Here is a 144,179-nt window from a genome sequence, read left to right on the forward strand (position 1 = left end):
CTTCAAATATGTTAAATATGTAGATTTAATGCTGCAAAACAATTAGAGGAACATTTTGTTGAGTGGTGGAATACTTCTGCTTTCACTTCCAGTGAGAGAGGAGAAATGTCTTCCACCAGTGACTGAGTGGAGTCGACTTATCGCTGAGCTAACCATCTGCTAAAACAAACCGCTCGCCACTGAGCATGTCTAAACTCATACAGACACACCCGTCCAAACCAGCTGCCACTCGGTCGGCCACAAACCGGGAAGCTTCGACAGGGGGAGATGGAGCCGATAGGGGCTCCGAAAGGCCAAGATCACCGGGGTCAAAAGTTTCCATGGCAACGTCAAACACACTCCAATTCATTTGCGCAGGCAGATGTACGTTGTGAACCGCGGGGTTACCGGAGTAACTTAATACAAACGCACGCACCTCGACAAGAGAGAAAAAAAGTCTGGTTGACACAGGTGGCTTTGTCACGTTTGCTTTCAGACACCTCTCCGTATGCTGCCTGACGTGTGTGTAAAGTGCTCTTTATCACTGTATCTGTGAATGGGAAGAACATTTGTAATAATTGTAAGAGTGTAATAAGTTACTCTTAAGATCATTTAGTTCCCTGAGTTTGCTTTTTTTTAACTTCTATCTTAAAAACAGCTACAAATTTAGTCAGGTACAGCTCCATGACTTTAAAGGTATATTTCTGTCATTTTGAAAGGGGGATGGGTGAATTGTTTATGACTAATAAGCTTATAACCTGCAGTAGATGAGTTGAGAGAAGTGGGTTTAATTCATGACAACCGAGGAACGCTAACCTTTTTCTCAGCACAAGAATGATTGTGTTTCAGTGCATAGTTTGTTTAAGTAACTCAGTATAAATACTCCAAATATAACATTTGTTTCAGTTGTTTAGGATGGAGACAGTTTTCTCTCCTGGCAGCCCAAGTCAAAGCTACCTGATCATATCTGACCTGATTCTTCTGACCGAGAGGGCTGGCTGTCACCTACCGCAGGTAAGACACTGTCAGAGACGTTTTACTGCTCCGCTGTCAAAAGGTCAAACTCCGCTAATGAGCAGACAGTCATTTATTTCTCCCCCTCTATTAGAAGAGTTCTCCCATCCTGGACCAGGTAAGAAGTTCTTCCTCATGCAGGTGTCTGGTGTTGTGATGAGGTACGTGTAAGCAAAACCCATGCTTGTGTGTAACAAACACTCAGACTGATGATCATAACATTTTCCTCCACTATACCAGCTACTCTTAAATACTTCGCCAATAAAAACAATGCATTTTGAAGGCCAAAAGCTCACTGGAGAAAATGCCCTTGCCTTGTCCCCGGCACCAGTTAGGTTTTGGCACGTTGCAGCATAAAAGCCGTCATCAAACACGGATCTATAATAAAATTAGTGAACCTGCTCTCAACAATCTCAACAGGGAAGATCTTCAAAATGTGTTGTGGAGCACAAGAACATCTCCATTTCCTTTATAGGATTAAATGATCTCTTGAGGGAATATATAATGTTTAGAAACCTTTGCAAAAGAGTGACTATTGGTAGAATGGATGGCTCCAGGGGGGGCTGAGCTTAAACATAACGTTGTGGCATTTGATGCTGAAAAATGCTGCACCAAGTGGCACTTCAGCCCCTAGAAAGGTTTCCCTGAAATCACTGAAATTATAAAATTCCTCTCAAAAGAGAAAAAGGTTGCTTCAGTAATAAACCAGCTACATAAATTTATAATTTATTTAACATTTGTAATACAGACATGAGTTTTTAGAATTTGTCTAAACAGATTTATCAGTCTAATTGCTCCTCCTCTGTTTGTTTTTGTAGGGGTTGGGGAATGAACTAACATCGCTGGCAGGACTTCACCTGGACCCCCACTTAATGACTCGTCTCTGGAAACGTGTTTGCGTATGTCAGAGTGATGGAAGGGCGAGCATTTGCATTTACAAGCATCTACTTGTCTGAGTAGAGATGAAGCAGATCAACAAGCAGAAAACACAAACATCAATTTTCCTCGCACACATATCTCCACCTTGTTAGTCAAGAGAGAATCATGTGACGTGACGTGCTGATCGGTTTAAGTTGTCTCTTGGTGGTTACACTACAGCGGTTGGCACATTGCTTTTGTATTTTTTGACTGTATCCAATTTTACTTTTACTTCTTTGATGCACATAGTTACTAGGTCAGCTGACGTTTCATCCACAGCAAGTGTAAGATCTGCATTAGACAGTGAAAAATGTTTAAGTTAGACTCACCTATGATGGTGAACGTTCAGACATCAAGAGCACAAAGAAGGAGGGTGCAGTTTTCTCATCTCACAGTCAGAGTCATACTTCTAAGAAGTGCAAAAATGGAACTAAGCAGGAAAGCCTTTAATTTTGTTTTTCTCTTTACTGTAAATGAAAGAAAAACTGAGCGAAGGTTGACTAAAGAGGACTTTAGGGGAGTTTGGTATTTCCAGTCTCTTACTTGGACTAATCCAAGCAAGCCCGTTAGAGGCTGCGCTGCCTTGTCAGAAACTTGAGTTAGATTTCAAACCTACAACTTTCACTTTTCATAACATCATCCAAAAAAAGGCTGCTTGTAAAGTGCAAAATCTTTTTCTGATATTGTAAATCAAACTAAACGTATAGGCAACGCAGCTTTGGCACAATTTTACTTGTTTCCTCAGTTGAGACTACCGTTGACAGGTGACAAAACCTTGAAGCACATGCATTGTTTTTCCTCCTTCCTATTGTTTTTTCTTTGATTGATGCCTCGAGCATGTTGAATGATTTGTTTTGGAGCTCTGACTTCCCACTTCTGAGATGCATCAAATGCATCATTATTTGACTCCAGATGTCTGATCCTCACTGCCATGTCCTGCACTTAAAAACCACTTTTTCTTACCCCTGAAATGTTTTATTCAGAGACTTTCACTTCCTATTGAAGGGGAAACATGCTGCATTACACATGGGTAATTTATGAAGACTCAGGTTCATTCAGCAGTGATTCATTTAACACACACACACAGATGCAAGTGGCCATCCATGACCAGCTCCAGTTAAGTGGATGGGGAACTGCCTTCCTCCCGTCTCTCCGGGTCAGAGACTAAGGAGGTCAGTGTTAGCTCTAAGTAACCCTAATACCACCCACCTGGCCACACATGCACAAGCTCCTACACAAATTCCTAGACAGCGACAACTTACAAGGAAGTAGAATTGCAGGAATTCAACCTGTTGGGACAAACCGTCAGAAATCTTACCAAAGAGAAGGAGATATTGCAAATATAGGTACTAATATTGTTGTTTTATCTCTCATGCAGTTAAAATAAAAAAGGACAACAGCCAAGATTTTCAAATGCAAGATTTGCATTTTATTCCATTCTTATAAACTTGAGTCTTACATTTTGCAACCACTCGCTTCATCCTCAAGAGGGAGCCTCACCCCACACATTTGAGCTCAACACAGCTTTTACATTGGCAAATTTTTCCAAACCCCAAAGAATCTAAATCAATGACATGCCAAGAATAAACTTTATCATCCACTGCTGCCTCCCTGGAGGTCAATTGTGCAGCCTTTACACAAGAACACTCCCCGCTGTATATATTTAATGCCTGTCCTAACTGGAAAGCAGAGTACTATTCATGCATTTCACAAAGGACCAGTTACTATTGATTCAACCATCCACTTTAAAAACCACTTAATCAATTTTGTGTTTTCCTCAGAGGCAAACGATATCCTACAAGACTGACACTAATGTACATACATATACTGTGGTAACTGAAGTCTGCGGAAGCAAGCGGTGCATGGAGAGAAGGATGGGCTGGGCTGAGAGAGAATTTGTTATAAGCCTATTAGTAATATTAGGGATACTCAGTGGTAATGATTGAAAGCCACTTAAAGCTAGTGTATTTAGCAAGAAGATCAGCCATGACGTGGTGAAAGTGGCCAAAAGAATTAACACAGTTCAGTAATATCAAATACGGAAAGGAAGGGAAGGGAAAGGAAAGGAAAGGAACAAATTTCCCTTCCAAAAACGTATTTGCCTTTGATATAAACATGGAGGAAACTATTTGCATTTCAAGATGCAGCAGGTTTTAATTTCCCTTCCCAAATGAGCAAGACCTTTGAGTTACAAATTGCTGTTAAATAATATGAGGGAAGTCAGCATACTCGTTCGGTTGTGGTAAAATTATGATAAGTGTATTTCTATCTTTTTGTTTTGCAAACCTATATTTAAGCTAGAAATCAGAAGCAACACAATACGCATCATACACCCTGCACAAAACAATATATACATGTAAACACTGTAAAGAACAAAACTATTGAAAGAAAAAAAACTCAGTGGTCACAATGGTCAAATACATTATGGTCTATAACACGTTTAACCCCTCAAGATTCAAGTTATTTTGCAGCTTATTCCAGAAAAGGGAAGAACATGTTTCAATACTCCTTCCCCCCCAGGTGTCCGTGTGGGCGCTGGGGACAGATAAAAAGAAAATAAATCTTAACTGCTGTAGGTTTTGAAGGCTATGGGAGGTCTAGGGGCTAGGACCAAACCAAGAACAGCTTTATTGATAAGAATGTTTGAGTTTACAAGAAGACAAAGCAGACCATCCAAACTGAGACAGCAACGTGCAGTAATGGTTAAAAGTTTTAAAGTTTGTGCTGAACCTCAGTGTTAAGGGACAAGGTCGGAACAAGTCATACATTGGCCGCAACATCATCCATCTGAACACCATACCATGACCAAAAATGTAAAATATAAGTTGCCAGGATCAACCCCTCAGGAAGCTCTTTGGTTAAATTCAGGGGTTAATGCTGAACTATGCCTAATAAATCATCTTCTAACCATTGCAGACAATCTTTAAATAGATGTAAACTGAGAAGTATTTGCTTTGATTTGCTGTTGAAACTACTGACAAACTTGCTTTAATTTTAAGGTTTTAAAGTTTGTATATTTATAATTAATGTTCATATACTGTTACTATATGGTTCCAGCAGTAAATGTGTTTTTTGTCATTTGTGAGACAGTTACATTTAGATCCTTCACATTTATATCACTACTGTGGAGTTTTTCTTTACTTAATGATGTTTAACCAATTTGTATTTCATGTATAGCAGTCCGGAAATGTTGCTGACTCATGCTGCTCTCTAACGTAAACATTAGTTTAAGTGTAGTTGATCGTTTTGATGTAGAATGGGGGTTAGAGGCCTGATCAAGCCTCTGGAGCAAATCAGTGCGAGCAGATGAGCTTTCTTTTCATACGTCAGTCTCTCAGACATATGCCATTGCACAATTAAACTGAAGTTTTCACCATAAACGTAGTGTAACAAGTCCACTACAGCTACTTCCACCAAAGCCTGGGAGAGAGGGAGCTAAGCTTTCTGTGCCCTCTTTATTGATTGCCACCTCTCAGGCCTGACTTGGTTCATCTGCTGAGAGAAAAGAGAACAGAAGGCAGGTCATCAACATCACATCACATGACAACAGTCCCCAACTGCCAGATAACTGATTTCTACTCTCAACTGTGCAGTATGGGAAAGAATTTTAACGTCTTAGCTGAATGCTCTTACAAGCACTTGGAAGATTGTGGTATAAATTCAATTGAGACCAAAGCTGGGAAGGCAGCCAGACATTATCTTTTGCCTTGTCATCCATCTCCGTTACAGACATTTGAGATATTGTAGAGCACCGGCCAGTACTTTCCTGTCTAAGCTACAAAGATGTGCATTAAACACACATTTCAGCTGGCAGCAGTCATGCCTGACCACAGAGTGACATCTGACTCTTGCTTTTACACAGCCTGAAGTGCATGAAACTACATCATTAATGAAGCATTGGCAGGATGGTTTCATATATATATAAATGTACTGTATATGCATTTATGTATCAAAGGTACTCAAGTACATCTTTTTTTGTTGCTTTGTAATGTGTGAAAATGTCAGATTTATCAGATAAAGAATACTTCAGCCCCTGAAAAGTACTTATTTAGGGATGTAGTGTTCTCATTATAACACCAGCAAGATGCAGTCTCTGCCAGCGTCTCACATTGAAAACTAGCTTGCAGTTTCCAGCTGTGAGGAACGAACGAGCTCCCAGATTTTGCTGCTGGAGTGGCATTATGTAAGACGGTATAAAGTAGAGATTTCACTGACAGTCACATGGGGAGAATTACTGGGCTCAGGACTCACACACAAACACAGACGGACAGCAGATTATCCACTGGATTTACCGAGTAAATCTGCCTTTTAGGATGAGTTTGTGACATTTTTGCTTTTACTGGAGTCATTCCAGATAAAGGAAAAGGATTTTTTTTAAACAGACACATCCATGTGATAGCAGTATTGAGTGAATTGAGACAGAAATTGTAACAGGAAATGTAATGTTTTCAATTTTACAACACTGATGTTTGGCCAAAAGCTGGGTTGATACTGGAGATAAATGCACATTAGTAGTTTACAGCTTAGCTTCATCTTTTTGTTTAGTTTTGTGTTTTTCTTTTATCGGACAGGCAGCTGAATCACACCAGGACCAAGAGGTGCAAAGATGGGGGTATAGGAACAAAGTAGAAAAATGCAAATACTTGTGCATCATTCATTTACACAGGAGGCCAGAGAGAGAGAGAGAGAGAGAGAGAGAGAGAGAGAGAGAGAGAGAGAGAGAGAGAGAGAGAGAGAGAGAGAGAGAGAGCGAGAGAGAGATGCTTGAGCAGCTGCAGCTGCTCTGCTCTAAATAACGCTGCTGGCACACATTGATTATACGGGATCATTAGCATTTTCTCTTCTTGCTGTTGATGGAGATGTCACGTTTATGTGTTCAGTCTCATGCTACATAATGATTCGAAGAGCACATGGCACTGCCAAACATTTCCACTTAACTGCTTTAACTTTCTATCCCTTTGGGCCATCATTTTGTTCTCTATACATTATTGACTGATTGGACAGTTCTGAAGCCAAGTCTCTGAGTGGGAGGGGGTCAAGAATGGATTCGCCAGAGAGAGATGCTCACCAAGAGGACTTCACTTTATTAGAGATGTCTCACAAGAGAAACTTGGACAGCCTCAATACTAGATTTAATAGAAAGATATAAAAATGAAGTTGAAATGAATAAAACTGATTCCATCTCATATTTAATTAGCAAATGTTTGAGGACATAAAACGCAAATCTAAAATCTTAAAACATATTTGAAGTAAACACATTTATTTTAACCCTCCTGTTTTTGGCTGTAATACATTCATTATTCATGAGCTTGTGTAACCCTCATTAACATAAAGAAGTGCTAAATATTTATTCATCTACATGCTGTACACATTGTACACACTTCGGTGATATTGATATGCACATTAAAAGTTAAAAGCCCTTGGAGAACTGAACCAGATAAAGAAAACGCTATTTTTAATGCCATTATTTACAATTTTGCTTTTCATCAGCATCAGTCAAACAAAAAAGATACTGCACAGACAATCACTGTATGGCATCTCCCCTCCCTGACCTTTACAGCTCTTGCTGTCTTAGCAGATCTCACACCCCAGTTTTCAACCGTTTGACCTGTTGCTCTCTGGGAAGTGTTACGGGTATATTGAAGCTCAGACAAAAAGACTATGAGACAGTTTCTTTTACTTAGATGGACAAAACGTTATAGTCATGTGGTATTGTTCACTATACAGTGTTCAACAGAATAAACATTTTAATTTCAGTGGGTCAACAACTGTGCAATAACAGTAACATATAAAGATTAAAGCTGCAAGCAGCGATGAATGGGCCCTCGCACCCTTGTGCACGTTCAGGCGTGCTGCAGTGGAAGCGCTTCAGATTCAGATGGGGGTGGGGCTAATTTGCACCAATTATGTTCAAGGACTCAAAACCGAGTCCGATGACACCACCCACGAGTCTTTATGTCAAACCATTCAAAAGTTATTGCAGAAAATCGGAACTATCACATATCGACCAATCAGAAGAAGGGGCGGGGTTTATTAGCACCAATTAAGGTGAAAGAGTCAAAACCGAGTCTGATGACACCACCCACGACTCTGTATGTCATACAATTTAAAAGTTATGGCAGAAAATAGGATCTATCAAATATGGACCAATCAGAAGAAGGGGCGGGGCTAATTCATGCCAATGAAGGTCAAGTACTCAATACTGAGTCCGATGACACTACCCACATGTCTTTATCACAACCCGTTCAAAAGTTATGGCAGAAAGTAGGAACTATCAGATATCGACCAATCAGATGAAGAGGCGGGGCTAATTTGCACCAATTATGTTCAAGGACTCAAAACCGAGTCAGATGACACCACCCACGACTCTCTATGTGAAACCATTCAAAAGTTATGGCAGAAAGTAGGAACTATCACATATGGACCAATCAGATGAAGGGGGGGCCGCGCTTTTTTGGCACAGTGACAAATAAGGAAATCCTTTCTACTCTAGAAAATGTCAAGATATCCTGAGTGAAAGTGTCTACTGGAAGCATTATATCTCATTTGTATCTCTCTTGATTTGGTGATGTGAACGGATCCATCCGGGGTTAAGCTGCTAGAAAGCAACAATATCAGATATTCAGGACAGCTACAAATACCTGGGGAGTCCACATGCAAATGAAACCTAAGAGGAGGCCGTATGGGAGTCGGCCACAGCCAAGTACCTGAAGAGAGGAAGGCAGATCCTGAAGAGACAGCTGAATAAGAAGAACAAAGTCTGGGTCATTAACACATATAACTTGGCAGTAATCAGGTACTGTATATCGCCGGTATAGTAAACTGGCTATAGGAAAAAATGGAAGCCACAGATATCAAGACAAGGAAGCTGCACACAACACATGGAGGATTTCATCCCAAATCTAACACCATGAGAATATATGAAGTGGAAAAAAAGAGGTTGCGGATTAGTGAGAGTCAAAGGCAGCATATTTGATGAAACAACAAAAATCCAGCAATGCATCAAGAATATGGCCCCTAAGGATAAGCTGCTGAGAGAATGTCTCAGACGCCAGAAATCCAGTGCAGAGAAGATGTGGAGGAGGAACCATCGTAGAAAGAGAAGCCAATGCACAGCATGTACCATTACAGTGGCTCATGATGAGAAATCCTACCAGTGGCTGGACTGGAGGATACCACGGCAGCATCAATCATAGCAGCACAAGAACAGGTGTTGAGCCAAAGAGCAACAGAGGCCAGGATCTATCACACCTGACAAGACCCCAGCTGCAGACTGTTTAAAGACCATAGTGCAGAGGAACTGTGTTTGGGTTGGTAGTCCCAAAGTCAAGGTGGGAAATACCTCCATGAGTGGTGGAGATGAAAGAGATCCAGACCAGTAAACTGGTGATAGTGGTGGTTTACAAACTCCAGAAGAGAGCAGTGTTGATATCAATCCCAAGCAACAGCAGCATCAAGAAGAAGGAACCTGAGAAACTGAACAAGTACCGAGGATTGAAGGAAGAAGATGTGGAGGGTGAAAACAGCAATGGTTCCAGCAGTTATCGGAGCACTTGGTTTCAGATTCAGATTCATATGACTTTATTAATCCCTTTGGGAGGTTCACTCGGGGAAATTGATAGGCAATAGGCAAGGCAAGGCAAGTTTATTTGTATAGCACAATTCAACATAAGGTAATTCAAAGGGCTTTACATCAACATTAAAAGTGGAAAGACACAATTAAACAGTAAATACTATAACAAATAAAATGAAATGAAATGATAAGAAAAGAGGTAAAATAATAAAATGCACAAGTTGTTAAAAAGTAAGGGCAGTAGAATACAGCAGGTAAGTATTTAATTTAAGAGTACGCTTCAGTAAACAGTAATGTTTTTAGGCCCGATTTAAAGGAGCTGACAGTTGGAGCAGACCTCAGGTCTACAGGAAGTTTGTTCCACCGGTGAGGAGCAGAATAACTGAACGCTGCCTCACCTTGCTGGTTCTTGTTCTTGGGACACACAACAAACCAGATCCAGATGAACCTCAGGGGTCTGGGAGCTTCATAGGGAACTAACAGATCAAGCATGTATTTTGGTCCAAGACCATTCAGTGCTTTGTAGACCAGCAGTAAGATTTTAAACTTGATCCTTTGACTCACTGGACATCTCCATCTCAGCACTGTCATTTACAAATCAAACACCCCAAAAGCCAAACACTCATATAAAGATAAAAATAGAACAATATAAAAATAAAGATAAAAATAGAAATAAAAGGTAGAAACAAAACAAATAAATACAAATACAAATAAAAAGTGCAGTGCCATAAAAATAATTTTATAAATAGAAAAAGTGTTGCGTAATATTTTACAAGTTATTGCACTGTCTTGGTTATTGCACATGGAGCCGTGTCCTTCAAACTGGTGAGAGTGGCTCCAGCAGAACAACATCAGCTTTCTAAATCTTCATGCATGCTGTATGATTTATAAGTTGCACATCCATAAATATCTAATGTGTATGTGTGTACCAGCAGTAGGGTTGCCAACCGTCCATTGAAAAATGGAATCGTCCTGCATTTATAAACTAAAGTACGCGTCCCGTATTGAGCTGAAAAGAGACGCACTTTGTCCCGTGTGAGAATCAAAAAATAGTCATAAAATGCCAATGGAAAATGAAATTGAGCTGTTGAGTTTATGAGTTATTTGTTTCTGTTTTACTACAATTTCAGCCTACAGTCATTTTCTACAGACTTTCTGTTTGCACTTTTGTTATTGCACTAAAAATGTGCACTATTACAGAATGGAATGTTCTGCTTGCTTTCTATTGTTTTATATTGATTTATATAATTTTAAGTTAAGCAGGACGGGTTTCTGTTTAAGAGAGATACTTATTTTATTCGGTTCATTTTGTTATTTTGTATTCAAGTGAATTGCTGGATAATAATTTGTTTTCCATGTGTTCATGGCATGGCATTCAAAAATATGCATCTAATTCAATTCAGGTTTGAGTCAAATAGTTAAAAAATGGTTTTACTCATAAAAAAAAGGGGCTCAGGCATGGGTTACAAGGTCTACTACAACAAATTCACTGTACTGGAGAGATTACAGCTGGAAAACCCTGATCCGGTTCTTCATTACTCCCACCCAAAAATCTAAATCTAGCGGCACACAGCACTTCTGCTGGAGGGAGGGTAGTCAGGTCTCTGCAGACCACACACACATTTTCTGGTCATGCCCACATGTTCAGCCTTTTTGGAAGGAAGTAGGCAACTTAATATTAGAGATCCTGGATTAGAGGACTGATTTCTCTTTCATGCTGTTGTACCTCGGACACATTCCACAAAGACTCAGTAAAAATGACACATATATTTTGAAGATATTTGTGGTCGCAAGTAAAAAAGCAATAACGGAGTCCTGGCTTCAAAACAACCCCCCCCACCGCCGCCTTCATCAACATAACCAACTCTATCCGCCTAATGGAAAATATTACTTTCACTCTTCGACTCCAAAAGGAGAAAGGGGACATGTACTGGCGTAAATGGGATTGTTAAAACCACATAGACACTCGATAATTATAACTCTTGGCTATCTGTGACGACCTGACCACTGAACTGTACTTGTAATCCTGTTTTTTTCTTATATACAGGGTATGCATTGACGTCACTTTCCCACTGGACCACGCCCCCTTACTCTCACTGAGTGGCAGAAATGGCTGCAACTAGTAGGGGATCAACTGTGGAAAAGACGAGATAACAGCCGATTATCGACTTAAATTAAAGGCAGTTGGACTGGACAGTGACCCGTACAGTTACCCGAAGAACCAGTGGTCCATGGACATTAATATTTGGCCACGAATCGAGTTTCCTGATATTTATATGTACTTAATTTCTACGCTGGGGAAATACACGAAGCAAAGCTTGAAGGCATACAAAAGTCTTGACGCTTGGTCCTACTTCAAGGCAGGATTTGTTGTAGAAATTAAAGTGATGAAGACACCGATCTTTATGGTTTGACCGTTTAACGTTAGCTATCCAAAAATCTAACATTACCTGATACAAAATGGGAACCGCAAATCCACGTTTCGGTGACTGTAATCCAGTTGTTTCTGCGAATTGTAGCGATCCATTTGTCTCTCATAAGCTTATTTTTTGGCAGTCTGTAAAACGATAACTCCGATTTCTTGCTAAATCTTTGAGTATAGTCGATCGCACAACAGCTCTTTCCCATTTTAGATGTTTTCAAGTGTGCTCAAACTGAGTTTACGTTTTAAGTTTACGCTGTCACTCAGTGGGTGTAAACCGCTGGGAAGTCGCATCTGTGACGTCATGCGCATTCCCTCTATAGACTGGATTGTATATTGTCTCGCCCCAGACCTATTTGCTGTTGTTTTTAGGGCCCGAGCACTTACAGTGCGAAGGCCCTATTATATCTGTAGGAATTTTTTTTTTTTAGCGCCCCCTAGAAAACTTTGTGCCTCAAGCCCCACAATACGGTTTGATGTACATGCACGAAAATCGGTACACACCTGTATCATGTCGTAACTTAAAGGAGCTTGAGGCTGGATTGAGGCAGGATTTATGAAAAAAATTCATATACGTTTTAAGTTTTCTAGTAATAATGTCAGATGAAGCTTTCCAAACCAAAACGAATGAGCCCTCTAGTGTATCTCTCCTTTGCCTTGAACAGGCTGTGTGCTGCAAAATGTGCTGCAATTCGGGCCCAAATTTCCCGCGCTGGGGTGCGGATGTGACGTCACATGACGCTGCATGCGCGTTCTCCCCGTTCTCCCGTGCCGGCTTCGCTGTTGGCTGCAGTACCCCTGACGGCCGTCGTGGTGAAGGGTGGCGCTAGAGAGTCTCATTTCTTAAAAGGAGCCTCATGCTCCTTTAAAGAAAATTCTCTTGGCGCCATGGCCGAAACCGAACAGGAAGTCGGCCATTTTGAATTAATCGTGTAATTTTGGCGCAATTTATGCCATTCCTTCAGCAGTTAATGTGGCACGAACCGTAACGTGCACCCAGGTATGTTATACATCAAAATTCAATTCAATTCAATTCAATTTTATTTGTATTGCGTCTAATACAACAGATGTTGTCTCTAGACGCTTTCCAGAGACCCAGAACATGACCCCCGAGCAATTATTACAAAATGTGCGTCTAGATCCTGCGACGATGCGCATTACTTTTCTCAGTCAAAAGCGTTACCATGGCGAAGATAGGCGCCAAAAAGCGCACCCCCTCTTGATCTGGTTTGTCCAATAAGATAAAACTTCGTGCCTCAAGCCCCACAATACGGTTTGATGTACATGCACGAAAATCGGTACACACCTGTTTCATGTCGGAACTTCAAGAAAAGTCTCTTGGCGCCATGGCCGAAACCGAACCGGAAGTCGACCATTTTGCATGAATCGTGTAATTTTTGAATATTTAAGCCATTTCTTCTGCCGTTAATGCGGCCCGAACCGTAACGTGCACCCAGGTGTGTTATACATCAAAATGTGCGTCTCCATCCTGCAACGGCATTACTTTTCTCAGTCAAAAGCGTTACCGTGGTGACGATAGACGGCAAAAAGCGCGCCCACCTTTCATCTGATTGGTCCATATTTGATAGTTCCTACTTTCTGCCATAACTTTTGAATGGTTTGACATACAGACTCGTGGGTGGTGTCATCTGACTCGGTATTGAGTACTTGATCTTAATTGGCATGAATTAGCCCCGCCCCGCCCTGCCCCTTCTTCTGATTGGTCGATATTTGATAGTTCCTATTTTCTGCCATAACTTTTGAATGGTTTGACATAAAGAGTCGTGGGTGGTGTCATTGGATTTGGTTTAGGCCATAAGTGCGAGGGCCCGTTCATTGCTGCTTGCAGCTTAATTTTTTTTTTTGTTTTTGTTTGTTTGTTATTGATCTGGAAAAGAAAAAGGGGCTAAAAATGTAGGGAAGAGTATTAGGGCCATGCAGGAGAAAAAATATTTGAGAGGGGAAGATTTTTTTTATTGTGCACTTCGAGAAAAAAGTGGAAATGTCGAGAAAAAAGTCAAAATGTCGACATTAATGTTGGAGTACAATTTAGAGAAAAAAGTCGAAATGTCGAGAAAAAAGTCGAAATGCCGAGAATAATGTTGAGGTACAATTTCGAGAAAAAAGTCAAAATGTTGCGTTTAATGTTTAAAGACAATTTCAAGAATAAAGTCGAAATTTTGTGAATAAAGTCAAAATTTCGCCTTTTTTCTCAACATTTCAACTTTATTTCGACTTTTTTCTCTAAATTGTACTTCAACATTATTCTCAACATTTCTACTTTTTCTCAATATTTCGACTTTTTTCACGAAATTTTGACTTTTTTCTCAACATTTCAACTTCAACCTTATTCATGAGATTTCAACTTTTTTTCTCGACATTTCGGCTTTTTTCTCTAAATTGTACTTCAACATTATTCTTAACATTTCGATTTTTTTTCTTGATATTTCGACTTTTTTCTCTAAATTGTACTTCAACATTATTCTTGACATTTCGACTTTTTTCTCAACATTTCAATTTTTTTCTCGACATTTCGACTTTTTTCTCTCGACATTTCAACTTTTTTCTCTAAGTGCATAATGAAAAAAAAATCTTCCTCCTCTAAAATATAATTTTTATTTTTCTCCTGCCTGGCCCTAATACTCTTCCGTAAAGATGAGGTGTCCCTTATTCAGGGAGTTGGCGGCTCTGACCAGCAGGGGGCGCTGACGGACCTGCATTGAGCCACCGCGGTGTGTGTGTGTGTGTGTGGGAGTGTATGTAGGTGAGTGCTCGTCTCCGCTGGCAGAGCGGGGAAAGTGATCGTGGCAGCAGAGCGGAGATGTAGCCGGGGACTCCTGTCACCTCACTCCTCCAAACCGGGAACAACCTCCCTCTCTCCGGCGCCAAATGGGGAAGACTGGATGTACTTTTTCCGCCAAGTCACCCTGCGTGGACGTGCATCGCAATGCGCCCCGGCACAGCTGACTCCGGCGGGCTGTTGTAGTTAGTTGGAGCGGCTAGTGCTAGCGCGGAGCTAACGGCGGCGCTACCGCTCTCCTCCGCCGCAGAGATGCTTCGCTGGATCCGGCAGCAGCTGGTAAATCTACCCTTAAATCTACCCCCCTCCCCGTCTGCTGGAGCTTAACACCTCGTTCAGTAACTGGGGAAATCAGGGTGAACTTTATTGAGGGTGAATATAGCAGGGTAGCCTGGCCACTTCACCTGAAAAACATAGTTGCCAGGTAAATGTTAAGCCTGAATAATTGGTTCCGTGTTAAATCGACGCAGAGGCTACGGCGTAGGGTACGCGGCGACGCGCACCGTACGTCGCGCGTCGCCGCGTACCTCACGCCGTAGCCTCTGCGTCGTTTTAACGCGGGACCATAAATCAGCCTTTACCTTAGCCAGTTAGCAGGCACCTGGACTCATGTTTACTTCTTTAACCCTAAACTACAGGAAATGTTTACCTTTTGAGCTATGAGCCTATGTTTTTTTTTATTTGTTTTATTTAAAAATTAAATTTGAATTAGTTGTTACTGAAAAAACTACCCAAAAGTTTAGTTTACATTAGATTAGATAGTCCTTTATTCCTCCCTCAGTGGGGAAATTCGCTTTGTGCAGCAGCAGTACAATCAACACACACATGCAGGGAAAGGGTAAAAAAGTACAAAATATAAACAGTATATACATTGGAATGAAAATAAAAGTAGTGCAGTACAAGAAAGAAAGAAAAACTCTGCAAACAATAATAACCTAAGCACTAGCACAGAAAATACCGTAAAAGTAAGTGAAGTTACTCACTAAACATTAAGTTTTGACGTATCAATGAAAAACTGAGGTGTTAATTCATACTTGCATGGCAACAGGTGAAATGAATTAACTTAACAGTTGGTGCTATAATAGCCTCAGCTTTCAGCTGCTTGTCTCTGATCATTAACATCAAACGTCTCCGGCTGTTTTAACACTATAAGGCTCCATAAATCCAGTTAATTTATCGTATTACGTTAACTTTTGTTTCTGGTGCAGAACATTAGTCATAGTAGCATAAAATATACGTTGATTTTTGACTTATGCTTAAAGGATGCGGTATTGCACAGTGGCTATGTTTCACAAACCGACAGTAAATTGCCCAGTAATTGCCCTCAAGAGTATGCAATCACTGTGCAATAATAATAAAAACCACAATCATGTGCTGTAACAATGCACCTTTCAATAACCCTGACTACCTCATACTGCTGCACCTTTCACTTTTTTTTAATTGTATATACGTTAATAAGAGTTGTCATTTGTCTATTTACTGTAAAGTGAGCGAAACAACCAGAGTTAAATTCCCTGTCTTGTTTGACCGGACTTGGCCAATAAACCTGATTCTGATTCTAAATTAAAGTTCTGACTTGTAAAACTCGGTGTGGGCATGTGAGGGACAGAGTTCTGGACAAATAAATGGGTGTATTTAGATAAGTCACACTGATAAACAGCTGATGTCACTGGAGCACTGAGGTTAATCAGTATTAAATGAGACGTATCCTTCTTTTTTTGCATTGATGCAATTTCCTCGAGGTAATGAGGAAATGGCAGTGACTTGGTTTGATAAAAATATCCCAAACATGCAATGCAGGACTTTCTCCTTCAGCCTCGAATGAAATCCACATTGTTTTCATAACAGCTTGTCTCTGAGCATAATGTCAGCCACTCCACCCCTCTCAGCCGCAACAGGCGTCATTATTTAAGATCTGTCCTACACTTTTTAGCTACCATGCAAATGTGTTTTGAACACAAATTACGCTCAATAACCCTTGAGGTATGTCATCACCACTTGAGATGGACGATGCTTGGCCTGAGAGCTCACGCTACAGTACACATAATTGACAGAAAAATACTTTGCAGTTTTATTTCCCGAGACTTAAGTTTCCCATGACTGCCGTTCAGACATGGGAAGTTTAACCTCCTTATTGTCGGTATGTTGTTGTGAGTTATTCTTTGAAAAGAACCGGGTTGGGACACTGGAGTGATGTTAACAGTGTGTACAGATTTCAGTGCTGCTTGCTGAAGTTAACACTGAATCTTTACAATTTCTGACTTGGAAAGAAATTACCTGATGTCAGATTTCTTTGTCAGGATGTAAAACATTGAACAAAGTACTGGTACAGGTGAACTTTATTTGCTGTTAAACAGGACTATGTAACTGCTACTGACAACTTGCTGTTAAACGATAAAGCAAAATAGTTTAAACTCCAGAGGGGATTGAATGCATTATGATTGGATGTTTAAGTTGGGTGGAGATGATGACACGCAGTGAGGATAAATCTACTCTGAGCTAGCCTTGTGATAAATCAACCTCAGACAAATCTGATCTGAACAATTTAGTAAATGATGCAAATTCAAACCTTGACAGCCCCGAATGATTGTGCTTTTCACTTGACAGAAGGATGCCTTAATATATGCTCTCAAGCATGTAATCATATGCAGTCTTATAGCAACTTCTGACTCTTAAGTCTTAAAGCCTGTGCTTTCAGAGATTAAGCCTGACTCTAACTTTATTAAGACCACAGAGACTTTGGGTTCATATACAAATGGAAGTTTCCTCTTAATTTATGTCAGCTCAACTCATTTGACCCATCCTGCCTAGCTAATTAAAAGTTGTATTATGAAAGTGCATCTCAGTACACCTCCCCTATGTATTTTTGTAGAGCGTTTGTCTGGCCTTGATATCAACTAGAAAATAACAGTGATTTAAGGAAGTGAAGAGAGATATCTGGGGGGGTTTTTGTTTTCAGTCTTTTTCAATAGGCAGTTCTAACATCATGTCATTACTTATATTTCCCCACTGTAAAAGAATATCTGTAATCAGTTTACATAACAGTAGCATCTGGGGATATCTCTTTTATATTAACTTATATCTCAAGAATGGCTTTCTCAAGGATGTTGGATACAGCTTTCAGAGTATCTCCCTTGTTTACACCTTCAGACTCTGCTGTCAGCCTTCATGGTATAAATCTATAGGCGTATATAAGGAGTGGGAAAGTAGGAATGGGCGATATTTTACCGTTCACGATATACCGTCAAAAAAATTCCCCACGGTAAGAATTTGTCATCTCACGGTAAAAACGATAAATTCCCGTTGATGACGTTTTTTTGTAAAGCTGATTTATGGTTCTGCGTTAAATCCACGCATAACATACGTGAAGGAAGGAAGGAAGGAAGGAAGGAAGGAAGGAAGGAAGGAAGGAAGGAAGGAAGGAAGGAAGGAAGGAAGAAATGAGTCTGAAAGAAAGAAAGAAAGAAAGAAAGAAATGAGTCTGAAAGAAAGAAATGAGTCTGAAAGAAAGAAAGAAAGAAAGAAAGAAATGAGTCTGAAAGAAAGAAAGAAAGAAAGAAAGAAATGAGTCTGAAAGAAAGAAAGAAAGAAAGAAATGAGTCTGAAAGAAAGAAAGAAAGAAATGAGTCTGAAAGAAAGAAAGAAAGAAATGAGTCTGAAAGAAAGAAAGAAAGAAATGAGTCTGAAAGAAAGAAAGAAAGAAAGAAATGAGTCTGAAACAAAGAAAGAAAGAAATGAGTCTGAAACAAAGAAAGAAAGAAATGAGTCTGAAACAAAGAAAGAAAGAAAGAAAGAAAGAAAGAAATGAGTCTGAATGAAAGAAAGAAGTCTGAAAGAAAGAAAGGAGTCTGAAAGAAAGAAAGAAAGAAAGAAAGAAAGAAAGAAATGAGTCTGAAAGAAAGAAAGAAAGAAAGAAAGAAAGAAAGAAAGAAAGAAAGAAAGAAAGAAAGAAAGAAAGAAAGAAAGAAAGAAAGAAAGTTAAAAAGGTGGAGTTGAATTGGTATTTTTTTTATCGTCATTTTTATCGTTATCGGGATAATGCTAGAAATTATCGTGATACATTTTTTAGTCCATACCGCCCATCCCTATGGGAAAGACATATTCACTTATAGATGTTGCTGCACCCTGAAAAAGCTGTACCAGAAAAGCATTACAACATCTAATTACAGGAGTTATCCCACCTAAACAAATATATCATTTATCCTACTACAGATCACCACATGACTATAGACTGTGTTATTGGATATGTGTTTAGCGTGCCTGTTATCTTGTTGCTATACAGTAGGTGTTCTTATCTTTGAGTTGAAAGCAGCAATTACAGCTCCTGTTTTCTTATGAACACCCTGTTTTCGTGCACTCTGTCTTCCTGTTATGTCACTACATTGATGCTGCTACTACTGTGTTTTACTGGAGAGATGTTCGCTGCCTCTTTCATCATCTTTCAACTGTGCTTGTTGTTCTTCAAGGTTCTTTCAGCTTCAACAGGGATCGTTTTCATAGTGACCACTGGTTTTATTCGTTACTACTCTATTTTTCATTAGACATTCAGTGCTTCAAATTTCTGTCATTTGAGAATAATCTAGGGTCGTTTCCAATTTGGCATTATCAATCGTGTAGAAATGGTTCTCATATCCTTGCTTCATTCTGGTCCTAGACAAATTATTTGATTTGAAAAGCAGTCTCTTTCTCCAGTGTCCTTACAGAATCCTTCTGACATAATTATAGAGTAAAAACAATTGTTGAAATATTATACATTTCAAACACGTAAAAACAGGTTTTGCTTAGTGTGGGGTATTGTGAGTAGATTTATAACTTGAAGGTTTAAAACTTTCCACCAGGACTTAATTCAGTGTAATGCATTGTGTTGTCCTTCACATTGGTTTTATTCTCTTTTTTTAACAGGATACAGAATCTCTCTAAATGATCAGACCAATTCTCTTGGTAGTGACAGTTATACAGGGTGGCTTATTTTGTTACTCAGGCAGCAGTTATATTGCCTTAAATTAATGTGTGCAACGAGGTGATTGGGAAACTTAAACTTGGTTTGCAACAATCTAGCTGATTGGTGTGCTGGTTGAGCCTTACAGACTCATTAAACTGTTTAGTGAATATGGAATCCTCTCCAACAATACTTTTTATAAATTATTTACTGTAATCATGTAGCATACTAAATAAATTGTGCACAGACTTTAGAGTAAAAATTACTGACGTATATCTGATATATGATTGCTCTGTGATCAGTGCCAATTAAGCAATTTCTTTTGTATATGTGGAGATTTTTTTTGGCATACAAAGCTCGCATCATGATGCCATCAGTATTTTTAATTTCTGTCTTTTAAAAAAAAATCCAGTTTTACTTCACTTGAATTTTTCTGCAACTGCTTTAGTGGGCTTTTTTAGCAGTAGTACTGTGCATCTCCCTCTTTACCCACACTAGCTTGAGATGAAAAGGGCAACTTGTGCATTACTCTGTTCACCTCAGTCAGATCGAAGATATTACTGTAGAAAGTTAGTCATTACTTTCCTGTTCACTTAACTTTGCTTTGTAAAACATTTAAAACTTAAGATTTTATGTTACAGTTTAACACTTAGTGGTAAACTGATGTTTTAACCAGAACTAATTCATTTGCTCAAAATCCCATTAGATTGTATGTCTCTAGTCAGAGATCCAAAGTGGGGTGAGATGTTGTTTGTGGTTAATGATTGGGCCAGTATGCTGATGAGACCTGTGTAGTCACGATGTTAGACAACTACATGATCATTTATTTTCTTTGACCATGCCAGAGTTAAGTTGCTCTGGGCGAGCAGGTAGCTGCCAATGTCAAGCCCCTTAATGGCTTCAGCTGATAGAAGTACAAGCGTGCTCCACATGTAGAAGTAGCCACGGACTGAGTGGCAGAGTGCTACAGGCTGCATGTGAATTGGAGAGAGACAGGAGGTGTGAAAGCATCCCCACGCTTTTCTATGGATTGATGCGTAATAAAAATACTGTGACCTATATCAATATGCATATAAGTGACATCAGAACCTTTAACAGGTAGCTTGACAATAAGCAGCAGAACTCAGATTACAGTAGAGATGGAAAATCCTCATCATGGTTTTAATTTCTATGAATGCAGTCGTGAAAAAAAAAGTTACATCTTTGCACATTCATCTTTAGTAATGGTAAAATTAAGACCAAAGCCTAAGTATTAGGACTGGGCGATTTTGGACAAAAATAAAATCCCGATTTTTTTTTTTTTTTTTTGTTCTCTGAAAACCAGAATTTAGATTTCGATTTTTTTTTGGTAAAACTACAAAAGACAATGGAATAAATTGTTTCAAATATTTTATCTTTATTTTTAAAGAAAAATAGCAAACAAATTTCCCTATTGGGAATGAAGTGCAATTGAAAGATACTGTAAATCCTCCTTGAGTTTAGTAAAGTGACAACATTTACAATTTTCTTGACCAAACAAAGATGACTAGACGAGCTCTGTCTGTAATGCAGCCAGCTGCAAAAAAGGAAAATCGATTTTCCGATTTTCCTTTTTTTAACATCGTCTTGATTAATAAATCAGATTTAGATTTAAAATCGATTAATCGCACAGGCCTACTAAGTATATTTCTAGTCGTTGTCTTTTTTGTTTTTTAAACGGGCCATTTCTCAATATACTGACATCCCACAGTGCTCTTGTTGCTGAGCGGTGCCAATATGCTGTCTAAGTGCTGTTCATATAGATCATGGGGAAGGTGGCGTAATTGTGAGTCAGCATGTGAAGTCAGACACTAAGCGGGCATTAGAAACAAGACACGCAGCGTGACATTGCTCTACATCAGTTGCAACACAAATTGTCCACTCTTAGTCTGCAAGTCAAAACAACAAACATAGTACGTGTGTTTTGGATTCCCTGCATACCCATTCACATACAACATGAAGTGGATTATTAGTGCCACGGACTTTAAAAAGGCTGTTTGTCAGGGACTTATGTGAAAACTACCATTAGTGTATTCAATTGTAGCTTTAGTACGGACCATTTGTTTAGAAACCCTAAAGCACAATGGGAGGATCATTAACTTGAGAGAGATCCACAGAAGGCAGTAATAGTTCACATGTGCTCATGAACAGATGTGAATGTGTGTGGGAGTGCATGACCTGGGCCAGATGCATTTCTGTGTGTGCGCGTGAACGCGTAAAGCCTGTGTTGTGTAACTGCTGCAACGTAATTGTAATAACTAAAATCCACAGTTGTCATTGTTTCTCTTCTTTGATATTCAAACGATTGTTTACTGATCAAAAGTTAAAATTCATTATCATTTTGTCTCAACAATTATGCTACCTAACTTTCGAAAGCACTTTGGATATAAAGTAGGGCTGCACGATTAATCGTTAAAAAATCGCGATCTCGATTCATGCTTGAACGCAATCTAATTTCCAAATGACGACGATTTAAAAAAAAAAAAAAAAAAAATTTTTTTTTTTTTTTTTTTTTTTTAAAGATGGCTGCATAAAAAAAGGACTAGGCCTATGTTCTAGGTTGTTGTAGTCCTGCCATGGTCAACTATCATGTTGTCATGATTGTTATATTTTGTTAATGATTGTGGATTACATTTGGAGAAACATCTACCTTTCTCATCACCTGACACATATTGCACATAAATATTGTTAAAATTGTTATTGTTAAAATTATTTAAAGACAAGAGAGATGTTTATTGTTTTTATGTTCAATGTCAGCTGTTACAGCAAAAAGCAGCCAGAGGTAGGGCTGGGCGATATGGCAAAAAAAGTGATCACGATTTTTTTTCCCAAATTGAACGATCTCGATTTTTAATCACGATTTTTTTTAAATCAGAAGATCCCGCCTCCCTTCTGGAATAAAATAGAAAGAAACCAGAGATTAGTTGTTTTTTTATTAACAAATAAAGCAAATAGCATGTTTTAACAAGAATCCAGAATGCTACCAGTGGTACCCACCGAAAAAACTAGGGATGCACCAAAATGAAAATTTGAGGCCGAAACTGAAGCGGAATAAAATTTAAAGACTTGGCTGAATACTGAGTACTGAATAGCCTACGGAATGTGGTTGTTCACAGTTTTTCATTTATTTTGCCATTTTTTTTAAAAATTGCATAGATAAAATTGCAATGACATTATTAAAAACAAAAACAGTAAACTAATATGAGTTGAGCCACTGTCAAGCAGCTGGCGATGCGGTTGCTTAAATTGACCAACAGGTGGCTCTCTAACATCACTGTTTGTTTACTGTGCGTGACTCTGACGCTGGTTGGTAATTAAAGAGTTAAAACTCACTCGCCACTTACGGGACTCAGTAGTCAGCAGAAACGGCAGTTTTATTACATTTATTAACTGTAGTACCGCTATTATGAGAGGTTATTTCTCACAGTATTAGCCTAAAGGGACTTAAGGCTGATTTATGGTCCCGCGTTACACCAACGCAGAGCCTACGGCGTCATCATGCTGAGCTCTGCTTGTTGCCTCCTCGCTCCGACACATTCACTCCGCTGAGCGCGCATACACACACGCACGCACACACACACCCATGTCGGGGCCGCGGAGTTTCTGAAGTCGGCGGTGATCAGAGTAATTTGTGGTACAAGCAGAGCGAATCACAACTTTAATGAGTGCGGTTCGAATACACAATACATCCATCACGAAGGACATTTTGTGAATCCATCACACCCTCCTCCTGTACGCTCAGAAGAAGTTGTCCGGCGAAATAAATAAATAAATAAATAACCGCTAACCGTGAGTCCCGGTCGGCTCGAAGCTAAGCTAACGCTAGCCTGCGGTTGTTGTCTTGTAGTTATTCTCTCTGGTCACGCTTGCTCCCACCAGTGCAGGGGAGGCAGATGTGACTAGTTTACTGCCTATGGTCATGCAACTTGCCGCGGCATGTAATGCATGATCAATTAATGCAGACAGCGCGGTGCCAGGAAAGCGGGTTGTGATTGGTTGTCGTGCACTTTGCTGCAGCATGTTTTGCACGTGATCGAGAAAGTAGACCCACAGCTGATCACCGTGATCGAACTTAATTTGATCGCGATCACAAATCGAGATCGTATAATCGCCCAGCCCTAGCCAGAGGAATAATTTGTTGCCTCAGAACTACAGGATCTGTTACAAGTCCCCTTTCTGAAAGGGTGTTCAACTCAGGGAGGAACAAATATTGTTCAAAATTGTTATTATTGTTTAAATTATTCAAAGGTTTGTGTAAAGAAGACAAGATATGTTTATTGTTATTATATTTCTGTTCAGCTGTAGCAGGGCTCCAGACTGCGACCAAATGCTCGCATTTTGCGACCAAAATTTGAGTATGTGCGACTAAATTTCATGTCCACTCGCACACGTGCGACCAGTAAATTTTCCAGGAAAAAAAAAAAAAAATTTTTTTTTTTTTTTTTTTTACACGTTAAACGTGGAAGGGGTGCGTCAATGAACCAGCATATTTGCAGGCCAATGAGTTTGAAAGGGAATGAGTCGGGGGATCTATTTATTTTTATTTCGTTTAATTTCACCAGCTCAAAGCAGCTATTACGCCCGGACCACATTTAATGCGACACAACACGCTGCCGCCGCGGCGCGCACATAAAGTTAGAAGAAGAGATGGCGGGTATGTTTGGTTTTAGTAACATCATGCTCAGGCAATGAGTCTGCAATGGCCCAGACGGGAGACACATGTAGCTCAGTGCTTAAGTTTTATTTTTAATCCACTCTATATTCTTCTGGTTGTTCTCCGATATTTTCCCCTGAAGCCTGAATTATGGTTCCGCCTTAAATCGACGCAGAACTACGCTGTACCCTACGCCGTACCCTACGCCGTAGGGTCTGCGTTGTTGTAACGCGGAACCATAAATCAGCCTTCACCCGGTACATCAGAATCAGAAATCAGAATCAGAAAGGGGGTTTATTGCCAAGTTTGTTGACACACACAAGGAATTTGTTGTGGTGATTGGTGCAATACAGTAAAAGTAAAAAATAAAAATAAAAATATAAAAGCAAACAAGTATATGGAGATAAAAAAAGAGATAGAATAAAGTAAAATGTATAAACAGAAATAAACAGAAATGTACAATATGAGGATTAAAAAGTGCCGGATATGAAACATACATAGGTTTCTCTAAACATCTGTTCCCGCTACAGTTTTAACTAAAAGAAAATGTGCTCCAATACAGCAGGAATCATCATTTTATTTTGAACACTGCCAAAACTCTAACTTAAAACGTAACTAGAACTTAAAATGTGCTTGACACAAATGAAAGTTACATTTTAACACGTGGGAAAAACACCTAACCTTTTAAGTGATGTGTGTTATCAGGTGTAATGGCATTTTTAGGTTAGAAATAAGAATATTTCTTGGTAAGATCCTTAGTTATTTGAGTGAAGGCAGTGAATTTGGTCGACTGGTGTAAATTCAGGGTTTTAGTAAAGACACAAGTAGGGAAATGTTATTGGCCAGTACCCCCAATATTTGTACATTTGTAAGTACTGTGTTTAACAGTTAAATTCATGGCTGAAAGGTTACTAAGCACTTTGTTACCAAGCACTTTTTTATCATGTGAATGTATGTTTTTTTTATATATAATGACAGTTTACTTTATGTTGCGGCATCTTTAAAAGTGCACAATAAAATGTAACACTGCATTTGAAACAGCACATTGTGGTAATTCATTAATCTATTATGAAATACGTATTACTAATACACTGAAATGTAGTAGAAATGTAAAAATTTGGTTAGCGTGTCGATAAACGATGTGCGCTCCTAAAATTTCTGATTGTGCCCCTAAAAATTTTCAGTTAGGGGCTACTGTGCTCCTAGTGAAAAAAGTTAGTCTGGAGCCCTGTGTAGCAAAGTTAAAGTAATAAGTGCAATAAATTTTATATTGGAAAAAAATCGTGAGAGAATCGTGATCTCAATTCTAAGCAAAAAAATCATGATTCTCATTTGTCCAGAATCGTGCAGCCCTAATATAAAGTAGACTTTTATGTGACTTCTACTTGGAGCTTTGTAAGTAATGTCTTGTCTCTTCCATATTTCCCATCTCCCTTTCTGCCTCTTCTCCTCTCAGGGATTTGACCCCCCACATCAGAGTGACACCAGGACAGTTTATGTAGCAAACCGCTTCCCCCAGCATGGCCACTACATACCGCAACGCTTCGCTGACAACAGAATCATCTCATCGAAGGTAACAAAATGTATTTAAGCCAGTACTGGTGTAATGTTTCATGAAGCTCTACGCAACACACTTTTTGTAAAATGAGAATTAAAAGGTGAAAAATTAAGATTGGAAAAATTCATAGGATTGACCGAACAATGTGTGATTGTTTGTCTGTGAAGCCTGTGATGGACATAGTTTACTCTGTCTTTTGGTCAGTGCTGTCAGGGATTGATTCCTGCAACTGCTGTGACCCTGAACAAAATGAAAGAGTATGGAGGGTTAGAGGAAGTTATTGGACTATTTGATCAATGGCTGTGTTGCCTTTGCAAGGCAACACGGCCATTGATGGCAGCAGCCTCACACAGATAAGCCAACAATTTGCAGGAATGTTGCTTTTTTTTCTTTTAAACTGTAGGTTACATTGCCGAATGTGACATTCTTTTGAAAATCCCTGAACTTTTGCAAATGAAATCAGACGTATTTTGTAAAAAAAACAAAAGAAAAAAAAAGAGCAGTCAGGCTTAAGCACAGATATCAGGCTGACATCTGGTTTGTGTTGTAACATTGCATTGGGATTGCCTTTAAATACGGTGTGTCCATACCTGTGTGTGTGGGATTAAACCAGATTAAAAATGTCTGAAAATGTTAAATGGTTCCTTAAAAAAAGATTGAGGTCTTGACTTTTACTGGGCCGTTGGGCTCACCAACACTCTTATGATAAGATTTCAGTCAAGCTGTAGATAACAGACATTTGGGTTTATATCTAATCTTAAATACTTTGCTGTAGTTTGTGGTCACCTCTGATTCCAATGTGCCCAAATCCATTGGCTGGAAAACACACCCAGAGCATTAGCACCACACCGCACATGTGTCAGGGAGGTGTGCTGGCGTGGGGCTGGATGGTATACTGACATTTTCATTCATATTTTTAGTTTTTTCAGCTAAGAAAGAAAATCGGGCAAAACTCATATAATGTGACATTGTCTACGTCCTCTGTCTTTTTTGTTTCCCACTCTCCTTTGGGTATTTTTCTGAAATATTGTTGTCGGAAGGCATCGTTCCGGAAGCCTTGTGGTGTGAGCAGATGCAACTCTAACCTGCTTGTGAAGCCTTATTCTAATTGTAGCATTCTGTACTTTAACATTTAGTGCACCAACCAAAGTGTGTTGAGTCTGAGACGTTGCAGTCGCTCTGAGTGATGGGCCTCCCACTCCTGGGAAAATTGGCAACCGTCTTGAATGTGTTCCACTTGTGACTAATCTCACAAATGGAAGTGGCTTTAAAGTTTAAACACAAGATTCATGGGAACCAACAGTCGGTTCTCCAAGACCATTGCTGATCAGTTCCCTCTTGGCATTTTGTCAACACACATCTGAATGTTTCAAACCTGTAGGGTAACATAAAAAAACAACAACAAAGGATTGATTTTGGCTGTTGGTAAAATAATTCAGAGTAAGTTTAAAGTACTTAAACCAGTGAAAGTTGCATGAACATTCATCCTTTTTTTTTAAGGGACAAACATTTCAAATGAAGTTTAATGTTAGTATGTCTGCGTACTAAATTTAAATTCCACCTTAATTCAAGTCAAAAGTAATTTAAAATTTATAATGTATTAAGCAAACCAAAACGAGTCACCAGTTAAGTACTTGCCTTTACTCTGCAAAAGTGGTCGTACCCCTTTTAACTCTTACTCTACTGCTACTGTCATTTAGCAGATGCTTTTATCCAAAGCAACTTATATCTGAGAGAACAACACAAGCAATAAATCCCATAGGAGGGCCCAGCTTGGATAAGTGCTGGTCAGACTGCTGCTATGCTAGTGCTTTTTGCTCCCTTCCCAACCAACACAACAGTCCCTTTATGCAGCAAAACTAGGTCTTAAAATTCACCGTCAAAATATCCTCTTGGCATAAGTGCATGCAGCTTTCTTAGTGCTGATTCATGCAAAGAGCTGGAAGAATCTTCTAACTCATTCTGATGAGCAGTGAAGTTAACTAGATGTTGAAATGCTCCTTGAAGAGCTGAGTCTTTAGCTTGCTGTTAAAAGTAGGTACGGACCGTGCGGGCCGGGCAGATCCGCAGGTCTGCCTTTGGGTGTTTGTAAGAAGCTCATTCCCTTTTTAAGGGAGTGGAAGGAAAACAGGTCTGCCTTTGTACTTCATAAGACGTTTGTAATTGTCAATGAGGAGTGGTGGGGAAAAAATAAAACAAATAAAAGGTTTGTAAGGATCTGGAAAAAATCTTTTTTCTTTTCCAAGAACCTTCCACTCAAAGTGTAAATATGTCAGTAATGTTTCATATGGATCTGTTTTAACAGTTTATACAGGAGTTTGAATACTCCCAGAATAAAAGGGACAATTTTACTGTCTCATGTTCATTTATCTGTACATTTTACTTTTCAAATGCTTTTTTTATCAGCTTCAATTGTTGAAAGGTACAGGTAATGTGCTTAAATATTTTGAAAGTGTTGTTATTGTAAACCTTGAGTGTTGTTCTTTTTCTGTCTTTCAGTACACAATTTGGAATTTTGTCCCCAAGAATCTATTTGAGCAATTCAGGAGGATAGCAAACTTCTATTTTCTCATTATCTTCCTTGTACAGGTAATTTCCCACGCAAATACACACATTAATTAAAAAGATTACACACACATATATATCCTCTTTGTTGATGCAGGTTCTACTGGGGTGGTGATGAGTCATGTGTGGCTTTAGCCGATAGAAGTATGTGGGTGGGTGTTTGTAAGAAGCTCATTACCTTCTACGAAGAAAAACAGGTCTGCCTCGGTATTGAAATATTACACCCATATATTTAGTAAGACGACTGTCTATACAACCCTCACCATGCATCTTGTGCTGCTGAATCTGTTTTTTGTTTTCAGATTTTTAACTGTGCCCTCCTGTATTTGGGATTTTGTGGCAATGCCAATGAAATTTACTTGACGTTGTCTGAAAATAGTTTTTTTTTGTGCCCACTCAAGTTGTCAGTTCAGTTAAAATCAACTGTCTGAAATCACTGAAGAAAGGGCCACTTTTAATCTTGCCACTGCTGGAAGCTTCAGATGGATTTCTAGATGCCAGCTATGAACTGTGCTTTCTCATAAGAAATATAAAACAACATGTAGCAACTTTATGAATATGTATGTGTATATTTGATGTTTGGGTACTTTTTTATTGTGTTACAGTATCTTCAAACAAACAACTAGTTTGTTTTAACTTTTTTGTATAAATTGATGAGTGCTACACTAAAAACACTGCTTGAAATAACTTTTGTTGAAGATGGATCTTTTAATGGTTTGATTAAATGCCTTTTAGCAGTGTAACGGCTCATACCGAGGGAGAATGCAACAAAGTGAGCAGCACTTCCTGAGGCTTGTCTTTATTTTATTTTATTTTATTTTTTGGGAAAATCAAGTTCTGTGAACCAGAAAAACAAAATTAAGGAGAGGGTGTGTACATTTGTAAAGGTGCTCAGCTTGTCCAGTCTTGAGGGTTGAACCTGCAGCAATAGTGTGAGCGTTACACAAGTTCCATGTTTTAAAATGAAACCGTTCTAGGGTTCTAGAGTGGATGTACAATAAGAAGTCTGTGCATCTATGACTCCTTTTAAGGCTTCTGCATGATTTTGGGCTGCCGTAAATTAAAGATTGCCGTTGTGAAAGAATTGCAGAAATATCTTTCGTTGTATGTCCACATCTGCTTTCGCATGTACAGCGTGGGGTGTTGATGACCACCGTCACTGGTATTTCAGCCAAAGACTGCCGGATATGATTTTCTGATGGTGTCAGATATCCTATAACTCTGTATAGTCACTGAGCAATTAAAATGCAATTTGAAAAGATGTTTAAGTGTAGCCCAGTGGGATTTTCCAAAAAATACAAATAAATAAAACATTGATGCAAAGAGTAAAGTAAATTGAGCTTTGTGGGACCTCAAATTTGATGTTGTAGTGGCAGCGGAGTTTAACAGTATGGAGGCTTAGCAATTGACTCCAAATATTGTTTGTATATACAAAAAGGGACATATTATAGTATTACAACTACTTACCTTATGGTCCCTTTGCAGAACTGGCATTCAAAGTTTCCCCAATCCTGTCCTTGACCACATTCTTTTTCTCCACTTATTTTGAAACCATTTTCGACCCACATGAAAGCTACTATGGCTGATTTTCATGCTTTGTTTGCCGCAGCATATGCTGACGTCTCAATCCTACATCCCGCCCTATCAGGTCATAGCCCGGGCATTATCTTGGCGTCTGCATTCTTGATGTCTTACCCAAGATTAAGCAGATCCAGGTTAAACAGGGTGACATGTAATGATCTTATGGCCCTTTTCCACTAGTATCTACTCAGCTCGCTTCTACCCGCCACGCCCCCGTCTTGCGCTTTTCCACTACGGGCCGAGGCGGGCGGAGCCGTGCCAAGCAGATACTTTTTCTGTAACCATTCTGCCGAGATTCTAACCAGGCTGAGCCGGCACTATATCTGACGTCATCACATTACAGGCCACTGATTGGTCGAGGGGCGGGGCCGTCAGACGTTTGAATCAGGAAGCGGGAGTCAGCGCGAGAGCGACTCGCAGCAATTTTATTATACAGCGCAAACGTCTGTTTGGTGATCCAAATCTGAGGTGCAGATGTTCATAAACCTGGTGGCTGACGAGAGAATTAAAAAAGGGATGTAGACGGGCTGTTTTTTTCTTCAGCCGCTCGTGTCTCCAGCTGATTTCTCATCTGCACCGACATAAACATTGCGCAAGCGAGTACGTCACAGCAGCTTCACCCCAACCTGCCCACTTCTCACCTGGCTGTGGAAAAACAAACAGGGACAAAACGGGTGGAGCCGGGATGAGGCGGGACCAGCCGTGTCGGGCTGAATAGGTACTAGTGGAAAAGCGCCATTATACCACTGTAGAAATGGTGCAGTGTATAAATGCCTCTATTGGGTGGGAATAAAACATATGCTGTTTTTCACTGAAGGATTCACATATAGGGACACACACACAAAAATAAAATTAGACTTCAAATTTGATAACTACAATCTCAGTTGAGTAGTTTTATACCTCATTAAGTTTGCACCGTTTCAATATTTAGGGACACGTAAGTCAAACAAGCCAGTAAGACTCCAAAACATGCAGAAGGACAGACCATGCTTCATGACTTGACTGTTCCTCAAGGCTGCAAACTCCTGCTGCTTTTGCATACTTTTTCAGTAATGCATTGAAAAGTTTGATTGACATGAGCTTGAAGGTGAATTCAACTTGAACACCAATGACTGTCATCGCTTTGAAAGAGGAAGAGAGCACCACGCCGGTCTTTACTGGCGTCATACGTTTTCTCAGCTGTGTTGTGGGTGCAGCTGATTTTTTTTTTCTTTTTCTCTGGTGTTATAGTGCAATGTGGGTAATTCAAGCAGCTGATCTTAAGATAATGTATTTTTGTCTAGTGGTGTACAAGGACTGTTTCCAGAGACAAGACGTCATTCTTAACATAATGTAGATGCAGGAGAAGACATCGGTAATACGGCTCCGTTCAAGGCACGCTGCTGATACGTTCATGTACATGGTGTGTCTTGCCCTAGAGATGACAGAAAAGGCAGCCTCCAGTAGAAAGAGTATTAATACACGGATGCAGCTTCAAGAGATGGCCACTTAGAGGACGGTGTGCAAAACAAAATTACATAACTTTATTTAGTTAAGACTCAGAGCAGTCTTCTAGTTGCAAGTCAGTAACGAAATAAAATTTAAGACGGGAGTAGAAAGAATGTGACTTGTAGCGGGGTTGATAAGAACAGTCTCCCTTTTTAGTATAAATTCCCATTTTGTGAGGTATGTGTTTTCACAATAAATGTTGCCTCTGAAGCATTTAATGTTCTTCAGTGTTTGCATTTATGGATATTTGTATATCTTGTCTCGAGGAAATGTGTTACACATTTGAAACTAAATTTGTTTAAAGTGAGCACATTTTATTGTCAATTAATGACATACATGTTTAACTATTTAGGTTAGTGTGAAGGTTTGCTAGAAATACTTTTTGTGGAATGGAGGCCAGGTGAAAGTATAAGGTATGAAATTGATCAAAGTCAAATGTGTGTGTGCAACAAGTTCTTTTCTGACAGTTGACCTTTGACGGAAGTTGAGGATTTCCTGTTTGACACATAACCTACTACTTCTCTCTGATGTTTCTGCTTTACGTGTTCTCTCTTTTACAGGTCAAATCCACTTTTGCTCTGGTGTTGCAGTTTAATTTTCATTTTATTGACATTGTTAACTCTTGTTGTTCCAGTTGATGATAGACACCCCAACTTCCCCAGTCACCAGTGGGCTGCCTCTGTTTTTTGTCATCACAGTTACTGCTATAAAACAGGTGACACCACAAACACAACAGGTTCCTCTAACTCAGTCTGAAAATGTGGAACAAAGCTACTTGCAGTATCATGAAATGTACATGAAAATGTCATCAACCCTGGCCTGCTACTGACTTGAATTCATTCATTATTTGTGCATTTTAAAAATTGTTAATTAACATAAAGGTTAACAAGACTGTTTAGGCCCTTTGTTTGATCAATGACTTGTAGGGCTGCAACTAACTACTATTCTGATAGTCCATTAGTCATCGACTATTGAAACAATTAGTCAACTAATCAGATTATGAATCTCATAATTATTAAATGGTTCTTATTTAGCTCCCAGCTTTTAAAAAATGGCATTAGGTTTTTTTAAATTATGTGCTAATTAACAATAAAAAACAAAGAGATGGACACTTCATTTAAAAATACATCTTTTAATTAACTTTGCTGCCAGTAGCCCTGGTGTTTCATCGCCCGCCACCATATTGTCTGTGTGCAACTCTCAGCAGAGATGGGAAGGGAGACAGATGCCTCACTCTGTTGAAAAAAAACATGTGGTGACAATAATGGCCGAATGTTATTGCGCATGTCCAATTATCAGCAGAGATAGGAAGGAAAGAAATGCCGCACTGTTTTTTTTTTTTGGGGGGGGGGTTGCCAATAATAGTTGACAATTAAATGTGTTGATGACAATTTTTATTATCAATTTTAGTAGACAATGTCGACTAATCGTATCGTTTCACCCCTAATGACTTGCTTGTAGACGTATACTGTAATAACCAGATGACATTTTCAGCATTTCACAGGCTAACAGATTGCTTTCTCTGCAGGGCTATGAAGACTGGCTGAGACACAAGGCGGATAATGAAGTCAATGGGGCTCCAGTGTTTGTGGTTCGCAGTGGCAGTCTCGTCCAGACAAGATCCAAAAACATCAGAGTAAGTAGGAAAACTGTACCTTCTCGAGGTACCCTGTTGTGTTATTTATTTCTTATTTTTCTTCTATTAAAGAATAATGACTTTGGGACAAATTTTGTCATGATTTAAAGGAAATTTGACTCACAAAAATGTCTTGATGAAAACTGAGGCAATCAGGCTCTTCTAAACAAATATGACTGCACTCATGACTCTCAAGTGATTTATTTATTTTTTTTTAAGTACAATGAACACTGGTTTGGTTCATGCTGCGTTGTAATCTCTGTTATCTCACTAGACAAATGTTTGAATTAAATGTGTACCACATGCTTAACATGGTGGAGCTCTTGTTCACTACAGATGGTTCTAAAACCACTTGAATCATTATACAAAGGTGCCCTAAAAATCCATGATAAAAAACCACGTTGCTACCATCACTGTCATATACTCAATAATTATGAAATTTTAAACTTTGAGAATCTGATAAAGCACTCAAATGTCTGCTTACTTTTTAAAATGATCCATAATGCTGCAGCTCCCCCCTTGAAAAAATGTGTCACTCTGCTCTGAGAAGTCAACACGAACAACCAGATCTGTTACCAGGGGTGAGTGTCGTGTACCCCAAAGCAAAACTGCATTTGGGAAGTCATCATTTTCCTGTATTGCAATGACTCAATGGAATACTCTGCCAACAGACATTATTTCATGTAGAAGTCCCGACACCTTCTCACATCTTGCCAAGCATTGGTTACTGTCAAGACAAGTGTGTGTACATTTATGAAGTGTGTTGTGTGTGTGTTGTGGGGGCAGCCTAGCTTTAAATCTTAGGTGCCAACATCTGACAGATCTCATGCTCTGTTGAATCTGCTTCCATGTTTCTATTTATCTATTTTATCTATTGCCTCTTTGCTTTGTTCTGCTCTTTTACTTATTTTTTCTTTTTCTATACTAATTTTTATGTAGTATTCCATCAACCTTCCCTGGGACTACAGGTGGAAAATAGCAAGTTGCTACAACCTGGCACAATGCATATTCTTTTGTACAAGATTAATGTCTTATTGTGCACTGTCCCTGTTTTGAAATAAATAAATTACAAATGGGTATTGCTGTACAAATGTAGTACAGTGATTGGTTCATGAGTCAGAGAATAGAACCACAAAACAGCTATGTAAATATTCTTGATGTGTTGGTTTAGGTAGCTGCTGCAATGTCTTGCGTAATTGTAAGGGTTGGCAGTGAAAATAATTGTTCAGTTATAGGTGTTCTAAGATGATTATAGACATGTTCTCGCTTTATCTACTGGCATTAAAACCCATCATTATTTCTAGCTGAACCCTGTCTGCTAAGACTAAAACTAGGTAAAATAGGAAATTGCTTCATTAATTCAGTTTAAGATTAAATTTTCATACGGTTTGTTCTTTTTCAGATGCTATTTACAATTGTTTCAGTGCTTTGCATTCATATGAATTAACAAACTTGTAGATAACATATAAACACAAACAAGTTTAGATGTTACACGTCTTCACTGATGCAATGGTCTTGATATGCTATGATATTCCTGCAACCCAGAACATCTTTGTAGGTCAGTCTTCCCAGAGACACTGTGACTATTGTAATGTATCTGGAGCTGTCTGTTTGCCTCACTGCCTAAATGAGCGTGTCCTTTAGAGAAACAGCTAATGAACCATTATGCTTAAAAGGAAATAATTTGTTCCAAAGGTGCAGAGCTGGCCAGAGTTACTGTTTTGTTTGTAAATTTAAATTTGAGAATTGAATGCCAGCAGAGTCTAGCCAATAACAATGTAACTTCTGATTTCTTACTGATGTAATGCTTCTGAGGAAAGGTCAGCAGCAAATTAAACGGCATTAACGGGAAGGAATTGATTTCATACGTGGAGAATCTAAAAGACAAATGCCAAAATTAAAAGGTTCCAGGCAGGCATGTTATCTAGTGGGATCTAAACACCGCTGTTAGTTCTACCAAAAACATTTCAGTATAGGAAATATAAAACTTCTGAGGTATAACGTTCCCATAAAATTCACTTGTGGGAATATTTGACATTTAGCATTGTTATCCTTTATATTTGAACTTAATTAAATGGCATAATGTAAGGCCAAATTGCATTTATTTCCTGAAGGAACAGTTGAACGTTAACCTGAGCAGTATTGAACTGCATCCATTAATGTCTGTCCATTCATTCAGGTGGGGGACATCGTTCGTGTGGCCAAAGATGAGACATTCCCAGCTGACCTGGCGTTGCTATCGTCAGATCGTGCAGATGGTACTTGCCACATCACCACAGCCAGTCTTGACGGAGAGACAAACCTTAAGGTCTGTGCATCACGTCGGGAAATAATGATAATGAGGAGTGGTGGAAAAATTCCTTAAGGTTCATTTATACTTGATTTTTGATGATTTTTTTTTTCTTTTTTTTTTGTGACGTGTAGATGTAGTTAATGTTTATGAATGATTTCACCGGTGACAGTAGTGTTGTTGACTGAGGAGAAACGGCTTCATATTCTGTGTCCACATGCCAGCATTTGGCTGGTTTTGATGACTGTTAAAAGGGTTTTTGAATGACTTGCACAATGTGATTTTTAATTGATCACATTTGCACTTCTAATCTTTGAGTTCCTTTCCACTACACTAACGTTATCTTCCCAGGGCTCATGTGATTTGGTGGTTCTTATACAGCATCCAGATACTTCCGTTACATGGTGGTTGTTCTCAGTGGTGGCCTAGAAATCTGTTGCTCCAGTGTTTACAACTAGAAATCATTGTCAGACACGTCTGTCTGGCTGTTAGTGAATTATTTGGAAATACTGCAGTGTATTGTATTTGTTAGGGTTCTAAGTGTTTTTCTAGATGACTCTTGTTTCTGAGAATACCAGACTGCGGGAAATAGGAGCGCTACAGACGGTCCTTCCTCCCTGCAGCTGTGAGACTACACAACCAGCACTGCTCACAGTAGACCACAAACAATACAAACAATCCTGACAATAAAAACCATTCTGCAACGGGCATAAATAACATCTGTAAATATCCATCTGTTTTTTCTTTTTGTATACTAGAATTTTTTTTTTATTTATTACTATTTTTATTCTCCTTCTTATTCTTATTCTTATTATTATTGTATATACTGTTTATAGTGTTATAGTGTTTATTATTATTATTATTGTTGTGTGATATTGTGTGATATTGATGCCTCTTGTTTTGCACTATCCCCTTTGCTGCTGTAACCTGGAAATTTCCCCTCTGGGGGACTATTAAAGGATTTCTTATCTTATCTTATCTTATACTGTATGCTTAGAAACACTTCCAGTGTTATCCGAACTGGTAATGATGTTGTGTATATTAATTTGTTTTTGATATCAGTCAAATAAAGTTGTCCGACTGAGCAATGGCATCTTGGAACCATCTCATTTATAAATACACTGTTTACGTTTTTTTTTTTTTTTTTTTTTTTTTTCTTACTGTCTGTCAAAGGGCTCTCGGTCTTTTGAGTTGAAAGCTTCTTTTTATGATCTTATAAGCATCTTTGTCCCATTTAAATGCTTTCTAACATCAGCATTTAATTTTCCTTTTTTCTTTTCCTCTTTTCCCGGTAGACTCACTTCTCTGTGCCAGAGACGTCGGTTTGTCAGTCGGTGTCCCAGCTGGAGGCTTTGCAAGCTGTAGTAGAGTGTCAACAGCCAGAGGCTGACCTGTACAGGTAATCTGCGTCTATATCACACACACTTCCAGGAGAGGAACACAAAAGTCTCAGTATAAAGAATAGAATACTTTATTGTCAATGTACCTGGGTACAGTGAGATTGAAAGCAGCATCACCTCTCCAGTGCAAGACAAATAAGAAACAATAGTGCAAACAATAAGAAATATAAGAAATATAAATAATATAAAAATATACAGGGAGGGGAGTATTGAAACCTAAACGTATTCCAACCATAAAATAAAGATTCTCCATTGAAAGCCTTCACTAAAAGTATCTGTTTCTTTACTGTACAGTGTATCCTTCTTGTCAGAGAGCCAAAAAAAACCTGGTAGACATTTTCTTCTTGAAGAGAAGCCTAATTTGATCTACGTTAAGAATGGACTCTGGGTTTTTGCATGACTCACCTGGTTGAGAAGTCGCTCCAAACGCAGAGGCCTCAATCCTTGACCTCCTCTCTGTCTCCCTGCTCTCTTGTTTCCAATACTAATGAAGCCCACTACCACCCCACTGCCACCCCATCCCAAAAAAATCCCCTCAACAACCCCCCCCTCTCCTCCTCTTGTAATCAGATTTCTGTTCTCGGATCAATCAGGCTGCTTGTCGCTGTGGCAGTTTCCTCTCATATGCCACACAAAGTTGCTGTTTCATTCTGTAAGCTGCTGTTTTTGTCACCCTGACATTTTCTTGACATTGCCCAGAGAAGCTGATCAGCCATCAGACCAGACTTTGTGGTGATTTAACCCTGTCCACTTACCGTATTGAGGCTTCCTGTAATGTTTAGTTGAGATCATGTGCAAAAAGGGCAGTAGATTCCATATTTGCATTTTACTTCTCTTTTCTGCTTCCATGTATGCACCTTTTTTACAGCTGTTGTGTTTGTCAATTCAAAACTGTTTAATTTCCAGCGGTAGTATTTCCATATAGCTGTAAGAGCTCTGCTACAGGATGGAAGGAAAGATCTTCACTTATTATAGTGTACTCATGTTTTCAGAACTTTTATCCAACTTAAACTGAAATGTCTAAATATGTTCGCCTACTATTTTGAACATTTGTTATTGTTGTTACTTTTGACATCATTTTGTGAGTATTAAAAACAAAAAGCACCACACAAACTCAGGCAGCAGAGACTTTCATAATTAAAATTATTCAAATAAAATTACATTTACTAGCAGAGAAAAAACAAATATTGCGGTTTAGTTACTGTGCATGTAAAAAAAAATGTATTTCCTCTTACATAATTTGTGCAGTTAACTTTGAGGTTGTGAACATATTTATGATCCTCATCAGTCCACTGAACAAAACACTTGTGTTTTCTTGCAGATTTGTAGGGCGTGTCACTATAACGCAGCACGGGGAGGAGATAGTCAGGTAAGATCAGCTGACCAGATTTGTCCAGCTGTAGTGGCTTATAACTGAAAATGGTGGTGTCTTTATGGGTTTTTCCAGTATCACTGAGCAGTGAACTGCCATGCCATCAAAAGGGATGAAAATGCTCAACAAAATGAAGCTACATGTTCATACATTCTCTAAATGCATTTTTAACTGTTTACTTTATCTGTATTTCTATTGCTTACGTTTATGTCAGACCACTGGGTCCAGAGAACTTGCTGCTGAGAGGAGCCAGGTTGAAAAATACCAAAGAGATTTTCGGTAAGTCGAAGTAGAAAGGAGAAGAAAAATGTAGCAAACCCTGACAAGAAGGAAGTCATCTGGAGAAGTGGCTTTTGTTGTTGGAAAAATTGAATACCCTCTGCCCTTATTCATTGAAAGATAAGGTAAAGAATAGTTGCTCTGGCTTTGACATAAACAAACCAGTCTCAGCGAGTTGTCCATCATTATCATGCAGGCGAGGCCAAGTTTTTTTCTTTAAATTCAAGGCTGCTTCTGTTGTCTAAATTTGACATGCTGTCTGTCAGCAGGTTTGATAGAAGTGTCCCAGTGTCTTAAGGGTGAACCATGTTCAATGCAGCAGCTATTCCAATGAAGGCCCACGGCCAGTTTTCTAATTTCTCCACGTGCATAGTGTCAGCGTCTTTGTTCGTAGGCCTTCAAACATGGATCGATCAGAAATGTGAAGGACAGGCCATAAACCTGACGTAATGGCTAAAACTACTGTGCTGTTGCAGGTGTTGCAGTTTACACAGGGATGGAATCCAAAATGGCCCTGAACTATAAATGCAAGTCCCAGAAACGCTCTGCAGTAGAGAAGTAAGCCATTTCTTCTAAGTAAACAAAATATTTTTGTTCAAGGATGCGCTTGATAAAACCTCAAACTTGAAAATGGCTTCTGTTGTCAGGTCAATGAATACCTTCTTAATCATCTACCTGGTCATCCTGCTGTTTGAGGCGGTACTCAGCACTATTCTGAAGTATGCCTGGCAGGCGGAGGACAAATGGGACGAGCCTTTCTACAACCAAAAGACTGAACAAGAGCGCAACAGCAGTCCGGTTAGTCTTCTTCACATATCAGAGGGATTCATTTCTTGTTGTTTTTATTCAGAGAGGCAGATTTAAGAGTTGGTGACTGCTGTCAGCATTCTACTTCATGCTAAAGGAAGAAAGAGCAAGATCAACATACACATTTTTCCACTTTTCTTTCCTCTCCAAATGCTCTCCCAGCTACTAGGGATGTTAATAATTCATCGATTTTCGATTAATTGCCGTTATGAAATTACCCGATTAAAATTATCGATTACAATTAATCTATTTATGTATTTATTTTTTTCGTTTAATTTCACCAGCTGGTATTACGCCCGGACCACATTTAATGCGACACAACGCGCCACGCCGCGCTCATAAAGTTAGAAGAAAGAGACGGCGGATATGTTTGGTTTTAGTAACATCATGCTCAGGCAATGAGTCTGCAATGGCCCAGACGGGAGACACATGTAGCTCAGTGCTTAACTTTTATTTTTAATCCACTCTATATTCTTCTGGTTGTTCTCCGATATGCTCCCCTAAAGCCTGAATTATGGTTCCGCCTTAAATCGACGCAGAGCCGCCGCCGTAGCCTACGGCGCAGGCTCTGCGTTGTTGTAACGCGGAACCATAAATCAGCCTTCACCCGGTACATACATAGGTTTCTCTAAACATCTGTCCCCGCTACAGTTTTAACTAAAAGAAAATGTGCTCCAATACAGCAGGTCTCATCATTTTATTTTGAACACTGCCAAAACTCTAACTTAAAACGTAACTAGAACTTAAAATTTGCTTGACACAAATGACACTATTATGGCTGCTGCTACTACTAATAGCCTTGAAGTGCACTTTATATTATATTCCTTGTGGTACAAAAATGTCTTTTTGTTACTTTTGTATCAAATAAATATTTGATTAAGAATACATTAAAATGTCCTTTGTATTTTATATAAGCAAAAAAAATTATGTTTGTATCTCAGATGGGGGAAAAACGCCGCTTATCAACTAATCGATGATCGATCGATAAGGTTATCAACTGTCAATTAATGAAATAATCGATAATTTGCATCCCTACCAGCTACAAATAATTGGTTAAAAATATAAAGATGAGACCATGCTTGACTCCTCATGTACACGCATACACAGATAAGTCTATAATCATTATATTTATTTGTCCGTATATATCTCATGAAACACACCAAAATTAGTCTTCTGTTTTTAACCCATCACTAGTTACACCAGGAACAGTGGGCTGCCATTTTTCCGGCGCCCGGGGAGCAGTTGGGCTGTTAAGTGCTTGCTCACCCCCCCTGGGGAACTCTGGCTCACCTCTATTGGCAACCTGGGCACTTGAAACTGTGTCCTCCAGATCCAAGCTGATGGTGGGGTGGGGTCAAGTGTCTGTTCTCTGACAAGGTATAAGAGGAATCTCTATCACTGAGCCAATCACTTGGCAGATCAGCCAAACTGCCAACACTAATCAGATCAGTAGTCTTTGTATGTTGAGTCACAAAGACAGAACACAGTAGCTGCACAACAGCCTCTCTGCTCCCCAGAGACACAAAGGAATACCTGCGACACATAAAAAGACCTCTTTCTAGATGTTCTATAACGGAGACTAAAGAAAGCCACCAGTCCCAGCAGTGTTTAACCTTTAACAGCATCATGTCGCTTCATCATCGCTCCTGCAAAACTAAGAATTCTTTCTTTGTTAAAACCTGAATATCCAGTTGTATCTATCTATCGCAGGCTTCACCTTCACACATATTTCTGTTTTGATTATTTCATCCCTAGTCAGACATGTTTTTGAGATTACTTTTGGTGCTGCTGAAAACAGTCTGAACGTGTGCTCTTCCTTCCTTCTTGTCACATAAAGTGATTAAGGCCTTAATGGGAACATATTACCCTGCCTGCTTTGATTTAGAATGATCTTTCCTGAGGCTCCATAATCCTCCGTGTGGTTAAGATGATTGACAAAGTTAGTGGCAGACAGCCTTAAACTTTGCCTTTATTTCCTTCTTTCTTCTTTCAACACTTATCCACTGCCTTGCACCTTTTTGCTCCCTATTTAATTAGAATTTCTATCCTTTTTTTTTTTTTTTTCTTTCTCATTCTACTTCAGATCTTAAAGTTTATATCGGACTTCTTGGCATTTTTGGTCCTCTACAACTTCATCATCCCCATATCGCTCTACGTTACCGTGGAGATGCAGAAGTTCCTGGGCTCCTTTTTCATCGGCTGGGATTTAGATCTGTACCACGAGGAAAGTGACCAGAAAGCTCAGGTCAACACATCTGACTTAAACGAAGAGTTGGGTCAGGTATGTGTGTATGAATATAATGAATACTAATACATTTATTTACTTATAAGTTTGAGCCATTTGAAAAACCAAAACAGAGCTGAAAGCACATGTATCGTCTTTGCATTGTTCATGTAAAAATGTTAGAATTGTCATGGTTTCTATTTTCAAGAACAAGCATCTAATCAGATATTGTTCATCCTGTGAAACACAATGTCAGTTACAATAACTATAAGCTTACTTCAACATGGCATCAAGCAAAATTACTTTATTTGTAGGCTTCATATTCTTCAATTTATTTTGTTGCACATACACTAATCAGAACAATCATTTTTACTCTATGAAAAGTTGTACAACTACTCTGATTTGTGAACTTTGCATGTCTGGTGTATATAGGTAGAGTATGTTTTCACTGACAAGACGGGCACCCTAACGGAAAATGAAATGCAGTTCCGCGAGTGTTCAATAAACGGAACCAAATACCGGGAAGTTAACGGCAAACTTGTACCAGAGGGAATGATGGATGATTCACCAGATGTTTCTACGGCTCACCTGGTAACTGAAACACTTGCACATATGGACAATATCCTGTTGGCAGAGATGTACAGCATCTCTGTTTACAGTGTGGCTCACTTCAGATGATGTCCACATTGTGTTTGATGTTTCTTTGTCTCTCCTTTCCAGATGGGTGAGGAATTGTTATTTCTCAAGGCAGTGTCACTGTGTCACACTGTTCAGATCAGCTACGACGCGCCCGACTGCCTGGTTGTGGGAGGAGATCCGTTCTCCCATGCCAATGGTTTCTCATCCAGTCACATGGAATACTACGCTTCCTCACCAGACGAGAAGGCTTTAGTCGAGGCAGCAAAGAGGTAGCATTTTTTTTCTCTTTATTTAAAGCTTCTCAAAGAAAATTTTCTATCCTTTAAGGAGCCGTCTGTAAGAAATGTCCAAAACTGGTACTGCAGTCACTTTCAAAATATTGTTGAGCGGCGTGTACCCTCCCCCTCCTCACCCCGACCAGAGGTTGCCAGGTCGGCTGCAGAATGCAGCAGGAACGTAGGCTGCCATGGCTGCGATAATTAGAGCCGAGCTGGCAACCCGGATGCCGAAACAATACTGACTTGGTGATTGGGAGATAGGTGGAGGGTGGAGCTTCAGAAACAATACTGACTTGGTGATTGGGAGATAGGTGGAGGGTGGAGCTTCAGGCCAAAACAAAAAATGACAACATAAACATCAGTTGAGGGCTGCAACTCCTCTTTTTAAACTGGAATATCCTGGCTTGAGTGCTGTTGTCAGTGACATAAGTATTTGAAAGGAACATGATTTTTAAATGTCTGTTGACATATCGGGGTCATTTTATGATTCGTTTTATTATTGTTCTTACATACAGCTCCTTTAAGTTTCAAAATGTTTTAACAAGGCTACATATGAGTGTCGCAGTATCCTAGAAGCATTACAGTTTACACTACTAATTTTTATTTATTTATAATTCATGTACTTTTATATTTCAGTTCATTTCAGCTGACAGATGAAAGTTTGTAAACTTAACAAGTGAAAAGTGAGGCAGGTTGTTGACAGTAATTCTCAGTTTGTTTGTTTTATCGGGAATCAATCCATCAACTGTCTTCTTACTTGAGTGATTAAATGCACATACAGTCACAACCACAGTACGGGACCGTTAACTCGCCCCTTCAGTCCATCACGTATCAGTTCCATCCTCTGAGCTGGTGTGCAGCTCCTCCAAAATCAGCGGGGATAATTTGCAGCTTTGCTCTTGACAAAATGAATGAGAATCAGAAATATTTTATGAATCCCTGGGGAGATATTGACTTTTATGTCTTCTTATTCCTCTGCAGTTTAAGTTAGCAGCTCAAGTTAAACAAATTCTCTTTCCCAGGGAAGATGCATTTATGTAACGAAGGCAGAACACTTAGCTAACTAAGTATCAGTTATCCAACTGATGACGCAGTTGGCCAAATTGTAGTAGGCTTTAATAAAATGACATGGGGAGAGGTGGGGGGGGTTGTCCCTACCTGGAGTTAAATATCTGCTTGTTGTCAGGGAGCCTGGAATCCAGTGTTTCCTTAAACACCTGGAACAGAACTTTGGTGGAAAACCTTTTCTAGGCCCTCAAGAACTCAGCTCAAGTTCTGAGTGTTTAAAGCCTGACAAGTAAACAGTCGTTACAACAATTAAAAGCTGTTTTCACAATTTCTTTAGCATAACTTTGATATAAAGGTAATATGATATGAACTGAATAAAAATAAAGTTAAGACACATTTATGCCATTTTATCAAACTGATCAACCTTTTGGCCCTCGGGCCTTTATTTTATTGTTGGTTTGGGTTTGTTTTTATTCTTTCAAATTGTATTTATTAAGATGTAATTATATACATGAAGATACATTGAAACACACCTAATTAAGCTACAAATTAGCTTGAATCTAAAATTTGAACTAATACATTTACTTTATATGAGCATTGCTTGTTTTTCCATGTTATTCCAATCTTAATGTGAAGATCAGTGTTCCTGTCTGCACTGCAGTTTTTTTTTGTTTTTTTTTTTCATAGGTTTGGATTGTACCTAGTAGTAGGGATGGGTACTGAGTAGCGGTAATATTTATTACCGATACCTAATTTGTTCAGTCCTGGAGTCCTGGCAAGATGTCACTTAATTTTTACGATGCAGAGCATCATAAAAAGGAAGCTTGTGCATCTTGTATCCAGTCATGTGGGAGAAGACACACTATCAACCTAAAGCAGTGTGGTGTGTTTATCTCCTTCCAGCTCCGACTTAGTCTTGTCAAATGAAGGTACAGCACTTGTTAAAAAAAAAAAAAAGTTTTTAGTTAAAAAGTGACGACACTGCGTCAGTTTGAATTTCTGACAGTAACATTGATTAATAGCCCCACAGGAACCGCCAGTCAGGCTGCAGCTGCAGCTTCAGCTGTAGTGATGGAAACCCACCAACAGCAAGGGAAAGATAATGCAGGAAAGACTGGTAGAATGTCCCAGAGCTGTCATGGATTTATTGTGAAAGATATACTGACCTTTCCTTCTGTGAAGTATTTGGTTTAGGTACAGTAAGCAATATCTGCCAGTGTTTATTTTGCTATCCTTTGTTTTGACCAGAGAAAGAATTGGATGATACTGTTACTTTTCCTGTTACCGTATACAAGACGGTATGACTTGTACATCACCTAATTTTACTCGCTGTGGGTAAAATTACTGAACATGTTTATTTTCTTAAATAAAGACTACATTAATTGAAGTAATTGTAGTATTTTGGGTGAGCCAAAGAAGGGAAATACCAGAATTCTCGATTACATTCTGATCACGTATATCATATCTGGTTTAGATGTTTATTTATGGTCATGACCAGAGACGGTATATTTTTCTTGTTTTTTTTGTTGTTTGTTTTTTTTGTATCCATTTTGCGTTGGAGAAGCTTAAAGTAATGATTTTTTTCTAAACTTAAGCACTTCATACCATACTTCTAACTTCTCTTCCAAATTACAGAAGCAGATATTGGTAAGACCGGTGTAAAGTATCAGTATCGATAAGCAGTACCCATACCTCGCATTTTTGATTTGATTGTCACTCCGGTATTTAAAGGTCAACATTTTCTGTCTGTTAATAATGTAGAAAATTTCTAGCTGTGACTGTTGTTTCTTTTTTCTTTCAGGATTGGGGTGGCCTTTACTGGTAGCTGCGGAGATGTCATGGAAATCAAAACATTTGGAAAATTTGAAAAGTATGTGCTTTTGTACATCTCCTGAATCGGAACGGTTTTAAACATGTTTTGAGGATTCTCTTAAATGTACAAAGAAATGTGATTGGATCAACATCAAAAGAAGCGGATTTTTGTCAGGATTAATGTAACTTCAGATGTCATCATTTGTACCATGTAGTTCATTATCAGTGCAGAATGTTGGAGTAAGTTCCTCGTGCTGTTGTTGTTTGTGTACTTTCATAACCTTAATGCAGCAGGAACAGTAATGAAATCTAGAAGGCAGGCAGCCAGAAAGTTAAAGTGAAATGACAAAATTTGACAAAAAAATTAGACCAAAATGTGGAAACGGTGACTCTGAAAAATGACATCCTATGATTGAGAAGTTTGTAAAATCCCCCTTGGCAGCAATATCTTGAAGTAATTGATATGAATGGATCTGTGTGACGTTGATGGCCTCTCACTTCATTACGTGGGAATATTTTCCCATCCTTCTTCACAATATTGCTAGTGTTCGTTGAGGTTTGTGGGGACTCATTTACGGATAGCCCTCTTGAGGTCTCGCCGCAGCATCTCAGTAGGGTTGACGTCAGGACTTCGATTGTGCGGGGGGGGATGCAACGTGCCCAAATCGAGCCCAAAACGATTATTTATTTAAGATTTCTTTTTGTATTTCACTGTAGGATTGCAACTAAAAACTATTCTTGAGACGATTGGTCGGCTAATTGGATTATCAGAATTATTAAATGGCTCTTATTTAGTTTCAGCTTTTACATTTTGCATGAGGTTGTTTAAAGGATGTGCTGATTAACAATAAAAGACAAGAAAGATGGACAATTTATTAAAAAAATACATATTTTAATGAGCTTTGCTGCCAGCCACCGTTGTTTTGCATCAGCCGCTGCCATATTGTGCACATGCAACTCAGCAGAGATGGAAAGGGACGGAGGTGCCTCACTCTGAAGAAAATGCGTGGTGACAATAGCGTCTTAAGCTGTTGCGCGTATGCAGCAGAGATGGGAAAGAGGATGATGTCTCACTCTGTTGAAATTTTCTTTTTATTTACAATAGTCAAAAATTACATTTGTTGGCGACTATTTTTATCATTATTTTTTTTGTTAACATCGACTAATCCTTGCCACCCTATTTCACAGCCCAAACTTTGTTTTGTATAACTGGTCACATGTGCTGATGATCAATTGATCAAAGTGCATTTGATATGAAGTGTCTTAACCTCATAATCTATTTGGTAGTATTAAGTGGTGTATTTTATTTTTTCCTTGCAGTCCTTTTTATCTTTTTTTTTTTTAATAATGTCTTCAGTTGTGTGACTTTATAATAGAAAGACAATGTTTTTACTTTCTTTTTTTCATGAACGTACAAGTTTAAAACGATAAACTACTATATGTCTGCCCAGTAATTTTAGCCCCACAACGTTACCAGGCTTTGTTTTTGTTTTCTTTTCTTTTTTCCTTAATGTTTGTTGTTTTCAGGTATAAACTGCTCCATGTATTAGAGTTTGATGCTGACCGCAGGAGGATGAGCGTCATACTAGACACCCCCTCAGGTAACATTACATGCTTCTCTTGGGGAAAAAAAATGAACCAAGTCTAATTAGTCTTAAAGCAAGGGTTTCTTAATGATGCTTTCACCGTCTGCTTTTATCTATGTCAGTACTTCCTGGTTCTTACAGACATTTCATAGGAGTTTCCTGCTTCTCTGTTTACTGTTATGATGCTGTTACATCTTGCATTCCATACCAAGAGATCAACATTTATAAATATCGCAGAATAATGGATAAATATGATGGAAATTCTGACAGCTGTATTAATGTCAAATGAACTTCAATAATCTGTCATTCAGTTCTTACAAAATATTTTAAAATTGGGTTGAGAGAATTTTAATGTGATGGATACAGGTTTTAAAATGTATATATGTAATTTATTTATTTTTTTGTATGTGTACCTTTTTATACATTGCACATCTTTTTGCTGTTTTCATTTCCAAGGAGGAAAAGTGCTGTTCACCAAGGGTGCTGAGTCGTCCATCTTGCCCTTCACCAGCAGTGGTGAGATTGAAAAGACAAGATTGCACGTTGATGAGTTTGCCCTGGTGAGAAATATTCAATTATTTACATCTGGTTAAATCTAACTCAAAATCCTAGTATTGCATCATTTTGTTGCAGAAATTACAATTAATTAATTTACACATCATCAAAGTCAAAGTCATTTTGCTGAAATGTTCCCTGAACTTTAATCTGCTTTAAATCCATAATTATTGATTCTTCATCCAATGTGAATCATTAGCAGTTTTCATTTTTCTCAATGTAAAGAAGAGCAGTTATCGACTTTTATTTGAGACGCAACTAATTTTGCGAATCACATTTGTTACTTCAGAGACTAAAAACATTTTCCTGAGCATAAAATACCACAAAATGTTTTCTTTATTTTGATTTACACATTTCTATTATCCGACTGTGAGCCTGGTATCTCCTCAGTTACCCCTTTTACACCAAGCTGGTTCCAGGGCTGGTGCTAGTGCTGGTGCTAGAGCCGGTTCGCGGTTGGTTCTAAGTAAGAACCGTTTGCTTTTACACAGCTGGTGCTAGCCTGCAGCTGGCCAGAGAGCGACGTCATCACGTCACCACGCCCCCTCGTTTTCATCCCCACCCTGATCAGGAAGCTGAGAGCCAAAAGCTGTTTTAATTTCAGCTGTAGCACTGTTAATATGGCACTTTATTAAGTTTTAATATTTTTTCAGGTAAAGTAACCCTTTAAGATCCCCAACCTGGGCCCAGTTTATCCAAATAACGCCTGTTAAGAAATTTGCTCTGAAAATTTCGGAATTTCTGGCTGACTGCGGGCTCCGGAGCTGATTTATGGTTCCGCGTTAAATCGACGCAGAGCCTACGGCGTAGGGTACGGCGTACGGCGCCCGTCGTCGCGTAAACTACGCCGTAGGCTCTGCGTCGATCGTCACACCATATGAGGAAGCCGACAGTTAAAAGCTGTTTTAATTCCTGCTGTAGCGCTGTTAATATGGCACTTTATTAAGTTTTAATATTTTTTTCAGGTAAAGTAACCCTTTAAGATCCCCAACCTGGGCTCAGTTTATCCAAATAAGGCCTGTTAACAAATTTGACTCGAAAGCCAGCAGCCCCGGGGGACAGCAACTCCTCTCCTCTCCTCTCCTCAGGAGCTCCGCCGTAGGCTCTGCGTTGGTGTAACGCGGCGGAACCAGAACGGCGGGCTGGGACGCGTCCCCGCGGGCCGGGAATTTTTATGAAATAAATGGATGGAGCTGCGCTGCATCGGCGGGCTCCGCAGCCTCGCGTCCAAGCGTCCCGGGGCTGGAACGCTCCCCCGCGGGCTCGGACGCGAGGCTGCGCCGCTGCATCGGCGGCACGGAGCCCGCAGACGTTACTGTTGGTGGATTGTACCGTAGACCACTGCTGCTTCTGTTTTACATCCATTATTAAATAAATGGATGTAATAATAAAAGAGTCTACTAACTTAACCACCATCTTCAACGCTACGTTGTTTAAAAACGGCGCTCTTCCGGGTTTACTCTGCTCTGGTTGTTCAGTAACACCGTCCCCAGCCCCGCCCCCAGCCCCCAGCGTAACTGGTTCTTTGAGCTGGCCCAGCAGCTCAAAGGGGCTGGCGTAGCACCCGTTTTGAGAGCCAGGAGCCGGCGCTTAGGCTGTGTAAAACCAAAGAACTGGTGCTAACTCTGGCTCTAGCCCAGAACCAGCCCTGGAACCAGCTTGGTGTAAAAGGGGTAAGTGATTACCTTTTTCTCTGTCCATTAGACTTCGCCACAGCACACACACACACTCACACACACTCACACACTCATATACCCATATCATGTCATCACACATCAGTACCCTGAAGTGGCTCCTTGGATGAGGTTGATTTGTGCTCACCATCTCTTGGCTAGTTCTCTGAATTAAAACTGAGCTGTTTATAATTAGTTTTTGATCGCTCTCATGTTTTCATCTCCTTTTCCATCTTGTCATTCTTCATCCACATCTTCTTGACTTCACGTTTATCTTTCCTTATGGTCCAAATTTACTGACTCATTCATTTATTATTGTTCAGTCATTAAACACAATGTTTATTTGGTTATTTATTCCTCACTTTTTTTTGTCATACAATTTTTTTTTTTTTTTTTTTGTCTTCAATTTTACCAATGTGGTGGTTCCATTGTAGAAAGGGTTACGGACACTGGTGGTAGCATGTCGCCACTTCAGTCCAGAGGAGTATGCTGATGTGGACAAGCGGCTGACCGCTGCTCGCACGGCGCTGCAGCAGAGGGAGGAGAAGCTACAGGAAACCTTCACCTACATCGAGAGAGACCTGCATCTCCTGGGAGCAACTGGAGTCGAGGACAAGTATGGACACTTTCACTCAAAATCAGAAAAATATTCTGTTTTCATCACATTCTTTTTTCTATTTTCTTTTTCTTTTTTTTTTTTACATATCTGATCTAAAAATATAGAATAACCACAGTAAATGTTGGGTGTGGATCGGATACATCTTTGCTTCTCTAACTGTTCATGTACAGATTCAAATAAATAGTATATTTTAATCAAACTCTATAGCTAACAGGGTTGCAAAATTCCGGGAATTTTCAAAGTTGGAAACTTTCCATGGGAATTAACGGGTATATATGGGAATTAACGGGAATTAACGGGAATAAATAAGAAATTTACAGAAATGAAGGTTGGCCCTTAACAGGGAACTTAAATATAGTTGGGGGAAATATATTGTAGCATAGTCTTGGCTAAAACAACCAGATTTAATGCAAGTACACTCCTCAATCACATGCACACAGCACATTGCTTACTGCAGGGCTATTGAGGCCACGCCCCCTACAGGCACTGTGCATTCCTCCATCACATGCACAGGTGATTTCTTGAAGCCTGGAGGCCACACATTTGAGCTCAAAGCACAAGACTATTGAAGCCACACATTTGAGCCCACAGACTATATAAAGTCAAGTAAGTTTTGATAATATTATGGGGTAAATATATTTGGTATTAATGTTTAACTTGCAAATATTAAATAAAAATGTATTAACACAGTAGCTAGCTAGCTGGTAAGTTAGGTGCTAAATGAAAGCTATTTTTCATTTCATTGACCATTTAAGAGGCTAGCTTATTATGGTGGTAGCTACCTCAAATTTGATGCTGTTTTTTCTGACTCCAGCAAGACTGTTTTCTGTAACCATTCAAGAATTTATACATCAATTGTCATCAATTGGATATCTGCTTATGACAAAATAAATATTTACATTTATGTTTGGATATGATACAGTTTGTTTAAATTACCCCCAATTTCCAGTTAATTCCCAATAATTCCCATAAATTCCCATAATTCCCATGGAAAGTTTCCAATTTGGAATATTTCCAAAATTCCCCAGCTTAACTTCCCATGGAAAGTTTCCGGAAATTTACCGGAAATTTTCCACCCCTTTGCAACCCTAATAGCTAATAACTTTATATATAAAAAAAATGCTACTTAAAAAAAAGATAAATACATATGTTTTTGTCTGACCATTGATTTAGTGCGTTATATTTCAGTACTATTATAACATTTGGAAAGAAACAAGTTTATGTTTTTAATATATTAACCTTGCATCCTCTTTAATGTCTATTTAACAAAAAAAATAGAACTTGATAATGAATGTGGCCAAATTGAGGAGAAAGATGCTGCCTGAAGTCAGAACTTTTATTGTGAACGGTAATTTCTGCCCATTGTTACTAACTTTGCATTCCTGCAGTCAACGTTGAACACTTGAAACAGCCTCAAACTAAAACAGGAACCTTTTTTGTGCTCTTAGATGATCAATTCAATTTTATTTATATAGCGTCTATTACAACAGAAGTTGTCTCTAGGTGCTTTCCAGAGACCAGAACATGACCCCCGAGCAATTATTACATAAACATAACATAAACAATGGCAGGTAAAAACTCCCCTAGTGGGAGAAAAACCTTAAAGGAGCTTGAGGCTCCTTTAAGAAATGAGACTCATTAGCGCCACCTTCGCCATGACGGCCGTCGGGGGTACTGCAGCCAACAGCGAAGCCGGCACGGGAGAACGGGGAGAACGCAGCGTCATTTGACGTCACATCCGCAGGACAGCGCGGGACATTCCGGTCACAATTGCAGCACATTTTGCAGCACACAACCTGTTCAAGGCAACGGAGAGATACTCTAGAGGGCTCATTCTTTTTGGTTTGGAACGCTTCATCTGACATTATTACTAGAAAACTTAAAACGTATACGAATTTTTTTCATAAATCCTGCCTCAATCCTGCCTCATGCTCCTTTAAGACAAACAGTGGCAAGGAAAAAACTACTAGGTCAAAGCTCTGTTTTAGACCAGAATGACATTAGAAAATATAACACGCTTTCCAGATAAAACAGCTGCTTATTAAAATAACTGTTAAATTAGTGACCACAATGAACATATAACCGTCCCATATATATAATAAACAGAAGTCCAGGGATTTTGTTTGGCTGGAAACATCCTCCATCATAACAACCTAACAAACAGGGAAAAGTATAGGATTCAGTTTATTTCCAAGAGGGGCTTGTTAAGAAAAGTCAGCTGCTATTATCAGGTTTTCATTGTGAATGGACCAGACTTGCCCTCACACAGATTAGGTTTGTCTTCATCTTGGCTGACAGCATGCTGAAGGCAGTTTATAAACTCCTCCCCTGTTGCATTTATTCCAATGAGAGATCACCTTTTTAACCTTTGTTATGTCGTCAGTCAGTCTCGCACACAATCGTGAAACTCACTCGTTCAGTTTGACTTATTTGATCATGCATGCTGTCGTTAAGCAGGTCATTCTCCCACACCTTTTTTTTTAATAAAAAAAAATGCTTTACTCTGTGTGCATATATCAGCTGCAGTTTTTCATTTCTTTTCCCATTTATAAAAAAGACATAAACAAACTGTCATAACTATTGAAACCACAACTCAAACTTCTGAACAAGTGAAGGCTCAACTCCTTCCAGCAGATTGGCATTAAGCATATTCAGTGTTTTATATCTTAATTGATAGTGGTTTACTTAGAATTTTAATTACTTAGCAAATCTGAAACATCTTGACAGTGCTACTTGGGAAGATTTAACATCCGTCTATGTCAGGTAAAGAAGACATATTGTAACGCAGGTCTTTGTTTCACCGCTCCCTGTGAGGGTTAGTGGTTTTGGTGGCAATGTTGGCTTCACATTTAGTCATTTTATGTTGCTCCACATCCAAATTTCTCACCCAGTATTGTAGCCATTCTCTTCCTGCAGAGCGTTAGTCTTCTGACTGTGATGGACTCTTCATGTGTTCTCCAGTAAAACCAGGAGGACTTGATGAAACTTAATTTGTTCTTGTGTCATTATCAGTCACATACTTTTTCACCTTTCGTCCGACCTTACGACCAAACGTGTGAAACTAATTTCATTTCCAGCAGCCTTCATTGCACTTTGGGTTCATTTGTAATTAGCACAACGTGCTGAACTACAGTCGTTTTAATTGTGGCTGCCACTCCCAGGGGCGCCTCGGTGCCGGGAGCCTCCAACGTACAGGATTGACAACCAACCTGACAGAAAGTAATAATGGGATATTAAATGGTAGAAAATACATTTTCAGAACAGTCACATACAGCCTTGGGGAGAATTTCCAACAATATATATAGTCAGCAGAGAGATGCACATGCCACCTCACTGAGCCTGTCTGAAAATGAATGTTGCTGTTTGTTGGGATCCACTTACCATCTGTTCCTCACATAAGCCTCAGCTTTCCTTATTGTGTTTATCTCTCTGCTCTCTCATCACTGCTCTATTTCTGTGTGTGACATGATTTGCTCCCAGGGTCTTTTGTGGTCACGATCGGAGGATCTCCTCTCTTATTGAGGGCCAGACTTGTATTTCCAACTGCTTTCAGTGTAATATAAAGAATGCCCTCCTGAAAGAAAAACATCATTTTAGATGATATGAACTGTCTGAAATATTTGCTGTAGCCAGAATCAGAACATATATGAATGTTAAGAGGAATTAATTTAAAAAAAACAACCTGATGCCATGTTTAACCTTCTGCTTCCCGGAGATTGATCAGATGCAAATATTTATAAATCACTCCACCTCTTTCTTATACACAATGTTTTTCATGTGTGCTCTTGGTGCTCTTTCTCCATTTTTATCCCCTAGACTTCAAGACAAAGTCCAGGAGACGATTGAAGCTCTGCGTCTGGCAGGAATCAAAGTGTGGGTGTTGACGGGTGACAAGCATGAGACGGCGGTCAGTGTCAGCTTGTCCTGTGGGCACTTCCACAGAACCATGAACATCCTGGAGCTTCTGCAGCAGCGCTCGGATAACGAGTGTGCCGAGCAGCTACGCAGGCTTGCCAGAAGGTGTGTGTGTGTCTGTGTGTGTGTGTGTCTGTGTCTGGGGTTATGTTCTGTAGTACTGCCAGTTATGAATGTTTGAGAGAATAGTTTGAAAAAGTAGAATGTGTTTTCTGTAAAAAAAATTAAATGGTGGAGTAACAAAAATGATGTTCTGGTTAATGAAATAAGTTTCATTATTATGATTATTTAAGCTCTTAATTTGATCCCAGGATAAAGGAGGATCACGTCATTCAGCATGGCTTGGTTGTGGATGGGGCCAGTCTGTCTTTGGCATTGAGGGAACATGAGAAGCTCTTCATGGAAGTGTGTAAAAACTGCTCAGCTGTGCTGTGCTGCCGCATGGCCCCACTGCAGAAAGCTAAGGTAATGACGGCACCCATGCACCCTTCAATAATCACAACCATTACCGCTGCAGGAGAAAATCTACATGTCGAGATGAGCGATGGCTTAGCTTTTAGAAACGATGATGGCTTTAACTCACCACTTTTTGTCGGAGTATCATTATGATATAATTGATATTGCAATACAAAATGATGATTTCATCTAATGAAGTAAAGCCTGTTTCACCACCTTAGATATAGATATAAAAAATAAACATGAATTAGTAGTAAATAAATATAAAAAAATCTGCCGGCAAACCACTCAGAGAACATTAGCATAACACTTTGTTCACCGCTGCTGTCCAGTCACAACTATTCAGCAGCAAAATTAAGCCACAGTCACAGTTTATGGGTGAGATTAAATGTTTAGTGCTGAACTCAACAGCAAAGCCTCTTCAAACCTGTGTTGTGATAAAGATAGAAATAATGATGACTTCATTTATGCATGTGATCAGCTCTGATTTAAATGAAACAAATTTAGTTTGAATGACAAATATTCAGTTCTCTGCCTTAATTTTTTTTTCTCTAATTACCCTCACTTGAACTTTTAAATCGCATGCATTTGTTCATGTCAACTTTGTCAATGTCATTAAATGTGTTGTTGCTACTTTTTTTTTTTTTAATTTTTAGGTGGTGCGTCTTTTTAAGACCTCCCCAGAAAAACCCATCACTTTAGCTATTGGGGATGGAGCCAATGATGTCAGTATGATACAGGAAGCCCATGTGGGCATAGGTAAATAAATGTTGTATATACACACATAAAGTATGTCCTCAAACTCAACTGTTCTTCTGGAGGGTCATTTCTGCTGCTTGTGTTTGTGAATCTCCAGGTATCATGGGGAAGGAGGGTCGTCAGGCCGTGAGAAACAGTGACTATGCAATTGCCAGGTTTAGGTTCCTGTCTAAACTTCTGCTGGTCCACGGTCACTTCTACTACATTCGAATAGCTACCCTTGTACAGTACTTTTTCTATAAGGTAAGATCTGCCTGCAGTTAGAGACCCCCTCACCCTCAAAGCCTGCCTTCAAAGTTGTTTCGCTTTCTGTGACGTTGGCTGTTTGCATCAAAATTTAATTCATGAGCATCTTTTTTTTTTTTCACCTTGTCTGCACTTGAATTCTGCAACAAAAACCACAAACGAAACACAAAACCGACACGGAGCCGACCAAAACATTAGCAGCAATCGACCCAAATCTCGAGATCCATACACAGTCTGAACTAAGCTACCGCTAACTAACCCCAAAAACTACCGAGCAAGCATGCAGGTGAACAAATTCATGAGCATCTTAGCAATAACACATCTTTGTCGGACCACAGCACGCACGTGTGAGTCTTCCTTTTTCATACATTACTTTAACCAGATTTCAACAGACTCCAGTATTAGTTTTTAAGTCTCCAAGGATATAATATGCTTTCTAACCTGACGTTAGGTGGCTGAGTAAGAAGTTGCTGAACAGTTTAGCAACCTGGTACTCGGGCATGTTGCGTTCCATCAAAGACGTGTTATTGTGACGATGCTCTGCGATGCACCATTCACGTGGATGACATTTTGATTCAAACAGCGTATGTCGCCCAAACGTTACACAACTTTGCAGACATGTTAAAGGCTCTTCTTACAAGCAGCTGTGATAACTATAATTATTGGAAGAGGTTTATACATCACCTGTTATCACTACTGTATTCAGCTGTTGCCTTTCTTTGCATTTTAATGTGTTTCATTCTGTCTTCTCCAGAATGTGTGTTTTATCACACCCCAGTTTTTATACCAGTTCTTCTGTCTGTTTTCACAACAAGTAAGTCTCTTTGCTTCATTTCTCTTCATGTGTCCTTTTTTTCTTTGTTGATGTTGTCTCCCTCCCCCACCATTTCTAATATCATCTTTTAGGCCATTTCACTGTATTGGATCATCCAAGTATATCTTAAAGACTATCTTTTTCCTTTTCAAAGGCCGCCTTCACATAAGTCATTTTGATAACAAATAAGACTTTTGAAAATTTAATATAAAATTGAACAATCAGCAAGTACTTTATTGAGATTGTTTTTTGTGTTGATTTCACATTAGCTTTTCTCATTTTGCAGTAAATTATTTGTCACTACTTATTAGGGCTGTGCGATATATCGAGATTTTAATATATATCGATATATTTTCAAACACGATATGGTACGAGACGATATCGTTTATATCGATTTAAAAAATTTTTTTTTTTTTTCTATGATTTTGATATAGCTTATTTTGTGACAAATTGACTTGAATGTTTTATTTGAGATTTGCACAAATGTTTTGTTATTTGCACAACTGTCAACCTCAGTGGAAAGGTCTGCCTGTTACTGTCTACATTGTATTAATTGCACAGTGTATTTTAATTTAATTGTTATGCAGGAAAGGGATATTTGTTTTATTTCATTCAAGAAGCATTTTTATTCTATATATGCAGGCAGTTTATTTTTATTTAATTTGTTTTATACATTTTGATATTGTGCAGACCTCTGTTAATAAATGTACCTGTGTGACATTTGGCACGAGGCTTTGTATTAAAACTGACTGTTTTTTTAAGGGTTTGCCTCAGAAAAAAATGAAGCTAACAGAGATGCTATGCTATAATGCTTTGGGGGAAACCCCAATCATGGCACAGAAAAAATATCGAGATATATATCGAGTATCGCCATTTAGCTAGAAAATATCGAGATATGACTTTTGGTCCATATCGCCCAGCCCTACTACTTATTATATTTATATTATATAGAATTATATTTAATTCACTTTATAAACAACTTTTGGATCTGCGCTAAGAAATGACTTTGTAAGACATTTGCCTGCATATGTTGAAGACCAGTGGAAGACTATATCATGTTGTAAACTTAATTGTGTACAGTGTATGTACATAAACATGCACAAGTGTTCTCGTGCTTTCTTCCTGTTGTTGTTGCATGCTGGGTGAATTGGCGTATCGCTTTTCAATAATAGTTTGGTGGTGAGGGAAATGTTTTCTCTTTCCTACCTAGACTCTGTATGACAGTGTTTACCTGACCCTGTACAACATCTGCTTCACCTCGCTGCCCATCCTGGTGTACAGTCTGTTTGAACAGCTGGTCCATCCGCATGTACTGCAGAGTAAACCGGGCCTGTACAGGTGAGGCCATGTGTGATCTCCACGTACACTCCATGTTTGTCATCATGGAGAGCTGACAGAAAGCAGCTATTTTCCTATACTGTGAGAAGAGAACAACCTTTCTTTCATGCAAAGTCAAAATATTTGATGAAATCCATTCAGAAATGAAACCAATCTGTTTATCATCAACAGAGACATCAGCAAGAACTCTCTGCTGTCTTTCCGGACGTTCTTGTACTGGACTCTGTTGGGCTTCTGTCATGCCTTTATCTTCTTCTTTGGATGCTATATATTGATGGGAGAAGACACAACACTTATGGGCAATGGACAGGTGTGTGTGAGTGTGTTCGACATGATGTGTATTATGCATGTATTAACTCTAAAGTAAAATATAATGTCCTAGAGTGTCAGCCCAAATTTGAAAAATGACAGTTCAGTGAATTGAGAGTCACTAAAAAAAACATGGATAATACAGGTGTTTGTGGTGTTTTTTGTGATGAGTTACTTTTGTTAATGATACTAATCTCTGGCTGTTATTTCTTGGACTCATTCCCTTGATCTTGCTCTTTCTGGTCTATCTCTTATTGGGTTTTTTTTTGTTAACCAGCTGAATGAACAATTCTCTTTCCTGCTGCACATCTTGCCATCTTTCTTTCTGTCTGAAGTTTGCCATATCTGAATGCTCTCACTCTAATTACTCTCTTAATGGTGATCTAATTCCATCTTTTGTTAATCACGCCTTTTTCCTTCTGCCTTCACACCTTGCATGTCTTCAGATCTTGCGAGCTAACAGGCAGCTGGTAAGAGTTTGCTCTACAGTTGAATGCATGTCTCCTTGGGAGGTTAATGAAGGGACTCTGGGAGATTCAGCAACGCTAAACAGAGCCGTTTTATGGGATAAACTTAAATATCTCTGCTCAATAATGTTAATGTATTAGCTCACTTTGTGACACTTGGCAAGTCTTTTTTTGTCTTCCAGTTATAATTCGTTATATAAGACCAACAGACTGTAATGATTATTCTGTAAACAAGTTTTCTTTTAAGTCTTTTATTGGCGTCGACTCAAACTTATTTCCTTTATCGTTTCCAAACATTTGGGACTAGCTATTATTATTATTATTATTATTATTATTATTATTATTATTATTATTTATATATATATATATATATATATATTTTTTGTATTTTTATTTTTTATTATAAGCTTAGGTTTATGAACCTCATGCAGGTTTCATGAAAATTGGTTTTGGATCATTTTTTAATTATGAAAATACAGTAGAGATAATCTTATCAATAAAGAGGAACCATAGAGTTTTAAACTGAATTTTCGATGAGTTTATCTATCTCTGTCTATGAATGGATGGATGGATATATATATCAAAGCTCATCTAAAACTGTCTTTAAAACTCTATAATCTACCTTTTTATTGATAAGATTATTCCTCTTATTGTTCCAAAAATAATCCCAAAACAATTTTCAGCGCAATTGTCCTTCTCGTTTTTTTTCTTTGGATACGTCTAACAGTGACACTTGCTATCAAGCTCCAGCGTTCAGACTCCGGCAGGGCTCTGAATTGGCTGTCAACAAAGCTGCGCTCCTGCAGCTCTCAACCTGCAGTAATAAGTAGCAGTGGAACTCCTGAGGGAAGTCGCACAGGCCTCGCTGCAGACACAGTAACACCAGACAAGTTGTCCTCTTACCTCCCCAAGTGTAAACAGAAGCACTACTATAGATGTTAGTTCAGGGAGTTGGTTGCGTACACAGGAGTTTATCAGCTTATCAGCTGTTCTGCCACTAACCATGTTCGTGCATGTAAACTAAGCTTCCTTTTCTCTCTTCATAAAGTCTCGTCAGCTAGAAACATTGCTGTGTAATGCGGCTGACTGCTGATAACTGCAGTGTATCTGCTATTTCTTTTCTTTTTTTTTTTTTTCAAGATGTTCGGGAACTGGACGTTTGGAACGCTCGTCTTTACAGTTATGGTCATCACTGTCACATTAAAGGTAAACTACCTTAAATATAATGCTTCAACAAATGGACTTCTTCTAATAATAATTGATTTAACCTTCGATTTTAAGATTTAAGGTTAATAAACAGAAGTCCAGGGATTTTGTTTGGCTGGAAACCTCCATCATAACAACCTAACAAACAGGGAAAAGTATAGGATTCAGTTTATTTTCTAGAGGGGCTTGTTAAGAAAAGTCAGCTGCTATTATCAGGTTTTCATTGTGAATGGACCAGACTTGCCCTCACACAGATTAGGTTTTGCTCAGCACATCCAACAGTCTGTGGATGTCTGCAGTACTCGCTTTAATAGGGCCAGAGTGAAATATAGTAGGTTGTGTAGAGAATTATGTCAGTGACCATTAACTCAGAAGGATTATTTGTGAGGGGTTAAGGAGGTCACGGGCTCTTCAGGCCCGGTAGCAGATTGATTTAATTTGATGCAACACCAATCCCTTTATCAGTGTTTGACACCTAGCCTTTATTCTCCCCCTGTTGTGCGTGTGTGTGTGTGTGTGTCCTTGTCCATGGGTCCATGACAGCTTGCATTAGAGACTCATTTTTGGACGTGGATGAACCATTTTGTGACGTGGGGCTCAATCGCCTTCTATTTCATCTTCTCTCTCTTCTATGGTGGGATTATCTGGTAAGAACATATTCATTAAAAGGTTTTTCTTTTTTTCTTAAAGCTTTTTATTAACATAACACCATTATAATACCCCTAAAAAGACCTCTTTTTATTTGAGCAAACACACTCTGTGATGGCAGTGCAAAGGAGTTTGATAAAGATTAAACTCTATGAACCCTGATTCAGAAGTCTGAGTTAAAAGCTTATTTTTGGAGATGGAAAGTTCAGATCAGAGTTTACTGTACATGAGTGGCCTCGTTGTTTAAAATTCATGTTGTAATACATTTTGAAGGAGTATTGAAGGAGCCTGCATTAAACATGAGAGGCAAATTAACATATTTCAAAATAATGTAATTTCAGCACACTTCTACAAATTCCCTCAGTCATGATCTTTTCCCAGGAAAGTCATTCAAATGGTGCTCATTTCGCACTTTTGCTGCCAGCACGTTGCATCGGCTTTGGATCCTACAGCCACTCTTGTCACTGCAGTAAAATCCTTGTTGTCAGAATTCTCTATGAACATTTTCTGAAATACCCAGCCGGTATGATCGATCGTGGCCACTTTACTCGGTCTGTTCGGCTCACAGACTTGTGGGAGCCTCCCTGATAATATTGAGCCATAATTGATATTTGCAGTCTGACATCTGCACTGCTTGTTTAACTGTGCTGTAGGGGACTAATAAGATCACTGAGAGCTCGACTCCAGCTGCCACTGAGACCTGGATTTATAGTGAAAAGGGCGAAGCGAGCAGAGTCTGGCTGTCCACCTTCTATGTTTTAGAAGTCATAAATCTGAAGCTAAAATCTCTTAGAAAAAGCAGCTAATGGTTTCCACCACTGACAGTGTGTCTAAAAATTGGGTTTTTCCCTTTTTATTTTACAGCACATAACAATTTGTTTCCACTCTCGACAGGCCATTTCTGCACACCCAGGACATGTACTTCGTCTTCGTGCAGCTTTTGTCCAGCGGTTCAGCGTGGTTCGCCATCATCATTATCGTCATCACATGCCTCTTTCCTGATGTGATAAAGAAAGTCTTATACAGACATCTGCAGCCCACCAGCACGCAGAAGAGTCAGGTAACGAGCGTGTGAAGCGCAGCTCTACTCAATTCAATTAACTTTTCTGTGACATAACGTTCTTTGACTTTACCTCAGAGTTGTCTTTGCTTAGTAAAAAAGTTTTAGTAAACTTGGCTGTTTTTAAGCAGAGTTGACTTCCTGATGGGCTTTCAAGTAGTTTCCCCCCCCCAAAAAAAGATAAATCATGCTTTTGTAAAGCCTGAAGAACAGGATGAGAAAAAGATTTGAGAATAATTTTGAATATGAGGAAGAAGTCAGTCACTAGGACTCGGGCGTTGAATAGTTCATGGAATGAATGAAAAAGGGTCTTCTAGTTCAAAATTAAATCAAATAAAACATGTTGAAATATACAGCAAATACCACTTTCCAGTAGCTAAAATGTCTTCTCTGAGAAGTGTTAGGTTTAATGCATATTTCTATATGTAGCACAAAATGGAAATTACAGTGTCTGTAACAGAAGAGCCTGGAGGTAGAAATGAACTATATCATGAAGGAAACTCAAAGTCTAAACAGAAAGAAAAAAAGTTGTTTCGTGTCTAATAGTTGATTATTTTCAGCCCCAGTGGTCATGAGTAACCCACTTCTTAACAGGAACGTCATGGTGTTCACGTTATCACCGCATGACTTCCCTCTGAGCACAGAGACAAACACACAGGGCCTCACACTCTTACTATATTGATTTATCCAGATGGAAATAGTTTATTTTAGGTCATACTCGCATCCAAAATGCCACTTTTTTTCCACAGAAAAGTGCCTTTTCCAATCCTATATGGTGTTTGTACTTTCTGCACTAACCTTTGTCCAGTTTTGTCTTTCTTTCCGTGTGTGTGTTTCTAAGTGGGTTTAGTATGGAGTGTGTGTGAGAGAGAGCTTGATCTCTAACCTGCGTGTATCTGTGTTCTTCACCCAACCCTTTGTCTGTATTCTCCTGGTGTAGATGTATTCCAACCGAGTGGTGATAGGTGATGACTTCATCGCTCTGCAGCCTTTGTCCAGAGCCAAGAGCCAGCTGGGCAAAATTAGGTAGAGGATTTGAGATCGATTCAGCCGCAGGTTTTATATACGTCTCGGCAAAGAAAAAAAAATAGGAGAAAAACTACAACAGGAGTGCTTCATTCATGAGCAAATTCTAGTCAAAGATGTTTAACCACTGAGTTCAGTCTTTTTTTTTTTTTTTCTTCTCATGTTTTGGACATGTTTTTCTGTCCAGTCTGGCTTGTTTCGGTGAAGGGACACTAATTGCAATATTATGCAAAAGTCATAACCTGAATGAAAGCTTTGAAAGGTATAAAAATAACTGCATTGTTTGAATTATCAGTGGTTACCTTCCCTTTCATAAATTGACAGAATTGCTTTAAGCAATGAGTGCTCCTGTTCCTGTTCACTCAAATAATAATTACGTTTTCTACCTGCCAGGTCTGTTCTGTATTTGTTCCACCTCAGGCCTTTTTCCCAGGCTGGCAGTACTTCAGAGCTGCTGTTAGTTTTGGAGCAAGGCCTTTGGTTTCACGCCTTTTTTTTTTTTTTTTTTTCTGCATGCTTGTTGAGAAAGCCAATCAGCATTCTCTGTGGTTGAGGTGGCAGAAATGTAAATGCGTGTTGAGGCCTTGTGGGGCCGGAAATCCTGCAAAAGAATGTGACATCAAGCATTTTAGGTCCCGCATGTGTCGCATTTTAGTTGGAGGAAGATTTAAATGCGTTCTGAGACCTCGTCCTTCTCACAGCATGCTACTGCCATCACACCACCCACCTATTGCACGAACAAATGAATGCATTAATTAATGAACGAATCACTGCCCATTCACATGGTAACCCTAATTAAGTTAATATTGACACTTCCCCCTCCACTCATCTGCTCAAAGTGGAGCTATGCTGCCATGAAGGAGCCTTGTTTGTGGTTACTATTTTAAACCAGAACCTCGGGCTGTGGATTCCTGTATTAGAGTTGCTGTTCAGACCCAATCCACTCTGTCCCTAAACCTGTAGTGGTATTGTCATACTGACAGTACGGCATGCCACTTCTTAAAGTAAAGCAGCATGGTGCAGCCCATCAAACCACTTTATCTACACATCAAGATGCATCCTCTTGTTGCCCAGCTGATGGCCTGCAAACTGGTTTCGTTGTTAGAAAGCCTCTTCATGTCAAAGTTACCCACCTGCATGGTTTCAGCAAGAAAAGGAACAATGACCCACCAAAGCTGCATGAGTGACTGTTGCACTGGTCTGGGCCGTCTGAAACGGCAGCATGATGTTATCCTTTTGGAAGCATGTCAGATTTACTTTTGGGATATTTTAGCACTATATATATATATATATATATATATATATATATATATATATATATATATATATATATATATATATATATACACACACACACACACACACAGGACTGTCTCAGAAAATTAGAATATTGTTATAAAGTTCTTTATTTTCTGTAATGCAATTTAAAAAAAAAAAAAAAAAATGTCATACATTCTGGATTCATTACAAATCAACTGAAATATTGCAAGCATTTTATTATTTTGATATTGCTGATTATGGCTTACAGTTTAAGATTAAGATTCCCAGAATATTCTAATTTTTTGAGATAGGATATTTTAATTTTCTTAAGTTGTAAATCATGATCAGCAATATTAAAATAGTAAAAGGCTTGCAATATTTCAGTTGATTTGTAATGAATCCAGAATGTATGACGTTTTTGTAATTGCATTACAGAAAATCACAATATTCTAATTTTCTGAGGCAGTCCTGTATATGTATGTGTGACACCTCATATTACTTTGAGCAGCCTTTAAGGAAAAATGCAAATAACAGTCCGAAAATTAAGATTTCCATAAGTTGAAGATTTTGTTAAAACATCCATTAAATATGCAAGGTGAGGATTTTTGTATTGTTGAGATTGCTATGCTGCATGCATACATTTTCCTGCCAAGAAATAGACATTTATATGAATTCAAAACAATATGCTATATATTTTGATAAGGCACTTACCTGTAGTCATTAGTCATTTGTATTACTGTTTATTTGCTGTATAATTCAGTTTTCTTGAAATAATCCAGTTCCTTTCAGGGCATTTTTTTTTCCTGTTAGAGGAGATGGAAGTAATGACGGCAGAGCCCAGAGAGCTCTCCTGGGCCCACCCATTGTTTGCCGACTCTGTAGCTTGATAGAGCTGCAGCAGCAGGTTAATTGGCTCTCGTACCAAAAGATTTGTTCTTATCTCTGTTTCCCCTGAGAAATCCTCAACATGCCTGAGGCTTTTTTTTCCTTCTTTCTCTGCTCATTTGCAGTTTAGTTTTACTTCTACTTGTGAGCACACCTGTCCTCGTGCCGGTGTGCTCATTTGTCTCCTTCAGCTTTTGGGGGGAAATAAAAACCATCCTTCAGTGACCTTATCAGCTCAATCAAATACTGTGAAATATCTCTTCTAATTGACATCACTAATTTAGTGAAGTTCAGAAATGCAACAGAAAAGTCTTAACACATAAAACAGAAAGTAGATGATATATTTCTTGGTAAATAAAAAAAACAAACTAAAAATTCTTACCACTCTATCGCTATGTTGACAAGGTCATTCTTGAAGGAGTTTAAAATTGGAGTCGAGAATTGCTTTGGTCTATGCATATTGTTTGTATACATATATTCAAAGCACTCGGTGAACTGACCCCTACACAGCTTGCCCACTTAATAATTTGCTGTTTTGATAATTAAGCATCAGTGAAAAAAAATATCCACTCCACCTGTACTTAAGTGTTTTTTAATTGGGTGTCAAAATCACAGATTTCATCTGCAAAATTGACATGTTGAGATTTGTGCAGTAGATTGATCCAAAAGGTTAAACAGGGCCCTGTCTGATCCGGTCGTCCGTCATTTCAGAACATATCTAAAGATTAATTACACAGCTAAATGACAAAGATGGGTATTTTTTTGTCAGCGTGATTTGGTTATGCTGCCGTGTTTACATCGGGCTTATCGACAGTTGACCTTCTTTGACTGATGGGGAAGCTGTTGGAAGAGCCAGGAGGGTTCACTGTAAGCATCTTGTGTCCTTCAGATGGAAGAGGGTGAGGGTTCAGTCGGCCCAGAATATGACCCTGTTAAAGCCCAGCGGAGCCCAGGGGAGGACAATTGGCACCTGCTAGCTGCTTATCCTCCCCCTGCTGCCCCCGGCCCAGACCCCTGCTCCCCTAGGTAGTACCGTACATGTACCTCACTCCCATTCAACCCATTGTACTGTCCTGGCCTGATTTCACTTGAGGACCAACCAACCCTGTGCACCCCCCCACTGCTGCAGTAACTAGGCATGGGACGATATGAAAATTTCATATCACGATATTAGTGGACAAAAATATCACGATTACGATATTATCACGATATTAGCGTGTCGCTTATAAAATTCTTAAAATGCAAGGAAAAACACTAACCGTGGATCCACTGGTTCCTTCAGAACATTTATTCTCAAATCATTCTCAACACAGTGACACTTGAGGTAGAGAACAAATAGTGTACTGTAAATGTTATGCATTACAAAGTGTAAACTATAGTACCGGTACTTATTTGAACTTTCTTTTTTTGTAAGAAAATACTTCCCTGAGAGTCGAAAGAAATAAGTGACAAATAGAAATAAAGTGACAAAGTAGAGCCAAATGCACACTGATTGTATTACTCTCTGAAACTTTAACAGTGGCTGGCTGCCTGCTACTTAGTACGGCTCTCTGGAAAAATAATAAAATAAAGGCACTGCTCTGTAGTATACAAAACAAAAGCTGCATGGCCAACACAAAGATTGAGTGAAAATAAAGTGCCACAGTAGTCAAATGCACACGGATTGTACTACTCTCTGAAAAAATATTAAATAAATAATAATAATAAATAATATTAATAAAATACGTGAAAAAAATAACACTGGCTTCTACCTGGCTGGTAGCCTTGTGTGACAAAAAAAAAAAAAAAAAAATTGGCGATAATTACAGTACCCCACGATAACGTTATCGCGGCCGTTCTTTATCGCGATATACGATATCATCGTATATCGCCCCATGCCTAGCAGTAACCTTTACACGTATGGTTACAGCTTGCACCTTTGATCATTATCCCATGGCTGTCTGTCACAGCTGCTCCCACATTACCTTGTTTTTTTTGTCTTTTTTTATGTCGAATAGAAAATCTGCTATTCCCGTAAAAGCTTTCTGATGATGAAATCTCTTTGTATGTGAATGACTCCATAGCGCCCCACCCAATCATGATTAACCTAATCCTTCCCAGCCCAAATGTAACCGACTCCCTTACCCAACCATGATTGTGCCTGAATTTCTCTAACCTGCCTCAGTTGCCCTCGTATTGGTATTGATCAGGTGGGGGTTCAGTGTTATTACAAAGAGAATGCTGTTGGCATGCTGGCTTTGCCTTTTTGTCTTGGTGTTTACCTGTATTTTATGGTTCGGACTATTTATTTTAAACCTTTAATTTAAGTGTGTTTGTTTTTCGCTGCATAGTGTTCGTAAAAACCGTATGTAGAGCAGATGTCATACTAAAAATCAGCTTTATTCAAAAGAAAATTCATTACTTGCTAAAGATACTCTGCCTCCCTTCTGCTGCTGCTGCCGTTATCCAGCAGAGTGCTGCGCTGAACTCTTGGGACTAAAGTAATAAGTCAGCCGGAGGATGATGTCATCCGTCTCTGAGGCCGTTTCATAACATCTCCTTCGGTTCTGGCATAAGTTCCTCAGGAAACCTAATTTTTCTTAAGAGTTGATAATCATCCGGAGTGGTTTCGTTTCAGCGTGGGCAGGATGTGGGTCGTGAATCTTGGAGTTAGTCAGAAACTGTGCTTTTCAGTTTAATAGATCCTCCTTCTTGAAATTATGTCTGATTAATTATTGCTGTGGAGGCTGATTAATACTTTACCGGGTTGATATATTGATTTGAGCTTAAGTTCACATAAGTTCAGTCATGTGACCATACTGATGTAGAAGGACATTTGCCAAGAAATACAAGTCTCTGACACGTCTGTCCATCGTCACAGCCGTTGCTTGGCTTCCACCCGTGTGGTTTAAAGTGATTTAAAGCTTTCCTCCTCACTGTGGTACTTGTATTATATCAACACAAATAAAAATGTCCTCTTTTAATTGATCATTAAATGCAATATGTTCCAAACAAACATGGATGCTAAACGATACATTTAGCAGTTTTGACAGTTCTGAGCAGTTTTGACACTCCAAAAGCATTACTATTCACTTTGATCTGTTTTCTCTCTGAGGCTGCTCAGGAAGCAGATGTTTGGTTTCATGCCAGCAGAGACCCATGGCAACATCAAAAACCACAACACAGTGGGTTTCATAGCTCAGACAGCCACGCATAAACAGCGGACCACCTTGTGCTGGATGAGAGGAAAAAGATCTATTGTGAAAATGTAGAAACTGTTTCTTGCAAAAGCAAATCTTGGGAATGCTGTGCCTTTATCATTTCAACGCAGCAAGTGTTCATGTGTTACAAAAAGCTTGACATTTTAAAACTGGAAAGGGTTGAAACCTTTGAGAAGTAGGTAGAATATTATGTTCCTGTAGCCCAGTGTACTTTTTACTATTCTATTCTCTAATATTCCTTAATTCTCAAAAATGTGAGTCGTCTTAGCCAAGGCTGCAGTTAATCTGTGGCTTGGTGTCCGTTTTGTTTCCCTGGAGGAAGTTGCACAGAGCGTAACCTCCCTGCTCTCCGCTTCTGTGTCTCTGATCTTAACTGCGTGTCCTGTCCATCACGCACCGCCTCGTGTGCGCTGACTCACAGCAGAAGGAACATCCATTCCTGCTTGTTTAAAGCCAGAAGCTTTGTACAGATTTATCTACCAATGCATTGCTGGCTTACTGAGAAATATGACTCATCATATCTGTTTGACTTAAAAAGAGAGCCAGTGGTTTTTTTTATGCTGAAAGTCAGATATAAAAAATATGTAACCAATAAGTACATACTTTTTCAATATTTTTTTCTTTCTCAATCTCTCAAGTCCTTTTCTACTTGTGTATTACGTTAATATAATCCCAAGGCACAGAGGCGTGTAAAGACTGGATTATTTAAGGATATTAAGGAAAATGAGCTCAGAGCGTCTCAGTTCTTGGCTAGTTGATGTTGATTGGACATTGAGTGATCCATCAGGGACCTGTTTAGCAAGATCAATGAAATAAGGACGTTTCACTGGGTTTGGTTTTCAGTGGGAAAAAACTCCAGACTGTACGACGGAGTATTAGGGCCAAACAAAAAAACAAAAAAAGGAAATTACGAGAATAAAGTCATAATGTAATGAGAATAAAGTCGTAATATTACGAGAATAAAGTCGTAAAATTACGAGAATAAAGTCATAATATTACGAGAATAAAGTCGTAATATATTATAAATATATAAATATAACTTCACAAGATGCTCAATATTCCTCATTTTAACACAGGGAGAAGAAGCTCTTCCTGTTAGAGTTCTCATAAATTATATTCTCATAATATTACGACTTTATTCTCGTAATTTTACGACTTTATTCTCGTAATTTTACGACTTTATTCTCGTAATATTACGACTTTATTCTCGTAATATTACGACTTTATTCTCGTAATATTACGACTTTATTCTATTACGACTTTATTCTCGCAACATTACGACTTTATTCTCGTAATTTTACGACTTTATTCTCGTAATATTATGACTTTATTCTCGTAATTTCCAAATTTTTTTGTCTTAGTTTGGCCCTAATACTCCGTCGTAAGACTGAGATACCTGAAAGGGAAAAATAAGGATTATAGTGTCCTTGCTCAGCTTTAAATGTATTTTTTTGTTCGAAGCTCACGTACTAAAACAGTAAAACCATTGTAAAAACTTGAGCGATTTAACATTTGATGATGCTTAAATTGCTGCTTTCTTTATAGTCTTGTGATTTGCGAACAAGGCCCACAGCATGCTAAATAAAAGCTACAACGATCTCCACATCATTTCTGATTGAACACTATGAGCTTCTTGGTGTGTTTTTCTTTTTGGTTTTCAGGTGGACCAGTTTTATGTATTTATTTGCACCATTTCAGTATCGGTGTAGCATGTTTTCAACCCGTTTCCCTGTACGTCTCTGTGACGGCATGCAACACGTCATCCTTCAGTCATCTTCATCATCCTGTCAGTGGATAATGACACACTGATGGACACTTTAAGATCCTGTATTGTATTAGTTTTAATTTATTCTCTTCTCTTCTTTCTCCACTCACTTCTACTGTTATCTTTTTCTTTTTTCCTTTTGTCTTCTGTTCCTATTGGTCTGTGATTTTATCACTACATCATGCTTCCACATTTTATTTATTTTTCTTTCTTCACCCACCCTCTGTGGCTCTTTTCCTCCATTTGCACCATGTCAGTCTCTTTCAGCCCCCCCGGCGCAGGCCCTCAGCTGTGTGGAGTCCCTGTGCTGCTACCAACATGGGCAAAGCGGCTGTTCCCGCCTGGCCGTCTTCCTGGAGCAAATGACCGGGCAGTGCAAGGCCAACACCAACAACTGTCACGCATCCAGCTGCAGCAACAGGTGGGGAGGACGGCGACAACAAGACACAATAGATCCCGATAAACCCTCACCACATACCCGGCCTGCGGTCTTGACTGTCGTAGCTCTCGATGAGACTTTTCTGGTTCAGATTCGTGGCGTCATAGAGGCCGGTTTTAGGCAGCCGCTTGACAGTCGGAAGATGAGTTAGTCTGAAGATGCATGGATCAAGCGTCATGGATCTCTATTATGATCTTATTTCAGTCCAAGTCCGTGATGGGGGGGTAGAGTGCTTAACTTCACATCTACGCCCGCGTGTTGTCAGAAGAGCGTTCAATCCAAAATCATGGGGACTGTTGTCTGACTAGATTGTGATGACTGTGCTGTCAGCATGGTTTATGGGTGTGGAGGTTTGCCAGCGTGGCCTGAGAGAATTAAGGTTGCCGTATTTCCTCTAAAGTCCTTTCCCTGCTGTGTCTCTGTGATGTACGCATAACCAACAGAACTTAATCATACACTACGTCCTGCCTGTGCAGCCCATGCATACTGTAAGTGTATTAATCCATGCGTCTGTGTCTTAATCATATGCTATGATCTGTTGTCTGTCTGTCTGTCCTGTTGGTCTATTTGTCTTTTTCTTGTGTTTCATGTTCCCTGTAAATCCAGGAGTGAGATCCATGAAGGGAATTAGTCAGATTTTCCATTTAAGAAATATAGTCTATCCTGTTGCACTTTTTTGAAGATGACATTCAATTTGTTGGATTGACTTGATTCATTTAAGGCAGGGATATTCAATTGGCAGCCCGCGGGCCACATGCGGCCCGCCAGGAGCTTTTATGTGGCCCCTGGTCATATTTCAAAAAAGGGGGTGTTTGTTGGAAAAAAAAAAAATATATATATATTTTTTTTTTTTTCTAATAATATTTTTATAACTGGCTACTATGGACAAAAATGGTTGTGCTCAATGCTTAATATAATATTCAAATAAGGAAATCTTGGTGGAAAGTGGTGCTTTGTCATTATGGCGTGTTTTATTAAAAGTAGGTCAATATCAATTTCATTAAGTTTGCACAATGCATGGTTTCAAAATGAACTTGCATTGCAAAATATTTCTTTATCTGAATATTATATTTAACATTAACAATTACTAAATCTGGAGACAATTAATACATAATTCATATGTAAACTAGATATAATACATTTGTATTATACATTTGAATATATTTACATAAGTCTTCATCTTTGAGTGCAAAATACATTTTGAAAACCCCCACATTTTCAAATTGTGCGGCCCTCTCCATACAGTCCTTTTGCAGATGTGGCCCCCGGCCGAATCTAGTTGAATACCCCTGATTTAAGGTTTGCTCTGTATTACTCTTTTTTTTATTTTCATTTGTAAGGGCGATCGCTGGTGAAAACATGTGCACTGGCATGTTTAATGTACCACTCAAGTGAGAAGTTGTGGTGACTTCCAAAGCTGCACCTGGCAACTTTTCGAGCCCTAAATGACAGTGGCTGATGTAAACTAGTGTAGGAACATGGCGTCACTTCGCTACCCGAAGCGAGCTGCCGGTAAACACCGTTCTGTGTTGCAGATCCACAATAAAACATCAATACTTGGATTTTCCTCAAGGCTTTTTGCCTGGTGCAGCTTTAAGGACCAGCGAGCTGAGCCGACAGTTTGCTGCTCTGCACAGTCTGCACTTTCCTGCGATATTATTCATCTGAAGGCCAGTCACTCTGCAGGGTTATTGATTAATTGACCTGATCGGCCCCTTTTCTGCTGAGCAGCGATTGGTAGTCTTCAAAACATCTGGGGAAATTCCGTTTTCATCAGATCCGTAATGAAGATGTAGTATTCTCTGTGTGCAAGCGTTTTACAGTTGACCTTGCCCGGGTCACGGTGGCGCCGCACGCATGTGTGTCCGTTCATGACCGTAAAGGTAACGATGGCACGCAGGGACAATAAGGGATCAAACGCTCCTCACTCTCCTCCTCCCAACTCCTCTGGTCAGCTAAACTGCAGATTGTCTGTGATGATAAGAATCCTGTGCTTAGCAGGCAAATGTGTAAAACAGTCTTATTACTTTTTTTGTTTTCTTTTTTAATAGCTTTGAAATTGTTACTGCTGTTATTGCAAAACACGCAGCAGATGTTATAATGTTTTAGCCCCCTTTAAACCTCTTTGGCCATATATGATTGTAGAGTTTGAGTCAGCCAGTGGAGAGCATCTATTGGCTTCCATGTTTCAGTGTTTTTAAATGGCTTTTATTTCTCATTTTAGAAGTGGGATGTCCACTCTCAAATTATCTATTTCAGTTGGTGTCAGGAAAGTCGTCCCTTCAGGGTGAGATTGCCACTAAATGCGTGATGAATCTCTCAATTAAGATGCATTTCTTCCTCTGGGAGTGATTGATCTGTTTTTCTGACCTTGGCACGGAGCAGCCAATTGGATTCTGCCAAATGAGAAAATGGCAGTCGGTTTGTACCCCTTTTACGAATAGAAATGGACAGTGAGGAAGATTCAAAATGCAGAGGTTTGCTTTTTACTGCAAATAAGACAGATCTGCAGTGGTAGTTTTTAAGTCCTTTATATTTCCATTTTCTTCCTCACTTCTCTTCAAGCACACGTGCCATCCACCTCAGCCTCATCACTACGAGGACACGAAGCAGTTCCAGGGACTGAACGAGTAGTGAACCTCCATCCACATTTAGCCTTAATGCTAGGATACTGCCATAGGGGAAAGGGTGTCCACCCGCTCCTGTATTCTATGCATAATATCTGAAAGAAAAACATATAGCAAGCATATTCCTGAAACTTGTATAACAAAGTATTTATTCAGTATTTATTGGGTGCCCAGTTTCCGTTGGCTGCTTGCTTTTGGCTGTAGATGCAGTGTTGAATGTCGGCCAGCTCGCAGCCGATGGTGAATATGCAGAAACGTATACGGGTGTCTGGAGCTAAAGATATATGTTTTTTTTATAGTCAATGTGTCATAGATGGCCGCATGTGGTTGCCGCATCCACGTAGCTGAGTCTCTGTCCACGTATCAAAGATTACTAGCACTTTAAACTCTTCGTTGGCATTTAGAAATAACAAAAAAGTATCCTTCCACTTTAAAATCAATACTTTATTGTAATTTCATACACAGTTGAATGGCTTGTGGACAGATATTTAATCTACAAATATTAGAAAACCGCTGTGAGCTATACTTTTAACACTCACAGTTTAAATTTTTCTAACTAAACTTTTTTTTATGTTAGAAAATGAACAGAGATGAATCCTCCTACCTTTCTACGTACGGTAGGAGGAGCTCTGTTGTGGCTTCTTTGTTCTGTTTTCAAGAATAAATGGACCACATCTTAAACCAAAGAGGCTGCTGGGAAGTGTAGTCACCAAGAGTCTCTTTCCCTGCTACTTCCTTTATCTACTAATCCTTTTTCTATTGGATCCTGAAGCCTTATATGTGCTTCTGAGGAGAGGCCGTCTCCGAGGGCGTGCTCGTTTTATTACTGCTGCTGTCCGGTTGGGTGGAGTTTGTCTTGTTGAAAGATTTAAAGTTACAGGTTGTCCACTCGACTAGAAGCTACACAACAAGAATGTCCAGACTGTCGTGTTGCATGAGGGCTGTGCTGCTGGTATTTTGTATACAATGTAAACCTGGATGTATTTGTGTCAACACCTCCCTTCATTCGTCTCTTTGTCCTTCTGTATCTGAAATGTACACGTCATCAGACTTCCCATGTTTATTACTCACGTACTCTTAATGTCCTGCTGTGAACTTGTCAATAATCCGCCTCTTTCTGTTTCTCTTCTTGCTTCACGTTACCAAAAAGTGCTTTGTGTACCAGCATTCTTTATAGTCCCTCGAAATCTGAAGATCAAATATGGTTGTAAAAGTGCAGATGTTTTAGTTTCACCCCCACCCGAGTTGACGGGCGAGCAAGTGATGCAGCATGTGAGACCGCCTCCAGTCAAACCACCCTTTGAGTCATGAGCCTATTTAAAGTCTGTGAGCGGCCTTGTTTTTTTGTTTATTTACAATGTCTTAAAACGGCTGTCTTCACCTCATGGTCGGCTTTAAATTAAAGGTCATAATAATCAATAAGAGTGGAGAAGTGCACACTTGGAAATGGAGGAAAATGAAACGATACGTGCTTTCTCTCTGGAGTGATTTCAGCTCTAAATCAGAGCAGCATTAACCACTGCTCGCGTTTGGGGCAGCGTGCCCGCGGTCATGTGAGGATCAGGTGTAACATCCAGAACGGCGCTTGAGCCGAGGCCACGTTAGGCCACAGTCTCGAGGCTTTGAGATCGACGTTCGTGCGACTTCAAACGATGGATTTAAACAGTAACGAGCGGTGATTATTCAGGATGTAGCTCCGTTTTTGGTGTTAGAATTCAAGAACCGTCTTTATTGGACATTGTCTAGAGTTCAGCTTACTGAGCTAAAAGAGATGAGCGACGTTTCCTCTGTCATACTTTATACATGTATGTGTGTAACATGTTTAAATACAGTTCAGAGGCAGAAAATCTGTTATTGATTTTTAAATGGATAAATGATGAAAGGATGAGGAGGATGATGATGATGCTTGTTGATCACGATTTTTATTTATTTTGATTATCTTCATCATTTTTCACGTGTTGAGTAACTTAAGTCTCATCTCAACTCCTGAAAGAACAAACAGGAAGACAGCTGGTGTCAAATATCTAAACCAGTTTTAGAGTCTCAAAACATGCAACATTGATCTTTTCATTATTTGAGTTCAAGACGATACATTTAGAGGATTTCAGGCCAGAGTTGCCGCCAACGTGTTTGTTGCAACCTGGCAGACAGTTGGGAGTCTGCACTTTATCATCATGTGTAGAAAGACGAAGCTGCAGCGTCACAAAGCTGTTGGTCAAAGAGACCGACTAGATTCACTACAAAGGTGTGACTACCGTGTTTAATAATCCAGAGCCCAGGTAGCGTAGAGTCACCTGGAGAGGGAGTGGCTGAATCCGCCAGTCTGCAGTGAAAGGAACATTCACAAACACGGACTTTGTCTACAGCAGTGTATCCAGTAGCAACAGTAACAAGGGCTCAAAAATGTATATTAAAGAAAAAATTATTTTTAATCGTGTTCTTCTTTGATCTTGTAATTACAACATCAATATGACAATTCCCTGCATTGGGTCCAGACTTTATAACAGCTAAAGAACTAAAATCAACTCAATTTCTACGTGAGGAAATGCACATTTTTCTACAAATTTACACTTAAGACTAATATTATTACTTTAACAATGCCGATAATTGACTTAACGCTTAAAAACTCATAATGTACGTCATATAAAGTGTGTCCATGTATAAAGGCATTTCTGAGAGTTGATGGAGATATTTTTGGTACTCATCATTCACCAGCTCTTCACTCATCCATCCTTCCACCCTCTGCTTCTTCCAGCTTGGTCAAATGATTTGTAATCACATTTTTCTGATCGGTAACGACAGCTCAGGCCCACTGATCTACACACACACACACACACACACACACACACACACACACACACACACACACACACACACACACACACACACACACAGCACCAGTCTCCTAACTCCGTCACTGCTGCCTGTTTTCAGGTCTTGGGGCGACACAGAGAATTTCTACTCCAACGACCGCAGCATCCTGACTCTGTCGCCCGTGGAGGCGTCCCACTGCTGACTCCCAGGGCGACGGCCGCAGCACACGCAGCTGGGAGGCAGCGCGGCTGCTGAACCTACTTTAGTCTAAACTGGGTGCACTTTCCCCTGGATGCAGTGACAAATTGCAGAATTGGAGCTGAAGGACTCAACTTTATCTTTATCATCCATCACCTTTTTTTTGGTCAATAAATGAATCAATCCATTTTTAGGAAGACGGAGAAGAAGCTGCAACATCATCGGCCGGGCTCAACTCCTCCGCAGCTGAAACTTAAAGAAGAGCAAGAAGAGAACATGTTTGAAACATCTCGGAAGGGCAAATATTATCTATGACCTCTCAAGGAGCTAATTATTCATTTTCATTCTTCAAAACAAAGACAAGTTTGAAGAAAAGAGAAGGAATTTCATACTTTCTTTTTCTTTCAACAAATGTTTATAATCATCAGTCCTGCTTAAAAGCATGGGACTATAAATCCCTCAAGCTGACCAATCTCACTGTAGGACTGAGATGGTTTGAGAGAAGCATCAAACCAGGATCGTTCATGTAGCACCAGAAGCTCGGAGAAGTCACATCTCAGAAGGTTAAAACTCTGCACCGTGGTAACTTCCATGAACTTCCAGTGCAGGAGTTTCCAAAGCCGATGCTCCACTGCTGCACCTTTGTTTCTCATTCAGACTGAAAGGGAATAAAACTGGACCCCCCCTCGCTGTCCTGTAGCATCTAGAAGTTCTGCTGCGATACTCTGTCTGAGCTACACCTGGAGCTTCATCTCTACTTGCGGTACCAAAGACCAAAGGATTCTGACTGGAGTTTGAAAGAAAAAGTGTTTATTTTTGTGCCTGATTTGTACAGAAGCTTATATTATTATATTATTAGAAGACGTTTATTTGTTCATGCTGCTTTCTTGTGTAACGGTTCGAGCCTCAGTCTCTCCCGTGTGTCACCCCGAAAGGGGGCGGATGTTTAAAAAGCCATACATTTTGGAGGAGTTACATTATTGATAGATTAGTGGGATTACTGTGGATAGAAGCCGTTTGAGCCTGATGTTAGTTTGTATTTGTTCCCCTTGAATGCCTTTTCATCAGCCAGACGGCCAAAAGCGTCTCAGCATTGCAGACCATGATGACCAGAGATTATTCTGAGGCTGAACGGTTTCGTGGCATCTTTAGAAAAAGAATTAGAAGTATAAACATCCATCTAATTTTTTTTAGAAAAGGTTTTCAGAACATCTGAACACTTGTGTTTAGTTTCAGTGGGATAAGAATTGGTTTTAATGGTGAGAAGCTTTTTGAAATAATGGCTGATGTAAATTAACCCAGACGGCAGAATGTTTTGAATCCAGGTTCAGAAGATTAATAAATCTATATCTATCTATATATATATTCTATATATTTAACTTACAGCAGAAGGAAAGCAGAGCGTTTACAAAAGATGCATATCAAAATCAATTTTCCTGGTTTCTTTGCTTAAAACAAAAAAAGAATCATCGCCACCTTTCATCATCTCACTCATTTAAATCATGTTTTCCTGTTACATTTCTTTTTTTTTTTCTCCATGTGTGTTTCTGCTGGTTGTGTGTGTGTGTTGGGGTTTTTGTTTCTCGGTGTTGAAGGAGGTGTGCAGAAGTGCAGTCTTGAATCCCATCAATCAACCGTTTTATACTTGACGGCGACAGCAATGTTTCTGTTGAACGGTTCGAGATGTTCCTCGGCAGCTCAAAACTGAGTCACTCACACTTTTATCAGTCAGCTTATTGATTATTATGAACATTTATCTTCTCAATGGGGTCACGGTGGGGTTTTCTGCTGATGGTAGAACGTGTATTTATTTGGCTGTTCTTTGTTTTATCGGTGTATCTGTAAACACAATGTTACTTTGTTTCCACATATTTAAAAGAGCAAAAGAATGTTTCCAGTTAGAAAACCATTCCAACAGGAAATAAAACTCTGCACAGAAGTGAATCTGGACCGGTTGACCTCATATCTGCTGCTTCACGTCTGCTTTGCACCTGCGGAGAAAAATACGAGTTTATGTTGTTCATCGGACATTTATCTGTGAAAACGGTTGTGTGAACTTTGCTAAGATAACACAGATGTGGACTCGAGATGTGAAAGAAAACTTTCGGCCTGGACCGGAGAGGAAAGTGCCTGAAAGTGCTGGTTGAGCTGCATTATGGGTAATGTAGGAGCCAGCCTTTCTGAACCAGGAGCTGCATAAAAGTGGATGCAGCCGCTTGAAACTTGATCAAAATGGAAATGTTCCTTTTCAATTCGGGAAAAACTGGCAGTTGATCCTGAAAAGACGAAGAAATCTGAACTTTAAAACGCATAACAAGTTTAAAGTACTGGAATTAACACAACAGCCTCTTTGGTCAGACCCTCCGGTGGGTTCACAACTTTCTTACTTTACAATAACAAAACAATATGCGCATGTGTGTAAAGTATGCACGATGAAAGGTCACTGTGATAAGAACCTCTGTCTATACTTACATGAGCAAATACTTGGAACTATATATTATTAATATATAATACATTTCAGCATCAGTTTTGACTATTGAATCATTGTTCAGAAAGATGAGAAGCAGTGTATTTAATCTGAACGGTAAAACATATATATATTCCCAGACTTGCAGCCTGTGTTTGGGAGGATTGTGTGTTGTCAGTGCCGTGCCGCTGCTGAGTAATCGGAATATTTATTAACGCGGATGCACCCATGGGTGCTCCCTGGCCCGGGGCACAGCAACACCTGCATGTCGGTGCAGATCTGACGCCCCCTGGCGCCCAACGACGGTACTGCCGCTGATATTCTTGGAGCAAAACAAATTATTCCTTCACTTTGGACCTAGTTAAACACAAAGCTGGAAATGCCTTATCTGGTTATTGATTCTAAGCTTCTGTTTTTGATTTAAAATGGTATGGAAGCCCATTTCCGCCTGTAAAAGATGAGAACTCAGCCTTAAAAATACAAGTATTCCCACGATAAGTCATAATTATGAGATGGAAAGTCATAATGTCGACTTTCTATCACATAATGTCGACTTTCTATCACATAATGTCGACTTTCTATCACATAATGTCGACTTTCTATCGCGTCATGTCGACTTTCTATCGCGTCATGTCGACTTTCTATGTCATAATTATGACTTACCGTGGGGATATTTTTATTTTTAAGGCTAAGATTTCATCTTATTTTTTTCTTTTACTGTCGGAAATGGGCTTCCATAAAATGGATATAAAAACTGGTTGAAAAAAGAAATGGTCTGGTCTGAAGCGCTGCAGCGCTGACGTCATGGCTGGTTACAGCTGCGTGAGGCCTCCAGGTGATTTCAAAAACAGAAACAGAAGATTGCTCTTCTACGAAACTCAGATTGAATATTTTATCACTGCAACCGTTTATCACCTATTAAGATTAAACTGGAAACTTTATATAAAATGCACGTATAAAATCTGAGTCCCTGCTGTCAGAGCTGAGAGGTCATCAGGCGACCTCACCTGCACAAACACGATGATTCAATTAAAGCGTTCTGTCATGAAATTACATAGAGAGAAAGTTTGAACTTTACATTTTCCACTGCAGATGGATGATGTCACTGCAGAAATGCTTTTGAAAAGCTATTTAATCAAGTGGAGGTCTTCTTGATCAAATCAGTGGGAATGTGGGGGTCTAAATGAAAATGTCAACCAGTTTCATGCAGCAGGATCCCCCGGTACGAAGACGAGATGTTTCCTCCCTGACGTCAGTAAATCACGCTGCACTAAACGATACACGCCATCATCAGTCCCGTCAGCTGCTCTCCTGCCGTGTCTGTCCTCTTGTCTGTTGATCTGTCTCATTGCTAAAGATTTTATGTACGAAATAAATACATTTTTACAGAACTGCTCTGTGGTGTTGGTTCATTTAAATGCTGATGTGGATCAACTTTGCAGGTGATAGACAACAAACAGAAACAAAAACTATAGCCTCAAAAAAACTTGGAATTAAAAGCAAATGAACACAAGTCAATTTAGACAGTTTCTAGGTTTATATCAATTTCAATTCCCCTATCAATTGTATTGTGTATAAAAATTAATTTCACATTCACCAAAAGAAAAAAATATATACTTTACTGTAAAAAAAAAAAAGAGGGCATTATAAGTGTTTGCAAGGGAGTGAATGAGTTAATCTCAACCATCTAGTGAAGTCTGGCATGCTTTAATTATCACTTTTCTTTTTTTTTACTTTAAGTTGTATAAACTGACAGGCACAAAAGAGCATCCCAACAACCTCCTTGAGCTACTAAAAACTGTCACATAAATTAATGAGGTCAAAACCTCTAAGCAGAAACAACATGAATATCATCAAACTCAAATTAACACCAAAGGCTGAAAAACTACTTGTGTTCCTTCCTGTTATGATCCTTGAAAATATGTTGGGTTTTTGTGTCGATGTTTGAGTTTAAGGACATTATTCTACGTGTAGTATGAAATGCATGTTTCCTTTAGGGGAAAACAAATTGTTAAAACAGCTCAAAGGATTTTTTTTTTTTTAAATCCAAATAAAAAAAAATCAATTTCATCTGAAGAAACAGATTTTTTTAGGGAAGAATTATCTAGCTGTCGCAACTACACCTGAGAAGTTTATTGCTGCCGTCATGTTTTTGAAGCACATTCCCCCCCCTTTTTTTTTTTAAGTGTAAAAAGCCCCCACTGTTTCCTCATTTCCTACTGCCGGCTCATCGCTGGTCAGATCTGTAGCCGACATCCCACATACTACAAAACTGAGTACGAGCAGAGGAACTGAGAGGAGAATGTTTCATTTTAAACACTTGAATCTCTAAATGTTTCATTTCTGGCTGCACATCAACCATCATTCCCCCTCCCTCCTTTATTTCACGAACAGTTAAAAGACAAAAATTAACCGTCACCAATCTGACAGATCCAACAATTTAAAGGGAAACTTCCTCCAGAAAACACTTCTCCTTCCTCCAGCTGCTCGTCATCACTTCTCACCAGGATGTGGGATGGAAAAGAAACAACTCCTGGGTTTAATACCACCTGGCATCGTCAAGGCAACACATCAGGGATGACATGAGTCTACGTATACTTTAACAAAAAGAATTTATTACAGTATTTGACATCTCACTATTTTTTCCATCACCTATAAACAATCTAGGAAATGAACACAGAAGAAAGAGTTTAATCTACAAGGCCTCATAGCACACGGTTAGTAAAGAGTGATGTGCAGAAAGCGCTCCAGCTCTCATGTCGTCTGTCTGGTAATCACTTGTTGGCTTTAAATAGGAGCAGACATCTGTCCGCTAAAAGCTCTCGGTGGCCGACTTATCATCCTGCAGGAGTTATTCTGAAGTCAGAGCGAAAACATGACTTTTACTTTATCTGGAGCGTTTTAATGAGGCTGTCCCTTGTGTCGCGAGAGATTCCTCCCTGCTCATATGATCGGTATTCCAGGTGCAGCAGAGTTTCAAGTCAGTCTGGAAAGATGGAATTAAAAAGAATCTGAGTTTAAATGATTCTGTGATTTAGGAAAAATACTTGAACAACTTAAAGCTCAGTGACTAAGCAGTGGTTTTAGAGTTAATACAGGCAGAAGGAGAAAGTTCTCACCAAATACTTTTGACATACATAGTTTTTAATGACATCGTTTCAGTCTAAACAGGTTCCTTCAAAAAAAATTATCATTTAATTGTTAAGGATGAATATTTTAGCTGATTCTTTTTGTCGGCCATTCCTTTCGCCATCATCAAAGTCACTAGATGGTGTGTGTGACCTGCCATTTATCTGCTGATGTCAGGTATTTAAAAAAAACCTATATAGTCTTGTCCGACAAAAAGAATCAGCAAATTAAATTGTAATGCCATGGACAAAATGAACTCTATTAAATCATGAATATTTAGTTTTCTGATTACCAGTAGGATTCCTTGTCCACAAAGGCATTGAAGAAAGAACTTCAAAGCATTTAGGTTTGTAATGATGCTCATATAAATACATACAGTACAATCAGTGCACTTAAAGGCCTTGTTGCCATTCACATAATCAACACGGTTACACTTTACTGAACATGAAACACTAATTCACGTCTCCTCTCTTCTCCCAGACAGTGAGATTTTCCATCCACTTACGTACACAAAAGAGGCGATGAGTTTTGTGGAGGAGGTTGCAGCGAGGAAACACTGACATGTTCTGCATGAAAATATCCAAGTGTTTTGAAAATATACAAACTCTTATGTTGCTTTATAGTGTTTGATTTGCAGCATCAGTTTCCCTCCCCTGCATCTCTCCCTCTTTCTCCCTGGAAGGAGATAAGGCACAATGAAACAACGAGAGCGAGTGAAGCGAGGAGACGTGTTGGCAGAATGAAAAGCACCTGTCACCACCGACAAACACGGGAGCGTGACTCACTGCAAACCGCACAAACATTCATGCACAAGAAATAAACCGGAAATGGGTTTTGGTACTGGATAGAACAGGTGTAGAACTCGTGTAAAAAGATAAATCAGAGTAAAGGTTAGAGGAGAAGACTTCACTAAGTTCGGTTCAGGCTTTAAATCCCACTGACTCATCTGTTCCAGACTGACACAAACTCCCTTCCAGAGACGATTTGGGTCCCAGTTGGAGGAAATATTTAGGAAAAGCTTAGCTCGACTCCCTCCTACCTGCGAGGGTTTTAGTGGGTTTGATCATGTGTTTTACTGGCTGCTCCCCTCGCCGCCCTCCTCCTCCTCTTCCTCCATCTCAATCAGAGCAGCGTGGCGATTGGCCTGCGAGCCCTCGCTGAAGAAAACCTTCTTAATCACACCGGACTTTGGCGCCCGGATCGTGTGCTGCGGAGACAGAAGCGAGCGTCAAGAGTCGGCTCCTTCACACGCTCAGCAGAGGGTGAAGGATGCAAGTATGCTCCCTAGTGATGCACCGATTGTTCGGTAACCGAAATTGTTCGGCCGAAAATGGCAAAAAAACACTTTCGGTGTTCGGTGGAATAAGTGGGGAAAAAAAACGAACAATTAATAACGGCGTTGTAATATAATGAAATAGACTGGCCGCTCCGTAATGGTTGCGCAGCACATAAATCGTTGGCCAACCAAAAACTAACCACATAAGAATTTACCTAACATTCACCAGCAGGTGGAACCAAAACAACATAAATCAATCTATTACAGGTGCGTTTAGATGACGAAATCAAACGAAATCGAAGAGCAGCGTGGAGTGAAGTGGTGCGGTGCAAACATGTCCGCAGTGTGGAGTGGAAGTATTTTAGAGTGGCAAAGAATAATACAAGAATGGCTGTTTGCAATGAATGTTCTGCTCAAATATCTAGAGGGTGCACATCTGCAAAGTCTTTCAGCACTACAAGTTTGATCTATCATTTGAAATGATAAAAAACCCTGAGCGCTTTAATGCATTTTTATTGTTTTAAGGCCTATGTTACAATGTTCAGTAAGTTAAGCCTAACGTAAGCTCAAAGATGGCCAAAAATTGATTTAGCTAATTTATTCATTTTAAGTTATTGTTCTTTGCTTGTATAATGTCTGCTGGAATATTTAAGAAATGCTGGGAAATTAAAAAATGTTCAGTTTTTTATGTTCAACAAATGTTTTCTACCTTGTAAGTTTGTAAAAGATTTTTTTCTTTTAAAAGCATGCCTAAATCAAATGTATTTGATTTATGCAATGGTGAAAAAATTGGCAAAATAAATGAAAAACTGCGAAGAACCATGTTCGGTATTGTTCGGTATTCGGCCAAGTGTTTATTATTATTTTCGGTTTCGGCCACAAATTTTCATTTCGGTGCATCACTAATGCTCCCCTCACCTCCATCTTCATGGCGATCATGACCATCAACGGATCTCCAACAGCCACTTTGTCTCCGGCTTTGACCAGAACCTGAACACAAAACAGCACAAATTCAAGTCTCTGTCCAACATCCCTTACAAATAATGTACAAGTCGCTGCCTTCTCTTTTTAATTTGTGACTACATCACCTTGGATATAGTAAAACAGTAAAACACTCATACAAGCCTCAACGAATAAAAATTATAGACAAAGGGGAAGCAAAGAAGAGCAATTCTTCACACCTTTAATTTTACTGTCACCGAGTGTAAATGAGTCGCTGAAAGAGCTCTGTTCCACTATCCATTCTTCCTGGTGTCTTGTTATGGCTTACTCAAATTCAAAGAGCAGATTTACATCAGTACTTAGCATTTATCTGACGGTATTCAAGTTGCTTCAACAGAATACACATCTGAGCAGTAATTCAATAAGGCTGTGACCTCATCCATATTTATCTTTTCCCAGGCATCTGTCGGTTTTTAATTAAAAATCCCGACATGAAAGGAGGTGAAGCAGAATTCACTTCTGCTTTGGCAGGAAGATGAAATCTAATTCCTCTTTTAGATGGAGGACAGCGCCCGCAAACCCCAGACAGCTGGGCGTATTCTAATACGTGTAATTCCAGATTAATCGAGGCCCATCGACCGGCTTGTGATCCACGATGTTCAGTCCTGCAGCTGCGTGAGGACAGGAAGAGGACTGGAGGAAGCAGCCAGTCAGATTCAGACTGAAGAAGTTTGATTTTCTTAAATATGAGTCTGAATGTTGGCTAGGATGTATTTAAAGGTCTGCCTGAATGGGAGCAATCCCTCTGAGTCCACTCACCTTCTCGATGGTGCCGGTCATCGGGGCCACGGCTCCACCCTGAGCCCCCGACCCCCTCACGCCGGCCAGGTGCTTCGGCACCGGGACCGACACCTGGGAGTTCCCCTCCTGCAGGAGACGGGAGACAGTCGGAGAGTAAACTGACAGCAAGACGAAGGAACATCAATTATACAGACGTTTATCAGGCTGAAGCGGGTTTCAGTCCTTAAAGTTCAAGTGTTTTTAAGTTTTAGTTCCAGATTTCCCACAAATTCTTGATCCTGGTCTCGGACTCAACAGATGGGCATTTTAAGTTAATTTGTTACGACCAAGCTCCTTCCAGGAAAAGGGCTCCGCTTTTGTTTCTGTGATTCAACAAAAATAAAGGAGTTCAAACAAACATGCATGTCATTTAATATAAAAGTAAGCGAGAGGTTGAACTGCTGAGGGAAAGTAACACAGGTTCACGTTTATCAACAAGTCTTCACTTGGTTTCTTTTGAAAGTCTAAAAGTGAATTTGCTTAAATTAGATTTTGGAACTATACATTTAAGAAAGGGAAAAAAAAATAAAGTGAATTGTGCCTTTTTTCAATAATAAAAAGCCCTTCGTAGTTACATTTAGTGTACATGTAAGATTTGATTTACATGCTGGTGTCTGGGACGGTGGGATGAATGCGTCAACGTCGAGCCAAAAAGAAAAAGGAAAAACTTGAAAGAAGACAATTGTCCTGCTGTATTTTATTAAAGCAAACATAATATCACAGGATGTAACGGTTGGTGTTGGTGTGTGTCGGTGCTCAGGACGCACCGTTGAGAACAAGTGCACCGTGCTGTCCAGGATCACCAGTTTGGGACGAGACATCACTCCATTAACGGAGCAGTGCAAGAACGAAGCTCCACCTTCCACCTCCACCTCCCCTCTCACGTGGTGCACCTCCTCACCGACCTGGAAGAGGAGCCATGGATGCGTAAACACATCAGGGAGGCAGCATCAGCTGTGTGTTACCCGATATTTAAGAATAAAGCCATGTTTTTTACCCCGTTTCAGTTCTACTTTAGAGTTTTCCAGCTCACCTGCATACTGTAGCTTCCATCTTTGTTGTACGTGACGACCACGTCCACTTCTAGGAGACGGGCATAAAAAAAGGTTTGTGATTCAACAAGGTGAACATTATGACGGTGGTCAAAAGATGGAGACGGACGCAGCAGCGAGCCAGGGACTTGTTTCTTGGTCTTCAAAGACATTTAAAAAGAATCGCTTAATAATGAATACAAGTTCATTAACGAACCGTCAAACACTAGTGCATCACTGGGCTTAATTCAATTTCAGATAGATAGTTATGAGTCCAGTATAGTTTTCCTCATTTACTAATTCATATAAATACACTAATATCTCTTGAGCTCATTTTAACCCAAGCTTTCATTATTTTCTGTCACCAAACCCTCAATAATGCCACGTTTTTGATAGAACAGTGATATTTATATGGAGAAATTGAAGCACCACAAAGGTGCATCCATGTACAGCTGTATCTGCCTTTGGGAGCCAACTGCTTATTTAAAGTCATTTTTATTAAGGCCGAGCTGTTTTATCAAAAAGATAAAAGGTTTAACTGTGAATCTTCGACTTTAACAGGTTCAACTCTATTATGTGAATTAGTGCTGAAATGATCATTTAAGAAAAGTTTCAGACCTGGACCGCGAACCCTCATATTGTGGATCACAATATGAGGGTTGTGGCATGTCGAAGTTTCTTTTACTTATATGTCCCCTTTAGATACTACAAATATAAGGATTTGCTGGTTTAATACATTTAATTGGACTTTCTTCAACATAAAGAAAAGGTCACATGAACTCTGAACACTAATGTTTACGGTAATAGCACACGTGTTACTTACTCTTGTCGCCCAGCTGTAGCGTCAAGTTTCTATTGAAGCAGATGTTGCTTCTCCAGCCACTGCTGGAGCCAAACGGCGAGAAAGGATCTGGAAAAAGACACACCGGTGTAAACATTTCACCTGACTTTTGTCCTCACACCGAGCGTGATCCCTGTGCCTCACCCGTGGAGTTCTGCGTGAACTCCTGCGTGCCGCTCTTCTCCTGCAGCACCAGGCCCAGGGCGGCCTGGCAGATCGTGGCAGCAGAGGGCGCTCTCGGGGCGGGGAAGAGGTCGGCGTAGTGCTGCGGGATGAAACTGGTGGTCACGTTCCCCGCCTCGAACTCCGGGTGGTTCGAGAGGCTCAGCAAAAAGTCTATGTTCGTGTTCAGTCCAACAATCTGCAGAGAAAAAAAAAAAGAAAAAAAGTACGAAGACTTAACAACAGAAACTACCTGTCCTGTTAACAATACTTGTAAATAGGGATGGGTGATATTTTACCGTTCACGATATACCGTCAAAAAAATTCCCCACGGTAAGAATTTGTCATCTCGCGATAAAAACAATAAATTCCCGTTGATGACGTTTTTGTGTAAAGCTGATTTATGGTTCTGCGTTAAATCCACGCATAACGTACGTGAAGGAAGGAAGGAAGGAAGGAAGGAAGGAAGGAAGGAAGGAAGGAAGGAAGGAAGGAAGGAAGGAAGGAAGGAAGGAAGGAAGGAAGGAAGGAAGGAAGGAAGGAAGGAAGGAAGGAAGGAAGGAAGGAAATGAGCCTGAAAGAAAGAAAGAAAGAAAGAAAGAAAGAAAGAAAGAAAGAAAGAAAGAAAGAAAGAAAGAAATGAGCCAAAAAGAAAGAAGGAAAGAAAGATATGAGCCTGAAAGAAAGAAATGAGCCTGAAAGAAAGAAAGATATGAGCCTGAAAGAAAGAAATGAGCCTGAAAGAAAGAAAGAAAGAAAGAAAGAAAGAAAGAAAGAAAGAAAGAAAGAAAGAAAGAAAGAAAGAAAGAAAGAAAGAAAGAAAGAAAGAAAGAAAGAAAGAAAGAATTCCTGTTGATGACGTTTTAGAATTGGTATTCTTTTATCGTTATCGGGATAAATGCCAGAAATTATTGTGATAATTTTTTAGTCCATACCGCCCATCCCTACTTGTAAAGCTTTATTTCAATGTGCGTCTTACATTATACTGTCGTAAACAATACCGCAGTTTCTTTAAGGCAGCAGATCGGTCTTCTCCCCACACCACAAGTTTGGCGATCATTGGATCGTAATGAGCCGACACCTCGTCTCCTGCAAGCAGACACAGCTGTTAAACCCCACGGTTTGTTTTATTTGAGTCGGGCCCTGCTCAAGAACAAAGAAAGAGAAAAGTGCAAATAGACAGAGCTCCATCTGCACACCTGCTGTTCCACAGATCTTTTAATGCACCATGTTATATCAGCTCCTTGGTGAGAGACTGAATGAAACAAAGTCAGTGCAGAGCTGTTCACACCCCACCTTCTCGGACTCCGGTCTCTATGCGAGTGTGTTGGTCCGCTGCAGGTGTGGACAGATGCAGCAGAGGCCCTGCTCCCGGGAGGAAGTCGTTGTTTGGGTCCTCGGCGTAGATGCGGGCCTCAAAGGAGTGTCCTGTTAGGATGATGTCATTCTGGAGGAGGGGCAGGCGCTCCCCTGCTGCCACCTGCAGGACGATTGCAAAAAGCGCATCCGGTTTCAATCAGGATAAAAAGGTCCAGGTCCCAAACACATTTCAGCTGTTTCCTCTAGAGCTGGGTATCGATTCAAATGTCAAGAATCGATTCGATTCTGATTCTTAAGATTCAGAATCGATTATCACCATTTGATTCGGTTCGATATTGATTTGGGTTAGTGTTGCCTGGATTATATGACTGTAAAATAACTATTGAAATAATAATTTCACAATAATTATTGTGAAATAACTAAGAAATAAATAACTCAAATAGGCATTTCAATATCCATTTAAAGTGCAAATGAAGTGAAATTGCAACAGCTCAAGCAGTAAACAAATTATTTTAGCTTGTCTGATTTATTCAGTCACCAGACACACAGCTTGCCATGAAACACCCGGCATTTTTCAGGTATTTCATGACAAACCGTGTCTGATAACAGAGAAACCAAACAAGCTATAGTAAATATAGATAATATGAACTTCATTGAACTAATATAACATTTAGAAATTTAAGCTGAAATGTCCAGCATTTTCTCTAAAGAAAAGTTCATTTAGTTCAGGAGTTTTCAAAACTACTGGGATTAAAGTTCACCAGGCAAAAATGTAATGATGGAAAAAAAATTAAAAATACATTTCATTAAAAAAAATAAATAAATAAAAAAAATCGATCTTTAGACATACAAATCGATTTTTAGGAATTAATATGAGAATCGATTTAGAATCAGAAAATTGATTTTTTTCAACACAGGCCTAGTTTCCTCTCCCGTCTCACCCTGAGCTGCCACTCCACCAGGTCGGTTCCAGTGATCATCTCGGAGACGGGATGCTCCACCTGCAGCCTTGTGTTCATCTCCATGAAGTAGAAGTTGTGCTGGGCGTCCATTATGAACTCCACTGTGCCTACAAGAAGAAAACAAAGGAGAGGATGTCACGTACTCTGTGTTCAGGGTCGTAGTTGCTGCTGCTGCTGATGGCGAGTGCAGGTCGGCATTAGTGAGTCTCACCTGCCCCGACGTAATTTACTGCTTTTGCTGCTTTGACAGCTGCCTCTCCAAGTTTCCTCCGGACATCAGGACTTATTCCAGGCTGGAAAATGCACACGGCAGTGTGTGAAAGCACAGTGGAGTGAATCAACGGCTAACATAAACATCTTTATGTGATTCTGTTTTATACTACAGATCCACATGACCCATGTGTAAAGTGTCAATAGAGAGCTGAATCTGATTTTGAAAAAAGAAGCAAAGATCCCCTTTTCCAAGACAAACAGCTGCTTTAAAGAATTAACTTGTGGACTTTTGGAAACAGAAATTACAAAAAGATTTCCAACATCCTGTTATTTTACCATGAGAACAGCTTGACAAACAGGGTTAAAATGTTGAGAAAAGAAAGTAATGTAATGTCAGAAGATATTAGGAAGCATCAAAAAGCTGGCTCTGCAACCACCACTCATCACTCACCCCTGGTGCTTCCTCTATGATCTTCTGATGTCTCCTCTGGACGCTGCAGTCCCTCTCAAACAGATAGACAGCGTTGCCATGCATGTCCCCAAAAACCTGAACCTCAACGTGTCTGCAGAGTACAAAGATGTACATTTGTTCCACAAGTTCAAGCAATGTAGCGGCGTTACAGGCTGATTATCAGTGAGCGAGTACCTGGGGTCCTCTACAAACTTCTCCACCAGCATGACGTCATCATTGAAGGACTTCCTGCCCTCTCGTCTCGCTGACTCCAACTGCTCCAAGAAGTCTGAGTCTGACCGGGAAATTCGCATTCCCTAAAACAAGACGCAGTTATCTAAAGCGTTCTGCAGTCACACTGTGAATTATTTCAGCTATTCTGCTTGCTCTCACTTTCCCTCCTCCACCACGAACTGCCTTGATCATCACAGGGAATCCGATGCGGGCGGCCTCCGCCTGCAGCGTCTCATTTGATTGGTCCTCTCCGTGGTAACCACCAATAATTGGCACCCCAGCAGCTGACATGATATGTTTGGATGTGCTTGGAAAGAAAAGAAATACAAATAAATTGATACAACAATTTTCATGAGATGTCTACAGTCTAGGACTGGGCGATATATCGAGATTTTAATATATATCGATATATTTTCAAACGCGATATGGTACGAGACAATATCGTTTATATCGATTTAAAAAAAATAATAATAATAATTTTTTTTTTATGATTTTGATATAGCTTATTTTTTCTGACAAATTGACTTGAATGTTTTATTTGAGATTTGCACAAATGTTTTATTTGCACAACTGTCAACCTCAGTGGAAAAGTCTGCCTGTTACTGTCTACATTGTATTAATCGCACAGTGTATTTTCATTTAATTGTTATGCAGGAAAGGGATATTTGTTTTATTTTATTCAAGAAGCATTTTTATTCTATGCAGGCAGTTTATTTTTATTTCATTTGTTTTATACATTTTGATATTGTGCAGACCTCTGTTAATAAAGGTACCTGTGTGACATTTGGCACAAGGCTTTGTATTAAAACTGACTGTTTTTTTAAGGGTTTGCCTCAGAAAAAAATGAAGCTAACAGAGATGCTAACAGAGATGCTATGCTATAATGCTTCGGGGGAAACCCCAATTATGTCACAGAAAAAATATCGATATATATCGAGTATCGCCATTTAGCTAGAAAATATCGAGATATGACTTTTGGTCCATATCGCCCAGCCCTACTACAGTCTTCTCAACACTTATTTCAAAATAATTAATATATATTACCTCTTAATGCCCATGTCTCTGATGGCAGAGGAAGGAGGGCCGATGAAGATTATTCCATCCTGTTTACACGCTTCTGCAAACTCTGTGTTTTCTGAAAGAAATCCATATCCAGGATGGACTGCCTGCACGGGCGTACATGCAGTTGGAAAGTTTAAAAAGAAAATGTGAAAAATACAAAAACAAACCCGGGCTGTTAAGTACAATAAAATGGAAAAAAAAGTAATTTTTAGCAGGATTACTCACATGTGACCCTGACTTTTTTGCCACATCCAAAACTTTCTCCATACAAAGGTAACTCTGCTGGGAGGCGGGCGGGCCGATGTGGTAGGCCTCATCTGCCTACCAAGCAAACATCAAAAAGTCTCATGGGTTCATTAAAGTAGCTGCAGGGAGGAGTGAAACACAGAAAAGCATGCACACCAGCGCTTTTCTCACCATGGCCACATGCATGGAGTCTCTGTCTGCGTCACTGTACACCGCCACGGAGCGCACGCCCATCTTCTTCGCAGTCCGCATCACACGACATGCGATTTCTCCGCGATTGGCGATCAGCACCTTTTCGATCCTCTGTACCCCTGCAGTCATGATGTCTTTTTTAATGGTATTCTTGACTTAAAGCTCAAGAATAATCTCTAGTGCTTAATATGTGCATTTGCAACCTGATGATAGCTACGACAACAGCTGGCAAGGCAAGACAAGTGTATTTGTATAGCACAATTCAATACAAGGTAATTCAAAGTGCTTTACATCAACATTAAAAGCAGTAAGACACAATTAAACAGTACGGTAAATAACAAATAAAATTATAAGAAAAGAGGTAAAATAATAAAAAGCACAAGTTGTTAAAAAGTAAGGGCAGTAGAGTACAGCAGGTAAGTATTTCATTTAAGAGTACGCTTCAATGTTTTTAGGCCTGATTTAAAGGATCTACAGTTGGAGCAGACCTCAGGTCTACAGGAAGTTTGTTCCACCGGTGAGGAGCAGAATAACTGAACGCTGCCTCACCTTGCTTGGTTCTGGTTCTTGGGACAAACAACAAACCAGATCCAGATGAACCTCAGGGGTCTGGGAGCTTCATAGGAACTAACAGGTCCAGCATGTATTTTGGTCCAAGACCATTCAGTGCTGTGTAGACCAGCAGTAAGATTTTAAACTCTATCCTTTGACTCACTGGAAGTCAGTGTAGCGATTTCATGTCCGGGTGTAATGTGGTCCAGTTTCAGAATCAGAATCAGCTTTATTGGCCAGGTTCGAACATTGTCCAACAAGGAATTTGACTCCGGTAATTTCGCTCTTTCGCAGTAAATAAACAAATGTGGTATTTTTGACATATGTACAGAATAAACATCTAAGGTGCAGCAGTTTGAGGTAGGGAAAAAGAAAAAAGGACAGCTGTGAATAAAATAAAATAACCTATTTACAATTTTACCATTTTACAATTTTACAAAACAAATGATACAAAAAATACAAAAAAATTATACAAAAGAAATACAAAAGGTTTTTGTAACAGTTTAAAATCCAGTTTAACTAAAAATTTAATCAACATAACTTTTTAGGTATTTATGAATATAAAAGGTGCTGGTTTTTGTAGCTATTTGCCTAAATCATCATTGCCAGTCAAGCAAACAACTACATAATGTGTTTGACAGGCTATGATCAGCAGCATTATGGATAAATGGAAAACTGCTCTTACAAAAGTTATTCCCTCATTATGGTGTTGAGTTTGGAGATAGAAACCACTATCAGTCATAATGATCACGTGACTTGTCACAGGTGAACCTGAACAAAGTAAACTAAAGAAGTCACTCACCTCCTGAAGCAAGCCTCACGCCTCTTTTGGTCCATGACAACTTTCTAAAGAGGACGAGAAACAACTTATATTACTTATGTTATAAGCTGAGCAGATATTGCCATGACAGAAAAGCTGAATGAAAACAAGTGCGATGACAATCTCCTGATCACAGATACAGTTGTAGCTGTCACACTAGCAGCACTAGCTTTATTTAACCTTGCTCAGATCACATCTCATTTTCTAGTTCTCACAATGACAACAAAAAACTATCTACCTCCAAAAGCCTGGCTGAAAAAAAGACCTTTTGTGAGCCTGTTACAAACCTAGGACTCAATAAATGATTTATATCTTAAGTATAAGTCTGAGTGGTTAGCTCAGGTGCAAGCTTGCAAACTTGATAAGAAAATTACACTGACTAAACATCGAGACAGTGAATTATGCCGCTGCAGAAACCAGTCAGATTTAAGGGATTATTTAATTTAATTGAGCTGCACTCACTGTGTGAATCTCCTCAGACCCTGCAGGTTTGGAAAGCTCAGGATAACTGCAGCCATAGTTAGCAGCAGTCCAGGCTAGTGGGGCTAACAGGCTAAATGACCACCAGAGGATAAAGCGAAGTTATAATTGATCACACTGTTCATTTACAGTATGTTTTATTCCCAAAGGCTGCTCAAAATTGACCTTAAAACAAAAATATTAAATAACGCAATTAAATTATTACATTAGCACAAAAAAGAAAGCAGTGACAAATTATTTTAATCAATTTCTTGTGTTTTTGACCCCACCGAGGACCCGTAGTGGAGATAGCCAATGAGAGAGAGAGATGAGGAGGCGGAGAAGGACGCTGCAGTTACCATGTTCCACCAGCAGGTGGAAGTGTTTCTACAAGCTTCTGCACCACGTAAAGTGGAAGAAATAATACACACAAACATGTAGACTTTATCTAATAGTACGGTAATAATAATACACGACGATTAATCATTGATAAAAACAAACTTTGACTTTATTTATTGTCTAATTCAGTGAGGGTTTTTTTATTCCCTGTTTCATTATTTTATTAAATAACAACTGAAAATGCATAAAACTATGTACAGAATTAAAAAAAGAAAAATGCTATAACAACAACAGCCAAGTGGGGAAAATATAGAAAAGTAATAACAATAATAATTTATTTAAACCCATTTATTCCCATTAATTTTAATTTTTAATTTAATGTTATAGTTTTATTCTGTTTAACATTTTTTAGAGGTATTTGTTTTATTTATTTATTTATTTCTTGTAATGTTTTTACTATTATATTTTATTGTTGTAGACTGATTATTTTTTAGCCTTAATTCTTGAACTTTTATCATTATTTCATTTTAATTAACTATATTGTATGTCAGTGTGCATTCGTCAAAATGTTAAGCACTTTGTATTTCATGTACTTGGATGAAAGGTGCTATACAAATAACATTTGATTTGATTTTATTTGATTAAGGGTCTGCTAGAGCCTATCCTAGCTTCCTTCTGGCAAAATTCAATTCAATTCAATTCAATTTTATTTATATAGCTTCTATTAAGTTGTCTCTAGGCGAGACCCAGAACATGACCCTCGAGCAATTAATACATAAACATAACATAAACAATGGCAGGTAAAAAACTCCCCTAGTGGGAGAAAAACCTTATATTTAAACTTTATTAAGCCAAACAGTGGCAAGGAAAATTCCCCTCTAGGAGGGAAGAAACCTTGAGCAGGACCAGGATTATAAGGGGGGACCCTCCTGCCGCAGGCCAGCTGGGCAGAGCAGGACAAGAGAAAACAGACAGGTCAACAGTCAATCAAGAGGTCACATATTAACAAAAACACTCACTCCCATGGGCCACACAGAAAGATCCCTGCCAGGATTTGAACAACAAAACCTTTTGCTTTGAGGTAACAATATTAACTACCTGTCCTTCCCCAATAATAATAATAATTATAATGATAACGAGAGTTTACATTTAAGACATCTCGTCAACAGAAACATTTTTTATTACTGAATATATCTCCATTTAACTTCACAAGATTAAAGTCTTTCGTATCCTGATCTGCGGCGTTCTCTGATGAGCAGGAGACTCAGCACGGTGATCAGTAGGAGACCAATCAATACGGCCCTGATGATGTGGGGAATTATTCTGCGATCAAAATCAGGCCAACACTCCAACGCTGAAACAAAACACAGGAAATGACCATATTTAAAGGTTGCTTAGGTAAAATACAGAGAAAAAATGTGAAGGAGCTGTGCGTCTTAGTATCAGCAGCAGAATGATCAACAAAGTTAAACAAAATGATACATTTTCTAAAAACTCAACCTGATCCAACCTGGAAGAGACTGAAAATATTTTTGTTTTTTTCGTCCTTTAGATTTTACTTTCCATGTGTTTTAATATATAGTTCTGCATATACAATCTTAATAATCATCTCCCCTCAAATGCACACTCACCTATTCCATATTGTCCATCTTGCAGACTGAAGGCCTGCATCTGCAGATGGCCCAGCTTGATGCTCAGCTGAGACCCCAGACGGATGCTCTGCTCTGTCGTGCACTTGAAGCTTTGACCACTAGCTGCCTCGAAAAGCTTCTTCTGGGTCACTGAACCCAAGTACGTTTTATCTGTGAGGAAGAGTATGTCAGAAAGAAACAGTCACTGTGATTTTGTGGTATACAGTACGAGCTACTAAAACATCTGTCATCTTCAGGAGAATTGCATCTGTGCTCTTACTGAAGCATCCTTTGCACGCAGGCTGAGGAGACAAGTATGCAGTCAGGTCGGCGACGTAGACGGATTCCTTTTCCTTTAGACGAAAATGCCAAAAAAAAAACTGAGGCTGATTTCATAAATACCGTAAACACAAATTCACAAACAATAAACACAAACAATTTCCATTTAAAAAAAAAGTACATTAAACTGTAATTACTCAGAACAGCTGCAGTAAAAGGGAACTGGACAGAACATTCAGTCTTATACCTTCCTGAAGGTGAAGTGCAGACCAGAAGCGTTGCCTGGTAGTGTAAGAGAGAGAAGAGCCTCGTCATTGCCGCAGTAACCACTGACCATAACCCTGGACGGGTTCAGGTTGAAAAACCAGGTCTTCTGAACACACAAAGAAAGAAATATCACTTTATTTGCAAATTCTGTCATCTTTTTCTCCCAGAATATTCAAAAATATGCGTTATTGTCCTGTAAAGATGCACTCTGGGCCTACCATTTCTGACAGCACGGTTCAGGAAACCCTTGATAGTTAATATTTAAGGATGCATATACTCAGTACTCGAGTTGTACAAAAAAATCAGGGGGGGATGGTGGATTTTATCATATGGGGACAGATAATTTGTGCTGATTACAAATAATATAATTTATTACAAATAATAGCACTGACCAAAACACCTGCAGAAATACTGCAGGAATGACATAGCAGCAGTTAAATGCAGCCTTCTGTAAGCTTTAAATATCCACTGGGCTTACATCAAATACATAAAAACACTTAAAAAACAGTTTTCTGAACTTATCAATATGATTCTCTCCTTCACAGGATAAGTAAAATGGATCACTGCAAAAACTCAAAATAAGAATTTTTGTCCTATTTCTAGTTAAAATGTCTCATTTTAGTAAAAAAAATCTTATTACACTTAAAACAAGACTAATCACTGAAAAAAAACAACAATTTTCACCTGTTTCAAGTAGATTTTCACTTAAAATAAGTAGAAAAATCTGCCAGTGGAACAAGATTTTTTTGCTTGTAATGAGAAGATAAATCTTGTCCCACTGGCAGATTTTTCTACTTATTTCAAGTGAAAATTTACTTGAAACAGGTGAATTGTCAAATAAGTTATTTTTCTGGTGATGACTCTAAATGTTGAAATAGCAGTAATACCACATTCATTGATGAAATGACATAAGGGATGGAAAGGGGGGATGGCAGTTTTACAGGGGGGGTGATTTTGACCATTTTTATTTCAGGGGGGATTCCATCCCTCCTCATCCCCCCTCAACTCGAGTACTGCATATACTTTTTTTTATTTACATATTTTCTATATATATTTACATATTTTCAGAGTGCACACTGTATGTGGTTAGTATTTGCCTTTTAAACTCAAATATTCATTTGAAAAGCTTCCTTTTTTTTAATATATATTTTTATCACTGAATGCTCCTACCTAAGTCAGTCCCAGGCATTGCTCAACCTCTACCAATTTGCATCTAATTTGGAATAGATCTGTCTACACCGAATGCTCCGAATTTAGATTTTAAAACATTGCGTTGTTGTTTCAGTTTATCCACATAATCTTCTTTCCTCTTGATGCTATTAACTTTTTTGCCCACATGTCTCTTCTGCTGCAAAGCACCCCTACACGATGATGCTGCCGGTTTTCATAGGTCATGGTTTGAATGATGTTCCCCTTTACCCTCGAAACAAAACAATGATCTTCATGAGTGAACAAGTCGTTTGTGGTCTCCTCAGACCACAGGACATGATTCCAGCTATTAGGGTCTTAAACTGTGATCTGACAGCATCTTTAGGAGGTGTGTCATTGTTGTCTTGGGTTTATTTGTGCGTTGTTCTCCTCTGGCGGCTGCTGGTAGCTGTGTGCTCCAGTGCTGTTTCCATCCATTAGCTATAGTGTTTTAATTGGGTCACTCTTCAGGCAAAACCATGAGTACACGCTGAACAGATCGCTGGTCACACACAAACACACTCACACTCCTATGGGCAGTTTAGTCACCACACACGTTTATGGACTCTGGACTCTGGGAGCTGAACCCGAGGATGAACCAAACTTGTGAATGTCCAAGATTTGCAAATTTCCCCTCTGTGGGTCTATTAAAGGATTATCTTATCTTATCTTATCTTCTTTTCTTGATGTTTTTGTTGATTTCTTTTGATTTTCTTGTAACGTCATGAATTTAGGCTCTTATGTTGAAGATCTTAAAATACAAAACATCAGCGTGTGTGCCCCCTGGTTAACTCTGATGATTTCAGTACGCCTGTTAAGCGTACCATTGAATGAGAGTCGTGTGATAAGGCCAAAATATGGAATACTAGTCACAAATCCTAAATGGCACAGATGCACAAGCATAAAAGCAAGACAATCGCAGCCTCTGACCTTCTCCTCAGTGACGATGAACTCTGCTCCCACCGTGGCTTTGATACACGGTGTCCCATCGCGGCCTATAATCACGTAGCTTCCTGTTACCACAATGAAAGACACAAAACAGTCAAACACCACATTTGATAAAAATTTGGGACCAAAGTTTGCAACATTATTATATTATTTGATCTTTTCATAACACGTTTCATTACACAGATTAAAAAACTGAAATATTACATTATCATCCACTTAAAAGAAAAATATTTTATAAAATTTGCCTGCACATGTTACACATCACCAAGGTGTTATTCTTTGAGTTGGGAGGTTAGAGACATATTACTGATCAAAGTGAATGGTTTTAAAATAAATATTGGCATTTTATGCCGTCAGTGTTTTTGAATTGAAGGCAGCACCAGTTAATGTACATCGATGGAGTGTTTGGAAATGATCAAATGTTCAGTTATGAACAGATATAATATGACCTCAAACAACTTTAAAACTAAAGGTTCTCCCTCCACAATTTCTGATAATGGTAATATTATTATTATTATTATTATAAAAATGGATATGATCAGGATGGATACCAGTGTACCGGGTGTCCTGTTGGAGTTTGTTGCAATAAACCTTGTTTTTGCGTGTACCTGTTGTCGGAGCGACTTCAGTGGGCTGCAGAACGGGCCGGTAGGTCTGATTCTCAGAGAGCGGATCAGCGTCCAGCAGGGAGCTGTTGTTTCTCTGCAGATGGACACCTGGTGGAGGAGGAGAGCAGTCGACCTCACTTTCTGTTGATCAAAGACTTGCTCTGATTTAATTCACAGAAAATGTCAACATTTCAATAGAAAAGCAGCTTGAACTCTGGAACAACACTTGGTGAGAGTTCTGTTCGCTTTTTGAGAATGTAAATATGGACAACAGTGGTTTTCAGCTCATTAAATCAAGAGGGAATGAAGGATGTGTAAGCATGTGGGAAACTTACAGAAGTGCTACAAACGGGAGAAGGCAAGGCAAGGCAAGTTTATTTTTATTACACATTTCAGCAACCAGGCAATTCAAGGTGCGTTACGTAATAAATATATGAAAAAAAGAAGAAGACCATAGAAAACAGATCAGGGAAATCAATCACTGACAGAAATGGCAAAGTCTTACAAAGAATTTACCATGATGATTTAATCCAACCAATCTAACTTTGGAAAAACACACAACAAACAGACAATGTCTATGTTTGCCTTTCATAAATAAAATAAATGCTTTTTGAAATCACAAACTTCTTCATGTAATCTTGACTAGAAATATATCGTAATCGTGGTTCGATGAGTCTAGGTACAGTAGGTTGATCTGAACCCGATTTAAGGTGGACTAGCTGTAAAAACAATCAGGGAAGTTTGCCCTTTTGTGTACGTCACAAACATAATTAAGGTTCCACTAATAACAAACTGTGTTTAATATGTAGTCTTTACAGGTTGAGGAGTTTGTGGGTTTTGCCTGTTTGTTTCTTTTGCGTCATGGCACCATGCAGTAAAAGAGCCTTCAAAACTTTCTTCAGAAAACCTATGAGGGATGTCACAGAGGATTTTAAAGTCTATGGACAGCACACAATGTAGTTTTTCAGTAAGTAGGCAGGCTGTAATCTGCCCCACCCAGACATAAACAACTTCTTATTGTGTGAACAAAACTTGGCCATCCATTCAGAACTTGGATGGGGAACACACAGTTGTACTGTATTTAAGCTGTATCATAGCAACAGCCTTATAAAACATTATTCATTCCTGTTAGTACAACTTAAAATCAAGAGAAATTGACTTTTCAGTTTCAAAAACCGCAACAGCGCGTGGAGCTTCGGCGGCCTCCTCAACAGCGGTACAAGCAGGGCCCATGTAGAGCAGCTTACATCTATTTCAGAGCAGCGCTGGTCAACTTCTTGGAGCGGAACATTTTGCAAATAAATCAGAAGGGAAAATAGATAAAATGTTTTCAATGTCACATCAAATGAGTAATCATGTTTGGGACAGGTAGGTAGACACTGTCAGAAAACAGAGTGCAGAAAAAAGCAGTTTCTTTCATCTATACCAACTTAAATTTGCAAGATAACTTTACATGTGAGCTGTAATGATAATAATGCTACACGAAATGGTTGTTTCACCAGCGCTTCTCTTCTTCTTTGTTTAAACCACAGGGTGACATTTAGCACGACTGTGGGACCACTGCAGACCACAGAACTAGAGTGTGGGACAGGAAACAAGAACCACCTCCTAGGTGTGAAACGTATGATGCTGAAAACATAGCAGTTACACCAAACTGCAGCTACGAGGATAAAACACTCTTTAAAGTAAGATCGAAACAGATCTTTCAGCACATATTTAATAAAACATAATTTTCTGCTGCAAGGCTTCATGCACATCTGTGACATGAAGTGTTACAGGACGGTAGTAAAAGAGGATAATCTCCCTGACATTTTTTCTCTTTTTCATTGCTGATCTGTAAGAAGTCTCCATCTACAATAAAATATTTAAAATCAACCAGGAAAAAGAGAAGAACGTGCTGACCTTTCGAATGCCGACAAAACTTACATTGAACAAAAGCAGCCAGGAAGAAAAGAGTCCATCCATCTGTGTGGCCACTGGGCACCATTGCTGGCCGAGGAATAAGGTTAGAGGATGCTACCAGAAAGGAAGTGCAGTGTAGAGCAGAGGTGTGGTTTGACTCGTCAATGTGAGAGTCACTAAACACCCCGAGCAACTAAGTGTGGGAAGTGCTGAGAGCTGAGCTGCCTCTCTCAGCACTGATGACACTGATGGCGAAAAGTCTGTTTGACAAGGAAACCGACGAGCTGAAGTGACAACATGGCATCAGTGCAAATGACTGAAGCTCAAATTCATCCACAGCAAAAAACAGATTTATAAATATGTGTTTAATGCAGGATTTGTTGCTGTTTGCAGTTAGTATGCACACCATAAATCCTGAGTGACCCCCTTCATGATTGTTTCACCTCCCTCCCACAGTGCAGTGACACAACGGTACATTGACACTTTAAGTATTCCTTAACCCATATGTCATTGGTTCTAAATCATATCATAGACAAAGTATGTGGCTGATAATACACAGTTTTTCCGTATCTTAAAGATATCCATTAAAACATTTGCAGTGCTGATGGTTAAAAGCTGGTTTAACCGGCTTTGGGGTAACAACGTTGAGCAAATATCTTAGGAAGCTCTGGATCAGAGATGCACATTGGAGGAATTTCTGTGCACCTTCCACAGAACTACTTCGTAGAAAAGGACAAGTCAGACAAATTAACGGTAGGTAAATAGCCATCTAGGTCATTTCAAAATGTCATATATCTCAGGGTATGTAATACTTGTGTGCATAGGGTCAACCTCCTGTAGTATCACCCAACATCAATTCAATTCAATGTTATTTAAAAAGGGACAGTGTACAGTTAAAACATAAATGTTGCCATCCGATGCACTGTACCAGATTATAGCTTTAAGCTAATTTGCATCTGCAGTCCCTCGCAGGTCACAATAAAGTAGCAGTCAACACCCTGGGTCACTTAAGGAAGCCTAAATCAAGATGCTCCCTACAACTAAACTGATGATATCATGTTGTGATGCTGGGAAGATGCTTTTTTTGTGCTTTACAGTGCTGAGTATTGTTAAACGATTCAACTTTATTTCATCAGTACCAAAAAGGTTTTCCCTAGTGAGGTTGCAGATTGCCGAAGTATTCTTAACAAAACTGCAGTTGAACTATTTTGAGGAAAGCAGACTTGTGACCAACTCATGAACAGAGATCATTTGGCAGTTCCAGTTTTGTCTTCATGCTTTAAGCTACAACTCATGGATTTCTTTCCTCATTGGAGGATTACACCTTTGGCTTCATCTTGGCAGGAGGAATAGTCTCAGAACGGAATCAGCTCCCTCTATAGAGATCTTAAGTCTGCACTGAAGGAATCCAAACACCAACATGTCCTCTGCTACAGATGAACTACTCTTGCGTGCATGTTCCACTTGTTCCACTTGCACATCAGGCGATGCTACACACCATCCAAGTACATGTTTGAATGGGAAAGGGGACCAAACTTTGATTTTGTATGTCTTAACCACACCTTAAAAGCTCATTTGTCTCTTGGTGGGGAGTGTGGGGGCCTGGTGGCTAGCACTAATGCAAGAAAGAAAAAAGAAGAAGAAGAAGAAGAAAAGAAAAACAGATATGTATTCCTTAATTAAATTTAAATCGGATGATTTAAGCATTACTCGCCTGTGATTAGCTGGGATAGGCTCCAGCAGACCCCCGTGACCCTGCAAAGGATAAAGGGTATAGAAGATGGATAGATGGATGGATTTAAGCATTAACGGTGACTTATTTGAACCTTTTCTGTTCTGGTTTGGCCGGAGCAAATGTCAACAAACATGTGCTGCAGCCTAATGGAGCCCTCCCACACTGCTGCGATGGTGAAGGGTGCAGCTTTGAGAGGGTTTATAAAGGTGAATCAGTGAAAGAGAAGGTCGGGAGGTGAAGGTAGAAGTGCTCTTTCCTGCTGAAAAAGATGCACACAAAAACTGGACATGGGATGAGAACACAATAAAGCATCACAAAATCAGAGATATGAACTCTGCTTCTTAGTTTTCCGAGTCATTATTTAACTATAAAATCCATAAACTTTGATCACCTCAATGTGACCCAATAATGTCTGCTTTTAAACACTGGATTTTGAAATGCCGGATATTTGTAATTCAGCGTTAAAAGTTATTCGATGTGATGACAGAGACACACAAAGTGAGGACTAATGATCCATCCTTGCATCTGAAAGCCTTTAGTGGCATCTTCTTTTGTACCCGATCCTCACCCTTACCTTCGGCACGCTCACCTTTTACCAGTTGTTTTGCAAATTATACAAACCTTCACATTTTCTCACTCTGTGGAGGATACTGAGTTACCTCATGATGTCACTGCATTTCAGACAGGTGCTACCATAATGAAATAACATGCTATCTGTTGCTATGGTTACTATGACAGCGGGACAGCAGGAGAAAGGAACAGACACAGAGGGATCTTGGGAAGAAATGAAAACGGGGGAGGAGAAAAAATAAAGGGGCCCTTTTTGGGAGAAGCCAAAACAACCTGCAGTATAAAAAAAAGTGCTTGAGATCGCTAGAATTGGCATGAAGTGGTGTGAAGAAGTCATGAAAACAATCTGACTCGACTTCAAGGTCACAGCAGCAGCTCATCCATCTGAATCCCTCCAAGAGTCCGTGAAGCAGATGTGTGACATCAACTTCTACTTCTCTATAAACATTTGTCCCTTTCTCATCACCCCCTACCCCAGTTTTTTTTCTTTTCTTTTTATTTTGGTTATTAGTATCAAATTATTCTTTTGTCTGTGTGAATTTGGTCAATGAATGCACCTCAAATCGTCTTGTTTGTGCTTATGTCTGTAAAATCAGGACTCAAACTAACCACTTTGGTATTTGATCGTCTCTGACTCCGAGTTTCCTAAAACACGATTTTACATTTGAACAAAAATTAGGTCGTAATCTCTACAAGACTGTCGATGCTCAAACAAACATCTGCGTGAAATGTTATTCATACCATCTCAAATCTGGACAATAAAAAACGATTACGCTCATAACGCACAGATGAGTCATGACGCTCTGCTGCAAGGCCGGAGTGCACAGGGGTATACGACGCAGTGACTCATCCCACAAAACTAACGGGAAACATGTTTCATCAGCGTATGAACGTAACGGTCACAACACCCAAATACTGCTCAACTTAACACAAGATTACTGATATATATAAAATACTTTATTTTCTGCTTTCTGCCTTTCAGAAACTCCCCACATGAGCAATCACGGGTTGAAGCCATGATTCTGCATTTTACATCATTAGTATTTTTTATTTTATTTAAATAATCTTACAGTAACAGCAAAAGATACACATCTTAATAAAACTGTAAGCAGTTGCCATGTATTCGCTGTTTCCTGAATGGAGTCAAAATAATCATTTTATTCTGAAGGATCTCTGTGCGCCACGGATACGTGAGAAGTCTTGTCGTCATGTTTTAAAATTGGCATGTCCGTGTGTTCTTATTTGGCAAGGCAAACTCAATGTTACAGTTATTCTTTGAGGCACAGATGGATGGAGTTAAATATCTGAGCCAATTTAACCTTGTTTGACAGAGGAGCTGTGAGGAAATCAGACCGGGTGAGGGCAAAGGTCGACAGGACAAAGTACCACATAAAACACAAATACACACACAGAAAACACTGACCGGGCTCTGTGTTGTCTGTAGACGTGTACTGTGAGGACGGCATTATTGACAATAAATGATTTCTGAGTTTAAATATGCGAGTTTATGCAAATCTGCAGTGTTTTTCAGCAACAAGGGAAGCTCTTACATCTTCATTCATCTTCTCTTTGTCTCTGATACCAGCTGTAATATTGACTCAATGAGCAGGAGAGCAAACAAAAGGACAAACATTTACTCTCCTTTAACCGAGTGAGCGTGGGGGAGCATTATTGTGTGTGTGTGTCCTCTGTGCACCCCCGTCCCCTGTGTATGTGTCATCCTCTCTCTCAGCATTCGCTCCAACATTCTCAGGATAACTTCACTCAGAAACCATCGCAGAGTGAAAAGGAGTCAAGTTTTTCCTCTTCAAGTGCAGCAGGATCGACAGCAGGCGTCCACCTTCACCAACACGTAAGCAGTTTCACACAAAGACATAAGCGTGCTTCTTTTTCAAGCACAAATGAGACATTTCACAATGATCGGGTTTCTTCTTTCAGAGTTAGGAGGTCATTTGGGCACAAAGTGCATGTAAGTTGGTCAACTTTGGCTGGAAAGGTTCATCAGCTGGGGTGAAGTTTGTGTTTTCTGTCATTTCTTTTTATTTTACCAGAACAAAGTCGAGCTCGGAGTCAGGATCAGAGGATGAGGAGTGGAGCGGTGTTGTGTGCGCTGAGCCTGCTGTGCCTCCAGGGCTCTGCGATCGGGCAGGTAAGGAGAGAAGAGAAGAAAACACGGTGTACAGACGGTTTTCTGTTCAGGTTAAATATTTGCTTACAAAAGGTTGTAAGATTATTGGTGGTGCAGGAGGAGGCCTTTGTGAGATAAATGACGTGGACTGCCAGATCCAAATTTATGTGATATTTGCAGTCAATGCACATGAAGACCTACTGGTTCAGCTATACTAAAAGTGCCATGCTGTCTGAAAACTCAAATCCTGTCAGCTAAATACATTAAACTGAGCTCAACATTGCAAAACAGTCTAAAAAGTATTTGATTTGAACATTTTAAACAGGAGAGCAGCACTTCAGTCAAAAACTGTTGTGTCTCTTTAAATGCCGACTGAAACTGCTGACTACAACTGACTCCAAAGCTTTGTGACCTTTAGGGATGAAGCAATGTACTGATAAGCAGAGGTCGGGGGGAAAAGGGAAAGATTTAGGTGTTCACAAGATTATAAATCATATGAAACTAATCTTTGAGCAGAAATGATCCACCTCACATTCGTTGGGTCGCTACATAAAAAGGGTCCGCACTACTGTCAGTATTCAATGACATGCACCGTCACATTATTGGATCTGTAACAGTGATTTAAGCAGTTAGATCACCTTTTCAAGGAAAGGAAAGCATAGAAAACAGAGAAGAGCTGAATGAATAAATTTGCTTTGATGAAGACAGTTGAGGAAAACACTAGAGAGAAGGTTTTCAGTGGTATATTTGCAGTTTGGTCCAAGCGTTTGTGTTCAGCCATTTTTCTTTCTTCTCTTCATCCAGGAACCGGAAGCGGTCCAGGCCTTCTGCGATGACCCCGCTGTGGAGAAAGCTGTCCACAGCGCCTTGCACAAGTTCAATGAGCAGCTGAGCTCTGGTCACAAGCTGGCTCTTTTTCAGATACTGTCAGCTGGAAAGGTACAACGCTTGCAAAAATTATTAAATCATCAGCATACAGACCACTCAGTTTCAATGTACACTTTCACTGGGATACTCACTGACATCATAAAACAGTGCACAATGAAATGTTCATAATATTGTACTCTGCCTAATGAACAAACCTTATTCAAAATATTCTTAATTGAATTACTTTGCATGATGTTTGTTAAATTAGTGTTGCATTATTACTGAACTAATCGGGAAGTTACAGGTGTAGTTGGTGTAACTGCTCCACAGCAGCCATCAAAAATGGGAAATGATAAAAGGGATGCACAGAAAGGTGTTAAGACAAATGCACCTCTTGCTGAAATTTGAAATGCAGCAGATGAGGAAAGTTTATAAATGCTCATTTTAATGCGACTTTCATCAAAATATTTAAGCCTTTTAATGGCCTTTAAAAAAATCATGGCTATGTTAAACAAATCTTTTGAGCTAAGAGAAGTTAAATTTAAGTATAAACATAGTAAAGTGTTTTTAAAAAGAGGTAAGGCAGCAGTTTTTCAAAGTTTCTGCATCGAAACTAAAACTAAACTATGTGATGTGTTAAAGACCATCTCGTAACCGATTCCCTGTAAAAGCTCAGCACATCTGAGCGCTGTGAAGTCATGAACTGAGATTAGACCGAAGCCCTGCGGAAGATGACAAACAAATTCTAGGAAAAATCTCTGTGACCCTTTGATCTTTGGTACAAAGCGATTGTGGCTGTTTGTGCAGGGGGACAGCGGCTCAGCCGCCGTGTATTCGCTGAAGTTCACCAGCAGGAGGACTGACTGTCCCGCAGGAAGCAGCAAACCCTGGACGGACTGTGACTATTTGCTGTCCGGACACAAGGTAACACTCACGCCCTCCACACACACACACACACACACACACACACACACACACACACACACACACACACACACATATTACAATGACACAGACATCATTAATATACCTTGACGCTTCGGTATTAAGCAAAGCTGATGTACTACAACATGAATGAAACCTAATCTGCTGTGTTCTTCCACCAGGAGCCATTTTCTTGCAACGCTACAGTCCACGTGACAGAGACAGAAAGCGACACTAAAGAAGTGGAATGTGTTTTACGTGAGTGCTTGGATAAAGAGGATGATCTCATGGTTAATAGTTTGTCTTACAGTCCCTTTTTACAACATTTAGTTCATTATCCACTCACTGACTCTCTGGTAACACCACTCGTAACACTGATCCATGACGAGCCATCATTTGACTTATGTGTCCTTTAGAACCGTGATTCCCAACCCCCGGTCCCCGGACCGGTACCGGTCCGTAGAGCCATTACTACCGGGCCGTGGAATGGCTTGTGTTCCGATCATAATTAGGGCTGCAACGATTCGTCGACGTTGTCGACAAAAAAGCGATAATCAAAATTGTCACCAGACGTTTTTTTTCCCAATGGAGTGAGGCATCTCACTTCACTTCACCTCATACAATCTCTGCCCAGAGCCGCGCTGCAGGACGTCTCAGCGGAGCCTTTTTTTTTTTTTTTTTTTTTGCGTCCTCCCAGCGCAGCTGCGGGTAACAAAACTTCAAATGTTCGGGAGCATTTTAGCCTGGATACGGCGAATAAAAGAACACTTGCAAGTAGGGTTGCCACCCGTACCGTAAAATACGGAATTGTCCTTTATTTGAGAAGAAAATGTTGCGATTTGTCCCGTATTTTCATTAACGCCCCATACACACGTCTGTCACACACACACATCAACACTAAATTGATCAATAATAACACAAATAAAAGACAGGAAACATTAAGGCCAGCAAAATCTTTGTGGCGGACCTGCTGCGTCTGTGCCCAGATCTTTCTATGTGCCAGACAGCGCTGCGGGGAGGAATCGGGCTTCACTTCCAGGTAGGGGTTGGGAATTGGAATTAAAAGTTCCGTATTGAACCAATACGGACATATATTATGCCAGGCCCGGTTCTACGAGGGTGCATAAGCAAGCATTGCACCCTCAGTTTGTGTTTGCGTGCTCAGTTGAAAAGACGAAAAGAAAAAGAAAAGAAAAAATCGTTAAGCCTGATTTATGGTTCCGCGTTAAATCGACGGCATGGCTACGGCGATGGGTACGCGTGCGACGCACGTTCGCGTCTCCGCGTATCCTACCCCGTAAACTCTGCGTCGGTGCAACGCGGAACCATAAATCAGCCAGTGTCCGTCACTGCGTGCAGCAGTTACCTGCAGCAGCAAGACGCTGCTCTGATTATGGCTCACAGTTTATGAAAGCCCCAAATAAAAAAATAATTAGAGAATATTTTATGAAATCAATAAACAACTCCATCATCAAAATTATAACATAGGTTCAAAATATCATGCTTTGCATGTAATAAGACTAGGTAATATATTAGTTTCACCTTTTAAGTTGAATTATTGAAATAAATTAACTTTTACACCAAATTCTAGTTGAATTATTGAAATAGATTAACTTTTACACCATATTCTAGTTGAATTATTGAAATAAGTTAACTTTTACACCATATTCTAGTTGAATTATTGAAATAAGTTAACTTTTACACCATATTCTAGTTGAATTATTGAAATAAGTTAACTTTTACACCATATTCTAGTTGAATTATTGAAATAAGTTAACTTTTACACCATATTTTTCACCTGAAGCATTTTTTTGTCATATAATTTCAGCCAAAACTTGTTTAAATCTAAATGTGTTTCTTTGAGTGGCAGCCCTGTCATGGCTTGGCGGACAATAAGTTCTGGTACCCGACCGGACTGAACAGCGCCATGCACAGGTGCTGTATGCAGGTTAGGTACAGTCAGCTGCAGAGATGAGCGGACCTCAGCAAACCTCCATGAGCCGTTTCTTTACTGGTTGTTCGAGTAAAAGAAATGGTGATGAACAAGTGGAAAATCCTACCAAAAAGAAAAGCAAAAGCTTTAATCGCAAGTACGACATTATGTATATAAAATATGGATTTGTTGCAACGGGCGATTTGGAGGCGCCAAACCCACTATGTATTTTATGTGGAGAAACGCTCGGCAACGAAGCAATGAACCCATCCAAGCTTCAAAGACACTTAAATACAAAACATCCTTCTCTCAAAGACAAACCAGTGGATTTTTTCGAAAGGAAAAAACGTGAGTTAGATTTGCAGAAGCAAGTTTTAAAGGCCACAACATCAGCTAACATCGCTGCAACGAGGGCTTCATATCTCGTTGCTCACCGGATTGCAAAAGCTAAAAAGCCCTTTACAATTGGAGAGGAGCTAATACTGCCCGCTGCAAAAGACATCTGCTTCGAACTTTTGGGGGAAAAAGCAGCTGGCAAAGTGTCGCAGCGGTCTGGCAATTGAAATAGGCTGTTATTTTCGTAAAATGAGTCGCCACCTGTTGGTGGATAAATATATGCACCTGAAACCGTTGTAAAGTTAGTAAAACAATGATAGCCTGCATTTTAAAATGCATTGTTTTTTTCTAAAATGTTTATTAAAATTGACATAAATTGTCAACCGGTCCCTGAGCTTTTTGTTTATACTTCTGCTGGTCCTCGGCACAAAAAAGGTTGGGAACCCCTGCTTTAGAATACATGTATGCAAATATGCAATGGTGGGCGCAGGAAAAACAGAGATTGTGTAACACGTCAACAGCATCTGCAAATACAGAAAACACAATATTAACTTGCACCACGTAGACTTTAATCTCCTTTCCTTATTAGACGCAGTGTAGGTAGTAAACACGGTCTTTTGCTGCTTTAAAGGGATTGTGACATGAAAAACAAATTTTTCTTGATTTTTTGTGTTTAGTTGGGTGTCTTGACATCAATTACACCCAAAAAAACGAACCTTTAACATTCAGTGTATTGTGTGCTTTCTGGGAATTTCCGCATAATTATGCAAAAACGGCGCGTCTGGTTGGGTGGCGGACCTATACGTATAGACCCGCTAAATCACCGTCCCCTCCACCCAGCTCCCTGCCCATCAGCACTGAGCCGCGGGCTGGAGGGAGAGAGACGGCCACCGCCTCTCTCCTCTCCACCCGCGCTCTCCTTTTTTTTTCGCCTACGACCTCAGATCAGACGAGACAACCCGCTGAACTTAAGCATATTACTAAGCGGAGGAAAAGAAACTAACAAGGATTCCCTCAGTAGCGGCGAGCGAAGAGGGAAGAGCTCAGCGCCGAATCCCCGTCCGAGCGGCGGGCGTGGGAAATGTGGTGTACGGAAGACCGCTTGCGGTCGGGTGCCTGAGTCCTTCTGATCGAGGCTCAGCCCGTGGACGGTGTGCAAGACAAAATCACATACCATTGATCCACTGTCTGCTGTGTGCGGGGAGTTTGGGGGAGAGGAGGAGGGGGGGGGTTGGGAGGAGGAGCGGGGCAATGATTGACAGGAAAGGGGAAAAAGGAAGCGTTTTTCACTGCGCCAAAAACACCGTCATAAAAAAAGCCAGGCATGGAGTAGGCTACTGGAGTGAAGTTTTTCTTGTTACACCCTTTTAGACATATTTGAGGGATAGTGGCCAAGACTTTTAATAGTGCTAAAAGCATGTTAAAAATTATGTCACAATACCTTTAAAAGAGTATTGCAACTTTAAGGCCTCATCTCTAGCGGAGGCCTGGGAGTTTGAGGGGTCTATGCATAGATATTATACTTGTGTCTGCATGTATGGGGCGTCCACAGCTAACATCTTGAACTCACGGATTTGTCTCCTCTTCAGACCACAACATCGTTCCAGAGCGGGCCCCCTGCTTGGGCTGCCCCGAGGAGATTGATGAGAACTCAGAGGACCTCAGGGTTCCTGTTACTGCCTCTCTCTCCAGGTTTAACTCTGACTCAAACTCTACTCATCTTTTCACCCTGCATGAAATTGGCCACGCCTCCAGACAGGTACCGGTGGCAGTATGAACGCGAGAGATGACACGGAGGGAGGATGGTGTCCAGAACTTTTATGTATAACACTCTCCCCGTCTGCAGGTGGTTGCAGGCTTCAGGTTCAAGCTGAGATTTGATATGAGGAAGAGTGTGTGCGCCAAGGCTGAACACAATGAACTCCACGAGCTGTGTATTGCTGACATCGAGGATGTGGTAAACATATACTCAAAACACAAATAAGCATGGACATATCCTTGTGAAATCAAAAGAACTCCTTCTTTCCATTTAAAAAAAAATGTTTTATACATCAGGTCATAATTCATTATTTGGCCATTTCCAGTTCCTAAAATTAGGCAATTACAACCTCAGACTAATAATGTATGACATAATAAAGAGTGTCATCATCTATTTAACAATAAAAAGCCAAACTGAAGAACCCATCAGTGACAAACCAAATAATCTCCTACTGTTTCCTCTGGAATTAAGAAGCCGATCATCAAGTGCACTGATGAACTGATAATCACCAAAACCTCTGCCCACAAGTGCTGGCAGTTTGCTAATTTGGAACATTTAGGTGTTTGTTAGTATAACACCAAGAATGAACAACATCAGCAATTTGTTGTTGCCCATCTATCTGGGAGGGGTTATAAGAATCTTTACAAACCATTTGGATTCCATCAGTCTATAATGAGAGAGATCATTGTCAGGTGGAAAACTTTCAAGAGATATGACAATCTTTCCGGAAGTGGGGAAATACGATGGTAAGAGATATGAAACAAATCAAACAAACAAAAAACCTAAGTGCCACATCGGACGCTGCAGTTCTTTTAGGAAAAACTGAGCAGGTTCTTTGGAGTGGTTGTCAGAAGAAAACATCTCTAGAAAGAGCGTTGCATCATGGACAATGTTTGCAAGGTTTCCGTTGTTCAGAAATGACCATAGTAAAAACGTTTGGTCATAAGCTTCAGCTCCAAATGCAGCGTGTCAGCACAAACACACCATATCACTGTCAAGTACGGTGGTAGAGGGATGATGGTTTGAGGTGATCCATTGTACGCGCAAGTTTCTTTTTGCTACATCCAAATGTGCAGCCATCATTCAGACAACAAGATGGGGGTTGAAATTAGGTCATGCAGCAGGAAAATGATCTCAAACATAAGAGTATAAGTCTTAAAGATTTAATAATTATAAAATTACAAGAATCAAGTTGTTGCAATAGTCCATTCAAAGTCCATACTTCATCCTGACGGAGACGTTGTGGTGGGACATTAAAGGTTAGGCAGATGTTGGAAAAACCAGTCGGCAGGATTGTGAAAACGCACCGTTAGCACAACCAGCTTCCTTTAGACCTCTGAAGCCACACCAACTTTGCATCAGTCACTCATGATTGATATGATAGACTGATAATGTGGTTACTTTTCCACACACTGGTTCAGCATTTCAGCCAGTTTTTTGTGAAATAGATAACAGATTGTTGCTCATCTCTGACTGTATTTTGTGCACCTGAATCAGAAACCAGCAAAAAATCGGGCCAGATTTCTACCGGTCACCAAAGTTGTTTATTCTTTGTTAAAAGAATAATCAAGTAAATCAAGGTTTGATGAACTTTACGGGGCTCTTATTATGTATTTTGTGTATTGCAGGAGTTTGTTAACTGTAACTCTACAGTCGATGTAGCGCCATGGAGATTTGAACTCCCAGCAGTCCAGATGGACTGTGAAGGAGGAGCACTGCCTCCCACGGTGAGACTCACCTTTTACATGAAGCCAAACTTGAGTGGGCACTTTGTTTGATGCTGATTTGTACAATACCTGGTATTTATGCATTATGTGGTAGCGATTCTTGCAAAAATGTTACAGATAATTTAACTTCCATTCACTTCCCCATGTGTTAATCTGGCTTTTCTTCTTCTCTGCAGGTTTTCAGCAGACGACGTCCTCCTGGCTGGTCCCCACTCAGGAACTTCCTGTACAGACCTCCCTCTACTGCCTCACCTACACCATCAACTCCACCCTCACAAGCGCCCTCCAAGGCTACCAAGGAAGAGTCATCGGAGGAGGACCTTGCCACTTCCAAAAAGTCAGCATCGCCCACCCACTGCCCTTCCAAGCCCTGGAAACCTTTCAAGCCGGTCGATGCTGCTTTAGGTGCAGCTCCCACAGTCGCCGACTCCCCACAGCCTTCAGCCTTCAGCGATAAAGACCTGCTGAATTAAGTTTAGCCTTAGAGGAGTCACGTTCACAATAAAAGAAAAATCTTGCTCGTCATTTTTACGTTTTTAGGTTTCTTTGCAGACTAGCTCTTCGTTATATTACAGAGTTTTTGCAGAATAATTTTCAGAGATGTCATTATGGTATAATAAGATAAAGAGCCAAGACAAAAATGAATAAAAAAAATGAGTAAATTGGAGTGTAATCTATTGTTCAGCCTGTAAAACACTCATCAGAAAGCACTGGATCACAGGACTAAAATAAAGATCTACATTTAGACAGTTAAAGGTGGCTGGTGTACTTGTTTGTTTAAAATAAAACTAAAAATAAAAGGTGGTTTGATATCGGTCTCCCTTGATTAAATCAAAGTAATGTGTAACAACGCTCTCTGTGAAAACATGAATATGTAAATCTCAAAGGAAAAGAAAGTACAAATAAATATATATATACATACATACATACATATATATATATATAGTCCATATATATATATATATATATATATATATATATACACACACATACACACACACACACACACACACACATACATACACAGTATATACATACATACATACATACATATAATTATCATTATTATTAATATAATTATTAGCTTTTTGTAGTGTTGTTCAGTTTTTCAATACAAAACTTCTCAGACAGCAATCACACCATTTGTTTGTCCTCTTAAGTGTTAAAAAAATGTTTTTTTCAGCCAAAATCATTTATTTCTTCTAAGGAGCGGAGAGTCAGATTTGCCAAGAGCTTGACTGAAATAACTGAACAAATATTTTAAATTGTTTGGAAAAATCATCTGCCCTATTTACTAGTAAGTGAAACTGAAAAAAAAAAAAAAGACAGTCCTCCTCCAGGAGACCAAATTCCCAGGAGTTTCTAACTAAAAATCCATAATTCAAAGCGTAGGCAGATTATAGAAAATAGGTCCAACACTCAGTCTACTACATTACAGTTTTTAGTGAAGAAAATAGATTTGTAATGAAAGCCTGTGTACAAACTGAACAAGACCATGCAAAAGCAAACACACGCCAGTGAATGTTTAACAAATTTATTTGTACATCTTCACAGGACACTCGGATGACCAGTCAGTCAGGGCACAGACCTCAACTCAGTGACCAGTGAGCCGAATCAAAACAACATACATTCATGAATAAAAAGGCAGGTTAATGCGAGTTAGAGTAAACTACAGGGAGCAAACATAAGGCATCAGTTTATAAGGAGAAGGAAGGGAAAAAAAGCAATAGGAATATTCATCCTTACCCAGTCTCATGCAGGGAGGCTCTAAGAAACAATTCATTGGCCCATTGTACATTCATTTATATTATGGTAGGATGGTACAGTGTGATGTAATAATAATAATAACAATAATAATAATAATAATAATAATAATAATAATAATAATAATAATAATAATAATAATAATAATCTTCAAGACCCTAAAATCTGAAAACAAATGATGGATTGTCTAAATTAATATATCATCACTGATCTTCCTTATATGCCGAAAACACACAAATGTCAGTCTGTAACAGTCTAGCTGTGTTTTCTAAATACTGGGATCAATACCGGGATCCTCGAGTGCATGAACACTTGCTCAGCATGGGGAATAAATAAATAGAAAAAAAGTAAAAGACACGCAAAAACAGCACACGATAAGCTTTAAAGCAGGCAGCATTTACTGCATGTATATTGCACTGAGAGGGTTTTTCATGACGTCACACCTCCGACTGAATGACTGTGTCAGCAAAATTAATCTGAAATGATCGGACTTTTCACTACTTCCAACAACGAAGAATTTCAAACCTATTATGTAAAATATTAGATGTTATGTACCATGATGTGATTCTCCGTCTCCTGCTGATCAATACTGTAAAGCTTCATTTTTTTTTTTAATATATGGGTGTTGTGACACGTCAAAGGGATAAATCGTATTTCCCATCATGGATGAGGACAACTTCTGCTTACAAAAAAATTGTGAACCATCACAAGAGGCTCAGGATGACAAGCTGATAGTCATGAATGTTATTATTGTTGAATTAATAATTCTAACATAACTGTCATGTTACTTGATCCTACAATGATTCACTTTGAGTCTTCACTCTGAAATGAAGGACTGTGGCACCAAAATCATTCCATACTGGTATCAAACACAATACTTATACACAATACTTCAGTATTGTGTATAATCGGTGCTTACACACACACACACACACACACACACACACACACACACACACACACACACACACACACACACACACACACACACACACACACACACACACACACACACACACATTTAAGACGAACCCTGCACACACTCCTCTCCCGCATTCACATCTCAGTTTTAAGCCAGCAAAATACAGATGTGGTTGCAGTCTGCAAAATTTCAAGTAAAACATATAGTGGCATAAATGTATGAAAAAAGTTTCCAATCATTTATGTTTCCTCATAAACAACACCTTTTTTTCCCCACTTCCCCCTCAGGCACAAACCTGCCACTGGTGGGGAGAGAATTTAAAACATTAGACACAGTCACTGCCATCGCATGAAGACACGTGAAAATACATAACGTGAGTTCTTCATCGGGACCTGCCAATGAAGCCCTGCAGCCTGCACAGAGCCACCGATGCGCACGAAAACACGCTCACATCATTTGGAGGATATATGGCAAAGCGTATACAAGATAAGAACACAACAGATCCGTCGCACGTTTTAACCCGACGATACAAAAGAGAAGAGAAAGCAGCTGTTGCTCACACGCCGCTTCAAAATGTCTGTCATACATACTGGTTATACTGCTTCAGAAACATGCATATTAGGCTAACTCCCTAACTTTTATTGTGAACTTCCTCAATAAAAAAAGGCAGAATGAGAGCTACATTTTTTTTAAATGCATATCCCAACATTGTTTTTTTTTTGTTTTTTTTTTAAGTTTGCAACTAACAGACCTTACTGCATGATGCAAATCCAACATGGGCTTTCATTGTATACAGTGCTGCCTGATTGGACAAATCAAGGAAAAAAAAAAAAAAAAAAAGCAAAAAGCATCTGGCTTTAGAAAGGAAAATATAAATATATGAAGCACTTAAATACATTCAAGCCATTAATGCAGCCGACACAGCCCGGCTTTTCAGTACAACAGGATACACTGACAAAGTGCAGACTCTCTCTCCTCCACTGACGGGACCCAATTTAACGCTTAATGGACGATAGGATGATAATCTAGATATATGTACATCTAAATGTCCTTCTACATACGCTGCGTGATTGTAGGGTCCTAATGAAACTACTCTGAGGCAACATTTCATGTAAAATACCGCTTTATCTCCCAGAAAGAAAAATCTTTCAAAGAATCCGGTATTCAGCTCTTCAACAAGCAGGAATCGTCAAGCTGTAACCCTGTATAAACTGTTCAGTGTCACATGGTATGTCTAATACATACAAAAATATCCATACATTTTCATTTTGCATCAAAATCCCCCAGCCCACCCCTGTTTTAATACATTATAATATTGTCAGTGACTCAGGTCAAGCGCACAAACTGATTGCTGATTATATCAAATGTGATTGTGCTGTCTCTTTGCATTTTGGATGTCAAATAGCAAAACGATTAAACTTCCAGCTAATGAAGCTGAGCCCTATCAATTCATTTTGCATTTTCCCCCCACCATGAGAAAGTTTGGGCGGAGAATAATCTCATGCAGCTCTGTCTTTGGCAAGCAACCTCTACTACGCAGTTTTATCCTCAAATTTGAAAAACCTGTCGTTATTGCTACTCACCTATGGTCACGTCCACCTTTTTCCTGAAAATTGCACTAATACTTGTTTGATTGATAATTCTGTCATGGCTCTTTTATGGCATTTTGGCAGGGTCAGAGTCTGCGAGGCTTCACAGTGGGCAGCACTGTGGAGTGTTGTATTGGGACGCCAAGGCATTTTATCAAGAGGAAGACGAACAATTCCCCCGGGTCTCTGCTTACCAATAAAAAAAACTAAGACAAAAAGACAGCCAGAGACTAATAATAGGTCCCATAATTCATAAAATGTGAAACTGGCACTTTCACTCTCCATTGAATCCAAACAGGGCTGCAAACAAGCCACGATGAAACAAAGTGGGCTGCTGATAAGGCCAAAGTAGATGCTTAACATAAACGTGACAAAGGCTAAAAGAAGGCATCAGTAGTATTGAGAGTGAGTTAAACTCGTGTCGAGGAAAAAGAAATAAAAAGGGTAGGGGTGTCATAGGCGGTTGCACTTGTGGTAATCAGAAGAAGCTGTAAATAAATACATACAATTCCAAACATATTTACACAAACAATAGACCTTGAAATTAGGGTTTGCCTTTGTTCAACTTTAAATAAAGTAGGTACATAAATAAATGTAAAAAGTCATAATAAATCTGTATATTCTTCAGTCATTTCTAAGTGCTGTTTTTGATGGAGAGGCATCCTCACCCTGAAACTTCTGCAGGAGTCCATGGCTGCACCTCCGACGCTCCCGAAGGTGCAGCGCTGCTTGGGCGAGGCCCTGGGAGGCCGCGCACCAGCAGCTGCTCAGCCTCCACATTTCCTCATGGAGAGGATGGAAAGCTGAGGCCAGGTCACGCTCGAACTCACAAAAACGGTGGAAGACATCGTATTCGTTCCCGTACGTCGGCAGAGTGGGACTGTACAACAAATGTGACCGACTTGTATCACACAAAATAATTTATAAAGTTACTTGTGCCCACTATCTTCTCAGCAGGGATGGGATTGAACCAGAGTACAGCGCTAACATGGCCCAAGGGCAGCAGGTTGAACTTACTTTTGTGGCTACATTAAACACTTGGCAGATGCAGCTTCTTTAATCCGTTTGGTCAAACTTGTGGTTTTCATCTAAGAGCAGCAGGGCACATGTTTGACTTCATTTGGGAAACTGTTCCTGCGGGTGGGTGAGAACAACATAAAAAAAATAATGTAGAAGTCATAGTGGGGCGGGAACACAAACATCATCCGTGTTTGATGAATCTTCACAGGCTCATGATGAAAATGCATGTAGACCCAAGCAGAAAATAGTGCACGGGCATCTTTGAGACCGCACAATGCAGCAGACAAAAAAAATCTGACAAGGATGTAGAAAACAGTTTAAATTAAAAAAAAAAAAAAAAAGGTGTTTCAAAGGTGGAAAAAAATAAATCAAAGTGAAGATTTCCTGCGTTGGGGTGTTGGTTGTGTGTCTTCTGGAAAGGGGAAATGAAATTCCTTGAAACAATATCCTGCTTCTGCGCTGAGCTCCATAAATACTCCGTGGTGGGACTGGCAGAGTTGGTGGTGAGGTATCAGTTCAGTGCATGCTGTCGGATCGTGTGGAATATCCAGTCCATTTTGGTGGTCCACCCTCCATGGTGAGCATCGTTCATCTGCTTCATGAAGTAGTCCAAAGCCTCCTGCAGCACACACAGACAAAATAAAAGCAGGGTTTCTGGAGGTCAGGGGCGTAACTGTTCTTAAAATTACATGAATGACACTTGGGTGACCAGAACGGTAAAGAGAGAGAGGAAAAAAAACGGAGACTCACCTGCTCACTTTTCTCCAGAGCCAGCGTCTTTCTGATGTAAGCAATGTCATCGAAGGACTGCAGCTCGGGCATCCCAGAGCCCAGCATCATGGAGAAGAGGTTGATGAAGAGGTTAGCATGTTGTCGGATTGCCAGGTAAGCTTTGTAACACATCTCCTGAAACCTGAAGAGGGAAATCCAGTCAATCATCTTTGTACAGCACAGGAATGATATGCACAGGTAAGACTGCAGCAGGAATATTCATGAGTAGTTGTAGTGCACTTTGAATTGCTTTGTACATGAAATGTGCTGCATAAATAAACCTGCCTTGACACTGCATGCTTTGAATTGTACTGTAGAGTTTAATTATTTAAAAAATGATTTTAAATGACAAAAAAAAGTAGAGAAATGATAACACATTCAGCCACCTGCCGACGCAGCTGAGTCAGGAAATATATCCAAGTGCCTGCTCAAATTCAAGTTTTCGCCAGCTTTCAAATGCAGTCACGTAAAGGCATACAATATTAAACGTTCAATGGATGTCATTCACCTAAAAATAAGATCTATTAAAAATAAAAAAAACAATATGAGCAAAGAAAGAGACGATTAAAGACAAAAAAATCAAACACTGGTACCTCTCAAACTCTTTGGTCTTTGTGCATTCCTGGGATCCCTTACTGATGACAATGAGGAAGTCCTGTGTCAGTACGAAGGGAACTCGCTCTCTCTTGTAGCCAAACTTTTTCTTCTTATGATCCAGGAAATGGCCAAAATCTATGTGAAATAACTTATGGAGGGCAGAACAAAGCAGAAAACAGGACATCAATTCAGCAACTCTCTTAAAAGTAAACATCCTCTGAAGTTTATTCTAAACACTAAAACTTAATAACCACCAGCTAACCAGACACTACACCAATCCATCATGACCAGTAGTGAGCTAATCTAAGAGGATGAAAATGCTGTGTTTACTCGGTACACACCAATATCGTCTCACTTTAATTTCACAGGAGTAGAATAAATTCAAAAACAAATAAGAAAAGTTGTATATCCGTGTTTATTTCATCCAAACAGTCTCTTGTGGAGAACACCATCGCTAGTTAAAACTGGTCTACAGATAAAGGACATGAAGATAATCTTTCTTCTACAACAGCAACAAGATAATGAGATAATGAACATGAGAAACTCTAATAAGTAAAAAGAAAAATGGCACAATATACTGATAACATTTCCTGAAAGGTAAAACTAAAGCGTAGCTCCTCTCGTATTACCTGTCCATCATCTTTGACCATGATGTTGCTATTGTGCCTGTCTCCGATCCCCAGAATAAATGTAGCTACGCAGTACCCAGCACAGGACCTCGTGAACAGATCCACAGCCAGGTCATACCTGCCACCACACACAAAAAACACTGAATAACGCTCACAAACCTGTCAGCACCAATACCAATAATATTAGAATGTAAAAACACATTATAAGTAAAAAAATATTAACGTGTAAATAACAGAGCACAATATTAGTCTGAAATGTCTACAGGACTGTCTCAGAAAATTAGAATATTGTGATTTTCTGTAATGCAATTACAAAGACAAAAATGTCATACATTCTGGATTCATTACAAATCAACTGAAATATTGCAAGCTTTTTATTATTTTAATATTGCTGATCATGGTTTACAGCTTAAGGAAACTCAAATATCCTATCTCAAAAAATTAGAATATTCTGGGAATCTTAATCTTAAACTGTAAACCATAATCAGCAACATTAAAATAATAAAAGGCTTGCAATATTTCAGTTGATTTGTAATGAATCCAGAATGTATGACATTTTATTTATTTTTTTTTTTTTAAATTGCATTACAAAAAATAAAGAACTTTATCACAATATTCTAATTTTCTGAGACAGTCCTGTATGTGAGGAGAGAACTTACATTTCTCCCTTGTTCTTGTCCTTTAGCCACTGATGCAGAGTGTTTGAGTTGAACTGCAGGGCCCCTTTTAGTCCTCCTTTACACTGAATCTGCATGATGGTGTGAGAACTCCGGACCACCTCGATGAGGCCGACACAGTCCCCTAACGACAGACATCCGTAGGGCAACATCCTGACGACACAGACAGAGCACATATCACTAAGATCACGTGCTGCAAGAGTTCAGAGCGTCAAGACGGGGACCAATAGAGGAAGAGAACTGAGAGGACTACCGTAGGTCCAGTCCCTGGTTCTGCCAAATGTTCTCCATGATTTTAATGATCTGCAATGTCAGCATATCCTGGCGCAAGTCTAAGACACACACAATCAAGGTAGTTAGTTACATCCTGGGATACTTGAGGATTAGACACAAACACCACATAAAAATGTGTTATTATATTTCTATTACATAACAAGTGTTGCCAAGAAAGCTTTATAGTTTTTCCAGAGGCACTTGAAGTCAATATCTGAGAGTGTGCCCCTTAATTTATAAGGGAAATAAGGAAAAGATGATTTTTTTTTTTTTAACATGGTGTAAACAGAGTTTCTAAAAATATCATAAGGGTTCAAATGGGTCAGAGAGAAGGGACTTTACACATACTAAAGTATATGTTGTTTAAAAGTGTTTGTTACCATCTCCATTTTTGAAGATGATCTCATTGTTCTGAAAAAGCAACTCGGACATGATATCGGGATTCTCCCAGTTCAGCCACAGCGGCCTCTTCGCCGACGACATGATCCTGCACTCATCCAACCTGTGCAAAAGTTAAAGGCTACATATGAATATATGCAAACATTTATACGTACAGATCACATACAGCTACAGTCTGGGTCTCATACACAAGATATGTGTGTAGTTGCCAGGCAGAAGCAGAAATCACTCATTAGTGTTAACTTCCAAAAACTTTAAAGCTGATCCTGGATGTACCGAGGACTCGGCGGAGGCTCAGGGGGGATAGGGCGTTTGCTGTTCCCCAAATTGTGGAATGCGTTACCAGTAAATATCAGACAGTCTTCTTCCTTGGCCATTTTTAAACCCTCTCTTGAGATCCACCTTTTTTGCCAGGCTTGTAACCCATTATGAGATATTGATATTCATTTTTTCACTTTCATTTTTTCACTTTTCATTATTTTTATCTTAATCTTATTTATTTATTTCATTCTTAATTTCTATCTTAGTGGGTTTTTTATGTTTTTGAATTTGTGAAAAGTGTGTTTCATGTTCAGCACTCTATTCAGTACTCGCTGTTTTTAGATTGCTTTATGAATAAAGTCGGCTTGGCTTCTCTTTAAGGTGGCCTGAATCTCCTTAAAAGTGAGAAGCTCAGCCAAGTCACTTCTCCTCCACAACCAGAAGAGCCAGTTGAGGTGGTTTGGACACAGCCTCCTGGACATCTCCCTAGGGAGGTATTTTAGGTATGTGCGACTGATCAGACGCCCAGAAGCAGACGTCTGATAAGATGGAGAGATGACGTGATTTGGCTGGCTTGGGGATGTGCTAGTATTCTCCCAGAAGCACTGGAAGAATGGTCCAGGTGGTCTGGGTCTGTCTGTTTAGTGACCCAAACGCCAAACCCAGATAAACAAGTTGATGGATAGATTGAAAGAAACATAATCTAAATCACATTTTAGAAGCACACTCGATAGATGCCTTTGTATATTATTATTATTATCTTATAAATATTGTTGATCATTGCCATCCATCCAGTATCTATATTCACTTATTGGTCTTCAGGGTCCCGGCGGTCTGCTGGAGCCTGTCCCAGTGACCAAAAACCATCGCACAGTCTCATGCACACAAACAACCACTTTTACTCCCAAATTCTCAATCAACAATTAACGACATAGGTTTTTTAACTTGTTGATCATTTCAAATTTTTTTAATTTAAACCAACATCACCACTTGACTTGCTGGTTTCTAAGTTTATTTATACCATTCATGTTTTTATGCTGGATTTGTTATTACTGTCCAAGTAAAAATGGTTGCTCTGTTCTTTTCAGCTTCATTCAGATGTCTCCACTAGGGATGGGCGGTATGGACTAAAAAATGTATCACGATAATTTCCGCCATTTATCCCGATAACGATAAAAATGACGATAAAAAAAATACCAATTCAACTCCACCTTTTCAACTATAAATCTATCTCGCTCTCACATCTTTCTTTCTTTCTTTCTTTCTTTCTTTCTTTCTTTCTTTCTTTCTTTCTTTCTTTCTTTCTTTCTTTCTTTCTTTCTTTCTTTCTTTCTTTCTTTCTTTCTTTCTTTCTTTCTTTCAGGCTCAAAGGGTCTTTAAAACAAAGGGTCTTTATCAAACCTGCGCGTGACAGAGGTATTAGAACTTGATTTTAACTATGCTCCCATGAGCTGGTTGGTTACTACGTCACTTCAGCTTCCTAAATGTTGTTCTTGGTTTGGATAATGCACACCAGGTCTAACATGGCTCAGGGCGAGACTGTGCCTTAAGCAGGGATCCATAATAATCATCTGTGGATGAACTGTAGATGAAGAATATATAAGTATTTGAGAATATAATTGCTAGAAATCGTTGGTTTTCTGTGCTCTAAACCTCGATCCTGCAGGCTCTTTAATGCAGTACAACAGAGGTGTGAAGACAAAGCTGAGAAGGTTGCTGTTGAACTTTGAATTTTGACCTAATTAATTATCATTAATACATCACAAATTACTACATTGGGAAAAACAGCCGCAACAACAAAGTTGTTGCAATTTATTAACAAAAAATCTCAGTTTCATTTTTTGTTTTTACTCAACCCCACTAATAAAGCATCATGCAATGGCACACCCAGCCACATGAACAGTGGCTTATTCTCCATTGCTTCATACCTCAGGTTTCCCAGCTGATGTGCAGGGTTGAGAGGAGAGGTGAAGTTTTGTAGAGCATCCATGTAGTCAGGTCTCTTCATCTGGTCCACAAGAAACCGCATCTGGACCTTCACAACACACACAGACGCAACAATAAAGGCAACTACTCAAGTACTCTCACTGTATTTTTGCAAATATGTCACCTTTGAGGGAAATTTTCCCAACAAAACATAAACGACTAGGCCTGTGTTGAAAAAATCGATTTCCCAATTCTAAATCGATTCTCATATTAATTCCTAAAAATCGATTCATATGTCTTTTTTTTGGGGGGGATTTTTTTTTTCTTTTCTTTTATTTATTTATGTTTTTTTTTTCTTCATCATTACATTACAACTTTTGGTTGTTTTTTTGTTTATCCCCAAAAAACTATTGTTTTGTTGGACACGAGAATAACTGGTGCCATGTTTTTGCCTTTAAATATATTATATTTATAATACATAAGTTGTCTATATTTCATTACTTTATACACTGTCTTGGGGTTACATTTGCAAAAAATGCTAAAAACCAAATTCTATAAAAATTAAAAACCAAAATAGACCGAAAATGGAACAAATAAAAACGGAATGTGGGAAAAAATTAAAACCGATTTCATCCGTCTGTTTCCTCCCTGGATCTGTTTGGTAATTCTGACCCACGATGTTTCTGAAAGCAGTTCTATCAGCATTCTGGGAGCTGATTGGTCCTTACAGCATCATTAGCTGCAATACTTGCTGTTGAATCTCAATATAATACTAGTATTAATATGTTGCAGAACTACAGTCATATAATTCATGCAACAACTCAAAAAACAGAATCAAAGAGTCCAGGTACTGGGATGTTTATGGTTTTGAGGAACTGAGCAAAGAGGACTAAATAAATCTGTTTTAACATTTTATTGTGGGTTATTACTACGGGCTGTATTATCAGCAGACACTGACGGCTACTTGATGGTTGAGGTGATGATGAAGCATCATCACCACAGTACGCCTCACACGCCGCTTTATTAATATGTGATGTCTGTTTGTTGCTGAAATCTTACCTTTTGTGTCTCATCTTTCTTTTCCTGTTTGAGGATGTCAGTTAGGTTGATGAGCTTCTCCATGGCTTCTACCTGTCTGCTCAGATGTTTGAGGTACATACCGCAGGCCCTGCAGTAGGCTTCCAACAGCAGTCCAAACCTCTGGCTCACAGTTTTACTGTGCATTTCTGACCTATCAGGAAAATGGGTGTATAAAAAGGGAGTAAGCTGCAGGGAAGCAAGATGAAGTGTTTTGGATTTTTCTGGATTACTCACTTGAGATGCCAGAAGAAGAAATGTCCTATCCTTTGATTGGTCAGGGCCTTTTTGAGCAGAAAACGGACCAGTGGATTGTCAAGATACTGCTCATATTTTAATACCTATATTGGAAGAACAAGACAAATAGAGGATGTTCTTAATAAGTCATTAAAGCAGCACTATGTAACTTTTCCACCTTAACATCATATTTCCAGAGTCATTGTGACAGTACATCAACTTCCAACAGGTTTAATGACACCTCTGTCATGGTCTGAGGGGTCTGTATCGCCTTCACTGGCACTATGTAACTTTGAGGTGCATGGTAGGAACCCTGCCACACTAAAAAACTACACATTTTTTAAATTATTTTTTTTATTTTTACGGCTTTGACTGCTTTACGGCATACGTCACTTCCCCCTCCTTCCCGATTCGTAGTCGAGACGAAAATGGATGGGGCGTGGAGCGCAGAGCTCAGCAGAAGCTGGTAACCCGTTGCTGCGTTGTGGCTGCAGCAGCTCCACACATAACAGACGTGGGGAAAAGATCGCTAATGGTTTAACTTTTCACCGGTTTCCTGCTCGGAGGCAGAACCACGGAGGCCGAGTATCTGATATAACAGAGTAAAAGAGTGAAAGAGTCGTCAGCTCGGTTGGATTGCGGCTGTAACGACCAAACATAACCTTCCACACAGTATCGGATCAAAACACGGGTTTATTAAACCACAAACAACCAAACACACAGACCGGGGTCGGATCGGGTTTTATTCCCACTTCTCCAGCTAAACGCAGTTGCTGGCCAGCTCTCTGCGGTGCGATTAACCCCAATCTTCAGATAAAACTAGTTTGTTGAGGAAAAGATATTAACTCTATTTGTAGCTGCAGAGGAAAAAAATAATCTCATGAGGAAAACAAAAATATTGTTCACGCCTCGGAGCCTCTTCAGCATACTATAGCAGTCAAAAAAAAAGAAGAGAAGTAAGAGTGATACAATACATGTACTGTATGTTGTACTATTATACAAATTTATTGAAACACATGGCGAGTCAAACATTTACCAAAGCAGCTGCCAAACACTCCTAAACAAGGTAGCCTAAGACGTGGGTTGTGCAGAACTGCTGCAGTAAATCCTCATCGGAGCTCCACTCTTTGATAGGGATTTCATATGGATCCAACTCGTTAATAATCATTATTTTCTCCATATACCGCTCCCTGGCTCCCTTGTTTAAGGTATCCCGGTAAATTCCAGTTCCTTTCCAGCAGTTTAACATCTTTTTTTTTGCGTTCCGTCTGTTCACTTGGTGAAACAGAAAAGTAGTTTTGAAAGTCCGTCCCGTCTTCATTCGCTATCAAAACAAATGCAGGCGATGGGGACAGGAGTTTTGCGGCAGTACGCGCTGTTGCTCATAGGTAATGTAGTGTTCCTTCTGGTAAAGCACTACCGCTTTTGTCCAAATGAGCCGCCAAACTCAACAAAAGCTGAAAGTTACATTGTGCTGCTTTAAACACTCAATGATGCATCTTCACTGTAGGGTTTTTATACACCTTGCAAAATGACAGAAAAATGTTCCTTTAAATGTTAATTGTATTGGTTCTTATAACTGTTTGAGGAGGTTCAACAGTTTTTGTGGCTGTACCAGTGACTGAAGACATGTATAGTTCTTTGGGCACAACCTTACACCTGCCTCACGAAGGAAATATACAAATGCAAAACTAGCGACACTGACTAATGGATCGACAGTGAGGCCCAGGCTTTATTTAGTTTATATTTGATAGAGACCTACCTGTACAAGCTGGATCAGGTATTGGGACAGCTTATCATCAGTTAAGTACTTGTCAAGGCAGCGCACAGCATAGTGCCTGATCATGGGGTCTGGATAGTTACAGTCCAACAGCTCCATGGCCTGCTCAGGACGGATAGATGGCCACTCCTTCAGCAAACAGTACATCTGGGAAAGATACAAACCAGCGACTTTGAATTACATACATTAATTCATAAATGTAATGCACCACTAAACCATTTCAGCAGTTAATTTCTAATGCATCCCCTTAATTCGAAGGCTTCACTCAAGCACACATTTCTACATGCAGAGAAAAGACGCGTCATGAAAAGAGATCACCGGTGGTGAATAATTTCATTTTCTTGCTGAATGGGAGATTTCAGCAGCTCAACAGCCTGTGGAGGTTTCAGTCACTTCTTTATGATGCAATGTAGAATTTCAATTGGAGACAGATGTGTAAGGCAGGCCAGTTAGTTACCACAAACATTCTCTCTAAGAAGAAGTTCTGCATAATAAAATCTGCATTTTCTTTTTTTTTTAAGAGGAAATATGAGCTCTTGTGTAATACAGATTCAGGTTAAATTCCCATGTACAGCAGCAGACTGTACTGAAGGAAAGCACAGAGAGATACAGACAGGTGATGGGTTTTCATGCTGCTCTGATTGGGATCTTGAAGGTTAAACACATCCAACACTGGCGTCCGACCTTGGCTTTCATGCATTGAGGTTCCCCCAAACTCTCTGTATCACTTTACAACATCATGCATTGTAATGGTTAAATGTTGAAAGGCCTCAGTTCTTTGTAATTTTGCACCGATTGGTCAAAATTACAAATTACATGGCCCATCCTTGCTTGATAAGATAAAGCTGTTGTTGGATGTTGCAACCCAATTCCTACTCTGTTACGTGTATTTCCTTTGTACTCATATTTGTTAAATTAAGATCACATCAAATCAACAAATAAAAAATTTAAGTTTGTTTTTTGGGATTTTTTTTGCACCATAGCATCTCAATTTTTCTAGAAATAAGGTTAATTCAATGTGCATATATGAAATGCCGTTACCTGTGCAACTTCATCCCTGGAGTTCCATTTGACAGCAAGAAGGATTTTGGGCAGAATCTCGGGGATGTTCATGCAGTAGTGCCTGGCAGAGAAAGAGGGACAGTGTCATCTCTTCCATTCTGAATAATGAGATTTAGTACACTAATACTGCTATCTCAATAATCACATTATTCTGTAACCTAACGTTCACATAAGGTCAGAGGCGTACTGTGACTGGTCTTTGCTCACCTGTGTCTCCAGAGAAAGTCTTTTTCCTGCTCAGTGATTTCTGACAGTGGGTCCCTGTTAGTCAGTTGCCTCAGTTGCTCAGTGTCACTGTCTGTCAGGGCGTGATCTCTGGCCACGCGATTGCTCTGAAACACAACCCAAATCCAACAATCAGGCTTCTTGCCTTCCGGCATTAACTGTTCGGGCTGGATCACACGTCACTAAGCTGTAGATAAAATTATCAACAAAAAAAAGAAACAACAGCTTTGTGTGATTTAAAATGAGCCATAAAAAGGGAAACCTTTTATTCAAGAGAGCAAAAAAAACATCACTGGGCAATTTGAAGTCAACTCCAAATATGTTCTTTGCATAATGTTGCAACAGTCAAAAACTACACTGTAAAAATACTCAACTAACCATTTTCACTCCTGACTGTATAAAACTGAAGACTATTGGGGTTAGAAACAAAATAGAATAATTTTTTAGTTGGTATAAATTTTAATTTATCATCACATTAACAATCTGTTAAACAAGATGTGTCTTCCTCACACTGATGCGCAGCATTCATTGCTCAACGCATCATGTTACACTATCTGTTACTATATTCACATCCTTTGACATAACTGTTTTCAGCAACATATCACATTAACGCTGCAGAGTCCCAGCTCTCATGCTGCATAACATCTAGAAATCTGATAAGACAGAGCATCCATCATGAGTAACTGAAGACAGTGACTTACTGAAAGTTACATACGCTGACACTACTGACTCATGAAACAAGCGGTACGAGTAACTCATGTAACAAGGATCAAGCCAAACTCTTTATAGGCAGAGAAATCTGTCATTGGGTGCATTTCTATTACCTCTGAAACTCTGCAAAAGGGAAATGTAATGGAAACACTGACTTCTACAAAAAAAAAAGAAAGTAAAAAACATTTAAAAAAAAAAAAAAACATTTTTATCACATATATCACAAAAGAGTTTTCAAACTCATAAAGTGGCTTTTCTGACCAATTGATAAAGAAATTATTAGCAAAAGTGCAATGGAAACATTTTAATTTTTTATAATTCTTTTAAATCTACAGGTGACCAAACATATCAAATAGAATTTCTTTCTGCAGGAAGTGGCTCCCTAGATCATGATTATTGTCTTGATTATTGTCTTTCATGACTAATGAAATTGCAGACTTTAAAATCTCTTAGACTAACCCCTGGATCAATATAACCCTGAAGACGTGGCAAAAGACAGTGAAACTCTGCAATATGGATCAGGCCCTAAAAATGTTGAGATGGTGTGCATTTGACACTGATTTCTCTCCAAATAGGTTAGATTCCAGATTTAAGACATGGAGTAAGATGGGCCTCTCAAGCTATTCCACTTTTGTGCATAAAGGGACTTTTAAGACTTTTACAACAATACAGCAAGAACATGGTTTACAGCGTCAGGACTTCTATAGGTACCTCCAGGTCAGACACCATTTTAATGAAAACATAGCTGGGACACATGAGTTAGAAAAGATGGGAGTGCTAGAAGTTTTTAAGAAAGCAAGTAATTCATCAATATGTACCAAGGTGGTGTCCAAACTGTACTGTGGGCTTCGCGAAGCCAGTTCCCACAATTCACTGTATGTCAAACAGAAATGGGAAAAGGAATGTGGTATCTCTCTCACTGCAGATGAGTGGCTGAAATTATGTACATTGCAGTGGCAGACATCATGCTCAAATACATGGCGAGAATATTGTTGGAAAAATTTGTTACGATTTTTCATTACACCCCTGCAGCAACGTGCATTAATACCAAACACAAATTGTTGGAGAGCTTGTGGAAAAAGTGAAGCTAACCACTTTCATATCTTTTGGGAATGCCCAGTCCTATCCGACTATTGGAAAGAGATACATTGTCATCTGGAAGCTGTTTTTGGGATAAATATTCCTCATAGATTTGACACCATGTATCTGGGGAATATCACTTTTGATGGATGGGATCATAGAGATAAAAAAGTCTTGCTTATACTCTTGGCTGCATGTAAAAAGACTATCTCAAGAAGGTGGCTAAAACCAGATCCACCTACAATAGAAGAATGGTTAGATGTGTCTCGAGATATATATGCCATGGAAAAATTGTCCTTCTCTCTCAGAATACAAACTGAGAATTTTTACAAGATGTGGTCTAAATGGACTGGTTATGTCAAACATATAAGATCAGATTTTTGCTGATTATCCTTATCATTGCGTTGCTGAATAATTTTCTACATTTTATTTTACTTTTGAGAAATGTGATGTGTGGAGACCCCCCATGTTCAATTGGTTCTTGTTATGATAATATAAATCTATGGCCATGACTTTTTCTTTTCCTCTTTTTCTTTTTTGTTTTCTTATCCATTTTGTTTTCTTTGTATTGAAAATTTACAACCTATGTTAAGAGAGGGGAAAAATAGAGAAAAAAGATGATGTAAGAATATTGTTGGAATTTTTGTGGCCACAATAAAAAAATAAATATAAAAAAAAAAATCTCTTAGACTAAGATGGCTCCACATACAGATTACTTGCTTGTGATAATTCACTGTACATATCTATGTCTTTTCCAGTAAAATGAATAACAACTGTTGTGTTCAAAGAACTAGAAAAAAAAAGATATTGGACATCCATTTCTATAATAATAATAATAATAATAATAATAATAATAATAATAATAATAATAATAATAATAACAATTATTATTATTATTATTATTATTTTTATTATTATTATTATAAAGAACAACTTTTTGTTGTTCGTTTATAATGTAGTTACAGTGATTTAGTAGATTTTTAAATATTGTAAACCATAAATCTTACATAGAGAATCTTACATAGAGAAGTCATTTGACAGGTGACGTTCCCCAGCTTTTTATAAGTTCTGCTAAAACTGTACTAGATACTCATCTTCTGCGTCACTCTCTCAGTAATGTGTGTCCTGACAAACAAAAATATCTGTACTTACATGGCACCATGTGAGAGGTTGTGCAGCGAGATGATGCGTTATTCATAGCATGTGAGTGTGCCAAATGTGAGGAGTGCTACTACTACTCGCACCGCAAAGCGTGATGATAATATATTCTGAGCACAACAACTACTAAAGCACATCGTCCCATAACAAATAAAATCTTCCACCTAAAGGAGATCAGCTTCACACCCATAAGCTCTAGTCTTTAAAACTTCAGTTTCCTTCGTATGGTTAAACTGTGAAACACTGTTTTATGAAATTGAAGCAGGTGGGTGTAAACTAAACACATCATTTAAAACTTGCAAGTGATCTTACCTGCCCTGAGAGGTTGTAGTTAAAGCCCAGTTCCCTGGAGATGGTCCAGTTTGCATGATCTTCCACTGCATTCATATCTGGGTATTTGACAGCACTGCTGAAGTGGTCAAACTCCAGCTCCAGACATGGCGTTTCCTAGGCAACACATTTAAAGAAGAAATATAACCTTACAGCACATAAAGAGCCGATTCTTACGAATCACCAAAACTCTTAACGAAAAAAATAAGAAGAAGAAAACTTATTTTTTGCTTTCTCATATCGACATTTTGGTGATGGAGATATGAAAGCTTTCCTTGGATATTTTATTTTTTACTTTTGCAGACAAACTAATTAATATGAACACCTTATTGGGGTTTGATCCAGTGACTCCTATGGGGTTGAGAAGATCTTCAAGGCCATGGGGGACGGGCCAGAGGTTCAGGGCCATTTTATTTGCCACCAGAGTGTGGGTGTAATCAAACAGGTTGATATTTCCCCAAGCCAACGGACAGTGCTCCTGGTAAAACAAAACACAAACACCAAAGGTACGTTGTTAAAAAGCATTCAAGTTCAATGCAAAACTCTTAAAAATATACTTGGAGTAAAAGAGTGCATTTACCAAAAGAAAGAGCACAGAAAACTCATCTGGAAAACGTTGGACCCAGATTCCCCTGCTAAGACTTTCAGCTTTATAAATATATATTTTCTAAATCCCAAATCCCAGTCCTCGTGAATGAATCTCAGGATTGGAGCTGGTTGCTTCCTGGAGTAAATGTCTTGGATTTATTCTTAGTTAGATGCAAATTTTCTTGGAAAATGTTTTTTTTTTTTTTTTAATATTAACCACTTAGAGGCGTTATAAAAGGTTTTATGGTGTTGCGGTTCCAAAATATTCAGTCAGTCCTGATTTAGTTTGTGTTGTGCAGGTTTATAAAGTTTTCCTGGCATAACAACAATCCAACTGCACATTTTATATTAAAGTTACCATGTCAGCAATCAGTGGGGTTTAGAAAATGTTTGTGATCACATCTTGATGTTGAGTTTTTACTTAGAGGAGGTGATGAAACCAGGTGGCAAAGGGCAACACGACCCCAGACCTGTTCTGTTCACTTGTTAAAATGTTCCCTTTCATAGTAAATCCTAGACTGCTGTTTATCTTTAATTCAGACGGGCCTTGAAAGAGCATCCGCTAATGTGACATCAACCTCGCATCGCGAGACAGGAGACAGAACTCACCCCGGGTGTCTGTTACAATATCCATGTCTGCCATTCATTGATACACCTCCCACAGACACCCACACGCACACACACATATACACTTCCAAGCTTTTTGAGAAGACTTAGACGAGGAAGAAGAAAAAAAAAAAAAAAACTCAGTTTCTAGTATCAGAAAAAGATCATAAAACACTGACACACTCAGTAAGCGTCAGATTTATTCATATTGAAAGCTTCATCTATTTTTTTCTAGTTTATCTGCTGTCGTTGCTTTTACATGAGTAGGAGTAGATATAAAAATTCTCTCCTTTGATCACATGCTGTCCATTAAACACATTAGCTGAATGGAAAAGTCTCTTCTGCGTGCTGCATCTCTGCTGAGGTTTCTGCCAACAACGTGCCCACTGATTAGTAATTAAACAGAGCCAAAGATGACACCACAGCTTCCATTGACCGTGCACACGCACACACACACACACACACACACACACACACACACACACACACACACACACACACACGCACACACACACACACACACACACACACAAAAACACAGTACACAACTGTTATATGTGACACAAAGGAGCATAATACATTTCCTCCTGGAACATTATCAAGCTATCGGTAAGACATTGTCTGCACCCCTATATCCTTTAAATGTGATACTCATAACTTAGAGTAACATTTTCTATTGATTATAATATAAGTTTCCTTCAGACCAAAGCACACAGTTTTGTTGTGTTAGAAAAAAAACTGTAAACCTTCAACATGCCTGTCTCATTCAACACTTCTGTTGTTGCACTGGGAGCTCCAGAACAACTAAAACTCAAATGTTTCTCTGTTTCCTGCCAGCAAAGGTCACACAAAGAGGTCCCATCTTTCAGCCTCCTACCTCCTTGGCTCCTTTTCTGCCTTTGACAGAGCAGATGGACAGGCAGAGTCTGGCAGCTCGGGGGATGTCTGGGATGTACATGTCATAGGTGAGCCACTCGTTCCACCTGCAACAAAAATGATAGCGGGAGAGATCATTGTAGACAATTGTACACAATTGGACATTGTACACAAGAGTGGCAGTCATAACGGGCTTAGGCTTTAAAAAAACAACAGAAAAAACAGAAAGAGTTGTAATAGTCAGTTCTCTTGACTAATTAGTTCCAGTTCACCTTGACATTAAACTGAATGTCGCAAACACAATAACTGTGCACTTTCCATTGTGCTGTGCTGATCATGTATTTTTAGCAACGTTTGTTTACACATGACACTCCTGAGAAAAAAAATATATAACCACACGTCTCGTGCCATTAGCACAGTTCTTCCTCTCTTAATTTGAGACCGCTGTGCTAAGCATTTCTAAAGTATCACAACCAAGACAGGTTAAGAGTAATATGATACAGCAGATTAAAGTTACTTCCCGGTGCTAAACTGCTCTTACCCTCCTGCCTCTGACGGCCTGATGTAAATTAGTGGTGAAGATTGACAAGAGGACTATTTCAGTTGGACAATATGTAAGAGGAAATGAGAACTAACAGTCGGTTTGACTATCTGATCCTAACACAGTTTATAGCTTTCATCGCCATTATTATAACACTTCCTCCATTCAAGGCCCATTGTAGTAAATTGCAGAGATTTTGTTGGGGGGTTTTTTTCACAAAAAGGAGGATAAATTACCTGGGATTTGAGCAGGGTACTCTCTGTGTGTTGACGTTGTCACACATCTGCTCACCTCCGTGGTAAATACCCGTCCTCACATATATCTATAAGCAGAGAGGCGATGGAAAATAGTGTCAAAGGGATTTTTCTTTTTTTTTTTTCAAGAAAAAATAATACCAACCAATAACAACAAATATGTTATTTCTAAGAATATATTATGTATCTTTAACGCAAGTGTGAAAACATACATAATTCATCATCTTAAAAGCTGGTTACTCTTAAACTGCAGGCAGTCTGGGAGTTAAGTCATGTGTAAAATTGACTCCTGACAGCAAACCAGCGTGAAACAACAGATCTGCTTCCCTCTGTTGAAGCCGTTCACATGAGACCTTAACAATGACTTGTTGTTTCAACAGGATGTGAGGAAGTAGGAAGATGGGATATTGTGCACAACTGAAAAAACAGTCGACCGATACCGCTTCAAAAATAAACAAACTTAGAGATAATCTTTGTGTGGATGACTCTTTTAATTGTACCCATAGTAAAAAATCCAAGTGCCAGTGTTTTTTTAATTGACAAAATAGAAAAAGGCCTTGCAGTTTGACAAATGATTATCTTTTAGCGTCCATATAAGCTGAACATGGACGATAAAATGATAGCTGGAGTTGCTGAGCTGTTGCCTAATGTTACTGGTCTACATAGTTCTGTTTCTGCAAGTACTGGGTGTCTCACCTTGTCTATGTCCCGTATATTCACATTAACATAGGTAGCGCAGAGGATTCGTATTCGAAGAGTGCCATTGATGGTCCACAGCGATTTGGAAGCGGCCTCACCATTCATATACGACGTGGCCGTTGAGATGCGTCGAGAGTATGACGGCATCACAAAGTTATCTGTCGGCAGCTGGGTGTACAGGCTGTCTTTGGCCATTAGCATCAGGTTGGGCATCCTGCTGAGCATTATACAGCTACGGATGTACTACAGGAAGAGACACAGAGGGGAAAAAAAACAGTTGGTAGAAAATCGACAGAGTTGCTGAAGCTATACTGTGTCCAACTTTTAACAATTGATGTTGACTGGCCAGAGAGGAAATAGCGAGGCATACACAGTACTCGAGTTGTAAAAGAAAATCAGGGGGGGATGGTGGATTTTATCATATGGGGACAGATAATTTGTGCTGATTACAAATAATATAATATATTACAAATAATAACACTGACCAAAACACCTGCAGAAATACTGCAGGAATGACATAGCAGCAGTTAAATGCAGCCTTCTGTAAGCTTTAAATATCCACTGGGCTTACATCAAATACATCAAAACACAACAATAAAAAACAGTTTTCTGAACTTATCAATATGCCTCTCTCCTTCACAGGATAAGTAAAATGGATCAGTGTAAAAACTCAAAATCTTAAGAATATTTGTCTTATTTCTAGTTAAAATGTCTCATTTTAGTAAAAAAAATCTCATTACACTTAAAACAAGACTCATCACTGGAAAAAACAACAATTTCCACCTGTTTCAAGTAGATTTTCACTTGAAATAAGTAGAAAAATCTGCCAGTGGAACAAGATTTTTTTGCTTGTAATAAGAAGATAAATCTTGTTCCACTGGCAGATTTTCCTACTTATTTCAAGTGAAAATTAACCTGAAACAGGTGAAAATTGTCAAATAAGTTATTTTTCTGGTGTTATTTTTCTGTTGATGACTCTAAATGTTGAAATAGCAGTAATACCACATTAATTGATGAAATGACATAAGGGATGGAAAGGGGGGACGGCAGTTTTACAGGGGGGATGATCCCCCCTAATCCCCCCTCAACTCGAGTACTGGGCATACATAAATGTTTTGCTTCAGCTGGCTCTAAGCTCACAATATTACACTTAAAATAATACCCGTTTTATTCCTGCAAGTCATTATTGGTGTGTAATCTTAGTTTTGAGTCATCTCTTACCTTATACTGGCTGATGGGGTACTTTTCCAGCAGATATTCATCGCAGCCACAAACTTTGAGGATATATTTGCCCTGATACTCCTGAACACACATCTTTAGTTGCTCGGGGGACAACAACATGCTGCGTGTCTTCTTACGTATGGCCTCGGCAATCACCTTCAGGACATGACACATGCAGACAACCGTCATTAGAGGTTGGAGGATCAGGACACATTTAGTCATTGCAACCTCAGATGAACAACCCAAAGAATATTTTCACTGCGCTGTTATTTAATGAAAACTGCACCAGAGTAAATTAGTGTGTGGGAAAAACTAAGTGCATGTCATGATACGATATCTTGCAGAAACAACTTTTAAGCAGCAATAACCTGAAGGAATTGCTTTGTTTAAGATGTTTTCAGTGTCTTGCATCATTGTGGAGGAATTCGGGGACACTTTTCTTTCTAAGTTTGCTTCATGAAAGTAAACCTTTCTTACGGTCCAGTCTTTAAAGTTTACCACTTTTTTTTATTTTTTGCTCACTGTAGATTGAATTGATGAACAGCAACAACTATTTCTTGAAGATCACTTCGAAGGATGCATTTCCTCTCAGGCACTTTGTTAACACACATAAATAGATCAGATAAACCAAAATATTTGCTTTTAGAGAAGGTGGTCTCCCTTTCTGAAAAACAAATCTGCCAATCAACCAAGTGTAATTTTAGTTTTAGTTAAATAGTGGAGCTGAGATTTAATTTAGGTAATTTCAAGACCTGTAAGAGCCAGAGTATTTAGTCTTTATGATCTTAAACATAAAACCTTTTGAGCTGAATGACGATGTACATTCAAAGTGATACCACTTTGAATGACCAAATGTAAACTCAAAATGAAGCGTTGAGTTTATGTTCAGCACACCTGTTCAGGTACACAGTCGTGGTTGATCTTCAGTGTGTACTTTTGCTTGTCATTGTTCGGGGAAACAATCACCCATATCACAACAATAATCTGACCTACAAAACAGAGAAAAAAGATGTCAATGGAACAATTTTCCCTGACGTAGCTTCACAAAAACAGTAATGTAGCATGAGGCTACTAAATAAATAACCATTTTATATTCATTTCATTTTTATCACTTTGTCGCCTACCCTTGTCAAGTTTGCTATAGATGTGTTTGGGAAGCTCCTGCGTCGATTCCACGTTGGGTGGATACACATACAAGGCTCTGCTGTGAGGCCCACTGGCATCTCTCAGCTCCACGGCATCTTTACAAACATTCAGGATGTTTCTTCTGAAGTCCTGAACCTCGGGGTCCTTCACAAGATCAAACTCACAAACCGGCATACCAATGGCAAAACCTGTCAGGATCAAAAAGAAATATAGAGAGAGAGAGCCAAAATAAAAATATATTTTGTATGCAGCAATATTGTAGATCAGACTTTTCCCACTTGTGGATAAATGTGCCTAATATTTTCCACTGAGTTTGCTTTCTAACCAACATATTTTTAAGGGAATCAAGTAACTCAATTCAACTGAATACTTTATTTGCAATTGTCAGATAACTTAAACTCGGGCTGGGCGATATATCGAGATTTTAATATATATCGATATATTTTCAAACGCGATATGGTACCAGACAATATCGTTTATATCGATGATTAAAAAAAAAATAAAAAAAATACATATATTTTTTTTTTACGATTTTGATATAGCTTATTTTGTGACAAATTGACTTGAATGTTTTATTTGAGATTTGCACAAATGTTTTGTTATTTGCACTGTCAACCTCAGTGGAAAAGTCTGCCTGTTACTGTCTACATTGTATTAATTGCACAGTGTATTTTAATTGAATTGTTATGCAGGAAAGGGATATTTGTTTTATTTTATTCAATAAGCCTTTTTATTCTATATATGCAGGCAGTTTATTTTTGTTTCATTTGTTTTATACATTTTGATATTGTTACGAGGCATTGTATTAAAACTGACTGTTTTTTTAAGAGTTTGCCTCAGAAAAAAATGAAGCTAACAGAGATGCTATGCTATAATGCTTTGGGGAAAACCCCAATTATGGCACAGAAAAAATATCGATATATATCGAGTATCGCCATTCAGCTAGAAAATATCGAGATATGACTTTTGGTCCATATCGCCCAGCCCTAACTTAAACAGTCATTCACTATCAGAATTAACTACTTTTCTACTTTTAATACTCGTCTAAATGGAGAAATGAGGGTACATCAGCTTGTTAAAACAGAACCGCTGCTGTTTAGAGCAGAAGGACCTCTCACCGATCTCCCTGTTGAGTATTTTTTCCTCTCTGTTGCCAACTGGTTCAATGACTTTGAGAAAAGGCTGGAAGAGTCGGAGGTCACACAGCCTGCGGGTTTCATCGTAGAACTCCTCCCGCTCTGCTTCCTGTTTAATAGGAGGAAAATCACACAGAAGCGGTGAGTATACACTTTTTAAACTGATGATAGCAATTATAAATTGCTGTGGGAGCTGACGGTAGGTGCAGAAGTAATATTGGAAAAATGGGAAAAACATCACACTTTTTAAAAACTATTTATAACTAAAAATGGTTCCTGTTTTGTAAAGATCTGTTGTGTTGTGTGTGAACACACATGTTTAACTTTTCCTTTATAAATAAAGAGAGAACAACTGAGGCTGCTCCCAATGACTCAGACATTTCTCTTGCCCTCAGAAACCCTGGTGTGAGGCTTTTTCAGAGCTCTCACCTGTGTTACGCTGACAAAGATGTAGGATGTCTCCTCCTGTAGGAGGTGATGCAGCGGATGTTTCCTTGCCTCCTTGAACAGGTCATGTTTGATGGTAATGAGTGTGGACTCGCGGAGACATTCGAGTGTCAGGATCATCCCGTTGGGAAGAAGGCAGTCCACCAGGATCCTGAAGGCACACCAAGCACTTAAATACTGACTTCCTGCAGGCATTTTGTTTTGTTAACAATTCAACATACAATGATAAATATAGCCAATATGATACATTTTTATTATAGCTATTGTAAAATCAAACATATACTACTATTGTCATTTAGCAGATGCTTTTATCCAAAGCGACTTAAATCTGAGAACAACACAAACACAAAATCACATAGGAGGATGGAATTTTATTTGATATAACAGTAAACTACAGATATAATAAAGTGCACACAAGTACAAACACATTCATAATACAGTCAAGTGTGTTGTACCTGGGAGGCATCAAGTGGATGCCCCACAGCTCCCCTGAGGATGGCCGGGGAGGCATCTTCCTCTCAGTCTCTCAGCTCAGTTACACAGTTAAGCTGCAGAGAAGAACCTGAAAGACAACGACAGCACTTACTCCAGGCTCCCACTGTTTTAGCATAATGCACAGGCTGCTCAATGTCAGACCCTCTGGTAATGCTGATTAAAAATACCTCAAGTGCAGTCTGGGTGTGTTTCCACTGGTGGGGGTTCCGGGTAGTTTTTCAGGGGTTGGATGGTTGACGCGTGTCTCCATTACCAGGAACGGCCCTGCAGAGGACGCCTTCAGGAACCTTTGTGAGGCGAAAAAACGTTCCTGTGGTTAGAGAGGTACTCAGGTGGGCTTAGAGGAACTCTGGGAGGGTTTCTCTGCTGACTGGGTATTCTACTTAACCTGGAAACCCCAGCAAGTGGAAACGCAACTTTTGTTGATTATACACAGTTTACTTGATGCTACAGTTAAGATTAAGAATCTCAAACTTTAATCAAACTTTATTTATACTTGTATAAATAACTTGTTTATACAGTCTCCAAAAGTGGGCTAGATTAACTGGCACATACTGTCCAAAGGTGGATATTAGGGGTGTAACAATATATCGTGCCACAAAATTTTGCGATACAAAAACGTCACAATACGTGTCGTGGAGGTGACAAAGTGTATCGCGATATTGGGTTATTAAAATTAATCTTGTGTTGACTAGTACTGTATTACCAAAATAACCTTAACAAAAATAAATCTCCTCTTACACGTATAAGGTGAGCATGAATCTATCTTTTTTATGATGTAAAATTGTATGTATTTATTTACTTTTATTTATTTAATTTTAGAAAAAAGAAGAAAAAAGTAAAATCATACATGAGAGAAACTATTCAGTTTGTGGCAAAATATTTTTATTGTATGAAACTGAAGATGCATAATGCAAACCTGACATTTACTTTTAGTTCAGTTTGTGGAAAATGGTTGGCCTGGCTTTCTCTTTAAAACTTAAACAGTTATAAAGCATTACAAACTGTAACAATAGGGCAAACGCACAGCATTGTTTTGTATTTTGTGTCTTTCAAATAAAAGACCAATATTTCCAGTTATATGTTCCTCATTCAAGGTTGTTAAAAAATACTGCTATAATATCGTATCGTATCGTTATCGTGAGATTAGTGTATCGTTACACCCCTAGTGGATATACAACATCATGTTAGTAGATTTCAAACAGCCTTTAGCAACTGTCTAATAGATATTTAATAACCTAAATAAAGCAACTGCAGTTGCTAATATCTTTTATGAATGTGACTTATGTATCACAGAAAGGATGTTTTTCTGCAGCACGAGTTACTTTTGGTTGAACGCTTGCCAGCACTGCCCACTGAATCAGCAGTCCTGCCTACTCACTCGCCGGGGTTCACACTCAACAGCACTCACCAAGCACGGTTTTAAAACTGCCATAGTTTCACCATTTTTGCCACTCGAGAAAACTTTTAATAAGCTGTGTTTATAGACTTGCACTTCTTTTTGGGATCAATATTCAACTCTCATTATTTTAGACAAAAATCCACAGTGCATTTCCTTAAAGGGGGTTGGATGTGCATGGATCCCTCTGCATGGACGGAACTGTCAACCCCAATATCCGAAAACATTACTTGGCTTGTGTCTCAACACCAAACGCAAAGCCAAAAGAAAGAAAAAGACGGCACATCCTGTCTGGGAATTCAGCCTGGTCATGTCCCTGGCTGACGCTTTGTAGTTAATTCAAATCCATCTAATACATGTACGTCCTGCCCCTACACGTATTTCACAAATAACCAGGTGACAGCATCCTAAAAGAAGGTGAACATAGTCCACACCAATACCTACTAAAGGCAAAGGAAATCTGACGGTTATGGCAGCAACAGAGCTACCTCCATTCACCCTGGTTAGCTCCAGTCCACTCTAGGTCCAGGTCTCTGAATCACTGCCCACGACTAGGCCTGTGTTGAAAAAATTGATTTCCCAATTCTAAATCGATTCTCATATTAATTCCTAAAAATCGATTCATATGTCTAAAGATCGATTTTTATTTTTGTTTTTCATTATTTATTTATGTATTTTTTTTTTCATCATTACATTACAACTTTTGGTTATTTTTTTGTTTATCCCCAAAAAAGGAATGTTTTGTTGGACACGAGAATAACTGGTGCCATGTTTTTGCCTTTAAATATGTTTAAAGGTATGAAAACATTAAAGTGTTAGGTTATAATTGCATAAATTGTCTATATTTCAATACTTTATATACTGTCTTGGGGTTACATTTGCAAAAAATGCTAAAAACCACATGCTCCAAAATGAAAAACCAAAATAGACCGAAAATGGAACAAATAAAAACGGAATGTGGGAAAAAATAAAACCGATTTCATCGTCCTCTGTTTCCTCCCTGGATCTGTTTGGTAATTCTGACCCACATGATGTTTCCTAAAGCAGTTATATCAGCATTCTGGGAGCTGATTGGTCCTTACAGCATCCTTAACTGCAATACTTGCTGTTTAATCTCAATATAATACTAGTAGTAATATTTTGCATAACTACAGTCATATAATTCATGCAACAGCTCAAAAAACAGTTTTAATAACACTAACCCAAATCAATATCGGAATCGAATCGGATCGAATCAAATCTTGATAATCGATTCTGAATCTTAAGAATCGGAATCGAATCGATTCTTGACATTTGAATCGATCCCCAGCCCTACCCACGACTTGAGCGTTTTCAACAAAACAACAAAGAAGGTGGAATGAAATGGTTTATTCAGTTTAATTTCCCTGATAAGGAAAGTCAATTCATGTTTACCCACTGAGGTTCATTTACATGAACCCAAAACACTGCATTATCCTTTTAAAAGTGAATGGCAAAAAGGTAGTAAGATGTTAAACCGTTAAAATCTGACAATCTAAAATGCATTTTTCTTTCATAGATAAAATGATCTTTTGTGTGATTAATATTGACATTTCAGTAAGTGTCTTGGATTTAGTGAAACCAGTCATATGATCAGGTGATATGACCCAACACCCAGTACCACAGTATATCTGGGTATCACATTTGTCAAAGAAAGTTACCCAAGAAAAGTAAGTAGATTTCTTTAAAAGTCAATATTAGCTCATTCAGCCAGTCAGGCAGTTCTGAGAAATCAAGTCTTCTGGGACCTCAGTGACACAACGTTTTTTTTAGAAAGAACATTAAGAGCCAACAATCGTAAAAAGACACTGCAACTCAGCAGCACATTAGGACACAGCGATGACGCAGTATGTTTACCGCCTCCATTTGGATATCATCTAATATGGAACGATTAATTAACGCGTTTCTCAAGGATAATCCAGGTCATGAGAAATATTATCACCCCCCCCATAATTTTCTTTGTTTGTTGCATTTTTTTTTTTTTTTTTTTTATTGTTAGGATTGGAGTGTCATTTCCAGAAGCTTCCTGGAATGAAGCAGCTGTCTAAAACAGGTTAACGTGAACAACTCACAAATAAAACAGTCCATCGAAACATCAACTTCGTGTTATAGACAGTTCCTCTGTTTGTGTAAGTATATGATAAACTGTATAACAGGTTTATAGGGGGATCCTGGAACTATAAAAGATTATTTAATCTAGTCTAGGACAGTGAGAGGATACAAAAATCCAGTTGCTGATTTCAGTTCCCTTGTTTCCCAACATATTCAAGAGGTAAAATAAATATGCAGTATACTTTAAATTTTAACACAGCAGCAATCAACTTTTTTCTTTGTGAAGAAATTGTGCTGTAATGACACTCATACCAGAGCGTGTAGGCCCTCCATCTCTATTTCCCTTCTTTTTCCTTGAGACAGTAGCATTCTAGCTTTTCCTCAACTGTATACAACTCATTCTTTAGTTTAAAATTCCTGCAAAGGGGGGTAAGATGAGACTTCAAGCTGGTCTATTTTATCTGAAACAAAGAGATTTATGAGCTGTCTGAAATGCTGCACCTCGGGTTTCTCTTTCAGTTTTTAACGTTTTGATCAGTCTTACTGCTTTTTAAGCACAAAACACAATAGTCTATCAATGTCATAATAACCGTGTTATACATTTTAATAAGCATAAACCTTTGAATTAATAGTCAGCTGGTAAATAGCTGGTTTAAGATAATTCTCATATGCTGCGCATTATTTCAAGAGGGTGTTTGAGAAAAATTAACACACACATATATATATATATATATATATATATATATGCGCTAATGCGCTTATGCGCTAATAAAACTCTTGTCACAATGACTGTTAATAACTTTTAGACATCATTACAGATCATTACAGAGGACACTTACTTAAGCAATAAGAGACCTTGCAAAATTGTGTGCTATGCGCAATAGTGTTGACAAGTCCATAAAGGTTCAGAGTTTTGTGTCCCATGCAAACAACTGCTGTACAGGACACAATACAAATAAATGCATTTGAACCATGATGACCATCAGTTGACCTGACATGCAAGGCAAGAACAAGCCAGGGGAAGTTTATTTCTATAGCACAATTCAATAACAAGGTGATTCAAAGTGCTTTACAAAGAGATTAAAAAATAAATAAAAAGCAGGTTTTAAAATGTAAACCAAAAAGAAAGAAAGAAAGAAAGAAAGAACAATAAATAAAAATCAGATAAAATCATTAGTGATCAAGTTTTGGGACTGCAGATTTAGAGCTTTGTTCAAATGCAGCTGAGAACAAGTGAATCTTCAACTTGGACTTAAATACCTTAGTGTTTCAGCTGACCTAATGGTTTCTGGGAGTTTGTTCCAGACATGTGGAGCATAGAAGCTGAAAGCAGCTTCTCCATGTTTGGTTCTGTCTCTGGAAACTGATAAAAAAAACCAGATCCAGATGAGCTGAGGGACCTGGAAGGTTCATACTGGGTCACGAGGTCACTGATGTGTTTTGGTCCTGGACCATTGAGAGCTTTATAGAGCCGAATTAAAACTTTAAAATCTATCCTCTGACAGGCAGCCAGTGAAAGACCTCAGAGCTGGACTGATGGTCCACTTTTTGTGTCTTAGTGAGGACTCGAGCAGCAGAGTTCTGAATGAGCTGCAGTTGTTTAACTGACTTTTCATGTAAACATGTGTTACCATAATCAAGCTACTAAAGATGAATGTATGGACTAGTTTTTAGGTCCTGCTGAGACATCAGATCTTTTAACCTTGATATATTCTTAGGATGATAGTAGACTGACTTTGTTATTGCCTTAATGGGTTTTTCCAAATTTATGTCCATTACTACACACAGATTTCTGGCCTGGTTGGTCGTTTTTAGGTGTATAAGTTGAAGCTCTGTGGTGACCTGTAATCGTTTCTCTTTGGCTCCAAAGGCAATTACCTCAGTCAATTACTTCAGTCATGTTCCCTTATCCTGGATGGAAAAACTACCAAGTCAATTAAAGCTTTTAGGAATCCAGATATAAAGCGTTGTGGGAAAAATTGCCTGAAAAATACTAAAAGGCTTCAAAGAGAACAAAAACAGTTGATGACCTTATGAAACTTCTGTGAAGGTCTTTGATTGAATTACTTTAAAAAGGAAAAAGAAAGGAAAGTCTCTAAATAAAAGTACCAAAACTTTTGGAGGTTACTAATGAAGTTTAAAAAAATATATATATATACTTTGCCTGGGCATGCTTTATTTGACAACTGCAAAAACAAAACCGACCAGCATACAGTAGGTTTCTAGAGAATGAATGGATGGCTGCAGAATACAGTAAGAGAGAAGAAAAAACAGCATAGCACCTCCTGAAAGTCACACAGAACCCTATACATCCGGTTTAAGTTTAGGGCCAAACTTATAGAACCGATTAAGAAAAATGGTCAACATAGGTAACACTAAATATGTCATAAAAACAAGCCAAATTAGGAAAAAAACCTGAGCTCCAACAAACTACTCATTGAGCTGTTCTGCCATCAGTGACCCTGATCAGGATGCAGCAAAGCACTTTAGGACAAAAGAGGAAGCTTCCTCAAAACACAGGATGTGGGGAGTGGGGAAACATTGGCCCAGGCACAAGCTTGCTTTGTATTTTGACACAACTACACAAAACTCCTGTGGGCAGGCTGGCAGGCTCAAACATATGCTGCATCTCTACAACACATAGCTTCATATATCTGTTAAACATTGGCTTTTGACCATTTGTACCACATTGCACAACAAAGTAATGTAATGGAAACTGTTGTGACATTGTGAATGGGTTACAAGTTATCAATG

General features: G+C 39.1%; 5 protein-coding genes across 7 annotated transcripts in view; 2 read left to right on the forward strand and 3 right to left on the reverse strand.

Annotated features, from left to right (window-relative positions):
• Positions 1-14,665: 14,665 nt before the first annotated feature.
• Positions 14,666-78,043, forward strand: atp11b (ATPase phospholipid transporting 11B). The gene is made up of 31 exons (XM_061738634.1): positions 14,666-14,985; positions 25,774-25,890; positions 28,375-28,464; positions 32,144-32,224; positions 33,038-33,145; positions 35,325-35,453; positions 36,731-36,834; positions 38,157-38,204; positions 38,422-38,486; positions 38,963-39,044; positions 39,134-39,284; positions 41,377-41,574; positions 41,950-42,108; positions 42,238-42,425; positions 45,244-45,312; positions 46,782-46,855; positions 47,297-47,400; positions 49,503-49,684; positions 53,504-53,707; positions 53,914-54,067; positions 54,715-54,817; positions 54,915-55,060; positions 55,818-55,877; positions 57,088-57,215; positions 57,387-57,525; positions 57,971-57,994; positions 59,132-59,197; positions 59,741-59,844; positions 60,740-60,905; positions 69,299-69,462; positions 75,042-78,043. Exons 1-31 carry the CDS (start codon positions 14,959-14,961, stop codon positions 75,121-75,123), a joined length of 3,516 nt encoding a protein of 1,171 aa, XP_061594618.1. The 5' UTR covers positions 14,666-14,958; the 3' UTR covers positions 75,124-78,043.
• Positions 78,044-80,179: 2,136 nt separating this feature from the next.
• On the reverse strand, positions 80,180-92,579 carry mccc1 (methylcrotonyl-CoA carboxylase subunit). 2 transcript variants are annotated; one of them, XM_061738628.1, is made up of 20 exons: positions 92,322-92,579; positions 91,842-91,885; positions 90,467-90,606; positions 90,275-90,370; positions 90,032-90,153; positions 89,147-89,294; positions 88,949-89,070; positions 88,754-88,865; positions 88,301-88,382; positions 88,069-88,196; positions 87,104-87,287; positions 86,787-86,896; positions 85,790-86,006; positions 85,628-85,714; positions 84,807-84,856; positions 84,541-84,678; positions 83,753-83,860; positions 82,910-82,981; positions 81,755-81,922; positions 80,180-80,572 (listed from the first exon to the last, which is right to left on the reverse strand). In XM_061738628.1, the coding sequence occupies exons 1-19, from the start codon at positions 92,375-92,377 to the stop codon at positions 81,788-81,790; spliced, it is 2,151 nt and encodes a 716-aa protein (XP_061594612.1). In that variant the 5' UTR covers positions 92,378-92,579; the 3' UTR covers positions 80,180-80,572; positions 81,755-81,787. The 2 variants fall into 2 exon arrangements, with proteins under 2 accessions (XP_061594612.1, XP_061594611.1); XM_061738627.1 differs by having other exon boundaries at positions 80,180-81,922.
• Positions 92,580-93,076: 497 nt separating this feature from the next.
• lamp3 (lysosomal associated membrane protein 3) lies at positions 93,077-99,594 on the reverse strand. The gene is made up of 7 exons (XM_061737216.1): positions 99,505-99,594; positions 97,579-97,686; positions 96,953-97,035; positions 94,815-94,940; positions 94,569-94,641; positions 94,289-94,459; positions 93,077-94,011 (listed from the first exon to the last, which is right to left on the reverse strand). Exons 1-7 carry the CDS (start codon positions 99,563-99,565, stop codon positions 93,872-93,874), a joined length of 762 nt encoding a protein of 253 aa, XP_061593200.1. The 5' UTR covers positions 99,566-99,594; the 3' UTR covers positions 93,077-93,871.
• A 3,888-nt stretch (positions 99,595-103,482) lies between these two features.
• Positions 103,483-112,271, forward strand: kng1 (kininogen 1). 2 transcript variants are annotated; one of them, XM_061738625.1, is made up of 10 exons: positions 103,497-103,637; positions 103,724-103,754; positions 103,837-103,934; positions 104,718-104,852; positions 105,588-105,704; positions 105,887-105,962; positions 109,563-109,732; positions 109,820-109,930; positions 111,361-111,459; positions 111,636-112,271. In XM_061738625.1, exons 3-10 carry the CDS (start codon positions 103,869-103,871, stop codon positions 111,930-111,932), a joined length of 1,071 nt encoding a protein of 356 aa, XP_061594609.1. In that variant the 5' UTR covers positions 103,497-103,637; positions 103,724-103,754; positions 103,837-103,868; the 3' UTR covers positions 111,933-112,271. The 2 variants fall into 2 exon arrangements, with proteins under 2 accessions (XP_061594608.1, XP_061594609.1); XM_061738624.1 differs by lacking the exon at positions 103,724-103,754 and having other exon boundaries at positions 103,483-103,637.
• Positions 112,272-112,979: 708 nt separating this feature from the next.
• The window catches only part of LOC133458579 (phosphatidylinositol 4,5-bisphosphate 3-kinase catalytic subunit alpha isoform-like), a 32,540-nt gene continuing 1,340 nt past the window's right edge, over positions 112,980-144,179 (reverse strand). The window contains exons 2-26 of the mRNA XM_061738626.1: positions 138,124-138,243; positions 137,917-138,023; positions 137,444-137,612; positions 136,997-137,123; positions 135,857-136,066; positions 135,627-135,721; positions 134,733-134,888; positions 133,509-133,754; positions 132,795-132,880; positions 132,019-132,124; positions 130,273-130,425; positions 129,930-130,064; positions 126,651-126,775; positions 126,423-126,504; positions 125,364-125,528; positions 123,602-123,705; positions 123,347-123,518; positions 122,290-122,396; positions 120,082-120,203; positions 119,682-119,760; positions 119,411-119,581; positions 118,752-118,869; positions 118,119-118,270; positions 117,505-117,667; positions 112,980-117,373 (exon numbers count right to left, since the gene is read on the reverse strand). Coding sequence (XP_061594610.1) covers positions 117,266-117,373; positions 117,505-117,667; positions 118,119-118,270; positions 118,752-118,869; positions 119,411-119,581; positions 119,682-119,760; positions 120,082-120,203; positions 122,290-122,396; positions 123,347-123,518; positions 123,602-123,705; positions 125,364-125,528; positions 126,423-126,504; positions 126,651-126,775; positions 129,930-130,064; positions 130,273-130,425; positions 132,019-132,124; positions 132,795-132,880; positions 133,509-133,754; positions 134,733-134,888; positions 135,627-135,721; positions 135,857-136,066; positions 136,997-137,123; positions 137,444-137,612; positions 137,917-137,972 — 3,207 coding nt within the window. The 5' untranslated portion in view covers positions 137,973-138,023; positions 138,124-138,243 and the 3' untranslated portion in view covers positions 112,980-117,265. The remainder of the gene's footprint in view (positions 117,374-117,504; positions 117,668-118,118; positions 118,271-118,751; positions 118,870-119,410; positions 119,582-119,681; positions 119,761-120,081; positions 120,204-122,289; positions 122,397-123,346; positions 123,519-123,601; positions 123,706-125,363; positions 125,529-126,422; positions 126,505-126,650; positions 126,776-129,929; positions 130,065-130,272; positions 130,426-132,018; positions 132,125-132,794; positions 132,881-133,508; positions 133,755-134,732; positions 134,889-135,626; positions 135,722-135,856; positions 136,067-136,996; positions 137,124-137,443; positions 137,613-137,916; positions 138,024-138,123; positions 138,244-144,179) is intronic.

This window comes from Cololabis saira, chromosome 13 (genome assembly GCF_033807715.1).
Source record: "Cololabis saira isolate AMF1-May2022 chromosome 13, fColSai1.1, whole genome shotgun sequence".
NCBI classification, from domain to species: domain Eukaryota; kingdom Metazoa; phylum Chordata; class Actinopteri; order Beloniformes; family Belonidae; genus Cololabis; species Cololabis saira.

Excerpts from the sequence above, each read along its gene's own strand:
- mccc1 (XM_061738628.1), bottom strand. The coding sequence starts at position 92,377 with ATGGCTGCAGTTATCCTGAGCTTTCCAAACCTGCAGGGTCTGAGGAGA. Across the intron at positions 90,154-90,274 it reads CAAAAAAGTCAGGGTCACAT|GCAGTCCATCCTGGATATGG; the intron begins GTGAGTAATCCT and ends ACGCCCGTGCAG. Across the intron at positions 84,857-85,627 it reads GCTACAGCTGGGCGACAAGA|AAGTGGACGTGGTCGTCACG; the intron begins GTAAGTAACACG and ends CCCGTCTCCTAG.
- atp11b (XM_061738634.1), top strand. The coding sequence starts at position 14,959 with ATGCTTCGCTGGATCCGGCAGCAGCTG. Across the intron at positions 54,818-54,914 it reads GGAAGCCCATGTGGGCATAG|GTATCATGGGGAAGGAGGGT; the intron begins GTAAATAAATGT and ends GTGAATCTCCAG. Across the intron at positions 55,878-57,087 it reads TCTGTCTGTTTTCACAACAA|ACTCTGTATGACAGTGTTTA; the intron begins GTAAGTCTCTTT and ends TTTCCTACCTAG.
- kng1 (XM_061738624.1), top strand. The coding sequence starts at position 103,869 with ATGAGGAGTGGAGCGGTGTTGTGTGCGCTGAGCCTGCTGTGCCTCCAG. Across the intron at positions 104,853-105,587 it reads AGATACTGTCAGCTGGAAAG|GGGGACAGCGGCTCAGCCGC; the intron begins GTACAACGCTTG and ends CTGTTTGTGCAG. Across the intron at positions 111,460-111,635 it reads GAGGAGCACTGCCTCCCACG|GTTTTCAGCAGACGACGTCC; the intron begins GTGAGACTCACC and ends TCTTCTCTGCAG.
- lamp3 (XM_061737216.1), bottom strand. The coding sequence starts at position 99,565 with ATGGTGCCCAGTGGCCACACAGATGGATGGACTCTTTTCTTCCTGGCT. Across the intron at positions 94,941-96,952 it reads TCATCGTCACTGAGGAGAAG|AAGACCTGGTTTTTCAACCT; the intron begins GTCAGAGGCTGC and ends TTGTGTGTTCAG. Across the intron at positions 94,012-94,288 it reads AGATGGACAATATGGAATAG|CGTTGGAGTGTTGGCCTGAT; the intron begins GTGAGTGTGCAT and ends GTTTTGTTTCAG.